Genomic DNA, 144,179 nt, shown 5'->3' with positions numbered 1-144,179 from the left:
TACTTAATAAGTGAAAAGTCTCAATCCCTGGACGTTTTCAAGTCTTATAAAGCTGAAGTTGAACTTCAACTTGGTAAGAAAATTAAATTGTCAAATCTGATCGTGGCAGGGAATATTATGGCAGATATGATGGATCAGGAGAGCAACGTCCAGGACCCTTTGCTAACTTCCTAAAGGAATGTGGTATCGTCCCACAGTACACCATGCCGGGTACACCCAACATGAATGGTGTTGCTGAAAGACGAAACAGGACACTCAAGGATATGGTAAGGAGCATGATTAGTCATTCTTATTTACCTGAATCACTTTGGGGAGAAGCATTAAAAACTACAGTGTATATCCTTAACAGAGTACCCAACAAAGCAGTAACTAAAACCCTATATGAGTTGTGGACTGGGAAAAAGCCCAACATAAGGCACCTACACATTTGGGGATGTCCAGCTGAAGCGAGGCCTTATAGGCCCAACGAAAGGAAATTGGACTCTAGGACAGTTAGTTGTTACATTGTTGGATACGCAGAACATTCTCGAGGGTTCAAGTTCTATGATCCCACTACCCGCTCCTTCTTTGAGACGGGAAATGCGAGATTTCTTAAAGATGTTGAGTTTGGAGGGGAAGAATTAAGGAACGTCTCTTTTGACGAAACAGTTGTCTTGCAAGAAGAGAAATTCATTTCTCTTCCTGATATTATTATCGCCAGTGATCAGACAACAATTCCTGACACTGTTCATGCAGCGATTCCGGTTCAAGACAACAATGGAGTTCCTTCCATAGAGCAAACTCAACAACCTCAAGAAGTGTCATTGAGGAGATCCAACAGACAAAGGAGAAGTGCGATTCTAGATGACTATACCGTGTTCCTCCTAGAACAAGAAGATTCGGTAGGCTTAGCGGAAGATGATCCAATCACCCTTCGCGAAGCCCTTCAAAGTTCTAACTCTCAACATTGGATCAATGCTATGCAAGAAGAGGTGAAATCCATGAAAGACAATGACATTTGGGATCTTGTCGAGTTGCCTGAAGGCTCGAAACCCATTGGTTGCAAATGGATATTTAAAACCAAAAGGGATTCAAAAGGCAATGTCGAAAGATATAAGGCTCGTTTAGTCGCCAAAGGTTTCACTCAAAGGAAAGGCATTGATTATAAAGAGACATTTTCTCCGGTTTCTTCGAAGGACTCCTTTAGGACAATAATGGCACTTGTAGCTCATTTTGATTTAGAGCTACATCAGATGGATGTAAAGATAGCGTTTCTCAATGGAGACATTGATGAAACGATTTATAAGGTTCAACCAGAAAACTTTGAATCCAAAGATTCAAAGTCTATGGTCTGCAAATTAAAGAAATCCATCTATGGTCTCAAACAGGCTTCTCGTCGATGGTATCACAAATTTCATCAAGTGATTACCTCATATGATTTTGAGGTAAATGTGGTTGATGAATGTGTATACCACAAGTTCAGTGGGAGCAGGTTTATCTTCCTGGTACTATATGTCGATGACATACTGCTGGCGAGTAACGATATAGGCTTGCTGCACGAAACCAAGAAATTTCTCACTAAGAATTTTGAGATGAAAAATCTTGGGGACGCCTCTTTTGTGCTAGGCATACAAATACTACGAGATCGCTCTCGAGGCGTTCTTGGATTGTCACAAAAGGGCTATATCGAAAAGGTGCTAAGTAGATTCGGCATGAAAAGTTGTTCGCCGGGTGATACGCCTGTGGCTAAAGGAGACAAGTTCAGTCTCAGTCAGTGCCCCAAAACAGACCTTGAAATAAAGGAGATGCAAAAGGTTCCCTATGCCTCGGCTATAGGAAGTCTGATGTATGCTCAAGTTTGTACCCGTCCCGATATAGCATTTATGGGACTGTTGGGCAGATATTTGAGTAACCCAGGACTGGATCATTGGAAAGAAGCCAAACGGGTCATGCGGTATTTACAGAGAACAAAGGACTTCATGTTAATCTACAGGAAATCAGGTAGTTTGGAGATCATTGGGTATTCTGATTCTGATTCTACGGGATACTAAGACAGCAAACGATCCACTTCGGGCTATGTTTTCATGTTAGCTGGAGGAGCTATATTTTGGAAAAGTGCCAAACAGATGCTCATAGCCCCTTCAACTATGGCAGCGGAGTTCATAGCTTGCTTTGAGGCATCCAATCATGGGATATGGTTGCGTAACTTTGTCACGGGGCTGCGAGTGGTTAATGGCATTGAAAGGCCATTAAAGTTATTGTATAACAATAAATCTGCAGTTCTGTATTCCAACAACAACAGAAGTTCTTTGAAGTCTAAACATATTGATATCAAGTTTCTATCTATTAAGGAAAGAGTTCAGAGTGGTCAGATTTGCATAGAGCATATAGGGACAAACTCCATGATAGCAGATCCGTTGACCAAGGGATTGCCACCTAAGGTGTTTCATGAGCACACTGCTCGTATGGGTATAGGCATGTTTTATGATACTTTGATTTAGTAGGAGTTTTCTTTTCTTTTGCTCTTGGATGTACTATGGATTAAGGCATGTTTGCATGTCTACATTTACACATAATAAAGTTTATGTCTCTTTCCATCAGCTACATCTCTGAATATGTTTGTGATTTTGATTGATCTCTCTAAAGAATAAAGTTGAACCAGTTGGAAATAGGCATGTTTTGAGACCACATTGCATGTAATTTCCATGCCACTCATCCATACTTGATCTATGTCATTGAATGCATTGATATGGTGAGCATGAAAGGTTTAGTCATGCATATATGTGGTGAATGCCGTCATGGTCTCATATTAGTACAGGAGATGGACCAGATTGAAAATAAGGAGAAGTCTAAAGAAATTAGCATAAGAAGTGTACACATAAGGAATTCTTTCAATATAATTGTTTTAGTTCTCATATGTAGCCCAAGTGGGAGATTGTAAGGTTTTAATCTCTGTTAAGTGGGCTTACATATTCATTGAAACAATTGCATTGATGGGCTATCTTGTAAGTGGGCTAAATCAAATGATTCATTTAGGCAAAGCCCGTAGACTTCAACAAAAGGGTATGGGGCTTAATGAGTGGATACCACATTTTGGCCCCTATAGGCTTAATGGGATCCTATTAAGTCAAAATATAAAGGCTCTTAGGTTATGGTTCCCAATATGTTAAATCATCTAGCCACCCTCTTGCTCTACCCCATTAGAGTCAAGAGCTGAGAAAACCTAAGGAAGAATGAAGATTTAATTGAGGAAAACCACAGTCGACTTACCATTGATTCATCACTCATTCCGCAAAGGTTTCTACTATTATGATGGATACAAGTATGCACGTTTAAACCTCCTTGATAACTGTAGCATGATATTCTTTGGGGTGCAACATGACTTCTTGTTTTTCGTACATGAATGATATTGGTATGATTCTGCAAGACTAAGGATTGATTTGCTCCCCTTTATTTACTCTTACATGATCCCCATTAAATCCGATCTATTGACATCATTTATTCAAGTTTTTCTTATATTATTAGTTTACTTACTATAGGTGTTAATGTTATTGTTGGTTTTGTTTTATTTTACTAGTAAGTGTGCACGTTTTATGCATGTGGAAATTTTTTACAATAATTTTTATAATAAATAATATGTTTCTAACATTTCTATAATTTTTTTATATTTTTATCTATAAAAAGTATTTTTATTTGTCACACTTAATTTTGTTTAATCTATACTATCTATAAAAGTGAAAATGGGGTATACTGGCTTCTGGAATTTTTATTGGACAGTTTTATCCCTATATCTTGAGGTCTTTGAAGGGTATACATGTAACTTTAATTTGATAAAACATTGCACATTAATTGATACAATTAAAGAATGAATAGAACTAGATTTCAGTTTTGTCTAAAAAATAGCCTAGTTGGCGTTACTTTTTTCTTTATAATTGATATAATAAATTGAGGTTGGTCGCTTTAGTATATGAAGCCTAGGAAGAAACATTTAATTACCCTTGCAACTAACAACAGCTATAGCCTAAAAGACAGTAAGGCAGTAGCAGAATCAAAAGCATGAATCGATCAGTTTTTACACCCTCAACTCTAATACAGCTACAAAAAAACCTTGTCTTCTCCTAGACCGCATATCCCCCTGGCCACCTAGAGAGAGAACCTCCGCTTACTAACCCTCCTCCCTACTCAAAAAAACATGGTGACGCTTCATCCCTGCACTTCTCCAGCACTGACACACAAGTACCGACCCACCAACTGCTTTGCCTTTAGCTTCAAGCCACACCGCCTCAGACTAGTTGGCCACTCCTTGTCTACCGTAGTTCAGTCTTACAAGGTGACAATCGAGCACGACGATCGTGCCACACAACCATCGATGTAGACCCAGATGAAACTATCCTCGCCAAGGCACTGGACTCCAGCTTGACCGTCCCACATGACTGTAAGCTTGGTGTGTGCATGACGTGTCCGACTCGACTGGTGAGCGGCGAGGTTGATCAGAGCAAAGGCATGCTCAGTGACGATGTTGTTGAATGCGGGTACACACTGCTCTGTGCTTCCTACCCTCGATCTGATTGTCACATTCGGACCATCCATGAAGATGAATTGTTGTCGCTCAATTGGCAACTGCAAATGATTAGGTGCAAAGCAGCGGAAGTAAATAATATATTACTTCCCCCCCTCCCCCTTTTTTGTGATTTGGACACTTGGAGAGAATAATAAAATGAAGTTTGTTATTTTAGTTCTACAACCTCTACTGCAGTTGTTTATGAGTTTTGAGAGAGAAATAGATTGATTGAAGATTATTAGTTTTGTTCTTACAACTCACACGAAACAGTCTATTTCCATATAGGATTTTAAACTCAGAGAAAGGACAAAATTTAATATAATCCTTCCAATGTTGACTTGGAAAAAGAGAATAGGTTGATGGAGAAAATACAAAGAAATGCATGCCCAGTGTTTTCAATTTGCCATTGACTAGCTGGTTTAACTGCTCAAACCATCATTCAATCAAGATTCTGGGTCCAGTTTGAGTAAAACCCGGAGAGAGGTTAAAAACCATTGACTTGATTAAAAAACATCCAACCTAGACAATTGGACCATTGATCCATTCGACCCGGTAATTGGGTCGTGGGTTGCATACTAACCATGTATGCAAACTTTGGAAGGCCTAACTTTGCATTTCGATGTCCGATTGTGGTGATTTTTTATATTTGTGCATCCCAATGTTCCATATCCAGTTATTTTTATCAAAACCCCTTTTTGCCTCAAATTGTAATTTTTAATATTTTTTATGAATAAAAAAATTTAAAGCTAAATAAAATCATAAATTAGACACCCCATTTTTGTGCCCTTCAGTCTTTTTGCAGCACTTTGAGCTTCAAGCATGCTTTAGCTAACCTCTCAATCGACTTGAGGGAATTTTTGAAATTTTACAAAAGTCAGGGCCTCAGAAATTCGAGACCATAAGTACGTAGAGCCAAAAATCCAAATCCAATGACACTAAGATCACTTGAATCTGACACCGTTTACCCCTTCATCTTAAGACCCGAAACTGGAACCAATTTTGATCGTTTGATCAGAGTCATTTTGATCCTAAACCTCATTTCATGTCAAATCAGAAATCCAAAAACATATGTATGTATATCCCATAAATCCAAATCCAACGACACCAAGATCACCCGAATTTGACAATGTTTACCCCTTCATCCTAAGACACAGACAAAATTGATTTCGATCGTCCGATTGAGATCATTTTGATCCTGACACCCCAGTTCATGTCAAATCAGAAATTTGACACCATACGTACATAGAGCCTAAAAATCCAAATCAAATAGCACCCCGATCATTGGAATTTGACACCATTTACCTCTTCATCTTAAGACCCAAAGCCAGCGTCGATTCCGATCGTCCGATCAGAGTCATTTTCATCCTAAAACTCTTTTCACATTAAATAAAAAATCCAAAACCATAGGTACATAGATCCAAAAAATCCAAATCCAATGACACCAATATCACCCAAATCCGACACTGTTCACCCCTTCATCCTAAGACTCGAAGCCAAAATTGATTCCAATCATCCGATCGAAGTCATTTTGATCTTGAACCTCATTTCACATCAAATCATAAATTTAAGACCATAGGCACATGGAGCCAAAAAATCCAAATCCAATGACACCAAGATCATCTGAATCCAACACCGATTACTCCTTCATCTTAAGACCCGAAGCTGGAACTGATTTCGATCATTTGATCGGAGTTATTTTGATATTGAACATCATTTCACATCAAATCATAAATCTAAAACTATAGGTAAGGAGAGCCCAAAAATTCAAATCCAACACTAATTACCCCTTCATCTTAAGACCTGGAGCAGAAACTGATTCCGGTCGTCCGATCAGGATCATTTTGATCATGAACCTCACTTTATGTCAAATTAACAATCTGACACCATAGTTACATAGAGCCCAAAATCCATATATATATATATATATATATATATTTAAATAAGTGTGAATTGGCGGTCTTTGACTTTTGAAATTTTTATTGGACCACAAATGCCCCCTCTCTAAAGTTTGAATTGGAAAATAATATAAATTAAAATTGCTATTTTACATCTTCATTTAATGCTATTTTACTATTATTAAAAGTGTGAATAATGGTGGGGAGCTTTTATATTATAATATCCTTATTTTTTAATTTAATTCCTCTCTAATTGTGAGGACTCAAATTGTAATTTAAACTAAATTTCTTCTCATTAAATTTTCTCTCATTAAGTTGTATTATTAACTCCCATTCCTTTATTGAATCCTATATTTAAGATATTATTTTCACAAAATAAAAATATAAATTTTGTTAATTAGATCTACATGCAATGCTTTTAACGATATAAATACATGTTTTTTAAATTTATCCAAAAGTGGAACTATTTTTCCATCATGGTTGGTGAGTAAGTAATTCAGTCATCTGAGTCAAGTGGGCAAATCCATGATGTCATAATTAAATAAAAACTTTTAAAATATAAACAAAGAACAAATGTAGAAAAATTGGGTACACACACTCAACAATTCAATTCAACCTTTCGAATTAAATGTGCCAATCTTTAATATCATAATTAAATAAAAATGGAAAAATATAAAAAAAACACAAAAACATTATGTAATGATACAAAAATTTGTAAATAACATTTAGGCACCTATCTAATATTTTTATATTAATCGTATTAAAAAATAAGTGTGATAAATAATAATTGCTTTATTGATGTTGGAAATAAAATATAAAATTTAAAACCAAACTAAAAATGAAATTGTTTTATTGGTGGTAGGTTAACAATTCAACCTTTTGGACGATATGTGTCAATCATTGATTTCATGATTAAACAATAAAAATTAAAAAAAAGATAAAAATATACAAAATATGAAAAAGTAGAAACTCAATAGAAAACATTTGGACACATAATCTAATAATTTTTTTAACTTTTTATTGGTGATATAAAAAAAATACATATTTTTTTATGATATAAATAAAATGCATAATTTGGACACGATAAAAAATAATTTTTTTAACTTTTTATTGATGATATAAATAAAATACATAATTCAAAATTAACTAAAAAGTGAAATTGTTTTCTTATTTGATGGTAGATCACTTCAACATTTCAGGTCAAATGTATTAACATGTGAAGTTATAATTAAATAATAAAATTTTATTTTAAAAAGATAAAAACACAAAAGTATACAAAAAATATATACATTATATAGAAAACATCTAGGTATATCTCTATATTAATAAACCATAATAAGTGTGACAAATAAGAATAATTTTATAGACATAAAAATTGTAAAAATTGTAAAAATTTTATAAACATATTATATACTATCATCATTATAAAATTTGTCACGTTCAAAGCACGTACACAAATACTAGTATGATAAACATACAATATTACAGATGTGTTCAAATGCTTTCTACAATTTATTTTGTACTTTTATACTTTTGTGTGTTTTTATCTTTTTAATTTTTTTTGTTTAATAAAAAGGTTGGACTACTTGCCAACAAAGAGGAGAACATCTCCATTTTGGATTGGTTTTATATTTGAATGCTTTGTCATACTTACTTTTTTAATATGGTTAATTAATATAGGATCCAATGAAATAATGGGAGTTAATACCATAAATATAGGACTTAATAAGCGGAATTGAATGAGGAGAAATGTAATAGTTTAAATTACATTTTATGCCCTCATAATTTGAAAGGGGCCAGATTCATAAATAGGGGTATTTTAGTCAAGAATAATATTCAATGAATATTAATGGGAATTAATACCTTAAATATAAGATTAATGAGAGAGATTTGAGTGAGTAGAAAGTGGTTGCTCAAATTACATTTTTAACCTTACAATTAGAAAGACCAAATTCAAAAATTGGGGTATTTTAGTCAAACAAAACTTATATAGTGTCATTCACTTTTTTGATATTAGTATACATTTTATTTTATTTTGTTTTATCTTTTTTTTGGTCCATGGGGTAATTCATTCCCCAAACTCATGAACCCCCCCACATGGGTGCAGGTGGGATTTAATCCTAATGGCATGTTTCTTTACTCTTAATGCCTCTTATCTTTATCTCTTAATACCTTTAATGCCTCTTACAAAGCGTTTGTTTTGGTTTGTTTATACTTTTCCTTGTATTGGATTATGTGAAACTCACTTTAAGAAGAAACACAACCATTATTGTAATGTTGTTTCATCTAGGTGGCATTTAATGATGCCTAATGGCACTGATGTGTGATAAAATAAAATAAACAATATTGCATTGCACTGCATATCTGTAATGTTTTTTTTTTTCAATTTCCAAAACACAAATGGAATGATGCACAACACATCCATACCAAACATCCCCTAAAAAGGGACTTCATGAATTTGAGTTTGAGGATAAAAGATGTATAAAGAAGGACTGCTATTTCTATCAAGGTGGATATTTCTTATTTTGGGGAGGAGCGGGCCTCTAGGATTTTTTTTGGGTAGAAATAGAAGGAGCTACACTTAGCTCGGCCTCTAGCATTTTCTCTACAAATGGAAACCAACTCAATAGGCATGTCAAGCAAGGAGAAATGGGTGGGAGTGTCGCGAGAATAAAGAGTAGAGTTTGGATCGTCTATCCCCTAGGGACAAAAAATTTTCCATCCCATCCAATACATTTTGAACACATCATCTTTACCCACTCACTTTGAAACTAACGGAAAATGGATACTAAGGGGTAGTGTGGACTTCATTCTTTATCAAATTTCTTTAACCCTTCGGATCTCCTCTCTTTTCATTCCATTGTTCCCAAATCCCACATCGAGAGTTCTCTTCTTCTCCCTCCCCTCTCCACCCACCGCCCCTTCACCACCACTGAGAGTTCTTTTCATTCCATCTGAATCGCTGCAAGTCTCTCTCTCTCTCTCTCTCTCCCTCTCCCTCTCCCTCCCACTGACACGCCGCGTCGCGACACAAATCGCAACCCTATCCCGCCCCTGCAACCCTCTCTGGTGCTATACTCTATCCACTTCAAGAACCCTCCTCACCATTGCAACCCTCTCTGGGGCTGTATTTCAGCCAACTCCGTAACCCTGCCTCACCCCTGCAACTCTTGTGGTTCTTATTTGAGCCACTTCAGGTTTTTCTACTTTTGATTTAATATATTGTGTGTTGTAATTGTTCTAAACATGCAACCCACTTCAGGTTTACTTACAAGTTTATTTACGTGTTGTATTCTTTTAATTATTGTGATTTAATCTATGCCAGAAAGAAAAACCAATAAAAGGAAGTAAAATGATAGGGGTAGATGGATAAAATAGGTTGACTTTCAACATGTTGAATCTTAGTTTTTATGGGGAAAGATTCTTGGCAGGTGAAGGGGGAAGAAATGTTGGATAAAATAGTTTGGAGGCTAAGATGAGTTAGCCTGTAGCTTGCAGCTGAATTCTTGAGGGAGTAATCAAATCATTCTCAAATTGATGAAGGTTCGGCATAGGAATCCCAAGGTGTTTGCAAAATTAGAGTCATTGAAAATGAAGGGGAGTTTACTATAATTGGAGGTGAGATGTAGAATGCAAAGGTGATGGTAGGTGGATTTGGTGAATCAACTAGACTTCACTTAAACAAAATTGACCTTAAAGAGGGAGAAAAATATTGAGGAGAATAGTAGTGATTGTGTGTCTGATGTTTGGGGGTTGATGTTTCCGAAGAAACTAAGAAGGTTTTGGTGTTAGATGCTTTTAGCTTTCCAGAGTTGGTATGTGTTTGTGATAATAAGAGTTGTGGAAGCAATGATAAGTTTGAAGGTCGTGAACCATCTTTGTCAAAATATAGATGTAGTGAGCTGATTGGGGGAAAATAAAGGTATTAAGAGCTCCAAGGAATCTAAAAGTTCTTGTGGTGATGCCATGCTGATGGATTCCATATTTATAACCCAAGTGTTTATTAGAAAATTGGGGGTGGATTTAGGAGGAAAAGGGATACAATAACTGAGGTGATATTACTTTGATAAACTTGAAAAAACCCAAAGTTTCAAACAATGACCATTTAGTCCATATTACCAAAGTATTCCATCGGTTAAAGGAAGGTCTTGTTGGAGTTGATCCTTGTAATAAGTTCAAGAGGGTATATAAGAGAGAGGAGGTGAAGGCCAAAATTAGAAATCAAATCTATGCTAGAAGCAGTAGTATTTTGGGCTTGGTGAAGAAAAAAGTGGAGAATAAGAAGTTGGGACCATCCTTTAATGATAAAAAAAAAAGATGTAATGTTAGATGGAATTTTCTTGTTTACTCTCGTTAATCCATCCAACACATGAGTTTCCCATAGGGTATTTCAGAGTTGAGAGTTAATGCCATGCTTCAGATATTTTTGCTTCCATTTATTCTGCAAATTTCCACATCGATAAAAATTAAAACATGTTCTTGAACTATATTTTGTTTTGAGAGCAGACAAAAAAATTGGTTTCTTCTGAAAGGAATCATCAAAATGGTGATTTTTAAAATAAAAAACAACAATAGATATGTTAGTTGGGAGTGTTGTAAATTAATTTATTTTTTGTTTATTTCAGTTAAGCTATAAGAAGACCACCTCTAGTTTTTTTTTTTCTTACAGTGTGTTTAAGTCCATCTAGCACATGAGTCTCCCATATTAATCCAGCATAGTTGGGAGTGTTGGAAATTAAATGTAAGCTATAAGAAGACCACCTCTAGTTTTTTTTTCTCTTTTTATCTGATGATATATAGGTTGCTAGATATAAGATGGTTTCTCATTCATTGACAAATAGACCTAATAATATGTCACCATTGAAATGTAAAATACATCAGAGAAATTATGTTATATTAATACACCAAGGAATCTAGGTAGGCTTTTCTATAGATGTGTAAGTCTCACCTTAATCTATAAAGATTCAAATTTATAGTTAGATCTCATTATACTTGTTTAACAATTATATTGTCATTTTTATTTGTAGGAAGACAGTGGTTGTTCCTTATTCAAATGGTGTCATTAACATCTTAAAGAATTACTAAATGATGAGAATTTACGGATAGTACAAGACGATGGTTCAACAGTAAATTTGTTTTGAAAAGATGTATTAAATGAGATAAGAATGGAGCGGGCATTTTTTAAAACACGAGATAAAATTGGAATTGGTCAAAATTAGAAACATGTTAATTATGCATTTAGTAACATTAGTTGTTTTATTAGTTTTAATTATTATGTTGTTTTTTCATTTGTAGAGTCTTGGATAAATCTTTGTATTAAGTTTTATATTGACTTAAACAGGGGAACATACTCTATTTAAACCAGCTTTATCTAAACCAATTTAATGTCTATTGGCCATTAAACTAAAGTATGTTCTTTCTTTGGAAAACAATTGCAGAGGTGTTGATGTTATCATATTATATCAAGTATCTTGTCTTTCTCATGTTTTGTTATTGTGTTAACCTTTTTTTTTTGTTTACAATTCCATTAAACTTGCAAATTCTTATTTGATGTCTGCCATCAATTGCTTTTCGCCCATCACCCAATCACTACTCTGGAGGACGACCTCATTGGAAACAACTTAGCCCGAAATTACTACATTTATGGTTTATGGGTATAATTTATGATTTGTATTGCCAGAGCCCCAGATCTGTTGAGATCACTTTGCTATAGCCATTATGGTACACTCAATAGAATTGAAACACGAATCCTTGAGTTCATTGTTCGAACTAGTTTAGAGATGTAGAGAATAATATAATATATTGGTTTCAATTTGTCATGATCAATCCATTGAATCTGTTCTATGACTGAACAAGCTTGACCAAACAACTCTCCAAGTTTGCTTAGTTTTAACTTTCTGGAATCTTAATAGAAACTTTGTTCTCGACCAAAAGAAGTTGCTGCAACAAACAACATTTACCCAGAACACTAGGAAAGTGGGAATGGATCGTAGGGTAGAAGACATCCAAGATGACTTCTCCAAAACTTTCCTTTAATTATTACGTTGCTACTTATCCTTAAAAGAGTTTCCATAATATTAATGCAATAACTTTGGAAATATAAATGCCAAATTGATACATACCCTAGTGGATATGTCTCTAGAAACCAACAAATTTTATTTAAAAAAATGATAACAATAAAAAGGGATTCCTCTGAGAAATTGATTGTAGCAATTCAAGTTAAAAGTGCACAAGACTCCTTTAAGCCTTATGCAGAAAAATTATTAGACCATCAAACAAGCTCATGATATCTGTAAAAAATCCACTTGTATGCAACAAAAAAAAATTTGTTTGAGAACATTGATACACCAAGAGTATAAGAACATTGATACACCAATATCTAGGAATTCTCCCTAGGTTTCTCACTCTCTTCCCCCACCCCCTTTTATCAGCAAAATATGATTAACTTATTAATGGGAGTTAAAAGTTACAACAACTTGGGGGATCCATCCACATGGAAATACAAATGTCCAAAAACTAATTTACAATAGAGCCCAAAATAACTGTTGCCTCAAAAAATGAAACTTTAAAATGTTAAATCTGAAAATGAAAACACTATGCCCAATTTCTCCCTAGGTTGCTCACTCACTTCCCTTCTCCATTTGCTAATGATTTTGAAACTAAAGTAGTTATTGCTTGCTGATTTCTGTTGTTATTTGAAGACAACTTTGACATTTTAAACTGGTAACATAAAACATGCAAGTACATTGTGTCTCCATGTAGAAAGCTATAAATAAATACCTTTAAACAAATCAAAATTTCCCTAGACACATACATTGATAAAGTGTTTCCCATGTCCCACCTTAGCTCGTTGATAAAGTGTTTTCCCATGCAGAAAGCTATAAATACCTCTAACCCTCATTTTCCCAAATTCTTCCCACAATACAAGAAATGGGCTTTGAACATGGGAATCTATAACACCCATAATACAAGAGATGGGCAAAGAAATTGGTTCAATTACAGGGGGGATTAAAGATTTACCTAATCTTTGTGATGCAAAGAGATCTTCAGTAACTGATGCAGTGGGAATTATTAGATTATTTACATTTGTGGTTTCAATTCTAGGGACTTCATAAGAGACTGGTGGACCCTCATATAGAGAAGTTAAAAAGAAAAGCTAATATCCAAAGCTCCAATAGGATTTAATCTAGAGCTCCTTCAAAAGTTTAGCTCCTTATTGGGATAGTAGCTTAAGAAAAATGGTTTGACTTGTGGCAAAATTCAGAGCAGGAGCCTAAATTTGAATTGTGTGGAGTGTGTTTTTAGTTCTATTGAGGTGGAAATAGCAAACCATTTGTTTTTGCATTGCCTCTTAGGTAAAAATCAAGTTTTTAGCTTAGTAAAAAATAAGATGGGTGAAGCCCCTGTATTCACTATAGAGAAAAAGAGAAACATACATATTAAGCAAGTTAACTTGGTAGATCATTAACAGGTTCTTTCAACTTCTGGGATGAAACAAGCTCCTACATTCAGTCCAACATTCTTTCAACTTCTGGGATGAAATCCTAAATATGTTTCGTTGATAGGTTCCAAATTCTAACCAAAAAAAGAATATAAAGAGCTAGAAACATACATGTACGATGATCAAGAATAGCCATAGCTTAGTAGATCATAACTAAATGCCATTAAGCATCATTCAAATGCCATTTTAAGATATGAAAAGAATATAATTTATTAGAGCTTACTTGTAACAAGCTTGTCATATATGGAATTCTCCATTGAGCAGGATTGGTATTCATTACATGTGGTTGATATATACCAGCAAATTGATTAAGATCAATAACATGTGTCATGTTCCCACCATGTGATACCTATTAAACAAGCGAGAAAAAAAAGAATAAATGAGTATAAAGCATCATATAAAAAATAACTAATAAAACAAACATAATTTGATATAATATCAAAACAGTTTGAGATGAGGGATGAGCTTCCATGGCTGTTGTAGACAAGGTTTTTTGGTGGAGTGTGATGTTTTTCATACATTTCTTTTCTTCTCAAAAGGTTGTTTTATTCTACCACTCTCACCCGCTTTGCCACTCTTAATTTTCTTTGCAAGTCCTTTTATATTGCTTGTAACATCATTAGATGCTATTGCATCCCTCATTGTCTTCTAGTCCTTGTTGAATTTCACCCACATGAGAAGATTTTAATTGGTTGGATTGTTGTAGACATGCATGTGAATCATTTTCAAGATTATTAGAAAAAGCAGTTTGTGCATTAATTGAAGATTCCTCTTTTATTATCTTTTCAACTTCACTCTAAATTTTCTGAAAGCCTTTCAATGCATACGAGTAAGCCTTCTCATTTTCTACAACTTGATTTGATAAATCTCTAGAAATTCTAATCAATTCATTGTCCCTCCTAGTTAACCAACAATTTGGATCAAGATTGATTACATAACCATGATAATCTATTGCACTTCCATCCTTTGCATCTCTTGACCATCTTTTTAAAATATATTGTGTTGGAATTTTAATTATCCTTTTATCAAACAACACTCTCAATCCATGAGCACAAAGTATTCGAACAAACTCAAAATTTTTGCAACTACATGAAATTGACAAATTTGATGGTGCAAATGTCACATGATATTCATGATTAGTATCATATAGGCTCAACTTGTACTCAACCTCTTCTCCAATTTGAACCTTGCTATCGACGAAACACTGTAAAGATTTGCAATACTCCTTAAACTCTCTAAAAATGGTAGGAGTATAAATCTATGCAACATGTTGCAGAGTTGCAATACTTAACCTCAAGTGAGGCCTACATTGAATCATCTTAAAATCCATCTCTAGTTCTTTTTAACGTCTATCTTTTACAGCTTTTTCAAAATGGTCGAAAAAATGAGATAGATTTAATGATGATTTCAAATAACCTCTTAACATTCTATTAATGCTCTTGCTTTGTTGCGTGCTTTTCATATTGGCAAAAAAATGGTTCCTTCCATAGACTAATGCCCACTTCTCTTTCACCTCAAACAACTCTTTCAACCATGAATTTTCCTTTAAATCATACTTACAAAGCATCTCTTCTCATGCTACAAGAAAGTCATCATCCTCTTCACAATCATAAATTAGCTTACTAAAATCCCTTTCAAAGTTCTTAAAACAACAAAATACATGAGACAAACGTTTCACCGCATTCTAGTAGATGTGCCAAATACAAAGTCGATGATTAACCTCTAGAAATACGTTTTATATTGCTTTGGCCATTGCAACACATTGATCTACCAAATTTGTTTTTGGCATCTTTCCACCCATTGCATTCAAAAATGATTCAAACACCCACTTAAAAGACTCACCAGTCTCATCATAATGTAAAGCAGCCCCAAAAATCATAGTCTGCCTATGGTAATTAACACCAACAAATGGGGCGAATGGGTGTTGATCTCTATTAGTTCTGAAGGTGGTGTCAAAGCAAATAACATCCCCAAAATAATGGTAGTCAGATACCATTCTTGCATCTACCCAAAAGATATTCGTTATTTGATTTGTAGCATCAAGTTATATGGATTGAAAAGATGTGGAGTTTTCCATTTGTAACTTCTCAAAAAATTTGAAAGTATCTCCAACACCTCCCATTTCCATATTTTTTTGCCTCTTTGTGTGCAAATAATTACAATAATCAACACTAGTAAACCCCAAATTCTCTGCCCCTGCAACCTAATTAGCCATGTATTCTATTGTTACTTTTTGGTGTTATCCTTGACTTATTTGCAAGATCGACTTAAGTAGATTGGGCTACTGTAATTTTTCTCTGTGACCTTAACATGAATGTCTTACTTGGGGTCATGACCACATGATTGTGTTCCTTTTCAAAATGAGTTATGCAATGTTGTCCATTTTCTTGTAATACAACAAATATGTGCACCTTACAACCAGTTCTTGTATTATCACGATGCTTTGCATTAGCTGATTGCTTATCTTCCTCACGGAATCCTTGTGAAAAACAACAAAAAATCCTATCTCTTATAGCCCCACTTTTTGTGTTATGTGCTTTTCTCTTTCTAATACTAAATCCAACCCTTTTGTCCTATTCATTGTACAAAAATATGCTTCATCCAATGTTTTAAAAACCATTCATACTTTTGGTTCTTCTAATTTTTTTTCTGTCACAACATTAACCCCATTATCAAATACCAATTTGCGAGCAACTTGGCATTCAACATTTGTATGATCATTATCAAGAACAGTACATAGTTGAATACAATCTTTTTCTTGCATAATCATTTCAAAATTCTGCAAATTTTGGAAACAAAATACCAATATATGGAAAATCCTCTTATAAGCACAAAAATTGACAATTCAATAAGCATAAAATCTAATTACAAAATTGATCAAACAAATATGCATGAAAACTCACATTGCATCTAAAGAGGATATTGAATTCATTGCAGCATTATACTTTTAGGGCTACAAACCGTATAATGTTATTGTGAAAACTAGAAACATTAGGGCTACAACCCATATCAGTTTTGGTGAAATCAGATCAGAATCCTCTAAGCATTACTTACATGTTACTCAGAGGTTCAAGTCTCAAAAAAGTTATTTTCAAGTCTTTTTATTTATAATATCAGTTTTAATAGTAGCAAACTTGATGTATTGCTAATTATATTCAGCAATTTCCAACACTCCCAAATTTGTTAGATTAATATGGAAAACTCATGTGTTGGATGGTCTTCTTAAAGCTTAACGAGAGTAAACAAGAAAATACTGTCTACTCCTATAATTTTATTGGTTTTTCTTTTTGGCATTGATTAAATCACATTAATTAGGTTCTAAACATACAAAAAATAAGCATGTAAATAAACCTAAGTGGCCAAAACGAGAGTTGTAGGGGCGAGGCAGGGTTACAGAGCTGGCCAAAATACAGCACCGGTGAGGGTTGCAGTGGCGAGGAGGGTTCCTGAAGTGGCCGGAGTACAACATCGGAGAGGGTTGCGATTCGCGTCGCAATGTAGCGTGTCGGTAGGGAGAGAGAAGAAGAAAAAGAAGAGAGAGAGAGAGAGAGAGAGAGAGAGAGAGACTTGCAACGACTCGTAGATGGAATGAAAAGAACTCTTAGCGACGGTGAAGGGGCGGTGGGTGGAGAGGGAGGGAGAAGAAGAGAACTTTTGCAGCGGGATTTGGGAACGATGGAATAAAAAGAGAGGAGGTCCGAAGGGTTAAATAAATTTGATAAAGATTGAAGTCCACACCGCTCATTAGCATCCATTTTCTGTTAGTTTCAAAGTGAGTGGGCAAAGATGACGTGATCAAAATGTATTGGACGGGATAGAAAATTTGCTATCCCTAGGGGACAGATGATCCGAACTCTTCCAAGCAGCCTAATATTTTAATTCTTAGCTTTGTTGGCTTCATAAAACATGTGGCAATAAGAGATCTCGACCTCCAGCAACACAGGCCTCTAGGCTTTTAGCATCTGTTTGGCATCGATGTCGTTGCTCTAGGAAATGGTGACACATCAACGTCACGTCGGAAAAAATGGTGCTCTAAGAAACACCTATTTGTTTAGAACCATTTTTCCATAAAAAACGGTGCTCCAAGCCATGCCAAATTTGGCATTTCCTGGAGCTGCAGCTCATTGTGCCAACAGGGACATGAGGTGACAGTGATAGGGACATGACGTGGCACTAGATAATAGGTACCAGTGCTGAAAACGTTTCCTGAAGCATTGGTACCAAACAGAAAACGTTGTTGTTGCTCCAGGAAACGTCCTACCTAGCACAATGTTTCCAAACAAAAAAAAAAAGACACCATTTTCTCAGAACTGTGCTTCCAACCCATACATCAGCAACACCATTTTCTTATATCTGCAGCATCGATGCCAAACATATATTTAGAGAATCAGTTGAGTCTCCTTTGGAAAAGTTGGTGTCTTTTTCATTACTTTGGATATTTTGTCCTCACTAGTTATGCATTTATTTTTCTATTATAATTTTGCTAGAGTTTATGGTTGTGAATATCAGGCACTTGAAAACTTGTTTTCCAATACTCTTAATAAGATTAATAATAATGAAGATAGGTTTTCAGAGATGTAAAAGAAAGTACTGGTTGCAGAATTTGATTCCACATCAACGCTGGAACAAACCAGCTACCACGTCAACAAGCCAACCCTCGGATTGGTTGTAATATTTTAAAAGTTAGGGCCCTAGTATTTTAAAAGTCGGAGTGTGGATTTCTCTATAGATAGTAAGGTTTTTAAAATTGAACCAGACAATGAACCGATCAGGGGTCCAGTTCTTGGGTCGAATGGTCCAACCATTTGAATAGAAAGGACAACCTGTTCTAACAAAAAAAAAATGGCCAAAACCATTAGACGTTTTGAATGGATCGACCCCTCAGGTCAGCAGTTTGTTGACCAAATCAACAGTTTTTTGGCGAAATAACAATTCTGGGGTAAAATGGTTCCCGGTTTTTTTTGTTTGACCGTTCAATTCGATCTGGTTTTGAAAACCATGAATTGGTCCGTGCCGCCCGCAGCTCGGCACAATTTTGAGCTGGTCCAATGGTCTATGGATTGTGTCGCGACACGGCACGATTGCATGGGCCATGCCGAGCTTGGCGTTTCAAGTTGGCGGGCTAGGCCGGAATGGCCCTCACTGTTGTGCCATGCCACCCGTGGCCCATGGTCTGGCACGACCCATATATATTATATTTATATATGAAATATAAAATATTATATATTGTATAAATTATAATTATATAATAATATATAGTATATAATGTATTAATAAAATAAACAATTGTTTTCAGTTTTATTATACTATTTTATTTAATTATTGTATATATATAAACAATTATATACATCAAAATTCATATAAGATTAAAATTTTAAGTTTTTTTTTTCAATTTTTTTTAAATAAATAGCTTTGGGCCAGTCCACGCCTTGGCCTGACCCAAAGCTTGGCCTACCGACCAGCCTGGCCTGTGGCCCGGCATGGGCCCGTGCAGGCTCGGGCCATAGACCGTGCCGGGCCGACCCCACAAAATATCCAAGGGGAGAGAGGCACAGGCATCATGCAGGCTGTGCCGTTTTACACTTTGCATCGGCCCAACCCGGCCCGTTTTTTTTTTTTTTTTGTGATGATAGGCTGAGTGAGAGCTCTGAAGGCTCTTATGCTTTTGTTTGTCTTTCTAATGTTGGTTCTTTTTTGTGACTAGCTAATACAGGAGGAAGATGCTAGGTGATAGCTTTGGTGCTGGAGATGGAGTTAAAAGGCTATTCTCGACGAGTGGATTCTTCAACTAGGAGTTTCACAAAATTGTCATATTCTCATACTCTTTGTTAGCTACGAACTTTTTAAATTCTGGCTTAGAGGGTGTTCTTTAAGTTGGTGGACCATATTTTATTTTTGGCTGTAAAACTGTCTGTTTCTTTAAATATGTACCTACTAGATCGAAGAATCTGTTGGAGCTACTTGTCGGGCTAAGTGTTTTGTGGAGTAGGAATGTTGGATGGGTAGTCCTTGTTTTTTGAGAAATTTGTTATCCTCTTTATTTTTTGGGATTCTTGAATGGTAATTATCAGTTATATAAAAAAAAAAAAGAGTGAAACTAAGAAGATAATAAAAGCCAGATATAATTAGAGGATAGAAGAATTTATTAAAGGGCGTGAGACTTGGTGAGATTGGGAAGATATATATATAACCGGAAGCTCCTAGACAAGCAAATTAAAAGGTGGGGTTACTGTTAAACATTTTTCTCAGAAAAAGAAAGAGACAAACAGGCTGAAGCTGATCAATGTTCCCACTTGTTTTTGATATTAGAGGCCCTCGGTATAAGCCACACCTGCGGATTTCAACCACTCCCCTCCTTGTATCAACTCTGCCACTGTGAATTTCCTCGCTTCCGCCGGGTTAGTGATGGCATGATAACCAGGCCAGCTGACTCGCTTGCTTGTACCTGCACCGGTTCCCCGATTTGAGTACTCCCCATAATACAGTGTCTTCAGCACAAAATCTCCTCTCCATATGGACCAGCCCGCCGGATCAATATGGTCTCCGATGTAAGACTGCATTACAACCGTTCTAGAGTATTCCTTCCATGGACGACCGAGATATGACGGGAACGAACTCTTCACTGGTGCAAGGTCGGAGCTTGCTATAATGCCACATTTCTGGATTGAAGTCCCGGTGTTCTGGTTCAGGTCGGTCCGGCCTTGGGCCGTTACCATGTTCTTTTGGCCATTCATGGGCTTTCGAGCTATAAGTTCGCAGTTTTGGAGGACCATAGCGGCATCACCAAAGATGAAGTCGACGGTACCGGTGACAGAGCAGTCTCTGTAAAACTGACGCAGGGAGTGTGCATAGAGGGTGCCTTGGTACGCATCAATGCGGCAACGGTTTATGACGGATCAATCCGCTCCAACTCGTAACGCAACTGCTTAATGCTTCTGGGGTCCCGCCGTGTTCTGGAACCATATGTCTTGTGCTATAAATCCATCCCCCACACCAGCTTCATGGCACCATAGCCATTAGGTAACAACATACATTGTTTTTTTATTAGAAAATAGAAAAGAAGAAGCAATTCAGCAATTGCATTAAACTAGATTTTGGGGCCCAATAATAGGCCCAAGAACCTGGTGCACCCATATTGGGTTTACAACTTGTTGCCCAAGATGGTTGATACTCTACTTAGGGCTAAGGGCCCATTCCATCCTTTAACTCTCTGTTTTATGGGCTATTCTTCTTTTTTCACACCATGGAGCCTTACCACGGTGGGTAATGAAGCTGGGTAGCCCATCCCCAAACTCGAAAGTCATAACCCCGACCTGGTGAAGGCAGTTTTGGATCCTAAACTTCGCTACAATCAGCAAGGGGGATCTTACGTACCAAATCAGTTGGCACCTCAAAGATGGTTCATTTGATGGATAGATGGCAATCTCAGTATTACTCATAGGTCATTGCGAGATCTTGGCGTGGAATTCAGATCTGCTCCCGACACACTCTCTCATAATTAGACCTGTTCATGGGCCAGGCTTTCACTCTGTATTAACAGATTTTTCAAAGACCCAAGTCCAGCCCTCATAAAAAACCCAAAGCCCAGGCCTAAGCCCGAACCTGAAATTTAGCCCATACTATTAGTACTGCTGAAGCAGCTGAATAGAGAGAGAGAAATTATAAAGAAAAGAATAAAAAATGTATATATTAAATTACAAACATATATTTCAATAAATATTATATTATTTATATATTTTATATATAAAATACATATTATATATTTTATAAAATATATAATGCTGAGTCGGGCCAGGCTTTTTGACAAATCCCGAGCCTGACCCAAAACACAATCGAGCTTACTGTATTATGCCCGAGGTCATACCCGTGAGCCTAATTACATGAACAAGCCCGACCAAGGTGCGGGCCGGGCCATCGGGCTACCCGGCCCATGAACATGAACAGGTCTACACACAATATGTTATTACAGTCCCACATCGGAAACATTTCCCTTGTAACAGTTGGTACAGTGTTGGAAGCATTCTGTTCGTAGCAGATTCTACATTATTAACAGGTGGCGGATTTCACCGCAGAAACCACGTGACTTTCGTATTAAGTTATCATTAAAATCATTGATCACAGGTTCATAACAGGATGACACGTTCGAATCAGACAGAAGTCGTGTCACGATTCACTAATTAGGATGACTGATCTGAAATGGCCGAACTAATTTTTGTGTTTTTACTCGGGTGGTGGTCTGTTCAGCTAGAGCGTGGACAGAGTCGGTTAAGCGATCAACGGACAATTCCATCAGCTCTACACAGTCTGCTAAAGCCGCTTGCTGTCTCTGGTCGTTGAGCCGAGAGTTGATAGTGTGGGCCATCTCAATGGCGTATCGTATGCTCGACACGGATTTTGTCAAGAGCAACTGGAGGAGATGGACGTCATCTAATGGCTTCCCTGCAGCAGCAGCAGCAGCGACTACATTGGAAACCGTGGACAGGCAAAACCTCCGGTCGTGGGCCGAATCGCAAAGGTGGGGATGGACAGAGAGGTGAGTGGATGCGGTGGTGGTGTTGTTGTTGAGATGAAGAACAAGTAGGACAGCGGAGGAGATGATGGCAGCAAGGGAGAAAATAAGGCAGAGGGTTATGGTGGCAGAGGAGATTTTCGTCTTGGTGTTGGAATTGTCCAGGACTAGGAGAGGTTGATGGGGCGTTGCCATCACGGTAGGGTACTATGCAGTACTTGCTTCTGCGGTGGCCACATCTTCTACTATTGCTCTTAAATAGAGAAGAAAAGGCTCAGACCCAAATAAAAAAAAAAAAAATAGACGAGGGAAACTAATGGTCGCTCATTGAAACAAAGCATCTATTAAACTAAGAAAAATGATGTTAGATGCTTTGTTTCAAGGTCGCCCATTGAGTAGTAGCAACAGTAACGCCATTATTGCTTATTAGCACGGATCCATGTGATGATGCATATTGATTTGTTAAGAGAAATTGAAATAAGAGCTATTTCATTGTATTACGTGGGTGAGACATTCCAATATTAATTCCACGGTTCCATCCATTCAAAAAGAGACACAAATGACAATTTAGGGTGGCTCATAATTGGTCACCCAAAAAAAAGAAGATATTGTTTCCAGAATTCGGTGGAGGGAGATGTAGAATGTATGAAGGATGAAGGTGGTTTCTAGGAACCTCCAACTTTCCTTTTTAGTTTGAAAGTTGACACAAGTATGCCTTCGCGCTATATCTCTCCAGATTCATTTCATGTTGCTTTGCTTCACACCTTTTGTGGGTATTCACGGTTTTGTAGATGCCAATAAAAGCTTGAATTTTGCATATGGGGCTTAATATATATATATATATATATATATATATATATTAGTGGGGACATGTGCACGCGCGTGATTTGTTAAATTAAAGATAAGTAATAGAAATATATATAGAATATATAATTGTTTATATAATAATTAATAATCACTTGTATTTTATATATTATTTTTAATAAATTTTTATAATATAAAAATAATAATAATTAATTTTAAATAGAGTTGTTTATCAAATTTAGGGATGACAATTTTCCCCATTTCTCTTATCCCCGTGGGGATCTGCCCCAAATGGGGTAAGGCTGGGGATGATTCCGCCCCCCCCCCCCTACGGGGACAAAGATGGGGAAATTTTCATCTCCATTGGTGGGGATGGGGAGAGCACTCCTTGCCCCGCGGGGACCCTGATCCTCACCCCATGGGATCCCCGCTAATATATATGTATATATATGCATACGTTTATATATGTATATATGTATACATACGTCTATATGTTAATATTTTTAAAAGTTTGGTTGAATATTTTCTAATAGGATTGTAAATTTTAATTATTTTATTTTTATTTTTTAAATAAAATAAAAAATAAAGACATAATGGTTGACATTATAAAGAATCATGGGGAGTGGAGATCCCGTGGAGACGGAGATGGGGATAACTTTATCCCTGTTAGCAGGGATGGGGACGGGGACGTGGATGGGAAGAGGCTCCTCGTCCTTCCCCTACCCTGTTGCCATCCCTAATCAAACTAATGAAATTGACCAACCCGATTTTTAGTATTTTCAATCGGCTTTGGTTCAACAATTTCCCAACCTAACTTGGTTGGATCAATTTCACTTTGACCATTTGTAAACTGACTAAAATTGAATGACCTGACCATAGATATATATTAATATTTTATATTTTGAATATATTTTTTAATATAGGAAAGTGGGGAAATTCCAATATTTCTTAGGCTAAAATATTTTATATCATAAATTTAATTTTTAATAATGTCATTGTAATTTTTTTAATTTAAACTTAATTTTAAATTTAATTTTTAAGTTTAAATCTTTTGAACCGACTGACCAAACCGAAAATTGACCCAAACCGATATAACCTGAGTGACCAACTCCCCAACTTGACTAGGTCGATTTGGTTCGCCAAAAAACCTACAACTGGACCGAACCAACTTGTGAACAATAGTTTAATCTCCAATAACTATTAAAAATTTGTAGAGAAAATACACAAAAAATTAAATTTAAAAAGCTAAATAATAGTAGTTTAAACTCCAAAATTATTGAAAATTTTCTATTAAAAAACAAAACAAAAGTAGATTTATACATAATTATTGAAAATATATTTATCACAAAAAACAATAAATAATTACTGAACTACAATAAATATTAATTTTAGTATATATATAGATTAAGTTTTTAAAATTATTATTATTGAACAATAATTTTTTTGAAAGTTATTTTCTAGAATTATTAATTGGTATAAATGAAATTAGTTATTTACAATATTATTTATTTATTGAAATAATATCATTATTTAAATTTTAAAATATTAATTACTTGTTGAATATAATAATCCATAAAATTATAGTACTATTAATACATAATTTTTTTATTTTAACTATTTAAAATCTAGTTATGTTAAATATTTCATTATTTAAAATATTTAGTTATTTAACTAAATATTTAAAATCTTAATCTATTTATTATAATTGAAAGTTATTTAGTAACTAATTAAAATATATTATTAATTGATTTAAAATATTAATTTTAATATTTTGTTATTTAAGATATTTAGTTATTGAGATATTTAAATAATATTTCATTTTTAATGTTAGATTTTTGCTTTTTTGAATAGCATTTAGATTGAATAATCCAGAAAAGCATAATTTATACTATTTGTACATAATTTTATGATGAATTTTGTAAAAATATATAATTATTAATAATATGAATATTATTAAACTAGCAGGGACCCGTGCAATGCACGGGAAAATCTGAAAGATTTAATAATTTTATTTGTCATTTAATGTTGAATTATAAAAAATAATTATTGTTTATTGAATACGAATAAATATTTTTTAATAAATTTAGTTTTGTTCATAATTTGTAGTAATTTTAATAATTTATCTATTTATTATTTTTACATGAAATTTTGATTAAATATAAATAAATAAAAATAATTATAAAAGCTAACATTTTTACTAATTCCACTAATAATTAACAATTATATAGGAATGAAAACGGGGTGGGTTCAAGGCAGGGCACCCCATCCCTTTCCCTGCCCCATAGTCAAGACACTTTATCACATCCCTGCCCCGTCCCCAGTGTCACGCGGGTTCAGGGCAAGGTAGTCACTCCTCAATGTTGGGTGAGTTCATGGGCAAGGCACCCCACTCCTCATCAAGGACGGAGAATCCTCGAATTCCCCTGCCTTGTCCCCATTATTGGGTAGGTACAAGTAGAGGTGTAAATTGGGTCGTGCTGGGTCGGCACGACTCGACCCACATGTGGCCCGCACAAAGCGTCCCGGGCCTCGCCTCCCTCATATAGGATAATTTGGGGGGTCGGTTCGGTACGAGCCACAGCTCATGCCCACACGGGCCTGTGCTGTGTTGTGGGTCGGGCTGGTCCATGTGTCGGGCCTTGGGCCAAGCCATGCCGCACACCAAGCTAAGCTCAAGGCAAGGCACCCACTCCCTGTCCAAGGGTTTTAAAATTGGACCGGATGGGGAGCTGTTCTAGGGCCAAATGGTCTGACTATTCGGTCTGAACGGATGATCCACTCTGACAAAAAAATAACAAATTAAAAAAACAATAAAAGGCCAAAAATTATTATCGGGGTTGACGGTTCGACCACCCAAATCAGCGGTCCACTAACCAAATAAACAGTTTTTGGACAAAAAGCGGTTTTGAGGTGAAACGATGTTCAATTCCCAATTTTTCCAATTTAACCATTTGGTTTGATCCAGTTTTGAAAGAAAACACTATCCCCATCAACCCAATATTCAATTTGATGATAGAAATGATCAAAAGGATATATTGAGTATCAACCACATGGTAAATTTCTAAAAGTACACTAAATTGTCTTTAATATTCAAAAATATAATTTTATGAAAATTTTGGAAAATTTATTGTACTTGTGTAATTTTGAAAATTTATTCAAATTTATTTAAATTTTTATAACAGAATTATACTAATTTACCTTATAATTTCTAATATAAACTAACCAATAATTTCCTTTTTCCAATATTATAGTAATTTATCTTAATAATTTGTGTAATTATTTGTTCAAATTATAGTTTTCCATTTCCCATAGTCATTTATCTTTAATAATTTTCAATAATTTGCAATGAAAATTACATAATTTTTCAATGGTTTTCCAAAATCTATCAAATGTAATAAATTTTCCTAAAATTTCCAAAATATTCCAATAATTTTCAATAATTATTTAATGCATTTTAAATAAACTTTCAAATACTTTATATCTTTTAATTTCAAAAATGTTATTTTACGAAAATATAGTTTTATGAAAAATTTTGAAAAGATTATTGCATATGTGTAACTATGGGGATTTATTTTAATTTTTTTTTAAATTGTTATTAAATATATTTTTTATATGGTAGTTTACTAACAAAATTACACTAATTTATCTTTTATTTTTCAATATAAACTAATCAAAATTTTCATTTTCTAACATTTTAATATTTTGTTCCCCCATTTGTATTTGGTTATTAATTATAATAATAACAATAACTAAAATTTTATACTTTTTGATAATTATTAAATATAATTCTCAATTTTATTGAAATTAGTTAAAGAGTTATCAATTTTTATAAAATGTTGTTAATGAGTTAATTAATAACAATATTTATTAATTTGTGGTAATTTACTAACCATACTAATAAGAATATTTATTTTTTGGTAATTTACTAACTGTATTTATTAACTTTTGGTAATAACACTATTTAATACTCATTGAATATGGGTGGAATTAAATATTAACCATATTTAACTATTTATTAATTAATATGAATATTTTAAATAAGGGAGAGTAGATATAGAATTGGGGGATGCATTTTAGGAATTGATTAGGGAGTGGAGCAACATGATATTTTCCTATTGGTTTAAATGAGATAACTTAGGAGAGAGATTATAGGAATATTTTTAGGTAGTTGGGTGACATGGCTTAATGAGAGTGGTGGAAAGGGGAGAAGAGAGAAAGTCAAAGAGAATGCAGGGTGGGGACTGAGGATAATGGAGCAAGGAGAGGCATGGTGACTGGGATCGTGCTTTGTTAAGCGAAAGTTAAACAATAGAAATACATAAGAGTATATATAATTGTTTCATATTTTAACTTTTTAATAAACAATCCAATCAAACTCAATCTGAGTTGGTTGGTTTTCTAGTATTTCAGATTTGCTTTGGTTTAATAAATATATATGAATATTTTATATTTTAAATTTAATTTTTTAATATGGGAAAGTAGGAAAATTCCCATATTTTTTATTGTAAAATATTTTATATCATAGATTTAAATTTCTTTCCCATATTTTTTATTCTAAAATACTTTATATCATAGATTTAAAATTTGTAATTTATTTTTTAATAATATCATTGTAATTTATGAAATTTAAAGTTAATTTTTATGTTTAAATCTTTTGAACAGACAAACAAAACTGAAAATAGACCCAAATCGATACAACCCGAGTTGGTGGGTTTTTGCTAATGGTCAATCGGTTTCGAGTGACAAACCATAGACTTGACTAGATCAATTTGATTGGCGAAACAACCTACAACTGTATTGAACCAATCATTGAACACGCTTAATTTCAACTAAATTTATAGTCTAATATCTAATAAATAACAATAGTTTAATCTCCAATAATTATTGAAATTTATAGCAAACATACACAATCATTGAAAATAATTTTATAATGAAAATATAATAGATATATAATAAAAATATAATAAATACTGAAAATATAATAAATTAGTCAGTAAATAGTGGAACCTCAAATAATAGTTTAATCTCTAATAATTATTAATCTATAAATTATAAAAAATATATAATTACTAAAAGTAAATTTATAACAAAAATACAATAAATTAAATTTCAAAAATTAAATAATAGTTATTTAATCTCCAATAATTATTGATAATTTTCTATTAAGTAAAAAAATAAAAATACATTTATAAATAATTATTGAAAGCATATTTATAAAAAAACAACAAATAATTACTGAAAATAAAATAAAAATTAATTATAGTATATCTATATATATAATGAATATACTCTATTATTGTAAAATTATTACTAATAAATATAATTTTATTGATAGTTATTTTCTATAATTATTAATTCATATAAGTGAATTTAGTTATTTACAATATTATTTAGTTATTGAAATAATATTGTTATTTAAATTCTTAAAATATTAATTATTTATTGAATTTAATAAACCATAAAATTATAATTGTACTATTATTACATAATTCGTTATTAATTTTGTAAAATGTTAAATTATTATTAATATGAATAATATGAATTCTGTTATAATTATTTTTCTACTTTTAAGATTTTTTTTAAATTTATTATATAATTTCGTTATTTTAACTATTTTAAATTTGTCATGTTAAATATTTTGTTATTTAAATATTTAAATCATATGCAAAATAATTAAAAATTTTCATTATTTGAATTTATTTATTTTAATGTTATTACGTAATATTAATTATTTTGTTATTTGATTAACATTTAAATTGATTAATTCGTAAAATTATAATTTATATTGTTACTACATAATTTCCTGATGAATTTTGTAAAAATATTGAATTATTAATAATATGAATATTATTAAATCTATTAATTTTTTGTGTTTTGAATAAATATTTTAAATTTAGTATATAATTTTGTTATAACATTTAAATAGTTCTGAATTTTTTTAATTGAAACTTTCTTTAGATAGATATAGATAAAAAGTGGGGGAGAGGATAAATAGGAATTAATGATAGTTTAGGAGAGAATCACTCTACTAAATTAGAGATAATTTAAGAGATAAATAGGAGTTAGAGATAATTTAGGAGATAAATAGGAATTAGAGACAAAGAGAGGTATGGTGACGTGGAAAGACAAATTTTAATATATATATATATATATTAGAATTAGTTTTGTCTTTTTAATAATTATTTTAAATTTATTATATAATTTTGTTAGAATATTTAAATAATTCTTAAAATTTTTAATTCAAGCTTTCTTTAGATAGATGTAGATAAAAAATGGGGGAGAAGATAAATAAGAATTAGAGATAATTTAGGAGAGAAACTCTATTACTAAATTAGAGATAACTTAGGAGAAAGTTGGGGATAGTGGGGAAGGTTGTTTAGGAGAAATTTTAGGATATTAGATTATTTAGGTTATTGGAACGTATGGATATATATATATATATATATAAAGAGAGAGAGAGATTTTAGGAAGATTTTTTTTAGGGAATGTAGAGTTTTTAATTGGTAGTTTAAAAAATGACATGGACTAAAACAATTAAAAAAATCAGAAAAAAGAGAACATTTCTATACTTCCTTGTTTTAATATATGCACTGTTTCAATTTGAGCGTTCTACCCACATGGTCGACAGTGATACTTCCCCACTTATGAATTACTAGCGGGGACCTGTGTGATGCACAGGATTTATTAAGCGAAAGCTAAACAATAGAAACACACGAGAGTATACAATTGTTTCATATTTTTAAAATTTTAAGTAATTAATAATTATTTATATTTTACATACTACTTTTAATCATTTTTTAACAATACAAAAACAACAATAATTAATTTCAGCTAGGGTTGTTCATAAAACTAATGAAACCAACCAATTCGACCAACTCAACTAGAGTTGGTCAGTTTTCTAGTATTTTCGGTTAGCTTTGGTTTAATAATTTCCTAACACGACCAGGTTGGATCAGTTTCGCTTTGGCCATTTGTAAATCAACCAAAATTCAATGACCTAACCATAAATATATATATTAATATTTTGTATTTTTAATATAGGAAAATGGAAAAAATTTCCCATATTTCTTATTCTAAAATATTTTATATCATAAATTTAATTTTTACTTTTATTCTTAATAATGATGTTATAATTTTTTTAAATTTAAATTTAAGTTTTGAGTTTTAAGTTTAAATCTTTTTAACTGACTGACCACACCAAAAATCGACCCAAACTAATACAACCCGAGTTGGCTGATTTTCACTAATGGTTAGTTGGTTTTGGCTAACCAACTCCCCAACCTGACCAGCTTGATTTGGTTGGCCAAACATCCTACAACCAAGCCAAACCAAGTCGTGAGTACTCCCAATTTCAGCTAAATTAATAATCTAATCTTTAATAAATAACAATTGTTTAATCTCCAATAACCATTGAAAATTTATAGCAAAAATAGAAAATTATTGAAAATATATTGATAATAAAAATACAATAAATAGCTAATAAAAATACAATAGTCACACAAATAAATAAATATTAAAAAATATATTAAATTAGTTAATAAATAGTAGGGGTGCAACTTGGGTGGGCCCAACCCAAAGTTTTAGCGGGTTGGGCCTGGATTTTTGGTCTTTGGGTTGGGCTTGGGCCCAAGAAGTTGGGTTTTTTTTATTTTTCGGGTTGGGCCTAGACCTGGCCCTTAGGTAACCCGAACCTGATTCGAGCCCAACCCAACTATACCCATTAAATTTTAAAAAGTTATATAACAATAGTTTAATCTCCAATAATTATTGAAAATTTTCTATTAAATAACAAAACAAAAATAATTTTATGCCTAAATATTGAAAATATATTTCTCACAAAAAATAATAAATATTCATTTTAATATAGATAAATATATAATAAATATGGATTAAGATTTTAAAATTATTATTAAAAAATATTAATTTTTTTTAAAGTTATTTTCTAGAATTATTAATTGATATAAATGAAATTATTTATTTACAATATTACTTAGTTATTTAAATAATATCACTACGTCAAGGGACTCGGAGCCGTCCCCCAGTTGCTGTCTACAAAGTATGCTGGATTGGCGGTAGTGTTGGCCGCGATGGAAAAAGCCATCGATGACGGAGTTAACGTTATATCCATGTCTCTCGGTGGCCGAATTGCTGATTATTACAAGGATAGTGTTGCCATCGAGCATTTGCGGCGAATTCTTACAGCTTATCGAATGTAGCTCCTTGGATAATTACCGTAGGTGCGGGCACATTGGACCGACTTCCCGCCTTACGTTAGCCTTGGAAACGGGAAAAACTTCTCCGGCGTGTCGCTTTATAGTGGAAAATCGTCATCAGATTCCATAACGGAGTTCGTCTATGTTGGTAACGCGACCAACGTTACAAACGAGAATCTTTGCATGGTTGGTAGTTTAATACTGGGGAAGGTTTTCGAAACGATCGTATTGTGTGATCAAGGGATTAATGCTAGAATTCAAAGTGAAACAAGCGGGTGGTGCAGACATGATTTCAGCGAAGTTAGATATGAGTTTCACACCATTCAGGGGCAATTTAGTCATAAAATATGCATTTAGGTTGACAAAGAATGGTGAATTTTAGAAAATAAAATTTCACCGGTGAATTTAAAAGTTTTAAAAAGTTATAATGAATTTAAGAATATTCATAAAAAGTGACGGTAGATTTTGAACAATTTCCCAAAAAACAAAAAACCCCAAACTCAAGGGGAAAAGGTTTTAGAGAAAGTCACATGTAACAGTGACCGTATAAAAAAAGAAAAAGTCACATATCACAATGATGTCGAATCACGAGAGTCCAAATTATGGAAACTTTTTGAAATGGGGATGAGTTTTCTGATGTGTTCGGTTTATAGATTTTTAAAGGTTTCATGGTTCCAGAACTATATCATTTTTTTCAATGAAGATCATTTTTTCAAACGGTACAGTATTTATGTCACAACATGTAAAAAGATGTATTTTAAACAAGCCCATTTTGCTGGTTTTAAAACATAGATGAGCATGTAAATAGCATTTAAGGGCCTGTTTGGTTCATAGGAACATTTGGTTGGGTGGAATCAGAATTCCATTCTCACTTTTGGTGGAATGGCATTTTCCCATTTAAGGGAATGATCATTCCCTCTCCCTCTTTTGGGAATTGGGAATCAAATACTATTTGGGTTGATTTTAATTTTCATTCATATTCTTATATAAACCAAACAGACTATAGGAATAAATCATTCCAATTCTGATTTTGAAAAATCAAATGAACCCTAAATGTTGATTGTACTCATTAGCCCAATGAAACCCAAACACACATGAATGGAAGAAATAAATATCCTAGCGGAATGGAACCGTCGACCCATCGATCCATTGACCCAGTACCTGGCCAAAAACCATTGAATCGGTCAACGACCCATTGACCCGAGCAGTTGAATTGTCGATCCGTTGACCCATTCAATTTTGTTTTACCCTAATCTCGATCCCTAGCAAAAAATCGTTGAAATTGATCAACGATCCATTGACCTAGGCAATCGAACCATTGACCCGTTCAATGGTTTTTGGTTGTTTTTTTATTTTTTTTAAATTTTTGTTGTCAGAATGGGCCATCCATTCGAACCGAACAGTTGAACCGTCAACTTGAAAACCAGTGGCCAGAACGGTTCCGTTTTCAGGTCGTATGAGTCACACGCTTGAATGACATAACATGTATGGTATAGCTTAATCGACCTCACACACTCAATTTTTTGCCTATAATATTTTTTGTTAGAACGGGTCATCCGTTTTTTTTTTTTTTTTTTTTAATTGGGAACCATCCAGGCAACTAGTTCTGTTTTACCCCAATCTCGGTCCCTGGCCAAAAACCACTGAATCAGTCAATGACCCATTGACCTGAGTGGTCAAACCGTTAACTCGTTGACTCGTTCAATGGATTTTGACCATTTTTTTATTTTTTGTTGTTAGAACGGGCCGTTTGTTTGAACCAGATGGTCGAACCATCAACCCGAAAACCAGTGGCTAGAACGGTTCCTTTTACGGGTTGTATGAGTCACACGCTCGAATGACATAACACGTATGATACTGCTTAATGGACCTCACACACTCAATTTTTTGCTTGTAATTTTTGTTGTCAGAATGGGTCGTTCGTTCGAACTAGATGATCGAATCGTTGACTAGAAAACAGGTGGCCAGAACGGTTCCATAATTTTTTGCTTGTAATTTTTTGTTGTCAGAATGGGTCGTTCGTTCGAACTGGATGATCGAACCGTTGACTAGAAAATAGGTGGCCAGAATGGTTCCATAATTTTCTGCTTGTAATTTTTTGTTGTCAGAATGGGTCATTCGTTCGAACTGGATGATCAAATCGTTGACTAGAAAACAGGTGGCCAGAACGGTTCCATAATCTTTTGCTTGTAATTTTTTGTTGTCAAAACAGGGCATCTATTCGAACCGAACGGTCGAATCGTCGACTCAAAAACCGGTGGCCAAAATAGTTTCATTTTCAGGTCGTATGAGTCACACGTTCGAATGACATAACACGTATGATACTACTTAATGTACCTCATAAACTCAAATTTTTTCCTATAAATTTTTTTGTCAGAACGGACAGTCCGTTCGAACCGCCAACCAGGAAATTGGTGGCCAAAACGGTTCCGTAATTTTTTGCTTGTAATTTTTGTTGTTAGAACAGGCATTCGTTTAAACCAGATGGTCGAATTGTTGGTTGTTAGAACGTTATTAACAACATTTATCAATAATAGTAAGTAATTATACTATTTAATTAAATAATCATTAATAATAGTTTTAATAATATTATTTAGTTATTTTTAATATAACAGTAAATATTAAATTTATGAATAGGATTTATTAACAATATTCATTAAATTAATAATTACCAAAATTAAATTAAATTAACAGTATTTATTAGTAATAGTCAATAGTTATAATATTTTATTAAATAATCAATAACAATACTTTAATTAACATTTTTAATTATTTTTAATATAACAATAATTACTAAATTTATTATCAGTATTTATTAATAACAATATTTATAATTTTAGTTTAAAATAAAATTAAAGTAAACATTTATTTATTAACAATATTTATAATAACAGTAATTATTAATTATAATCACTAATTATATATTTATTAAATTACTGTAATAATCAGTAATTTATTAACAGTGTTTTTTAATAACAGTATTTACAATTTTAAAGTAAATATCTAGTTATTAACAATATTTATAATAACAGTAAGTATTAATTATAATCACTAATTATATATTTATTAAATTACTGTAATAATTAATAATTTCCGTTATTTATATGACAATAATTACTGGATTGCTCCCATGTGGAAATTTATTCGTACGAGAAAATTCCATTTTCTGCACGGAGAGGACACCTCATTAAAAGATATTTTCAATGCAGTTGTGCTAATCCAACTTTACTTGCACCTTCTGTCTCTTATTTTATATCAAACCAAGCACAGCATAAGTGCATGAATCCTAACCCGTTTCATGTGTCTTCAGAATTCAAATCTGCAACTCACACACTGCTTACACTACTTTTACACCCCAACTTCTATACCCAGTTTTATACTGGGGTTGTATCTGGACACACACCTGCGACTCCAAATTCCTCAATGATGCTTTTAGGCACGTGCGTCTTTGTATCCAACAACCATTACAAATTTAACCAAACCCTATGAAAGCTGCCGAGTTAGAGAAAAAGGTCGACCATTTTGGATGGGTAAAATGATTCAACCGATCTGGAGCTCAACTTTTATGTTTGTCATGTAAAAGTAGGAAGTCATATTATATTATGCTGTATATTTCATATTTTTTCTTTTTTAACTGAGTTCTTATTCTATCTTCTATGTTTTTCTATTTGATGACTTCTTTTTAATTTTGAGTCTATAATGAAAAAATGGTGTTTTAGAAAACAGTCATTTGGTTGGAACTGTTTTTTCATAGAAAACGGTACTCTAAGTTATACCTTAGAAATCGGGAAGGTATGGCTTGGAGTAACGTCAAATTTGACATTTCCTGGAATTGCAGCTCATTGCTGCCAGTAGGGCAGTGATGTGACAGTAGATAATGGGTACAAGTGCAGAAAATGTTTTCTGGAGCATTGGTACCAAACAGAAAAAATTGTTGTTGCTCTAGGAAACGTTCTACTTGACAGCAACGATTCCAAACAAAATAAAAGAGAAAACAGTGCTTTCAACCCACACATCAACAGCTTAAGCTTCTTGCCATGATTTTCTACAGCCAGCTGGACTATTTGGGTCTAAAACCGTTTACACAACCGGCTTCACTTCACCCCTAAACCGTTACTTTATCAAAAAATTATTGACTTGGTTAGCAATTCACTGACCCCGACAATCAAACCATCAATTAATTGGTTCTTTACTATTTTATCTATTTTTTTTTAAATTACAACAAGGAATCCTTTCAGACCACACACTCAAATCGCTGATCTAGAAACTAGTGGCCGAAGTGGTTAGAGTTCCAGCTTGGTTTTTAAAGCATTACTTCTTGTTATTTTCCCCTCCAAGGTGGGAGACTCAAAAGAGTCAAACTTATCATCAGCCTTGGAAAAGCTTTGTGATGCTTGATGAAACCTTCAGCGTCCACCTTGCAAAGCCCAAATATATTTTTATTGAGCTAATCAATCGACTTTCCAGTGAAATTGGTTTTAGTAATTTCTTAAAAGCGTTCAGTCAACGTAGCTCAATGAATGCTGAAACTCTCCCAAACGGGCTCTTATTAGAAAGTTTGCGTCTGATTTGGTCTCTGCAAGGCAACTCTTATAGCCATAGCTTTAAAGAGATCGGATTAGCCGAACGCATTGGCTGTTTAACAGCTATGGAGCCTATGATAACACCCCATGTATTTTATGACTGGTGTGGCCGTGTAGGGCATTATCATTGATTGCACAGCTCCATTGCGTTCAGCTACTACGATCGAATTAAGCTTCAAACCTCTTTCTTTGTTTTTAAGGTTTAGTTTGGAATGAGTATTAATACAAATTTGTAGTGTAAAATTTTGAAATTTGTATTATTTTGTATGTATTTGTACTATATATATTTGCATTTGTATTCTCAAACTAAGCCTAACAATGTAAATCTGGGCAGGTCTTGCAATTCATCTGGGCTGGATTGAGATATCCCTTCAAGGGTAGCCTAGTTCGCTTGCATATATGAATTATTATTGTAATGGAGCCAAGTATATATATATATGATAGGTTTTTACCAATGTTTTAAAAATTGACTTGGAGGCCATACTGTTTTTTGCCTCTGGGTCATGGGTCATTGGTTCGACCATTCGGGTCAAACAATATATATATATATATATATATATATATATATATGTATGTATTTATGTATATATATATATATATGTGTGTGTGTGTGTGTGTGTCTGTGTATAAATATATTTTATCAATAAATAATGTATAATTATATTTTAGATATGTTATATGTATTTTTAATTCAGTTTTTATTTTTCTATTTACAAAAATATTAAAAATTGCAATTTGAGGCCAAAAAATGTTTTTTTTTTTGCAAAAATAGCAGGGGCACCTTGCAATACATAAATCTCGAAAAGTTACCCAAAATAAAAAAAGATCACCCCAATCGGATATCGGAGTGCAAAGTTATGGCCTCTGAAAGCTTGCATGCATTGAGTGTGCAACTCGCGACCCGGTGACTAGGTCAAATGGGTCAATGGTTAAATCGGCCGAGTCGAATGGTTCTTGGCCAAGTTAACGGTTTTTTACCACCTAATGGGTTTTGACTGAACCAAACCCAAAACCCTGACTGAGTGATGGTTCGAACGGTTCAACGACCAGGTCAATGATGAGTTGAAAACACTAGTTTTCACCATGTCAAGAACAATGGACGGATCAGGCTTGGGCCATAACCCACCCAATACCAATTATATCCTATTGTAAGCACATTCTTGGCCCAATAAAGTTTGGGGTTAGGAAAAGAAAAAGAAATAAAGAAAGAAAAGCTCATCCTTGCCCAAAAGTTAGTAAAATGTCACATTCTAGCCAAAGTAATGAGAATAGTATGCATATAGAGAAAGCTTGTGCATATAGTAAAATGTCACATTCTATGCCCTCCATTCTCTGTATCTCTCATTCTCCTTAAACAGCAAAATGGAAACCTATCAAAAGTCAAAACATAGTAATATATAGAAAATTTTGTATTGCAAGCAACAAGGCAAGTTGCATTATTTGTGCAAGTCATGTTCCCAAGTCCACTTTTATTAGTTCATTTTGGTGCACCCAAGGTTTAAAATTTTGATACAATAAGCCCGATACAGTGTATATCTTATCGTATATTTGAAAAATAGATATGGGATACATATGAAAATCGGGCGTCTTGTTTTTTTTCATGCATATTGGACACATATCGGGGGTGTATCGGGGCGTATCGGTAGCGTATCGATAAAGAAGATCATATGACCAAAAACTAAAAAAAAGGGGGAAAGCAAGCTTCTTTTCCCTAAAATAGTACTTCTTTCACTCCCCCCCCCCAAATGACTCTAAAACTCCAAACCTCATTCCTAGAGTGCTAGATTTGCAAAAATTTGCAAGAAACAAGAAGATTTTTCAAATTTTGAAAAAAATATGGCAAAAATAGGTAGATTTTTTCAATTTTTTATAATATCTTGTGATTTCTTTTTTTCTCGAATATTTAAATTTATGTTGATTTATATTTCTTACATTCAAAATCACAATTCTTTTGTGTTATCAAAAGATTTATAGAAATTTCATGAAGATATTTGGGGAAAATATAAATTAACAAAAAATTTGAAAACTTAATTTTTTCTCCACCTATAAAGACTAAATATATTTTAGATCTATGGATTTATCTATCATATCCATAGAGCAATTGAAATTACATCTTTAATACCTTTTATTTTTATATTTTTAGAATTAAAAAATAAATAATAATTAAATATATTTGATCATTTGATCATAATAATTGAATATATTATAATTCTATGGATGATCTATCATATCCACAGACCAATTGAAATTTCTTGTTTAATAATTATTTTTTTACTTTTTTATTTTAGAATTAAAAAAATAATTAATTAATTAATTATATTTTATCATTTGATCACAATGATTGAACATATTATAATTCTATAGATGATTTATTATATCCACAATGAAATTGAAATTTCTTCTTTAATAACTATTTTTTTTTAATATATTATATAATGCTTATTTATTTTTTATAATCTTTGGAAATAAATAATAAATAATTATTAATTATATTTTCACTTAGAAGTTGTGCAAATGCATGTTTTATGGTTGGATAGGAGAGTTGGGTTTTTCCCATCCCATAAAAAACTAAAACTTAAGAATTATAATTTATAAATTATAGTTAATCATAGAATTTTTAATGAAATTATAATTAACTATAATATATTTCTTCATAAAACCATTAAAATATATTAATTAATGTAAATACACATCATTGAGGCCTTATATTTAGTGTTGTTGATGTATTTTTATGATTTATTAAATTATTTATAGTGTTTCGAAGCGTATCTATATATATATTAGTTTTTCTTCGATACGCATGTGTATCCAATGCATATCTCGATACGTCTCTTAAAATTGCCTTTCCGATACACTTGGTGTTTCTGATACTTTGAACCTTGGGTTCACCTATCCATTGTACTCTCCTAGAGTTGTAATCACATTAGGTTCAGATATCCAACTTGTATTCTTATTTGCATCCGATTATCAAACCTCTACATTTGCATCCACACCCCATTATTATATAGATTTTGATTCAAATTTGGATTTAATGTATAGCCATCTTATTGTATTTAAAGTGACCAAAAATTGAAAATGTTTAAGGCCGTTTGGTTCACAGTTGAAATTGGAATCAGAATCAGAATCGAAATCCTCCAGAATGGCCTATTCCCATAATCTGTTTGGTTCATAAAGGAATGGGAATGGGAATTAAAATCAGCAGGAATGAGATTTCATTCCCTAGGGAAGGGTAGGGAATGGCCATTCCCTCAAATGAGGGAATGCCATTCCAGCAGGAATAGGAATGGGGTTTCGATTCCGCCCAACCAAACAGTTAGAATCGGAATAGCCCATTCCGATTCTGATTCTAGACCCCTATTCCCATGAACCAAATGGGGCCTAAGAAAAACTAATTATTTTGAACTTATATATCTATGATAAATGTATATAAATATAAAATATTAACTTTATCATTTATAAATTTATATACATAAAATAATATTTTTTTATGGGACTCATATTTTAATTGGATCTGATGGGGTTAAATCTTCATCCAATCTGATTATTAATTAAATGCAAGTTCTAACATTCAAATTTGGGATAATTGAATTTGGAGTTAGATCAGATACTACACTTCAAGAATCCATTGACAACCTCTTGCACATAATTAGCTCCCTTAAAATAGTGAAATCTCTGTCTCTTATGTTAAGACCTTCCAACAATGGGTCCTCATTTTTTAATATCTTCCTCATTTCATAGGACGTGTTAATGCCACGGCACCACCTTCCTCTTGTGTGCAATATGTGAATGTGGCAGTTATCAACTGCAAGACAGATTTGGCTGACTTAGTTTATAAGAATAGTTCATGCTTCCTATAATTAAGATCTCCATTGCAAGCGGGCAGGAAGATTGTGAAAATATTATTAAATAAGAATGGGGGAAGAGAACAACTTATGGTGGCTCAGTTGGTAGGTTCTCTGACTCGTCGGAGTAGAGTCCTGGGATCAAATCCCACTGCCACCAGGGGTTGGGGGAAGGGTTAAGGAAAAGGGGATGGGCTACCCTCTGTTGTGTAGCCCCATGAAGAGAAAAAAAAAAAGAATGGGGGAAGAGATGTAGGGATTTGTGATAAAGAATCATCAAAATATTAAAAATTTTAAGTAGTGGTTAAAAGGTTGGAATTAAAACTCTTTGGTTTTGTGCACAAAAAGTTAAAAGAATTAGATAATGAAATTTCCAATTGAGAAGAAGAGAATCGGCATGAGGAAATTGATAAAAAATAAATCCAATTTTTAAATAAGGAATATAATACTTGGCTTATGTGACAGGAAAAACTATGGTAGCAAAAATCAAGATAAGTATGGTTGAATGAAGGTGATTGGAACACAAAATACTTCCATCAAATAATAAATTTAAAAGAATGAAAAATTATATAGAAGGAATAAAAGACAACCAAGGGAAGGAGTTGTAGTTGGAGGAGAAAGAAAGAAAATATCTCTTATATAACCCACCATACTGCACCAGAGCCTAATGATTTTACTCCTTATTTTTATATAAAATATTGGCATCTAATTGAAAGAGAGGTGAATGAAAGGGTGCAAGATTTTTTTTTTTAAATCAAGAAGGTTCACCAAACCAAAGAATTGAGTTGTAGAAATCTTTTTATATCCATAAAAAGAAAAATGTTTTGAACATAACTCGGTTCAATGGATAAGTTGTTGCAATGTGCTTTACAAAATAATTGCGAAGTGTTTGGTGCAAAAAATTAGACAAGTTAATTAGGTAAGCTGGTGGACTCAAATCAGGTAGCTTTCGTTAAGGGAAGAAATGTACAAACGATAAAATAATAGGAAGATAATTAATATCTAAGATGAAAAGAAAAAAGAAAAGAACCACGTGGGTAGGAATCATGCTAGATATGTCTAGTGCATATGACAGGGTAAGGAGGGATTAAAAAGAAAATTCTATGAAAAGGTTGTAAGGCCAGGCATGTTGTATGGAGGAAAGTGTAGGATAGTCAAAAAAACATGTTCAGAAAATGAGTGTGATAGAAATGAGAATCCTATGATGGATGAGTGGAAATGTTGGAAAGGATAGGATTAGGAATGAAACCATCCATAGAAACTTATGAGTAGCTCCAATAAGTGATAAAATGAGAGAAAGAGAATAGGCTAAGATGCTTTAGTCACGTGCATAAAAGACCACAACTGCTCCAATTAGAAGAATTGATTTATTACAAGTAGAAAGGTTTAGAAGAGCTAGACCAAAAACGACATGGGTAGAATTAGTAAGAAATGATTTAAGCACTAATTCTTTAAGAGTGGACATGGTTTTAAATAGAAATCTAGCCAACCCCATATAGTTGAGACAAGGTATAGATGATGATGATGATCTAGAAACTATAATCCCATCATTCATATGCTATTTGTAGATGATTGTCTTCTCTTTCGTAAAGTTGAACCAAAGATAATAGAGGCAATGCAATAAATCATTGCTTCTTTTGAGCACATGTCTAAAGAGAAAATAAATACTAGTAAGAGTACTGTTTTGTTCAACATAAATATGCATCAAACGTAAAGACAGTTCATAGTGAGAATATTAAAAATGAAGTAGATGAGATTCAATGATAAACACTTGAGTGTAGGGGTGTCAATTGGACTGGATTGGAGTGTAGGGGTGTCAATTGGACTGGATTTGGTCCAATCCAATCTAGTCCAATGTGAGTCCATTACAAATGGACCAGGTCCAATCCAATCCAATGAATCTTTTGGACAATTTTGAACCAGTCCAAATCAATGTCTAGACCATCCAATCTGTTCAAATTCGTTTTAATTTAGATTGGTTTCAACCCAAATTTGGTTCATTGAATTCTTATCTTATACCAATGGACCAGATGCTGGCTTAATGTAACCCAATTCAATATAAATTTGTTACAAACAGACCAGGTCCAATCCAATCTAATAAATATTTTGGACCGAATTGGTCCAATCCAATATGTCTTGTTGGTCCATCCAATCCATCCAATTTGATTTTGGACTGAACGGGGTTCAATCCAAAACCGGTCTATTGACATCCTTACTTGAGTGCAACATTATGGATAGGCATGAGAAAAGTGAAAGCCTTTAAAGAGCTAATGGAAAATGAAAGAAAAGATGTCTCTATGTAAGGGTAGTCTATTGTCTCAAGCAAGTAGGACGGAACTTATTAAAGCAGTAGTTCAAGTTATCCCAATTTATGTAATGGGTACAACCCTATTGCCAAAGAGGACAATAAATGAAATGGAGAAGGTGCAAAGATCATGTTGGTGGAGGGGGTTGGAAATAACACGAATGACGTAAAATTGGATGGGACAAGTTGTGTAGATCACAGAAAGAAGGGGGATTGGGTTTCTAAAAGATGTTTCACATGAATAAAGCGTTGATTGGCAAGCAAGTTTGGAGTTATTCTCAAAACCTGAAGCATTATGGACAAGGGTAAAGAAAAATATTTGAAGTTAGGCTCAATCTTTCTTAGGTGGCAAAGTCATATCATTCCAAATAGTGGAAACAGATGTAGTTAGTGGATAAGGAGTTAAAAACTAATTTTATATGGCAAATGAAAGATGGCAATCAAATCTACTTAATGGGTGGTCCTTGGGTGCCATCTCTAAATAATGGGATCCCAAGAACAAAAGAAGATAAAATCTAGGATGCAAGACAAATGAAGGTCAAAGATTTGCTATTAAATGATGTTGTATGAAACTTAAAACAATTGAAACCTTATGTGCTAGAGTAGGATGTAAATGAAATTCTCAAAATCTAGGATGTATAATAATTATTAATTTATTCATAAAATAGTAAAAATTAAAACAGAATTCGAAGAAAAGTTAGAAAACCTTAACCCTCAATTAATCGAGTCTTCGTTCTTTGACAGAGTGAAGACTCAAGAGAGGCGTGAGGTGACTAAACCACATAACTAGTAAACCTTAGCTTCATCTTCGTTGCCGATTCGCCAACCACCGACCACCGTTGCTGATTATCACCACTGCCCACTCGCCCATCGGACATTGAACAGAGGAGAGGAAGAGATACTCGAGTCTCGAGTCTTGACAGAGGCCAGAGAACTAAGGAAGAGACTTCGTCTTTGTCACCGACGCCGATTCACCGACCTCCGACCTTCGTCATCGTCACCAACCGCCGTCGCCGTTGCTTTCACCCTTCGGAATCTCTCTCATCAGTCATCATCGACATAAATTCTCCCAAGTCCCAATGGTCCTCTCTCTCTCTCTCTCTCTCTCTCTCTCTTTCTCTCTCTCTTAGTTTTAGTCTTTCATACTCTTAGTCTCAGTCTTTCTCTCAACTTTTATTGATTTCCAATTTTCCATTATATTCTAGACTCTAGAAAATAAATCTTAATTATCTAATATAGTTCTTCGTTCTTAGTTCAGACTTCAGAGTTCGAGTTCAAATGCAGTTTCTACTGAACCCAAATGAAAAGTTGAGAGTATGAGCCAAACCCAAATGAAATGCTCAAATGCAGTTTTAGGCTTTCAACCGAACCCTGGCTGAAATGCAGTAGTATGAGGCTATGAGCCGAACCCAAATGAAATCAAACCCAAATGAATAATCACCCTTCAGAGTTCAGTCTTCAAATCTCCCTGAAATGCAGAATGAACCGAACTCTGAAATGTAGTATGAAGCTATGAGCTGAACCTTGAAATGTAGTATGGGTCAAACTCAAATCACCCTTTAGATCTCCCTATCCCTGTTAGGCTGTTAGCTTGTTACCAACTTACTATATGCTATTTTGTCAAAATATTAATTTTATTGTTTATTATTTGTATAATTTGAATAATCATTGAATTGTTTATGTCATTATAATTTTTAGTTTTATCATATTCTAGAAATTTTTAATTCACATTGGGTTTGTGTTTTTGCATTTGATATTTTGATATAAGTTGGTATTGATAATTTGGAATTCATTAATCTAAGGTCACCATATTTAGATATACTTATTATTTAATTCATGTTTGGTGTTAGTTTTTTTTTTTTAGATTTATAATTGATGGGATTTTTTGCTTTTTAATTTTTTCTCCAGTTTTAAAATATGGAAACTCAAGCTAAAAGTTCTAAATCGGGGGCACCTATTGGTAGAAATCAATCTCCAATTGGGGTTGAACTTGAACACTCTCAAACTCCAGGTTTATCAACTCCAATTGGTTCTCCAAGTGAGTCACCCATTGAATCTCCCACTCAAAATTCTAATGAAAATTTGGTTGATGATTCAGACTCACCTAGTCAAGCCCCCAATGCTACTGTTGGTGTAAAAAGGAAATTAACATCTGTTGTTTGGAATCATTTCAAAAAGATAAAAGTGAATGGGGTGGATAATGCGGAGTGTAATTATTGTCATAAAAAGCTTGGAGGCAATAGTAAAAATGGGACAACTCATTTGCATGACCATTATAAGAGTTATTCAAGAAGGTCTTATGAAGATATAAGGCAACATGTTCTAGTAAAAGAACAGAGAAAGGCTGATGGGAAAGTTTGTGTTAGTAATTATCATTTTGATCAAGATGCTTCAAGGAAAGACCTAGTCTCCATGATAATTTTACATGAATACCCACTTTCAATGGTTGAACATTGTGGATTTAGGAAATACACAATTGGTCTTCAACCTCTGTTTAAGGTTCCTTCTCAGAATATTATCAAAAGTGACATTTTGAAGATATATGACAATGAAAAATAAAAAACATTACACTTTTTGGAGAAGAATCCTAGTAGGGTTGCAATAACTACTGATATATGGACAACTAGCAACCAAAAGAAAGGCTTTATGGCTATCATGGCGCATTTCATTGATGGTTGTTGGGAAATGCAAAGTCAGATTATGAGGTATTTAGTTTTCAATACGTTACTTTAAAATTTAATTTTCTTAATACATAGTCAAATTTCTTTTTGTATTATTAGTAATATGATTTTAAAACAAATATTTGAGACTTGTTCTTACTAGTAATTTAATATTGCATTTTTAGGTTTGTTTATGTGCCTTGTCCACACACTTCGGAAGCACTTTCTAATGTTTTAGTCGATTGCATGATGGATTGAAATATTGATAGGAAGTTGTCGATAATAACAGTTGATAATTGCTCCACTAATGATTCCCTCATTGAGATTACTTGAGTAAGCTTAACACTAGTGCAGTTATGTTAGATGAAATTGTTTCACATGCGTTGTTGTGTTCATATTCTCAATTTGATTGTCCAAGATGGTTTGGAGATCATTGGAGAAGGCATAGAAAGGGTTAGGAATAGTGTAGCTTTTTGGGTAGCATCACCCAAAAGAGAGCAAGTTTTTAGAGAAGCAACACATCAATTGCAAATATCAAGCTCAAAAAAATTGGTTCTTGATTGTAAGACCCGATGGAACTCGACATACTTGATGCTTAGTGTTGCTTTAATTTATAAAGGCGTGTTTCATCAGTTGAAACAACGAGAGCCTTTGTATAAATGCTTGCCAACTGATAAGGATTGGGATTTAGCTAAAGAGATTTGTGAGAGGTTGAGATTAGACTTTCATTATCCCAGTGGCTCTCATGTTCTAATGAGATTATTATAACAATGGCATCAAGTATGTTAGCTAAATATGATAAGTATTGGTGCATCATTCATGGAGTAATGGCCGTAGCTTGTGTTTTTGATCCAAGGTTCATGTTGAAGCTATTAGAGTATTTCTTTCCTAAACTTTATGGATTTTTTGCTTCAGATGAAATTATGAGGATTCATCAACTTTGTTGTGATTTACTCAATGAGTATCAATTAAGATCAAACTCTAGTAAGAATACTCATCAGCAGAAGGGAATTTCTTCATCTTCATCTCATTGTCCAACAATGAATAATTCTATAGATTCCAATTTTCTTTGTGGGTATGATTCATTTATTGATGATTCTGATGATACAACGATGAAATCTAAGTTGGATCCTTATTTGGAGGAGAAAGTCTTGCCAAGAGATCGAGATTTTGATATATTGGCTTGGTGAAAGTCTAATGGAATCAAGTATCCAACATTGCAAAAGATTGCTAGGGACATTTTAGCTATTCCCATTTCAATTGTGGCTTTCAGGTTTGCTTTCAGTACCGGTGGTAGATTGGTGAGTCATCATCGCAATAGACTTCATGTTGAAACTTTGGAAGCGTTAATGTGTGCCCAAAATTAGTTATTGAAGCAAGTACAAGGTATTGGAATTAATATTATAAATTATTAGTTTTCTTTGATGTATATCTAATTTGATGCCTTTAATTTTATTTTATTGTCTTTTCTTTTTAGGTCTTCATTCGAAAGTTACAGATGCATATTACCCACAATTGAATATTATTCTGATGTTGATGAGGTATTAAATATGCTTCTTAATTTGATTATTGATGTTCATGAATTTTGTGATTCTTATTTGTATTTGTAATCGATACTTACTTTAATTTTTGCAAGAAAGTCTCTTGACAAGTCAATCTCAATCAAGTCAAACTACTTGAATGTTTTATGATGTCATAATAAACCATGAAAGGGTTGTTTTGAATTTAAACTATTTTTAACTTAGTACATTTTACTTGGTGTTGAAATAGACAAATTTTAATTTTAATGTTGGTGGTGTTGAATCTCCCTCTCTCTCTCTCTCTCCATTAACATAGTAAACACCATTTGTAGGTTGGTCAGTTGGTCTTTTTTTTCCCTATTTTTTTCATGGTTGGTATATTCAGATTTTAGAAACCAAACTATTGTTCAACATTCTCTTCGTTTCTTTTACTTTGTTTAGCATTCTCTTCATTTCTCATGTCAGGTAATCACCACCCTTGTGTTCTGTCTTTATTTCAATGTAAGAGGAAATTTCAGTGACTATAAATGGTGGTTTGGATGTAGTTTTGCAACTCAAACAGGTTGGAGTTTGGCATTTCAAACAAGTTGGAGTTTGCCACTACTCAAAGCGAAGGTATTATTCCTCATATACTTACCTTCCTTCTACTTTTGACTTGTATGCATGTGTAAGATCGATTAATATTGCTAAACACGTTTCTGGTAGTGATTTTCTTCTTGAATTGCTTAATTTCCTATGCTGCCACTTAATTTCTTCACTACTTGATATTCTTTCATTGGTGATAGGAAGCTGAGGATAAAGAAAGCAATCAAAGTTCTTGCTATAAGTAGCAAGCTAGCAGATATACCTTAAGATGATTTCTCATGGAAAAAATACGGAAAAAAGCCCATTAAAGGGTCTCCATATCCAAGGTATGTCAGTATTTCTCATCAGTCTTCCCTTAATTGAATTCTTCTATGACAAAAGGGATTGTTGGACTAGTGGGTTGAACCAAAATGAAAACCAGAAGCCCCACATCCCCCTTAAGCATTGGGAGTTGAAAAAGTCCTCTCAATTTAAGTTAGTTGCTACACTTGGATTGAGCAATTCCCCAAACTATACTCTTCTTTCTTGTCTTTGGTTTATCTAATTTGTCCTTATAACTTCTTAGTTATCATCAAGAAACCTGTTTGGTTTCCCATTTGGCTGTATTTATGTTGGTTGAGCTTATCTTGTTTCACTTGGTCATGTTTTTCATCCTTTTTTTTTATCTTGATCAAAGTTTACTATTGATTAAAAATTAAAAAAAAAAAGTTCAATATCTTTGATTTTAAAAATAGTTCCATCTTTTGATAGACAAGATCTTAAAAATTTAGATTTAAATACTTTCTTTGTTAACAAATATTTCCATTTGATGTGGCTATTTTGAAAACTTTCTTTGAATACATTCTTTGTTAACAAGTATTTCCATGTGATGTGGCTATTTCCTTCATTTGAATACTTTCTTTGTTAACAAGTAGTTCCATCTTTGAATACTTTCTTTGTTAACAAGTAGCTTCATCTTTGAATACTTTCTTTGTTAACAAGTATTTCCATCTCTAGCAAAAACCTGGGAAGCAAACTGACCCATTCTTGCCCCTATGCAATTTCATCTATAGTGATGCAAAGCCGTGGAAGTGCAAATGATTTTAGTGCCGACTCTGCTTCACTTTTGTTTCAGATTTTGCCTTGTTTTGCATGTTTGCATTGTAGAAGTAAAACCTTTAGCAAAAGTGGAGCAGATTTTGCATTTTTTTTCATGAATTTATATTAGAGCAAATGAAATTGCATTCAAATAAACGGAGCCGATTAAACCTGTCAAATTGCACCTTAAGACTGTTGTTTTAAGATGCAATTACAAACAAATAGAGCCGAAATATTACATCCCATTTTATCCCTTAAAACTGTTGTTCCATAACCCCTTCCCCTTGTAAAACCGATTTAAGTTGTCAAATTGCACCTTGTTTGCTTTCCATCAAAAGTTCAAATGATATTTGATTCTATTCTATTAACTCATCCTTAATGCTTCAGTGAAATGAAAACTACCTCATAAAATAAAATATATTATGTGTTTTTATACATAAACATGTTCAGTTTTCCAGGAAGGAAAAAGCAATTCTAATCATAAACTTCAGGAGAGGCACCTTGCATGTTGGGCATACTTGTGAATCTAGTGATATAGTTGTATTCATGGTGCCAGCATCTTCCCCATGTGTCATGATTCATGTCAACGTAAAAGGTAGAGTTGATGTGACTTGAGTATGCTTCTTACATGAAATCATGGACCAGAAAGGGCATCCTCTTGGCTTGCTCTAATCCTAGGATCTCATATTGGTTAAAACTGTGGCTAACACTCTTTCATATGTATTATGATACTCACCTAATGAAAAATGTTTTTTTATTGATCAAACTAATCCAACTGTAGCCTCATGCTTCTATGCATTATTTGATTTGGGATAGTTTTCCTATCTAATGAATTTTTTTTGAAGACTCTTATTGCGGAGATGCTTCAAGCTGTTAAGGCATCAAATTAATTGATCCCAAATCTGTACCATGAAGAGGTATGCGTCAATTAATGTTTTATCAAAGTTGCTGGTATTTTGCTTCCTTTTTCTCATTCTTTTCACTATCACAGTCATGTCTTGCTTCTTCAATGATCTTAATTGTACATTGGTCATTGCTACACTTATCCTGTTATCATTCCTAGATCTAGATGCCCATTAAAATATATGTATCCCAACCAAATTGTATTATGATATTGCAGATTAAGGAAATTTGTTTTTGTTAATGGCAACAAGTATTGGTGTAAGGCTGTCAATACTAATAGGAGAGGAATTTGAATTGAAATTGCAATTCAACCAGTAATAAGAATAATAATATTTACAAGAACAGAACTCCTTTACCTATACATATATACATATATTAATGGTTGTTAGTCAAGCTTTCATAATTAAAATTTTCCCAGCCAAACATTCTGAGAGACAAATTGGTTTCAATTGTTCCAGAACCACCCTCATCATGAAAAAGTAAGTTGGAAGGAGTCAAATGAGTCATCCATGAAGATAGAGTTTCCATGGTTTTAAAGAGTGATTTTAGGGTCAGCAATGTGATGAGGGAACTTAGATGTTCTCTCTTGAACTGCTTATGCTGATTGATACAATCTCAAAGCATAGTGGTACAAGAAAACTTAGGTGTTAGGTGTTGCTAGAGTCCCGGTTGCTGTGAATAGTGCTCCTCACATACATTTTGCTTTAGCTAGGGAAGATGGAATTTTTTTGGTCGATGTTTAAGCTAGCTAGTATTTTGGATCAGATTTCAATGGCTCTTTTTTGGTGGCTCAGTCAGTTTCTTATAGTTTGAGATCGACAACTTTTTCGGAGGCTATGCCGTTTTGTAGGTCTTTGCCTAGCCAAAAGGCTTTTGTGGATAATGAACAAATAAAGCTTCTCTGCAGAATTTGTTGTGATTGCCAAGTGAAGGGGATGAGATATCCATCGTATGGACGCCCGAATCTTGCGAAATAGAATGGGCGAATTTCAAAAAAAAAATTTCTCTCCATCCTACTGGGAATCGTATTCCCTATTTTAGAAAAATCATATTTTTCAAGGATCATTCTTGAACCATGAACTGAACCAGATCTGAACAAAAGTAGTAGGAGAGGGATATACTTGATACGGAGAAATAATATCTCCCAATGACTCCCAATGAAGGTGTTCATGCCCAAGGAAGTCTCCAAAGACTGCTCCCACTGAAGATGGCGCAGTGCAAGATGGAGCAGAATCAGCAGTGTTCTACCCAAGAACCTAATCCTTTGCAAGAATTAGCAGAACGACATGTGAGCACAGCTTCCTATCAGTCCCTTCACAAGGAACTGATATCAAGATCCAATCTTGATTTCTCCCACTGAACTGGAGATCAAACTGGCAGGTGTGGCGGCGGCCAGAAGGAGGCGACAAGAGAGAATTTTCACAGATGTGCTGAATTCTCTCTTCTATGATTTCAGCTCTGAAGACAGATGGTGACCTTGTTGTGTCAAAGGCTGCCGTCCCCTCCTCCTTTTATAACCTTAAAAGGATCAGTTCCTAATCCCATTAGGAGTTGCTGATCCAAATCATATTTGAATCAGAATTCCCTTTAAGTGATAAGGATAAACCCTTATCTTATCTGCAGATTAGATCAGCCCCCTCCCAATCCTATTAGGAGGTTTCCAGATTTAAATCACATTCAAATCTAGACTCTCTAAGTGGATAGGGTTAAGACCCAATCCTATTAGCTAATCTAATCTCAGAATTCACCCTTTATTTAACTAATCAAATCAGCCCAGTTCGATATGGGCTTTAGGCCCAATAAGTTATGTGCTCACTTAGCCTTCCAAACTGCTGCCCAGTTGGGCTTCCTTGTATGGCGTTGGACCCAAACATTAATTTACACATCAACCACATAGGTTCAGCCCAGCCTTTGTTACAAGGCCTGGCCGAATACACTGTTATGGACAGTGCACCCCCTGAAACCCATTACATGGGCTCTATGGGCCCAACACTTACCCTAAGTGGTCCCTGGGTCAAGCCGCCTTGTAACACCCAAGGACTGTGGGCAGATGCAAGATTAGCCCATCAGGTATTACCCTCAATGGTCTTACACTTAACCTCTCAGTCTTTAATGATAACACTGCCCGACAAGAGAGGACCTCTCCCTCGGCTGCAAGGAACAGTGTTGCACTCTCTACTCACATGGATGCCGGGAATTAAAACATTTTGCAAACGTTTGGAAACCATAATATATATACTTTTATATCTCATATAAAATATATTTTGCAAAACAAATCTCAATGATTGAAATCGACTGCCGGCAGTCTTGGTTTCCATCAGAGAGTGCATCCCCGATCATTACCTTTGTCCGACAAATGGGCTGATCCAATCACTATGATCACCCACTCAGATGATTTCTCAAATTGTCCCAACATACCTAGGTTTTGACCCCTGCTAAGGATCTCACTGATTGGCATATCAAAGACAATCCAATCCGACATCTAGTGTAGTATCATAATCGAGTCTAGGGGTCAGGTGTAACTTTCCAGTTTTGCCCATCAATCTCCAAGGTCTAGGGCAATACTGAAAATCTGGTCTAGTTCAAAGATTCAATTAATCATACACTGCATGTGCCTTGGGTCTCACCCTGGTGGCTGAGACAGGCCACCCCAACATTTGATAGCACACCAGTGTTAGCCTTGGCAGGATAAATCTCCCCAGACTTATCCAACGGTTGTGAACATTCTAAACTAACACGAGTTTCATAAGTGTCCAGTTTAAGGGTATTACACAGAAACACACCACATGAACATGAATCAAATATGTACTTTATTCATTTACAATAAATTCATAATGTACATCATTCTGATTGGAGCTAAGGGCATACAATTGTCTAACACCAAGTTTAGGATATGAATGGCCTCATCATTAGGTTTGATTGCCTAGGGTTATTGTCTTACATCCATCACCTCTTCTCTTGTTTCTTCTTCTTTGCTATTTGTTTTTGATGTACATATCTGCAACCTGAGTTTCATTGCAAGAGAAGTTGCTGAATCGCAAAGATCCTACATCAGATTCAAAGAAGAGGATCCTTTTGAAACCACTACGAACTCTCTACAGGCAAGAAAACTTGGATTTGTGCTACTTTCCTAACCTTCCACAGTGCCACTTAAGTCAGATGGGGTTTTGTTTCTAGAAGGAGTTAGATGATTCTCCTATGGCACTTATTACAAAATGATGAACAGTGCTAGCATCAGAAGCCTTGTCCATCACTAATACCTCAAGTCTATGGTTTTAAATATGATTTAGTGAGTCCTTTGTGGCTCCCACATAGAACATGACCACACCCTACATGTTCAAACCAATAGCACACACATTCACTAACTTGAAACATTGGACCTCATACATCTTCCACTAAATAAAGAAAATTTCTTTATTTGAATAAATTTAAAATTAATGTCGTGATGAGAAAATAAAAAGAGAGAAATGGGGAATTTGGGGATTTGGGTCTCCGACGGGGATCGGGGACAGGGATGGAGAGTGATTTGGGGGTCGGGGACAGGGATGGAGAGTGATTTGGGGGTCGGGGTCAGGGATGAGGAATGTAATCCCCGCCCCGAACCCACCCCGTTGCCATTCCTAGTTCACGTCGCTTTTAGGTGGAAATAAATCCATTAAACAGTCAGTCAAATGATTTTAATTCCAAGTGGAAAGTATCCCTGATTAAGGGATAATTGTTAATTTGGACCGCCTAATAAGCGGTCACAGGGAAGATTCCTCGGTTTGAAGTGATGAGAAACAGACAGGTGGGAGGAAGATTTTCATAAAGATATAGAATAAAAACGTCTTGTAGCTAGGCTGTATATACATACATATCATCGCGAAGAGTGATCGCCAGGTCAGGAGTGTAGACTGGATTATCAATTAAATCGACTCCGAGCGAGTAATGCAAACGCCATCTCGATCTGTTCTCGGACAGAAAATTGAAAGGTTTTCATCCCATTCCAATACAGTTTTAATTTCATTTTCTGTATCTAATGCATGTATGCGTGCAAGATATCTTAAATACACTATTTATATGGGACTAGAAGCAAGAATGAATACGGCCCAATTCCTTAGGCCAATACTAATTAAACTCTTTGCAGAATTGAGAAAACACAGATAATCAAATTAAGGGATTTTCACTTTTTTCAGATTCATACATACAGAGATGCAGATTGGAGTGCTTTGGTGGACGTCCCTCTGGTGGCAAACTTAACGATATTGATTTTTTTTTTTTTTTTTTGCAATACCAACATCCTCAGAGTTCAGACTGCGCGCAGTCGTTTTATTTGTTGTTAAATCGACGCTTCAGTAGTTTGGTGAACCGATCTGCAGTCTCACTTTGGAACTTCCCACTGAGGAAATTACCAGCCAAATTCAAAAATTTCAAGTTCCCACTGAGGAACTCCCCATGGAATGAATTACCACTGAGGTCTAGGTGTTGTAGATTTCTTAGGGTGAAGAGTTGGCAAGGAATGGAGCCATCCAGATTATTGTAGCTCATATCGAGGTATGTCAATCTGCTTAAGTTAGAGAGCTGACTTACTGGGATTTCACCGTGAAGAAAATTCCTGGAGACATCGAGCTTGGTTAGGGTGCTTATATTGAAGATTGGCATCAAGAGTGAGAAGGTATTGATATACAAATTGGAGAGATCAAGTCCGATGACGACGGGCTTGGAAGGAGAGCTGCTGCGGATTGAAGATTCATCACATGTGATTCTCTCCCATTGGCAACAATCGGAATTGGAATTCCAGGATTCCAAGTCAAAGAGTATCTCATCATTGGAATTGGAAGAAACCCGGATAAGTGAAGACTTGAATCGAAGGAGGGCTTCTTTGTGATCTCTGCAACAACACATGCAAATGCTAAACATGGAAGACCACAGCAAGAGAAGTAATCCAATCATCCTTAGCTTATGCATCTCTGTCTGTCTTACTATATCTCTCTCTGGTTTTATAACAAACATTCTAAGGGTTGTACAATGGTTTACTACCATGCAGAACATTAATTGTAAATTGCAAACCTTTACCCATATTCAATCGAAAAACAGCTGTCTAGCCCAAACAAGAGGTGGTTTTTCCTCTTAATTATGTATGCTATTATCACCGCATTGACCCTTGCCAATTGTCATTAATTAGTGTTCTTTGAATAGTAGATTGGAATTTGGAGCCTGGTACGTACAAAATAACAAAATGGTAATTACGTTAACATTGGGAGATGTGGCTTAATTAGTAATTAACATTGGAAATTAAAGGAGCCTTTCAGTTTGAATAAAGAGAGGAGACGTGGCTTAGTAATTAACATGCGTCTTCTTACTAATTATCATCAATGGGGCTATGAGTTTCATCTCTGTTGGAGAAATTTGATTCTCCATTATTTTTTTTTTTTTTTCTCGCGCTGATTGCTTGTATATTGCATTGTAACATGAGCATTTGTCAATGAATTTTGCCTTTTAATTAGTCTTCAAAAAAGCCTTTCTTTTCAAAAGGAAAGGCTTCAACAAATACTTCATTTTTAACAGCACTCAAAATCAAAATTTAATTTGGATTTAATTAAAAACATCAGGGCTTCATTTTCAGTAAGTACATAACGTACTTGGGAGGATGGAAGAAATAACGATAACATCAAACAAGGATAGCAGCGAATCAGTCAAGTCAAGTGAAGGAGTAACGAAGTAAGGAGAACGGTACTACGTAGCTGAGCTTACAGTCCACAGATATGTACTGTTTGTAGGTCCGTTCAGGCGTCCTGCTCCACCATTAATTCCAAGAGCTATCCAGCCATCCATGGACCATGACCATGAGCGACGAGCGATTGACGACGACGACGACCAATTTTATAGCTCTTGGAATTTGGAAGGATATGGTAGAGCCACCACTCCACCAGTCCTTATTAATGACACATAACTGTACAATTTGCTTTTAATTATGCCATTTAATTAATATTTATTAACTGGACCTGGCTTATTATTTTTGCATAAAATGGGTTTAACTATTTCGGATATTTCTCATTATTCTTTTGACCTGATCAATTAAGAGGTTGGGTTGCTCGATGGTTACATAGCATAGACTTGCTCGGTCTATGTGATATTGTGATGTCTATGCCCGGTTACAAACACTTGATGGGCCTATTCATTTCGCCACCAATAAGTCAATTCAATACCATCCGGTACTTCAGTCGTATTTAATTTTTTGATATATTTCGGTTATTTTTAGTGAAAATTTCTCTTATTTTATTAGTTAATTAGTAAAATTAAATTTCTATTTTATGTTAGTATCTATTTTTTTCAGAAAAAAAAATCCCTTATTTTATTATTTTTATATTAATTGAAAAACTGTTAATATTTTTCCTATTGTCTTCCTTTATTGTTTGATTTTTTATACCTTTTAATTAATAAAAATATTTTTAGTGAAATTTTCTTATTTGCTCTTTTTATTTTCAAAATTGCATAATCAAGTTAAAACAATCAAACTAGATCAGTCCAGTCTAGTATGAACTAGTAATTAAAGTTAGCGGGTCTAGGTATTAAAATAACCCGACCCATGAACTTCATTTTCTCTTACTTTCTTCTTCTCCTGGAAAATTAGAAAAGTTGGGTAAACAACCTAATCCAAAACTTAAGTTTGTCACAATGAAGTTGTAAAACATAAGAGACAATTCATGCTCACAAATAACATTTTTAGAAAATTAATAGTGAAAATTTCACATAATTTATAGCAAAAAAAATTAGTGAATTTTTAACAATTAAGAAATTAAAGTTTTAACAAAAATATGTTAATAATGAATCTAATAGTATATATTTCTAGTATTTATTTTCAAGACATATTTTCTAAAAATTTATATAGCATGTTTGGTTGATCAAATTGGATCAATCAAGATTTGTTCAAATTTGTAACTAAAAATTTATATTTTCTTGACCCATCTTGCTATAATGCTCGTCAAATTTCAACATCAATACAAATGGTGATATGTGTTGGCCCGAAACGTCTCATGGAGAGATAGATTTTATAATGAAAATTTTAAATATTATTTATATTTATAAATAATAATTCTAATTAATTATTAAATTTTTACTTTACTTTTATTATTTGTCTTATTTTATCATCTATTTTTTTTCTCTTATTAGTATTTTAGTTTTTTTTTTTTTTTTGAGAAAGTGTAAAGTATAATCGTATTGATGTAAAAGTATAAGTAAAAGGTCCTTTGTACAAGTATAACCAGGAGTTCCTCAAAAATAGTCCACTTTCATACAGCAACAGTTAAGAAAATCATCTTTGAAAGCATGAGGTACAGGCAACAACTCCTAATGGCATCTAAAGCATGATTGATGACTTCTGCTACAGAACAAGCTATGGTGTTGAAAGTTTTGTTGTTCCCCTCACTTTCCCCTTCTTGGATAAGCCAAAAATGTGCCATTCTTCCAGAAGAGCTTTCACTAAAGCAATCTTACACTATCTCAAATTTTTTAGAGCCTTTAAAAAGTGATTCCACACTTTTGTGCTAAAATTGCAATATAAGAACATGTGGTTAGAAGACTCAATTTCCACATTGTAGAAACAAAAACTTAAATCATTGCATATAAAACCCTTCTTCAGTAGTATTTCTTTGGATAGGCATTTGTCCCAGGTTGCTACCAAAAAAAAACTTGATTTTTAAGGGATCCATTGTCCCCCAAATGGCTTTATTAGGGAAAGAGACTACTTAACAAAAACAGTGGCCTGACTTATTAATCCCTTTCCAAAATCTAGCACCTTGAGCTTGTAAGTATCTAAATGCTGGTTTTGTAGCAAGTTATGAAATTCTGCTACTGATTGAAGCTACCAATCGTTGAAACTTCTTCTGAAGGAAGGGTTCCAATAGGATGCTTTTATCATCTTGTGTGAATGAATCTGCTTCTAGGACTTCCTTATCCACTCCTAGACTAAACAAAGTTGGAAAGAAATCTTTTAAGGTTCTCTCACTTGCCCAGGGATCGATCAAACCAGAACCTTAGTCTTCTTCCATTTCCAGGCTCGTAACAAACCCCAATGAAGAAGTCTCAGTTGGGGAAGGGAAGAAATGAGAGGTCATTTGACGTGGCTAGTTGTGTTTTAATATATGCTAATTGTCTGCGCCTGCATGCTTTTTCCACAAACTAATAATTATATACATGTAGGCAATTTGATTACAACAAATCTCATTAGTACAAGTGATAGGAGCATATTTTGCAATAATATGAACAACTTAATGGCATGTTCAAAGAGTGACAGAGATAGAATAGTTCTCATAATTGTACAAAAGACTATTGTAATCGACAATTATACATGCTCTTCAATCTCATTATAACAGTTGCTTTGGGTGAAAACTTTGTAAAATTTTAGGATACTAGTAATTAAGCATGTGCGTTGCACATAAGAAAATTTTCTTCATACTAATTACTTTAATTTTAGATATATCATAGTTAAGATAGAAATCGGAAATTAACAAAAGTGAATTTGATTAAAAATAAACTTAAATGCTTGCAGTAAATGTGCATGCGTATTGCACATGGAAATTTTAAATTACATTAACAATTATTATTATTATTATTAAATTTTGTATTCCATTCTATCATAAATAAAAATAATTTAATATGATAAATATATAACATTAGAAATGTTCCCAAATGTTTTCGACAAAATTCTGTACTTTTTCATTTTTTATGTTCTATCTTTTTCTCAAATATTTATTATTCAATTATGACATCATGAGTTTTTTTGAAAATTTGGATCATTGACCCACCATCTAGATAAGAAAATAGCTTTGCTTTCATATCAATTTTAAATTATATAGTTCATCTATATTTTATAAATAATTTTAAATTATTACACCTAATTTTTGTTTGACATAATTTATATATATTCTTTTGATTACTTCTACTTTTTTATTTTTTTAAAGATTTATTGTTTAACCATCATATCATCGATTAATCCATTTGAGCCAAAACCACTAACCCACCACTCAAAAAGGAAAAGAGTTTGATTTCTAGCTTGACACTAAGTTTTTTATTACATTTCCATCATTGATAAAATTATTTCTTATGTATAATTCTTAAAATTATTTCTTATGTATAATTCTTATTCTTGTTCAATATAATGAATTTATAATATTAGAGACGCACATAATATTTTTATTTTTTATAAATATATAATAACATTAGATATGTACCCAAATTTTCTCTTTTTTTATTTTTGTGATTCTTTGTATTTTCTATTTTTAAAAATTTTATTATTTGAGTATGGAATCATTTCATTTCTAAGTTTATCTTAAATTTGGTATTCCATTTTAATCATTAATAAAACTACTTCTTATATTTCATACTTATTTTTGTTTAGTATAATGGATATACAATATTAGAGATATGCCCACTTTTTTTTATTTTTTCGTATTATATATTTTATTTTTTATTATTTAATTATAGTATTATTTATTAACCTATTTGACCCTAAATGGTTTAATTTTTTACCCACCACCAGGAGGGAAGAAAATGGTTTTGTTTTCAAATTACTTTTCGAGATGTTTATTTTTATACTACTAAAATTAATATTGTAGATTTAATTAGTAGAATTTAATGATTAGAAAATAATATATCTTAAATATAGGATTTAATGAGAGAATATAATTTAGATATGAGATTTAATGAGAGAGAATAGGAAAATAGTTTTATTTCCAATTGGTTTAAAATTTTATATTCCATTTTCATAATTAATAAAAACATTTCTTATTTATCATACTTATTATTGTTTAATATGTCAAATATATGATGTTAAAAATGTTCCCAATTTTTTAAAATTTTTATATCTTTTTTGCATTTTATCTATTTTTGAATTTTATTATTTAATTGTAACAACACGGATTGGCCCATTTGGACCAAAATGGTTTAATTTCTTACCACGACCTAGATGAAAACACTATTGTTTCAAGTAGATTTTAAAAGTATAAGTTTTTATGTTATTGGAATTATTGATTTATTATATATGGATTTGATTAATAGAATTTAATGATGAGAAGAAACAAAAATGACTTAAATATATAATTCAATGAAGGCAAATGCAAGTTCATACCTTAAATGTTGGTTTTAATGAGAGCGAATTGAATGAATTGAATATTTTAAAATTATCCATTTTCAACTCATTTAATATCAATAACCAATTATCCTATTTGCCCTCATTTTTTATCAATAAATTTAAATATAGTGGGCTATTTTCAAGTGAAAGACCTCCTCAAGCCACAAGCTCTTGGCTAGTGTGAATTAGTCATAGAAGTTTCAGGATCTATATCTTCCTTCAAAAAGTTTAGGAGCTCATTCCCAAAATTTCTTAACAATGCAAGACAAGAGTAGGGGTGCTCATCAAAAACTAGAAAATCGAACCAAAAAATCCAATTAACCAACTTGATTGGTTCGGTTATAGTTTGATGTTTTGGAAAAATCGAAGGTACCAGCTCAGTTTCAATCAACCAATATGAAATACCAACGGTTAACCAAACTGACTAGTATATATTTTTATATATTATATATTCTATATATTTTTCATATATATTATATATTATATTTAAATATATATGAAATATATAAATATATATTTATAATACATAATGTTACATATATTTTAGTATTTATATTATATAATTATATATTTATTGATAATATATATTATAAATCTAAAAAAACTGAAAATCTAAAGAATCAAACCGATCAAAAACCAAACTGACAACCAGTTAACCGATTGGTTTTGTTTCATTTTAGTTTTCGGTTTTCCAAAAACCGAAAGACCGATTAACTCACCTATCTTGGTTTATGGACATCCATAGCATTCAAGTAAGAATTGAACTATGGCAGCACGTTCAACAAACATACTCACTTCAAAGAGCTCCTTGGATATTAATGGGGGACATGAACAATGTTGCTTCAAACCAAGACTACTGGGGGAGACATCATCTATTAGTATATATTAAAATAGAGATGGCCACGTTAGATAGCTTTTCCTTTCTACCCTTACCCAACCAAGGCTTCTCCTTGCTTCCCTCTCTCTCCCCAAAATACCATTCCTTACACTCTCACCTTGCCACCTCCATACCCATGTTTTCCTAAAATCTCTCTCTCTCTCTCTCTCTCTCTCTCTCCACATTCCCAATAACATAAAATCATCTCCTCACCTAAAATTTCTCGTAAACTATCTCCCCACCTAAAATATTTCCTAATCCCATGTCTTCCCTCCTCTTGTTCTCTATCCACCTTGCAAATGCATGCCTTTAATTTTTCATGAATGTATTAAAATATTAATGTTTAAGTTAAAACATTTTTGAAAATAGTTTATGTTAAAACTTAAATATTGAAATAAGATGAATAAAAAATACATAAAATAATAACAAAATCTGAGTAAAAATAGATAATACAATAAGACAAGTAAGAAAATTAAAGTAAAATTTAATAATTAATTAAAAATCTTATTATAATTATAAATAATGCAATTACAAAATTAAATATAGGTAAACATATTCATTTCCTTCTTGTATGGACAGAAGAGCAAAACTATTCAAACATTGTGGAGGCATGGGAGCAATATGTGTTTGGATCTTTAGCATCCAAGCTATACACCAAGCTTAAAAAATGTAAAAAGGATCTAGTACAATGGAACAAAATCACGTTTGGGTTTATTGCAAACAATCTAAGAGAATTGGTGGGGCAAAGGATTCTGGAGTTACAAACTAAACTAAATGATCCTATAGCTCAAGAGGAGTTCAATAAATATAAGTATAAGCTTGGTTGTTCGCATACAAGAGATGAACAAGTATGGAGGTTGATATCTCGTGAATTTATGGCTCCAGGAAGGAGATCCATAGAGAGCAAATTGATTTCATTGGTGTTAGAGAGCAAATTGATATCTCTTGAATTATCCCTAACCGAGACTCCCATGGTAAACATGATGTTAGAGAGCAAATTGATTGGCAAGGTCAACCCCATTCTATGCCAATTAAAAACCCCAAACTTCATATATGACGTGAGAGGAGAAGGCCATTAGCCCTCCCTCTAAAATTGAATTAGGCTGCATTTGGCATTCCTTATTTCATTACAAGAAAATCGACCATCGGTAATTAGAAACGGTTGTTGCCAAAAGCCAAATTTAACAACTACTATTGCTAATAGCACTTTTTTAAGACAATTGATTATCATTGTTGCTAAACCAATGCATTCACAACAAGTCTTATCCAATGGTTGCTAATTGTAAATCGACCATTGCTAATTACTTAGAACATGTAGCAACAATGAGAGAAAACTTGTACTTATAGTGATATTAAAAACATAGATTAAAAAATGATTAATATGGCAACCACAAAAAAAAAGGATGCATCATAACTTATTTTTTTATTTTTCTTGGGGCAGATTAAATTGGGACTAGTGATTTCAATGGGTCAAGTTTGGTATAAGCCTGGATAAAATGTAGAAAAATGCAAAAAAAAAAAACAATTAATGTTTTAAGATTTTAAACTTTTATGACATTAATATAATTTCTATTTTCTATTTTTAATTTTGGACTATGATAATAGAAAGACATAATAATGGAATAACTTTTAACCAAATCAACCAGTATCATATATATAATAAAAGTGGTAACCAATTAGTAGGTTATGTATCAAATCATAGAGGGCCCAGTTTTGATTGGTCAAAGTCCTAAACCATGTCTTTCCAGCAGCATATTTTTCCCTATTTTTATTATTTTATTTTATAGTTAGTCCAAGAACCATTGTTTGAGTCAAAACATTTCAACAGTTTGAACAATAGAGTCAACAGTTATTTGCCATCTCAGTGATTTTTTTCCTATAACATTATGCTATAGTGTAATTGGAAGTTTCAAACAAAAATTGTGACAAGTTCTGTGTTGGATGGTTTAACCGTTTGCATCAAACAATGGATTAATTGAAACATTGATACATAGTACCTTTACTCAATTAATTCTAAATATATAAATATTTTTATGCTGAAATATTAACAATACATTGTTTAGAGAAATGTAACGATTAACTGATTTGACAAAAAAAAATTGTGAATTAATCCACTAACCAATTTGTTGGTTAATTAGGCTGCAAACACAGGGTGTGAATAGAAAAATCTGCCATAATTGGGCAACCAAAGAACTGGTGAACTGGTCTTGATTTCATAAAATTGGTTCTTTTTAGTCATTTTTTTTTAATTTTATCACAACTTCTAGGTCATAACTGTGCTCAGTTATGATTTCATAAATTAGTGGGGCAAGGTACCAAAGAACAGTGGGGCAAGGCACCAAAGAACAGTTATGATTTCATAAATTATGATCTATATGCATTAATTTACGAACAAGTCAAAGGTGCCTTGCCCCACTGTTTTTTTTTTTTTTTTTTTTCAAAAATGCCTTTTATGACGAACAAGGATCAGTTGAACACTATGGCTGTTCAGTGGGCTGTGGGACCAATGATAAAGTTTCCACGCCAGTAATAAAATACATGGGACCCTTGAATTTATTATTGGTGTGGAACATTATCATTGGTTCCACAGCCAGCTGAACAACCATCAAGCTCAACTAATTTGAATTCATTTTTGTTTTTGACTGATTTGATCTGGGCAGTTGAATTGACCCCCACTAGACCTGTTCACGGGCCAGGTTGGGCCAGGTTTGGGTCAGTCTTTGTCTCTTTATCAATAAAACATGTTTAGGATCGAATCCAAACCGACCATCAGAGCTAGATCTTGAGATTGAGACCGGCCCTCGTATAAAGCCCAAAGCCTGACTAAGAAGTTAGGCAAGAAGATTTTTTTTTTTTATTCAACGATAGAACTAATTTATTTATATTAAATAACTTCAACACCCGAAAAATACTAAAAGATCTCATTATGACCTGAAAAACTAATTTATTACCAGGTTGGGCTTGGGCTTGGTTTAGGCTTTTTATAGAAAGCCTGAACAAGCTCCTATGCCTAAAATATTGTCCAAGGCCGACCATGAATGGATGAGGCCCGACCCATCAAGCAACAGGGCCATAAACAGGTTTACCTGCGACCTACGTGTAAACAACCATTCACAATTAAACAAGTGGCTTAAGATAACTATTTATAGTTTTTTACAGGAAAAAATAATTATTTCTAATTATTCATTGCAATTTTTTCTTACCAAAATTAATTCCCGCTAATTAAATTAGTGTGTTTAAGCCATCATTGACTTAGACGGTCAGACCGTTCAGCCCAAAAATTGTCCAAGCAACCAGTTCCATTTCACCATTAACCCTTTCTTTGGCCAAAAATCATTGATTTGATCAATGACCCACTGACTTAGGTTTTTGAACCGTTGATCCGTTTGACATGAACAATAGGATTTTTCTTTTTTGTTTTAATTATATTTTAATGTTTTATATTTTAAATTAGAATGTGTTATCCATTCAAATTAGACGATCGAACCACTAACCCAAAAATCAGTGGCCAAAGCAGTTTTAGTTCTACTGTCAATTTTTAAAACATTGAATTAAACCAATTAAAAAGTAACCATTTTCCACCACATCTACTTCCATTCCCTCCATCGAATATCCTAAATTTTGAATTTTCCACCACGAATACAACTACAAAACCTCACGATTTGAGTTCTACTAGCCTCATTGACTTCGAGTTCGACTTAAACCTGAAAGAGCGTCACTAAGAAATCAAATTTTCTTCACCGATTTGCTTCCCTCCATAATTTGTTCACTGAGGTTAGACTCTCTATTTTTCGCTCCATTATTTTATTTGTTGGTTGCTATAGGATTTTATCATTCTTTTCTATATGGTTTTCTACTTTTTTCGTTCTTTTAACATTGGATTTTTAAATTTGTAGTGGCCGATCAAGCTAGACAGGGGACTGCAAGATAAAAACAGTGATTTGATGAAAAACCTTACATAAGATTCGTGGTTGTAATGACTTGAGGTAAGATGTCAACTTTTGTATTCAAAATTTCTGTGTGTCTCTTTCTATCTTGGCCCTAGGGGTGTAAACAATATTTGAAAATCTGAGTTTAGATTCGAGATTTGATATATTCAAATCCAATTCGAATAGAAGTCAATTCGATTTGATAAATATTTGATTCGATTATATTATAAATAAATATATATATATTATTTTAATAATAAAAGATTGAATGAAGACAACTTTTATGATGATTTTTAAATAATATTTTATATATTTTTACTTTTATTTTATGTATTTAATTTTTTTTGAATTTTCATTTCTCAATCGTTTTCTTTTTTTCCTCTATCCCTTTTTCTCATATATGTTGCAGAAGGCATTAACATGGCAATCGGCGATTTCTCTATTGTAGATTACACCACCGACAACGCTTGTTGTAGGGCATACCAACATAGAAACACTAAATATATGGTTATGGTTCAATTTTTTAATTAGTTTTTTCTTTGTTTCTTGGAAGTTGGATGGATAGAGAACAAGAATAATCTTCGAATCAAATTTCCTCTTCTTCCTCCTTTGGTGAAGTTGGAGAGATTTTTTTCGAATTCAAATTGAAATCGAATACTCAATTATCCTGATGAATTTGAATATGGTGTATTGTTTCAAAAAACCGTCAGATATCAAATCGAATTCAAATATCTATATATTTACCCGGTTTCTTGCTCCATTTACACCCCACCCCTACTTGGCCCATCAAACATCGTTTATGTTTGTTTTAGAAAAACAAGGTTGAGTTTGGCCTTTCTCAAGAGAAAAGCATACCCAAAAGTGAGATTCAATCTCAGGTTAGTCTTTGTACATCATTTTCTCTATATTTAATTCTTTTAAGACTAGAGTCATGGAATTATATTCTTTTGGTAAGGCAATTAATGGAGATCAATAGCCCTTTCATAAAATACAATTGGGTGCAAATATTTAATTGACCATTGCCCAAGTCAAATATTTAATTTGCATCCAACTGTATTATGAAAAGGCTATTGGTCTCCATCAATTGCCTTACTAAATTTGTATTTTTTATATTTCTAAATTTGTATTATTTATTTATGACATCATGAAATTGTCCATTTGACCCAAATGGTTGAAGTACTTACCCACGACTTAAATGGAAAATATGATTTCATTTCTAGGTTTATTTTAAAAATATAAAGTTTCATTTTATTAATAATTATTGTATATGAATTTATTAGTGTTATTTAATAATGATAAACAAAAGTATAAATGTTGGATTCAAAGAGAATGCGATTTATTTAATGACTTAAATGTGAGACTTGATGAGAGGTAATTGAATGTACTTAATGGTATTCTTTTAATTACAATTTTTGCCCTTTCAATGGAGATGAACTAAATTCAAGAGGAGAGATACAAGAACATGCCATATAACTTAGAGTTTTCCTTCATAATCATAAGAACCTTATCATGTCCATTTTGTAACATACTAAAAAACCACTCCACACCATCATGAATCATAGAAAGATTCTAATACACCATTTAAATACCATTAGAGAAACACATAAAATGAGAGTAGAGAAAAAGAGATCAGAAGAAGAAGGTTAAAAAAAAAAATTTGCAAAAGGGCAAGAATAAACCTCACTGAAAATAGGTGTGTGTCTGTGTATGTGAGAGAGAGAGAGAGATTGTAATGCAATGCAGGATGTGCAACAGTGAGCCTGAGTTGAGACATGGTGGAAGTGGAACTGCTGAACACATTATTTCAGTTTTTACCGAAATATCTGAAAGAATTGGAAAAAAAATTGTTCGATTTAATCAGTTTTAGTATATTTTGGTTTTGGTTCGGTTTACCACTTTATTAAATTGGTTTTTAAAATTTTGGTTTTTTCAGTTGAGCTTTTAACTGAAAAAATCCGAATGCTCACCCCTAAACACAGAATGAGAAATTGAAGTAGTGATTAAGACAAGGTGATCCCATATCACCTTATTTAATATTGGGATAGAGGTTTGTAAGTGTTGTAAGGTTGGTGTGAGGACTGATTAGTGAATAGCAAATCCAGATTCGGGCTCTAAATGGGTAGCCAATGACTAGTATGACTCTAGACTGGACGGGTAGCTGGGTAGGATCTCTCTAATGACGCTCCCACGATTCAATTCTCACCACCACCACTTCCTCCTCCTCGTTATTACTTATTATCCTCTGTCCTATAATTAGAAGTGGACAAATGGGTACTACCTGGAATCAAATGGAATCAACTTCGAATCAGCCTTGAACCAACCCTATCCAATCTATTACAAGGTAGGGTCGTCTGGTTTTTAATTCTTAGAACCAACCTCCACTCAAGCTGGTTTTAGGGTCTAGGGGTTGCTCTACACGAATCAATCTTAGTTGGCTTTAGTGGAACCTACCTTAGAACCAAACTTGTCTTGAAATAAACCCCAAAATACTTTTGGAAATAGAAAGATTTTAACCCAAACACCTGTATCGCATTGAATTGGCCAATGCACACTGATACGGACTGATAAGCACGATTGGCGCTGCATCTATCTCTATTCGCAAAGTCTCCGTAGAAAAGGCACATGAAGTCACTTGAACTGAAGTCACCTAGTGCGCGTCCAAACTTCAATGCAATAATAAACCACCAAGCCATCCATCATTTTGTGATAATAAATGAAATTAAAGGAGTTTTTTAATGTTTATGTTCACATGCATTTGAAAAAAAAACACATTTATATTTAACAATACTAACTAAAAATTAAAAAGAATAATATTTCAAAATAGTATTTTATAAAATAATAGAATAAATAATTTATCAAATCCACATTTATATAGAAAGATAATTTTTAATATCAAGAAATTTATACAAATAAAATATTAAAAATAGAATAATTATTTTAGTAATTAAAAACTAAGAATTTCTATGTGATATGTATCTTAGAAATTTTAACAAATTTGATATATTTTAAGTTAAGACAATATTTATTAATTATTATTTGATATTTTAGTTTGCACTTGAAAATTTAATGTTTAGTTTATTTTTGTTAATGTTAAAAAATTAAAATAGTAAAATAAAAAATAATTGATATAATAATTAAAATATAATAGGTGCATATGTTTAGTGTCTTGGAGTCTTGATTAATGCATTATATATAAAATTATATGATATCTATGCATCCCAGTATATTAATTATAATATATTTCTTCATATATATCATTAAAATTTATATTTTCTATGTATTTATATACTATTTGTGATTACTAACAGGGACCTGCAATAAACGAAAAACCCAATATCTGATACGATAATAACAGAGATTAAAAATGTAGACATTACATCAATGTAGGGGAAAAATTATATATGCTCTTTAATATGTAATAATGTAAGTTGAATTAACCTAAACTTTTTGAGTGTAGGAAATTCCATTTGGCAAAAGGAGGTAATGAAGTTGGCCAAACTGAACCCAACCTCATGTCAACCCAACTCAAAGTTTTAGGGCTGAGATAGGGTTAGGGTTGGGAGTTCAACAGCTCAGGTTGGGTTAAGTCTGACCTCAACGTGCCCTAACCAGAGGTCCAACTCGCACCTCTAGTTGCAATGGTACTTAATGTTTTTTCCATTTTTCTATCTATGTTATAGATGTTTAATGGCATCTAGCTAGCTTAACTTATATAAAAAAAATGTATCTAGAATCAACTATTCACTTTTCTCACTTTGAAGGTATAAACATCATCTTAGAAAACAACCATGACACCAACACATGCCCTAACTTAAAGGAGATTAAAATAATTTAGTGTAAAGTTCATATAAAATTAATGAAAGTCACATACATAAAAATGAATTTTAGTATTTTACCCTTTATTCTAAGGTAATTACTTACAATGTTAGAGAACCTTCACCTTAGTCTATGTTCTCAATTTGGAATAGAACCAGAGTTACAAATCTATTCTAGGATTGTTAGTAGGTCAAGTTTAGGTCGGGACAGGGTGGTCTTAGTCCCAAACTGATAATTAATGAGGACAAAACCACAGACCCAAAACCATCCAATATGATGATAAAATAGATTAAAAGGAAATGCATATTTGTACTTTCATATGCACTTAAGAATATATATTTAGTTATTTAGAATATGTGAATGATTAGCATGAATTCACTCATACATAACACGTGTATAAATACACACATATTATACAATTTATTTGTACACAAAATATATTTTCTTAATTATATGTACATGTATAAATATACCAAATATGTATATGAAAACTTATTAATGAAACTTATACATATTTTTAATCCTTCAAAATAAATTAAAAAATCCTTTGCAAATCCAACCAACCCATTCAGATCCAATTGGAGCCTGAACCCAACATAAGTTGTGTTGGGTTAAGTTCAGGTTGGGCCTAGGGTGAATAACCCAGGCTTGACCTTGAGTTGGGCCAAGCTTGAGCCCAAGGCTTGAAGCTTAGGGTTGGACTTGGGTTGACCCTCAATCCAAACCAACCCACCTGAGTTGCTCCACTAATGAGTTGGGAGATATGGGAGGCATGAATTAAATTCATAATTATTTACTATAAATTAATTAAATAACAATTAAATCTATAATTAATTATTGTAAATTAAACCCATAGTTAACTATACTTTAAACTAAATAAATTAGTTATTATTTTTAATTAAAAAAAGTTAAGCAAATTAAATACTATAAATTAAGTAATTAATACTAATTAATCAATAATTACTGATAACTAACAAAAAAATTTCTGTTAATTATGATCGCATGGGTTTTTAAAAATTTAGGAGATTAGATGTCTAACCACCCAAAAGATTAACATGATCAAACATGTCAATTTGAATTAATCAAACATGTAATTGAATTAACTAGTATTACTTAATTTAACTAACTACATACTTCATGAAGTTTTGCAAACGGGTGGGTTTTTTATGAAACGGATGTGGGTCGGGTCATATAAACCCAAAGCAACTGTCTTTTACACCCGATTTTCTGCTACAGTGTTCTATCAAACCAGGGAGAATCGCAATATCAAATGGCCTCTGAATGTCCTCTAAATAGCACTTAATATATTTTCAGGACACCGGAAACTCATTAGAAGCAAACGTCTAGCCATAAAAGGATGGATATGTGTTAACTGTAGATATGATATGTCATAAAAATAATCAATTCATTGTGTAGCAGAATGTGTAGAAAAGATAAGCTCTATGTTCAGCTTAAAGTGTTCCCATTTATTTAGAAAAGATGGTGATTATAAGTCACTTCATGGTGTAACAAATAGTCTAGAAAAACGGCATTTAACCGCTTCCTCAGGTGACAAAAACGACAATGGGGTTTTTGTCAAATAGTCAAAAGAAGAACGGTTGCAAAATTTCACAAATGCATTGACTCGCCTAGTTTGGCAACTTAGCTGAACTCTATTTGCAAAATTTCACAAATGCATTGGCTCACCTAGTTTGGCGACTTAGTTGAATTCTATTTTACACTTGCTTTGGGGACAAATGTAATTCACAATAGTTAAGTCATCAAAAAAAAGTTATCATTACTATATCTAAAACGGGAATAATACAGAGTATTTTTGGGATTTTATCTAAGTGGGATTACGAAAAGATTAGAGACATTGCGATGGAAGAAGACAGAGATTTACTTAGGAGAGAGTAATATGTTCTTCTCTTATGTACAAATCAAACAATTAATGGGGGTGGAGCCCCTCTTTTGCGTCCAAAATGAATTTTTAGTTTCCTAGTGTATTATGATGGAATGAATAATTTTTTGGCAAATTTCCTACTATTTCACGATGCAGAATTGTGATTGAATGTGAATGAAGTGGACATGGGAGAGAGAGAGAGAGACGAAACTGCTGAGGTGGCTTCATGAGAGAGCAGAGAAGGTTATAGCAAAGATGGGTCGAGAGCTCTTGGTTCGGGTAAGGGAGAAAGGAGAGGCCATCTCACGGGTCAAGAACTCTTGGTTGGGAAAATTCCCAATTAGTACCCTATACTTTGGGCCTACTTCCACTTTTGTCTCCGAACTTTAAAATGTGACAATTCAGTACCTGAACTTTCAAAACGTGTCAACCCAGTACCTACCATTAACCAGTCGTTAAGTGGCATTTCAAAAGACACAAATGCCCTTCGAGTGTCATATAATTTTCTTTATCAACCATCCAAATGTTGACAAAAAATGAATAGTCCAAAATCCTTTTCTATTCTATTCAAAAGAGTTGGGGTCACGTGGGCATTTGTGTCTTTTCAAATGTCACTTAACAACTGGTTAATAGTAGGTACTAAATTGACATGTTTTGAAAGTTTGGGTACTGAATTGTTGTGTTTTAAAGTTTGGGGACCAAAGTGGCACTAAGCCCAAATTATAGGGTAGTAATTAGTAATTTTCACTTTGTTTTTGGCAATCATAAAAACCTCCCCTAAAGTTTTTGGCAATCATAAAAACCTCTCTTATAGTTTCACTTTAGCAAAAACCTCCCCTAGATTTTTAAAGAATTTGATAAAAACCTCCCTTCCATCAATGTCTAAGACAGAAAACACTAAACAGAAGAATCATTTTTTTTCTAAATACCTAATTTACCCTTTTGCAAATTAGTTGCATCTATTTTTAGTTTTTTACTGAAATAATACCCTTGCTGAGATATTATACTCTTTCCTCTCCCGTCGACCTCTTTACCCCTGAACTCCACCATCTGAAGAATAGGAACACAACATTCATTTCACCAATTCAAACCCATTATTCAGCTCTCTTTACTTCTCCTCCCTCCTCACCATCCCTTCACAACACACCAAACTGTCATCGGAACCTCTCTATGGGGGTGGTTCGGTGTTGTATTCCAACGCATGAAATTAATCTAGCTCCCTCTTTTAACCCATGAGAACATGAAATTAATCCAGCCGTATTCCAACTGAATAGAACATGGAATTTGATGAATCTATGATTGAGATTTGAGGGACCATACACTGCTATACTGGAAAAGCGGAGGTTGCAGGTTAACCAACAGCTGTCCTGCAACCTGCAATGAAGATTGAAGAATGATCATAGCTCATAACATAACATGACCTCTCTGTTTCTCTCTCTTTGTTTGACGTTTGAATCTGACCAACGATCTTCACCATCGATTTGAGTGTAAACTTGATGGCCTATCTTCTTCTTTAGATGACACTTGGTTGGGAATGGTGACCACCGTGGCTCCAAGGGTGGTGTTATATTCGCGGTGGAGATTTAGGCTGTGTGGAGGCGGTTCGATGCTGTGTAGTGACAACGATAAGGGAGGAGAAGAAATGAGAGAGATAAATAATGAGTTTGGATTGGTGAAATCAATGTTGTGTCCCTCCTCTTCAAACAGTAGAATTCTCTACTGACATGCATAAAGTATGGTAATGCAGGGACTGGTCTGTTGTTGCTCAAAAACCATGAATCTTGATATGTTCCTTCTTTACAATTCCGACCTGAACGAGGAATGTCAACACATTTTTCTATTGATCACCTTGAAGTTGAATAACTTGGCCTAGCTTTGGGTCCTGGACAATATTACCATTGCAGCAAAATTTCTTTTTCAAATCTTTGGGTATTTTAAAGTAACTAAATTCCTTCCTCAAACCTTGCACTGTTAGGATTTTCCAACCATTTCTTTGCTATATACGCACATGCACAAGCTTCTTTGCCCTAGCACCAGAGTCCTCAGCATTTGCCTCTGTAAAGGGATGGAAGGCTGTAGAAATCTGGATGTCGTGTTCAGACATGAACCTTGGATGTTGAAAGCGGAGGACTACAAATGGAGTTTTGAAGGTGTGGCAAGTTGAGGAAGAAAGAGATCGACCGGAGAGGAAAAGGGGATAACATGCTAATAGGGGTAAAATAGGTATTTAAAAAAATGATTAATAGATTTAACATTTTCTGTCTTGGTCATTGACGAAAGGGAGGTTTTTGACAAATTCTTTAAAAATTTAGGAAAGGTTTTTATGATTGTCAAAAACTTCAAGGGAGATTTTTGTATTTTACCCTTTTTTTTAAGGAGTAAAGAAGGAACAGGTTCAATAGTCAATACGTAGACCTTGGAAGTGACCCAAAAACACTAAGGTCAAAACCAACCTTCACAAAGTAGGTTCTGGTTCGTTAGAACCTACGCCTATGAGATAGGTTCCAGGTTCAGCCATGGAACCGAACTGACACTCGCTTACCCCTTCTCTTCCAAGCTTTCTCTGAATCGGATTCAGACTATCGCGGAGCTCCTGAACCTCTAGTCTCGATCCAAGTCTAGTGGTGATCCATCTCAACGACCACAACCTCAACCGCTTCCTGACCTCCGCAAAACCTAGAACATACTCGCTCGTCATTTTTTTCGATGCCATCCAACTCCACAACAAGCACAAGCTCCACCTTCAACAACAAGGGTACCCCTGCCCAATCAAAACTCTTCTTCTGTGACATTGAATTCAAAGAATCTCAGTCGAGCTTCGCCCTATTTGGCGCCAATTCCCTCCCTCTTATCCGTCGTGTCAGCCCCCAGATCCAACACCTCAAGGATTCCGAACGGATGGACCAAAGCGACTTTTCCCTAAATCCATGGTCGCTTTCATCGAGTCCTGGACCAAGATCATAGTGGGTCCTATTGAATGCCCTTCAGTTATCTCAAATAAGCAATTAGGGCTTTTGACGGTTGTACTGATGATATGGGCTCCGTTCCTTGTGAAGAGGGTTCTCGCCAGGGACACCCTAATTCATGATTCAAAGTTGTGGTTGGCGTTTGCAGTGTTCATTACTTCTTTAGTGCTTCTGGGACAATGCATAGCATAATTAGGAAAGTTCCCATGTTCTTGGTGCACTTAATGTCTTAAAATTATGCTAGGAAAATGCTCATGTTCTTGGTGCACTTGGGAAAATGCCCATGTTCTTTGTACAGCTCTCTAGGACAATGCATAACATAATTAGGGACACCCTAATTCATGATTCAAAGTTGTGGTTGGCGTTTGCAGTGTTCATTACTTCTTTAGTGTTTCTGGGACAATGCATAACATAATTAGGAAAGTTCCCATGTTCTTAGTGCATTTAATGTCTTAAAATTATGCTAGGAAAATGTCCATGTTCTTTGTATAGCTCTCTAGGACAATGCATAACATAATTAGGAAAATCCCCAGTGTTTCAGAAACACTGCAACCAAGATGAAATCAGATGGAGACAGAGAGCTAAATCTACTTGGCTTAAGGTGGGGGATAAGAATAGTGGCTTCTTTCGCAAAATGGCCAATGCTCGAAATAGAGCCAAGGAGATCAGTAAATTAGAGAGTGAGGGCAGAATAGGTGAATCGATTGCTAAGATCAAAGCTTTGGCTTCTTCTTTTTATAAAAAGTTATACAAAGAACCCTGGCCAGTTAGACCTCTTCTTTCTTACACCCATTTCAAAAGGCTCTCTAATGAAAAAAAAGCTTTTCTAGAAAGACCTTTCACTAAAGAGGAAGTTAAAGAAGCAATTGATAAGATGGAAATAGAGAAATCTCCTGGCCCATATGGGAGTTCATTAAACAAGATGTGTTGAATGTGTTCCAAATTTTTCATAGTAGTGCCTCCTTGCAGAGAAGTCTTAATTTCACTTTTATTTCTCTCATTCCTATAGTGGTTGGGGCTGTTAACATCAAAGACTTTAGACCTATTAGTCTTCTCAATAGCTTTTATATAATTCTGGCAAAAGTCCTGGCTAAGAGGATGAAGAAGGTTTTATCTAGTGTAATATCTGAAAATCAAAGTGCCTTTATTCCAGGGAGACAAATGCTGGACAGTGTTCTTATTGTTAATGAACTCATTGACTCTAGGAGAAGATCTGGGACACCAAGCTTGGTTTGTAAGTTGGATATTGAGAAGGCTTATGACCATGTGAATTGGAAGTGTTTGGACTTTGTGCTTGCACAAATGAATTTTGGGTAAAAATGGAAGAACTGAATGAAAGTTTGTGTTGCTTCCCCTAAGTTTTCAATTTTGATCAATGGTCAAGTTACGGGTTTCTTTGAAAGCTCAAGGGATATTAGACAAGGGGACCCTCTTTCCCCTTTCCAATTTAGTAAGGTAGTTGTCTCTAATGGTCAGTGGGAAGGTTTTGAAATCTGCCTAGGCAGGGGAGAAGGTGCACATGTTACAATTTGCAAATGATACTTTGTGTTTTATTGGTATTTCTTGAGACCAGTTGGAGAGTATGTTGGGGATGCTGTGCTGGTTTGAAGTGGTTTCAGGGCTCAAAGTAAATTTGGGAAAGAGTGTTCTTTTTCTAATGGGTCAAGTGGGCTTGTAAGAGTTGGCTGAAGTCTTTGCATGTAAAGTGGATCATCACCCTAGGAAATACCTTGGGCTCCCTCTAGGTGCCAAGTGTACCTCGAGTGCTATTTGGGATCCTGTGGTAAAAAGGATGGAAAGGAAGCTGGCTTCAAGGAAAGCCAAATATCTTTCATCAGGGGGCAGAGTTACTCTCATTAAAAGTATTCTTTCTAACCTACCTACATATTTCTTACCCCCTCTTCCCCATCCCTTCCAAAGTAGCAAAAAAGTTGGAATCCCTTCAAAGAAATTTCCTTGGAGAGGGTGGGAGGAAAAAAGAAAAATACATCTTGTTAAGTGGGATCATGTCTGCCTCCCTGTGGAAGATGGTGGGTTGGGTATAGGAAGCTGAAGGTTTTCAACTCTTCTCTCCTTAGTAAATGGCTTTGGAGGTTTGGTGTCGAGAGGAATGCTTGGTGGAGGACCCCAATTGCTTCGAAATTTGGGGTGGACTGAGGTAATTGGAAAATCTTTAGATCCCTTTCAGAGTTGGGGGTGCTCACTCTGAAAGGAATTTTGAAATCTTTTCTGACTTTTTCTGATGGCCTTGCTCTCAAGGTTGGTAGGGAAGACATGTTGAAGTTTTGGAAGGATTCTTGGTGTTTAGACACCCCCTGCCTGAAGCCTTTCCGCTGCTTTTTCAGTGTGCCTTGAGCCCTGAGGCTTTATCTCCTGGTGTCCCCCTTCTAGACGAAATCTTTTTGATTGTGAGATGGATCAGCTGTTGGCACTTCTGCAATTTTTACAGAGGCAATCTATTTCTGCTAATATGGAGGATGAGTGGAGGTGGAGATGGAGTAGAGATGGTGTTTTTACTGTTAAATCTTTGGCTTCAAAGTTTAGTAGAGCAAGCAAGCAGGTGTGGAATTCTGTCAGTCCATCTAAGCATAATTTGAGTGATGGCTCTAAAAAGTGCCTCACGAGAACTAATTTGGTTAGGAGAGGGGTTCAGCTTTTAGACCTTAGTTGTGGCTTATGTGGGCTTTTGCTAGAGACAGTTGATCATCTTGGCATCCAGTTTGGGAGCACTGAACCCCCCCCCCCCCCCGAGGCTGCCTTAGTAACTTTATGGACTAAAGGAGAAATTAATTCAGGCTACAGTGTCTAAGCTTGCTTCTTGGATGTCAGTTAACTCTGAATTTAAGTCTCAAAATCTTATCTTTTGTACGTCTCAATTTCCATTTGCTTTGTACTCAGTCCGTTTGGAGTCTATAACATGTCTTCTTTCTGGGTGAGATGCTCGGAAATTGTTGTATCTTTTTCATCCTTCTTTAATAAAAGTTTTACCTTACCTTCTAAAAAAATTCAGAAAATGGAATCAGTGCTATGGAGATTGATTTCCTCATGGAGCAACCATAGAAAGGCATATGAAAATATACCATAGTTGTGAAGGCAATGCCTAGGTGACAAGGTGTCTGTGGAGGGTTGCCTTGCTTAAGCTTTTGTATATGGCGCTATGAAATGTTTTTATATTCATTATTTTTGAAAAATATTATAGTAAAGTAGATATTATTAAACTAAACCATTCATTCTCCTTTTTATTTTAAGAAAATTTCTTTAATCTTTTACTGTCGAAAAAAATACTAGTTTCTTTTTATTAATTTCTTATTTGTCAGGGTTCAATAAATACACATGTTGGTATATACTATATGCTGTCTTCTTCTAACAAAAACAGGGGCACAACCCCTGTACCATATAAATTTCTTTTCTTTCTTGTTTTTTTTTTTCTCAGAAGAATGTTGATTTTCTATGTTTCAATATGAACTTTATCTTTATACTTTTTCTGATGAAGATTATGGCTAATTACAAGTGAAAAATGGTTGCTAGATGCTATGAACCGAGTGAAAAACCTTAGAATTACTAGTGAAAAATGGTTGCTAGTTGCTAGATGCCTAGGCAACAAGGTGCCCCCTGTCACCTAACCTCACCTTGGTAACTAGGCTACTAAGTACTTTGAAAACCATGAAATACACAATCATTGAACTTGTGTGAAATTTAAAGATTACAGAGTTAATGCAATGGGCTTCTAAGGATTTGATAGAAAATAAGGGAGAAACAGAAAGTTGAGATAAAGTTCATAAGGGATTTTAGGGACACTCTGGGATTTCCCAAACGAACCTGTTTACTACCTTTTTGGGGTGGGGGACTAATTGAATCTTGAAATTGCATATATTGTAAGTATGTACTTCTAAACTATCTGGACGAAGTCTCCTATTTATATTCGTGCATGCTGAAGAATGCATGATGGTTGGCCTAGAACTCTTATTTTGTGTGGCTTCAACCTAGGCGGTTAAGTATAACTTGTTTTCAAGTTCCAATCTAATGGTTCTTAATTGCAGAGCCTATTTGTTTGTAAGAGCTAAGTTTCTCTACTATAACTTTCTAAATGCTCAATTGCTTCTTAGAACTTGTGTATAGATTGTGCTTCTATTATCTTTGCAATTCTAGAATAAGCTATCTGTGAAGCATGACAAAGGATTATTATCTGATTTCAAGCCTCAAATTGGTCCAGGTCCTCTCTCCTGTAAAGGGAGTTGGCCAGTTTTGAAGTATTGCATCATAAATCACACAAATGTCTGGTACTGTGGTAAACAATATTTGGGAAGTCATTTTAGGTATTGGTATAGGTGTTGTATGCATGACATTTTCGAAATATTCTATGCTGGAGTCTGGAGACAGACATGTGGTTCAGTTGAAGAAGCTAGGATTCAATTAGAATGTGGTGAGTATCGGGATCTGATTCGAAGCCTAGATTAGTTTTGATTCAATTGAAGAAACCCAGTGAGATTTCAGGATTGTTTTGGGTTTTCTGAAGAATTTGGACAAGGAGACTAGGGGGTATATTGAGAGAAAGAGAGAGAGGACGGGCAGAGAAACGGAATCCAATTTTATCTCTGTAACAGAAACAAGCTGGTTTTGATTTTGGTTTCTTCATTGCAAAGATTCTTAATATAGAGAAATTCATTTTCCCAGAATGTGTTTGAGTTCACTGACCTGCTCTTCATGATCAACAAACATTCAAGAAGATGGGAAATTGTATTTGAAGTACGCTGTCAACTCAAACAAAAGCAATTATAGAGCTCAGATGCCATTTTAATCCCAGTATCAGTGAAGGTTTGATCCCAGTAGTAAATAAGTCAACCCCTCCACCAATTCTTCAACAAAAACCTAATCCATTAACAAGAATTAGGATCACTTAAGAACTCTGTCCGGCACTAGGCACTCGGCAGGTTTGGATTAGACAAAAAGATTTATTTTAGCAAAAGTACCAAGACGAGCAGATAATTAAGATGATAAACTTAATCAAATGTAGAATTTCTATGTATTCCTTGTAAAAGGGTATTGCCTTCTACATTCTTGACTTGGCAATGACAATGTTGTCGTCTTCTCTGACTCTCATGGTTCCTGGCCGAGTCCAAGTTTCTTTGAACTGCTCCTCAGTTACTCCTTCAATTAAACCCATTCAGGGGAAGACATTAGATACATGCACGTTTACATGTTTAGAGCAAATAACCAGAAATTGTTCAGGTCTGGATACATGAAAATCAGCCATAGCATGCAGACATATTTAATGAGCTTCTTCTGTACAAGTAAATTATGGAATAAAATGAAAAGGAGAGGATGACTTACCTTTACCCATGGCAGCAGTGGAAGAGATACCTCCCTGGACAATCTTGTGCACCTTATCATAGTAGTTTGCGCCTGACCATTTCTGGTGAAACAATGTATCAACTCCATTTTTCCTCTCTTCTCTCTGAATCCTCTCCACATAAGCCAGCATCCCTCTCCGAGCAAAATCTTTGGTGAAAGTATCAGTGATGAGCGCGTCTGCATGGAGCCCTGCCAGAGTTATGAATTGCCAACAGAAGCCCAACTTTGCGATCCTAGGTATGAAGTCCCTTATCTGTTCATCGCTCATTCCTGACGCATCCCAATTGAAAGAGGGAGAAAGATTATAGGCAAACATCATTTCGGGGTACTTGGACTTCACTCCTTCAGCAAATTGGGTGCATTCCACAATATCAGGGGATGAAGTTTCCATCCAAATAAGGTCGGCATGAGGTGCAAAAGCCCAACCACGCACAACTGCAGCCATTACAGATCCTCTGAACCTGTAGAAACCTTCTGTGGTTCTAGGCAAGTCCCAGTCCCAAAACAAGTCCTTAAGCCCCAGCTTCTCCGCTATATCTCTGCTTTGATTATTTGAGAGACATTTATCAAAGCCAGAGTTGTTCATCCACTCATTCAATCTACTCTGTTTCTCATCTTCCCCAATGTTCATATTCTTAATTGAGTTCACTACGTATTCGGAGAAGGTTTTCAATTGGGCCATTGATAGCCAATTGTCCTCTGCAGCTTGAAGCTCAGCTTCTGTCTTTCCCACAGCTATCCCTTCAGATAGGATCATGGCTAAGCTCTTGCTTTTGAGACTAGGGTTAGTTGCACCCAGTATGAACTGATGGTCTCGGGCATCAACATTTGTCTGGATCAAATTAGCTGCAACAGCATCCGTACGGGCCACTAACACAGTTTCAACTCCCATGATATCAAATTGCAACCTTGCTGCAACAAGCCTATTGATGTGTTCACTGACCGAAACCAGAACCTTTCCAGCCATATGCCCACACTTCTTAGTCACTGAAGATTGGTCTTCAATATGCACACCAGCAGCTCCACGCTCCACAAAAAGCTTGCAAAGCTTAATAGTAGCAGATGCACCACCGAAACCAGCATCCCCATCAGCAATTATAGGCTTTAAGTAATCTATATAAGGGGTTCTAGCTCTCTCTTCTCGGCTCATGCTCATTCGAGCCTCTCTTTGCTTCTTATCATGGAATTCTTGAGCAAAGAAGAGGTGTTCAACCTTGTTTGGGACAGTGTCATAGGGATAGTCTGCAAGGTCTGGCCCCAGTTCATTGGTGGTTGTGTGTGTGGATGAACACTGCCAACCAGAAACATAGATAGTATCCAAGTGCTTGGTCATCATGGTGACTTGAACTGGGTCTAGAGCACCAAAGGTTCTCGATGCAGTCCCATTGGCTTGGTGGGTCTTGAGAGTGCTCCATAGTTTCTTGGCAAGTTGGTTGGAGACATAGTTTTGTTTCAGGCTGCCTCGGAGAGAGACCACATCTCTAACCGTGTATGGACGACGAGTTAACTTGAACCTATGGGAGTTCCACCATGCTTGCACCTCAGCGACTTCAGCTTCAAACCCCCTTTCCTCCTCTGTTATCTATAAGCAATTAAGCACTTTACTATTACGATTTATGAAATTTGTAATCTACTTTGATCCAAGGTTTATGACTACTGTAAGATGTCAATTTACATATATAGTTTGATATGATTTGATTGGTACATGCATGACAAGCTATATTAGGCTTATTGTTCATGTATTTCCAAGCCAAAAATGCAAAATATCGATTGATCAGAGAGACTTAGGAAAAATTTGATCCATGCGTTTCCTAACATGTCATTAGTTCCATCCACCTTAGCTGTATCTTATACTTTGTATATATTCTAAAGCATTCAAACGAAAAGCTTCTTCCACAGTATTTACTTTTAAAATGTAGTTTATAGTTGTCAAGCTAGTGTATGAAAACACAGTTCAGTTCATTTCATATGATATACTAAAACACAGTTGGACCCTTTGATGGTTTGGTTTTATTTAATGTTTAGATTTCTGAATTGCCAATATTTCTTTCTAAGAAGACAAGCAGGTCCCACCTCTCCATTAGGCCCCATTAGGCCTTTCCTTCCTTGAAAAGCTAAATTAAATGAGCAAGTCTCTACTAATTAAAAAATTTTCCTTTCTCCAAAACTGAGACCAGTGCATAGGATAAAAGGAGAATTTAGAGATCTCATATAACAGCCAATTTCAAAGGCTTTTTCGCTCGAATTACTGGGTTGAAATATAATTGATTAATCTTTTGTTCTTTTTAAAGGGATCCATAAACAAAAGACAAGAAAACTTCGTATCATGGTAGAACATTTAAAGTGCCCAGTCTATCTGCCTTGTACTTCAAATACCCAGTAAATAGAAACCAAAAAATCATTACACGGATGTCAATAACTTAATTCCTTGTAGAAACAGACCAAAATCATCAGAAAATTGATGTCTCATTAACAAAACCGTTCAACATTTCTTGAATTCCTTAATCGTGAAACATGCACTAAGCAAGTGACCATATTGGAATCCATTTCATTTTCATGTACCAAAAGAACCATGCCATGACTTTGATAATACAAAACCCAGTCGATTTCAGGGAATTTGCTAGAATTCTAACCAAAAGTAGTTAATAACTAAAAACCCATTTCACACAATATCTTATAAAACTGATGAGATAAAGACTTGTAATATAAACGAACTACTAAGAGAAAGAAAAAGAAAAAACCTGATCCTTTCTCGCCATTGAAGATACTGAAACCGATGCAGGCATGGAGAAAATCTTAAAAGAAATCTGTGATTGCTACAACTATATATGAGATGTTCTTGAAATGGCTCCTCTAACTTGCCAATTTATAGCAGAAAGAGAGATCAAACGTATCGTATATATATGCAACTCAATACATTTAGAGAAGCAAACAGAGTAAAAAGATTTTGTTGTTTATTTTAAAATTTACTTCAACTAATTTTCTCCTTGTCATTTCAGTATGGTGAAACTTGGCACATAGAGTGGCGCCTGGAGGCACGTAGTGTAATGCTACTGTTCTACAACTATAGTGCGCCGTAATGGGATTGTCACCTCTGTTGTCTTATTGTCTTTGTGTCTTGTCACCATCTCTTTATTTTCAAATTCAAGTAAGCCGATGAATGTAACAAGTAACAAACTTCAGTGCACTCTCATTGCTTCTTATTTTTGGAAAATCCATGGCAAGAGTCCTTTGGGATTTTTTATTTTTTTTTAATTCGAGCATTAAGCCTAATCAACCAAATCTTAGATTATGGTTAGAACTGCAAGTAGATGGAATGTACCTATATCCAAATTGAATTTATTAACATTTGGATTGGAATCGAATTAGGGCTACAAACTGTTCGAATTAATAAACCGGATGCAGGTATATTCAACTTTGATGCAATTTATATTTGAATTTAAATCGGTTCTTATTGATCAGATTTATGCTGGATTCAAATCGAATTCGGATTGCCTGATTGAAATGATCTAAAAATGATTTTAATATTATATTTTATTAAAAATTAATTGAAAATATTTATATGAAACTTGAAACTATGAAAATTTAGTAAAATATCATTTTTAAATTAAATTAATTAATTGATACATCATAAATTTTGAAATAAATTTATTTATTTATATAATAAAATGGCATGCATATAATAACATTAATTTCCTTTACATTAATATATTCTGAAATGTGAAACAAAAAAGCCTGTACAATATATATATATATATATATGTATATATATATATATATATATATATATATATATATATGTATATATATATATATATATATATGTGTGTGTGTGTGTGTAAATATATAATTTAGCAATAAATAATGTATAAATATGTTTTATATATGTTATATGTAAATTTATGTTTTTTAATTCAATTTTTAATTTTTATTTATAAAAAATATTAAAAATTGTAATTTGAGGCAAAAAGGGGATTTTTGCAAAAATAGCAAGGCAAGGCATCTATGGCCCCTTGAGACGCATAGATCTCGAAAAATTATTAAAATAAAAAAAAATCACCCCAATCGAACATCGAAATACAAAGTTATGGCCTTCAAAAATTTTGCATACATTGAATGTGCAACCTGCGACTCAACCACCAGGTCGAATGAGTCAATGATCAAACCAATCATTTTCTTGACAAAATCAACGGTTGTAACCGTTTGACAGATCTTGACCGAACGAAACCCAGAATCCTAATCGAGTGATGATTCGACAGATTGAGTCAACCACATGTTGAAAACATTGATTTATCCTCCACTTATTTGACCAATATATTGTTTCAAGTAATTAATGACTTGGGATTGGTTTTTTAAGTCATGACATTTTCATCCGACATCTGTTATACCTCTGATCTACTTTCTTGTTGTGCTTGCAGCATGATAAGTCTAAAAATTAACTAATTACCCAACAAAACCAACGAAACTTAGAGCTATATAGCCAAAGCCAGAGGGTGAAACCGTGAAAGTAAATTACAAGGAAGAGAATATCCAAATAGCTATTATTTATAACGTTTTCATTGTCTATTTGGTGGCTGCGGAGTATCATTTATTTTAAGTATTTATTCAAATATCTACTTAAAATAATAAGTGGAATCACACAATAAGTGATAAATAAATATTTATTGATGTTTGGCATAAAAGCCAAGAATAAGCACTTATTTTAAAAATAGATGCTTAAAAGATAATCTGGCTCAGGACTGTTTATGTTAAGTGCTTATTTTATTTCGGTGGGACAAAATTATATTCAAAAAATTTCGAAATACCCACATTGCCCCTTTCTATAAAACCTTACCGTTTTTTCATTCCTACGAAAGTACGAATCATAGGTGACAGTAGTGAACCTAGGTGGAGGCGTGAGCAACCAGGGAGGGTTTCACAGTTCATGCAAGTGAAATCCCCCTTTTTTTTTCTTGATTTCTCACCGTTTTGGGCTGCGATTCTGCTGTGTTGGGTTTTGACCCATTTTTTGCCATTTTCTCCCAGATCTATGTTTGGAAAAGAGGCAAAGACAACTACTCGAGGGTAGCCTCTTCAATGCTAGTTATATTCCTAGCAATTCTTTTTTATGAAAATGTTAATATCCAATTTATGCAAGTAGAAATTGTGGTTAAATTGCTAATATTTTCTTATGATTTTAGTTTATCTATATATAGATAGATTAATCATGAAAATATTATTTATTATTATTATTACTATTATTGTTATTATTATTATTATTACAATAAATTATTTTTTCAAATTATTTATTGTATTCTCTTATATAAAAAAATTATTTAATAGTGCCATGTGTGTGACACATGGGCCCATGTTTGTCTTGAAGGCTAGAATTGTCATTTTCATCGAAATAGTTCAATATAATATTCACAATATAATTTCATCGAAATAGTTCAATATAGGGTTATAATTATAAATTTCACAAAAAATAAATACTTTTTGGTTAAGTAAGTCACCAAAAATACCCTCAAACACTAATAAGTAATTATTCAGATATAAGTAATTATTCAAATAAGTACTTATTTTCCGAGATCACATTAAAGCTCCACAAGGGGCGCCCCACAGACACTCCACATGCACATCTCAGTGTGGATTGAGATCATCTCTCGTAAATGTTATCAAGAAATGTTCTCAATACACGGTTGGAATGTATTGTGGGGTGCTAATGTAAACTCTTATTTTCCAAACCACTTATTGGCCGAATATGACCTTATAAATATGAAAAGCAAAAGAGAGGAAAAAACTCTTCATATATAGACAAGGAGCCCATGAGGAGAAGACTAAGACAAGTTTGAAAAGAAACATGAAAAGAGAACATGATTTACATTATAGTCATTTTAGTCACAACATTACAATACAAAAGCTAAGAACACATCCATCCATCCATCACCACTCCTAGTCGTCACGGCCTTATTCTCTTTCGTATAATTATTTTACTACGGATGAGGGTGTAGTAATTAATTTGGCATCAACAATTTGGGAGGAGGTGGACTTAGCTGATGCGAGGGCAAGCTCCTCGTGGATGCTTCCCAGTTGGCTGTTGCACGTTCTGTCAATGGAGTTGGACAATCCTAATGACTTCAACGCTAGGTGAACTGCCTTTTGCCCTGATATCGAATCCGGATCACCTGCCAACAAATATGTTCCAACCCTCTATCAATATCATCTCACACCGCATATCTCATACATAGGCGCGTCCTAAACATCCCAATTTTATTGTGAGATATGCAGTGTGAGATGATATTGGTAGAGGGTTGGAATTAATGTATTTTGTTGGCAGGCAATCCCAACTTCCTAATATCATCATCGCCTTGAAAGTGGGTCCCTGAATTTCATATCAACCATTAAATATCAATCTAATCACTATTATTCAAGTTTTTCTATTTGATTTGATTATTTTATTTTTTTTACTAAACATATAAATCAAATCAAGTATTCATTCAATGACCCTGTATCTCCTGCCCACAACAACTTTGCCCACGTTTACCCACAACACACTACCTTCATGCATTCAGAACATCTCCCCATACATAATACTATATAGGAAGATGAGATATTCCCCATGTGTGGCTGAGATGCTATGTGGGTAGATGTGGGCAAAGTTCTTGTGGGCTGGAGATCCATACTCTCATTCAATTCCCTTGGGGCCTTGGTCTTAAAACACCACTTTATGGTAATTAACGAAACCAGGTCTGATACCTATCAAATTCAGCTACATTTGAATCCAATCCATTTATTGGAACTTTAAAATTTAATACACTATATTATTTCTAAATTAAGGAAAATCTTAAAAGGATTTTAAACATTAATTAATTTTTTATTTATATAATATTGAATTTATTAACAATAAAATTTATATAATTTTATATAAATAAATTTTAATTGGACTTTGATCGGATGAACCAAATCTCCCTTCGATCTGATTATTAAGCGGATGTAAGTCCTGATAACTATGTCGAAAAATAATCGATGTTGGATTCTCGGACTCTATTGGCAGTTTAACAACTTCAGCCCCCTATAAGCATATGTGATGATTGCTGCACTTTTTATGCTGCATTTCGATAGATTTCTAATGACATGTGTGGTGTCATAATGCACACGTGTAACGAGACACATGTGAATGAAAGTGCAGCACAAAAAAGTGCAACAGATTCCAACTCTGCTTTCTATCACGCAAGCACAGCCTCTTGAGAATCTAGATTTCCTACGCGTATGTAGATTTTCCATGTGTGAGTACAATTAACCAATGTTTCAACATTTCAGACATCTTTATCTTATTTTTAATTTATGAAAAATTATAATTTAATTTAGATGAAATAAAAAATAGAGAAATTCCTAGGATTTCTAAAATTAGGGTTTAGCTTTCCACCACTTAACTAAGCACGCCTGAGCATCAACAGACCATCGATGAAACACATTTGAGACCAACAATAAAGTTTTTTTGTTTGGCCTTTTCTCTTGATTTCATTAAGCAAATAAGCAATGAGAATCTTAGAATAAAAAGTTGCCTTCTATCTTGAATTTATCATATAGAAGGTGAGACATATGAGAGTTAGGGATGGATTTTGGATGCGGATGTGGGGCATGTGTTGTCTTGTCAAACCAAGCTACAACAATGGTAGAGTTCAACCAAATGCATTGTTTGGGTGCTGTAGAAATCCACATTGTTTGAATATGTATATTTTGTACATTAAGTGTAAAAATCTGTAACTAGTCATAGATCCCCTCTATTCTGAGATTATCGTTGCTAATCTAATTAATGATTTAGAGAAAGGTCAAAGTGAGTTCCTATATTGATTGTCTCAACCTCTCAGGTGTGTAGTTCTCTGTCCATGGTTGGCCGGTGCTCAGGCTTGCAGTTCTCCATCCATAATCCATCAATGCTCAAGCATGTTATTCGGTGGAGAAAAACCTTGAGCAAGAAGAAAAAATAGCGTTTGAGAAAGTTAGAAACCCAAAGAGATAGATGAAGAAACCCTTCTCTTATCCCTATTTTTTATTTCACTTAAAATTTAATGTAATTTTTCTTATCTTAAAAATAATAAGATATGCACGAACGTTTCAAGTGCTTTTTAAGTCTATTTGCACATGAAAAATCTACATGTGATGCCAATGTTGACATGGCGCCCTGCAATTGGGAGTGCAGGAAACTATGCAAGACGCCATGTGTAGGAGATCCAGACTCCATTCTAACTCCCCTCCCATTTCTCTTGTTTGAGCCTTATCCCTTGGAGCAGACCACCAATAATTTCTCTACACAACCAATGTCTGTCAGCACCCAATTTGTGCTCAGCCCCTTTACCCTACTTCTTCGTACCTTCCTTCTAGACCCCAAAAACTTAGAAATACAACCAAATAAACTTGAGACTTTCCAAAACCTAAAATATCCTCTTTTGACACAACCCACAAGACAAATAAGAACCTTGAGATCAATATCAACATCTAATCAGACATCATCTCCGACTTGGAAAACTATAACCTAGTTATACATTAGTTTTCATGACTAAACTTCAAAGATCTATTAATCATGTTAACTTCCTTTCTAATGGCTCAGATCTATGTGATATTCAATTTCCAACTCCTCCAAAATCAAATCCAACATATCCATCACCCCAAGACCACTAGGAAATAATAATAAGTGAATCCCAATATGAATCTACGATAACCAATTGTAAAAATATCAATATCTCATTCTGATGACCTTGAACGATTACCAAGATTGACTATATCTTTCTCATATCAAAACCATCCACTTGACTCCTCACCCTAATCCAGGCCTACCTACCAAATTGTAGTTCAAAATTCTTTCATTTGACCCCTAATCAAGCCAAAATCTTATTTTAGCAAATCTCATTAATTAGAGCTTATCATCCATCATCCCAACTTCATATGAACAATCAGACTTTACCACTGTGTTTGGAGACCCAAAAAACCCTAACATGTCAAATTTCACGACCAAACACCTCCATTTTACTGTTGAAAAAGTAAGCTTCCATATCAGATCCTCTTGTTAATTGGAAAACCATAAGCTAAGACCATGATCTGAACTAAATCAGCCAATCTACACCTCTGATCAAAGATTTATCACTTCTATGAAATCCAAGACATTCAAAAGTGTCAATCCACTAAATTTCTTTCCAAAATTCTCCTGTTTGACCCTTCATCAAACAAAGATTCTATTTTAATAAATCACGTTAATCCGAATTTGTCAGCCATAGATCTCCATAATTCCGACCTTATTTGTTCGATCAAACCTCACTACTATGTTCAGAGACCCAAAAAACCTTAGCACATCAAATTTCATGACCAGATTCATCCGTTTGACCATTAAACTAGAAAGATACCATTTTGACACACCAGATTAAATTACCATGTCATCTATCCCAACCTGAAGCCTCAAAAGGGTGATGGCTGATGTTAGACCCATTCTTGACCCATTAGAACACTTGGACCAATGAAATAGAGCCTAATAGACTCAAGAAGCCCAAAACCCCAAGATACCCCCACTTAAAGCTAAGAAAAGACAAAACCACAATTAAAAGTTCATCAAATTTATACTTTCTGCCACTAACAGCCCCAAATATGAGACTCTCATGATAGGCACGTCCCAAGCTCCAAATTGGATGCACAAAACCCATGAAAACCACCCCCAAATCTAAGAAAATGTTTCACCAAATAGGAAAGCTTGATTAGACGTTTATTTCTTTGAAAAATCTTTACCTATTTATGTGAAAACCTCTGTTGAATCCCAGGCACTGTAGCTAAACAAATTCAGACCTGACCCCCTCCCTTTCTCTATAAATATTGATCTATTTCGAGCTCAAAGGGGGATTGGAAGGAGAAAAACCAAAGAAAAAGAGAAGGGAATCTAAAGAGAAGAAGATGAGAAAAAAGCATTTTTTCTCAACCTCTGTAATCCCAAAGTCCTTGAATATCAAACTTCAAATCTGCCCATCTGTCTTCAACTACAAGATTTGAAACAAAAAATCACACCATCCATCCCAGTATCTTATTCAAGCTTCTTTGAACTTGTTCCCATTACTGAAAAGCTCCCGTCAAGGTACATACGAAAGGTAAATCTTTCATTTTAACTTTTAAACCTGATTTCATAATCTCTGTTTTTTATAGCGTCTATTTGGCATCGATGTCACTGCTCCAGAAAACAGTGCCACGTCAGAAAAAATGATGCTCCAGGAAACACCTGTTTGTTTGGAACTGTTTTTCCATAAAAAATGGTGCTTTAAGCCATGCCTTAGAAATCGAGAAGGCGTGGTTTGGAGCAACACCAAATTTGGCATTTTCTCAGATTGCAGCTCATTGCTGCCAATAAGGACGTGATGTGGTAGTGACGTGGACTTCCTATAATGGGTATCAGTGCTGAAAACAAACATGGAGCACTAGTACCAAATAGAAATTGTTGTTGTTGCTCTAGAAAATGTCCTACCTGCGAGCAACATTTCCAAACAGAAAAAGACACCGTTTTCTCAAAAAACGGTGCTTCCAACCCACACATTAATAGTGTTGTATCTACAACATCGATGCCAAACATATACATAGTTTTTCTGGGTTGCTTGAGCTTCTGAAATGTTGGAGAACCATTGTTTGCAATTTTTCTTGACTAAGAATAGAAGCAGAGAGGCGAGGGTCTTAGGGAAATCAATACCTAAGACCCAATAACATCACCTCAAAATCGGTCTTATGAGAAGTTGAAAGCATGTCCTCTAGATTTAAGAAATTCCTACAACCATTTTTGTTTTTCTCTGAAAGAAATTAAGCTTGAACAACTCCTGTATTTGGTTGCTATAGCAGCTTGGAGAGAGGGGTGCCTAATACCTTCCCTCTCCCAATCCTTGGGACCCAATATCAAATACTTAAATTAAAATTTTCAAGTCTGAAATTGAGGGCCCATTCCTCTAAAAAATGGGTGGTGACTCCATCTTTTTGAGCCGGCCATGAGCTTCTTGGAGCTGACAACGTCTAACAACGATAAGCACTTTCTTTTTCTCCTTTTTCCTTCTTCATATTTTGTTTGCAATCAATCTTCTTCTTATTTGTTGTTTGATTTTTTCTATCTTCTTCTTCCCATCAAAGTTGGAGTTATCAATGGTACTCTAGTGGAAAGCAACATATTAGAGGTCTAAAAACAAAGCAGGTACTCTCTCTATTTTGCAACCTAGCTTCTTCGCGAGAAAATTGTGGCAAAATGAACCTAGCAAACAAATAGTGGCGCACAAATCTCAACAACTCGTCTTACTCATCTTTAAATGACCACTCTTTCATGAAGTTCTTCCTATCCATCACCACCCAACTCCACTCTTCATCTTTTTCAACCTCCGAGTAGTGGTGGTGAACAATAAATGGTGCACCCTCCCTCCCTCTTTCTTCTTCTTCTTCTTCTTCTTCTTCTTCTTCTTCATTTCCACATATCCCATGTTCATTTCTTCCCCCGTATGTTGAACTTGAGAGCATGGAATATATAAAAAACTTGAATTCCAAATCCTATGAAAAGGGGAAGATTCAAAACTTTTAAGTGAGAGTCAAGATAGTCCCTTGTCCCAAATCCATAGAAATCTGAACCAAAGACCTCTTATTTAGTTTTTTTTTATCAATTATCTCAACTTTGCAGTTTCTCCTTCATCTTCGATAACATTATCGATGATGAATTTGTTGAGGGACTTCAGAGTGAAGCCGAGAAAACCCATGTCACTAATGTGAAGCCAAGCTGCATTGCGTACGTCTTGTCTAGACATCCCACCTTAGCCAATGCTTCTTGCCTTCTTCTCTTTTAGGAGGAGTTCTTTTATTGGATTTTGAGAGGGGGGAAAGTTAGTCAATGGGGTTTTGGTTCCCATTGGCAAAGAAACCCATATTCTTATTTCATATTTATGTGGGAACTAGGGAAAATTTATTTTCCTAGGTACCACTTACTCGGGTAAGCGATACCTATCTCTTAGGTGGGTAAATAACTTTACACTTGGGGGAAAGTTGTCAATACTCGAATGGGACAAAAATGCCCCTTTCAATAATGGATTTTTATATCTAAAATGGTCATTAACTTATTTACTTGGGAAACAAAAGAACATGGGTAAATGCACTTACCCAGGTAAATGTTTTTTGGGAAATACTTATCTGGGTAAGTGCATTTACTCGGATATATAACTTACCAAAAAGCGAACGGAGCCTTAGGGCTTCCATGATGACCGATATGGTGTACTATAATCATTTTTCAGGCCACTTGTTGTCCATGTTTGCACATAAAAGGAGCAAATTTTTTATACTTAATTTGCCCGCCTTTCGATGGCGATTTTTGTTGGCAGGAGACACTACTTGACGATTTTGAATGAGGTTCTAGAGCAATGGCTAACATGATACATTTTCTCTGAATGGGAGGTATAGACATCAACTTGGCTTCACATATATCTCTATAGTTGCAAATGATTTGCTTGATTTTTTTTGTTATAGCGAGTGTTGATGAACTCATCGATGATATGATCGAGATTCAATGAGCTGAGAATCTCGAGAGTGTCATTGTATTGTTCTTCTATGGCCCCATAGCTCCCTCATACGAACCTATAACCCCATCTCCCAAACCAAGTGTGTCCATAAGCAATGCCGTAGAGTAGGTAATGGAAGTTGCTGGTAAGAAGTTGCAGTTGTTACCATTGTAGGTAATGGAGTTCTTCCTTTCTACGGTCCACGGCGGATATCCTTTTGAGGCAGGATTTAACAAAAGGGTAAAACTAGTATTTCATCATTTCCATCAATACTTCACAATGATGGCCATTGTAAAAAAACTTGGGGGTACTTTAAGACAATATGTGAACAATAAGGGCAGAGTCAGTCAATACCCTAAACCTTGGGGGTGCTTTAACATGGGAAAAAATAAAATGTCAAATTTACCCTCCACTATTCTTCAATTTTTCAAAATAAAGTTCAATTAATGAAAATTTTCAAGAACTACGATTTGCTCCTCATATCTTCATGATGGTTCAGATTGAAGGCATTCTAAGTGGGAGAGGTTATGAGGGAAGAGAAAGAGGTGAAGCTGAGCAACCACAAACTGATTTTATAATGTAAAGGCGAACCTACTGGTAGTGGTGGAAATTGGGCAGGTTGGGTTGGGTTTGGTTTGGGTTGAGCTTCAACCCAACCCATCTAACCCGCCAACCCATTAATGACCCAGCTATATAAAATTAAATGGGTTGGGTTCAACCCAAACACGCTTTAACCTAATCCAACCCGCCCAAACCCATTAATCTAATATTATGGACTTAAAAAACAAACCAACTCTCTCTTAACAAATAAGTTGGCCATAGCTTGGTGGTAATTGTAGTTATTATTTACACAAGTGGTAAAGGTTCAAATCACATTACATGCATGCTATTTTTACACAAAGTGGCGAAGCCATTTGACTATGTTCGAATTTTGGGTTTGACCGAACAACTTAGGTTCAAACTGGTCAGACCAACTTGAACAATCTAATTGGATTATCTTCGACCTAATCACATCAAGGGTGGTTGAACCGTTTAGATCTGGATCAATCTGGTCGAACCGAACCGATTCAGTCAATGGTGGATTGACTTGGACCGGACCATATCATGTCTGTGCACTAATTTGGGACCAAATCGACTGACTCAACGTAAGTAAATCGGGTTGGGTTGTGTGGATATTGGTCGGCCGGACAGTCCTGACTGGGCAAAGCACATGGACACCAAACCATCCCACCCGGAACTATTTTGGATTCTGGTCGACCCGGATCGACCTGTACTGGGTCGGGTCAACTGTGTGAATACTGGTTGGACCGGACAACCCAAACCAAGCAGAGCAAGCGGTACTGAATCATCCCGTCCGGAGTCTATTTCGAATTCGGGTTGACTTGGATAGGCTTGTGTCAGGTCGGGTCGGGCTGTGTGAATACTAGTTGGATCGGACGACCCAAACTAGGCAGAGCAAGTGATACCGAACCACCCCGCCCGGGGTCTATTTCTGATTTAGGTTGACCCGAATCGGTATATGTTGGATTGGGTCAAACTGCGTTGAACTGGTCTGAACTTGGGTCAAATTGATTTGGATTTATGTTGGATAAAGTGTGTTGATTCAAGACAAAACTAAATTTAGTCAATAATTAATAGAAAATTAATGCATTAATTATAAATTATTTAATTCAAATGAAGAAAATTAAAAAAAAAGGCTAAGGAATTAATACTTATGTATGTAATGGTTAACCCAATGGTTATCCACAACCCAACCCATTTAAATGGATGGATTGGGTGATGGGTTGATCACACGACCCACCAAGTAAATGGGCGGGTTGGGTGAAAAATTGCCACCCCTAGGCCCTACCTACTGGTGTGTTGTTCTATAAACAACAAACATGGGAGAGAGAGGGGGGTCATAAACCTTGAAAGGCAATGAAGTGGGAGGCTTTGACTTTGAGAGTGGAAAACTCCCAATAAACTCCTCTAGGACCAATGGTGGTACTAAGAGCGCCCCCACTTGCAATAAACTCCTCAACTGCCTCTTTGTTACCTAGGTATGGAAATCTCCTACGCTCATACAGGTGGGCCATATCTTTCTCCTCCTTAAATTGAGGTTTCAACGTCCACCAACCAAGCAGAGATGTTTCATTCCACAACCAAGCCATACTGAACATTGTGTAGGTATAGAGTAGAGCTTTGCTTATTTGCTTCATTATGAGGGGTAATTTGGTCCTCTGAGTGACATCAGGACATGTGGCTTTCAAGTGACACCTCGGTGCTAAGTAAGGTGATCACCTCGACAGGTCGGCTTGAAGCTCCTCGCAAGGCTGACCTAAAAGTACATCAGCCCGACTAACTTGAAGGACCACCAACTAAAGAGCGACCTACCTAAGGGACCAGCAGAGGTAAGAAAAGTACTTTAGGCAACCTACAAGGCATGCTCGTTGACTTTTCACATAGATCTGTTGTCAGACCGAGTTCTCTGGAACATTAGTGAGTTGACCGTTAGGCTAGCCTACACACATCATGCGCATCAGAGCCAATCGGACGGACCTTATCCCTTTGCACAGATTATGTAACTGACATTACTCCCCAACTTAACAGAAATGGCTCTACAAGGACCTGAGACCCGTTTTGAGAAGGTCTTTGAGCACCCACACCTATATAAAGGATTCATTTCTACCTAAAGAGGTATGCGTGATTAAGCTCTTGCACTCTTTAATCTCCTAAAGCATTCTAAGAAATCCTCACTGACTTACGTATCAGAGTGCCCACCCTAAGTAAAAACAATCCGAGCACTCTAACTCTCCCCTTTTGCAAAATCATACAACTCGGCCAACCTTAGCTTGGCCATCTCAGCTGAGCCACCGACTACAAACATTTGATTCAATGTCCGAGTCATCTACCATGTAAGAGCCACTAGATCACGTGACATCACTTCTAAAGGTAGTAATCCTCCTTCCCCAACCCTATTTACTTGAGAAACCTCTGGGCACTAGATAATTTCACCATAACAAAAGCCTATAGATCAAGTCGATCTCTACATGAGACATTTCTTCGAACAATCATAAGATGTTCATTGAAAGGAAAGGAAAAGCAAAGATCTAGTGAAACTTAGGTGTTGATGAAAAGTTGCAAATTTAAGATGAGGAATCATACATGCTCTTTCTTCTCGATGATCTCTAAACAAAGAAATCGGGATGGTGTGGAGGGCCTCAATTTGTTTAAGTTAGAGATGAATTAATAGTGATTATCAACTAATTACAAGTCTCCCAACCTCCTAAAATAATATAGGGTATTTTAGAATTTTTTGAAAATATATTAGTCACATGTGAACAGTATGATGGAAAGTTAACGACAAGGGAGCTTTTAGACAATTGTCAAAAAACTTAAGGGTAGAATTAGTCAATTTCCCAAACCATAGGGGTGCTTTAAGAAATTTACCCTAAATAAAATAATAACTAATCAACTAACAATTATAAACATTTTACACTTCATATTTCAAAATGCAAATTTCTCAAACAATTCAAATAACCAATTTAGAAGAAAAGAAGCATATGAAGAATCATCTGTATAATTGGATATTAGATTTATGGTCATTCAATAGTTTAGAAGAAAGAAGACAACTTGGGAGGCTATATTTAAAATAATTAGAAAATAGTTTCACTTGATACATCCAAGAGAAACTAAGAACTTGATTGGCGTTTTTTACATTGAACTCTCCTAAAACACTAAAAGAAACTAATAAAACCTGATTTTCCTTGTTGGTTTTTCATTTTTACTCTTTTTATTTATTTGGCTCATAATTATTGAAATACTTTATTCATATATTTTGAACTATAAAAATGCATAAATATATATTTTATATTAAATAGCTAAATTATGGTTGATACTTGAACTTAACGCCTTTTTATGCCTCGAGCTACACCTTACGTCATGAGAATTGACTCTTGAGGCTTCTCAAGGTGCAAATCTGGTTTTGGAGTCTAGACATGGTAATTGAATGCCTAAATGATTTGCTTTTACCAAAAAAAGGGAAAATTTCACTTTAGTACCTTGAACTTTGGGGTAGTGTCAAGTTAGTACCCAAACTTTCAAATGTGTCACTGTAGTACCTAAACTTTCAAAAAGTGTCAAGTTGGTCCCTGTCGTTAACTAACCGTCAATTATCTATTGAAAATGTCAAAACTACCCTTTAAAAGAAGACATTGTTCATTGTCTTCTACCTTGAGACTGAACCGGTTGAAGTGTTTGAGATTCTAGACTAATGAAGTCATTGTCTTCTACCTTTAGATCTGAAACACATTATTGTCTAATTATTTCTTTGCTTTCAGTTATTGTTTTCCTCTATTATATTTCATATATATTTTTTTTCTCTTTTTCTTTAAAGATAATTGGTTCAGTGGATAACTGAACCATCAATTTTGAAAGTTTAAAATATATGAATAGATAATTTACGGTCCCTGACGTTCAATTTCAAAGTTACCCTTCAAAAGTGTAGGTACCCTTCAAAGTTTAGGTACTACAGTGACCTAAATTGACACTACCCCAATGTTCAGATACTAAATTGATGGTTCAGTTACCCTTCAAAGTTTAGGTACTACAGTGACCTAAATGTCAAAGTTACCCTTCAAAAGATAGTTGGTCCCTGTCGTTCACCTATCCTAGTAGTGACACGTTTGAAAGTTCGGATACTAAATTGACAATAACACTATCCCAAAATTCAAGGTACTAGTGGAATTTTTCTCAAAAAAATTAGAGTTTTTATTGTTCAGTCCACCACAACAAATCCTACCTCCATGATACAATTGGGGAAGGTGAATTTAGAATTGTAAACTGGAGTGCAGTATAGTTTTACAAAAAAATTTGCCAGAATGATCTATAAAAATGAAATAGGAGTTGAGGTATGCACCCCCACAATATTCCACAACACATCCCCGCAAACATCTCTCAATGATAGTACCAGACCCCGATGATTCTCCCGGGTAGCAGACCCGATGACGCTCCCGGGAACATCTGCGCAGATCTGAACTCGTGAAGTCGTGAGGTAGGGCTCTACGGGTAGCCGCCTAGCCGGATAGGATCTCTTTAATGACGCTCCCGCGATTCGATCCCGCTCCACTCTTCCGTTCAACTTAATGAACTTATTACTTGACTTTGACTATCAGTACACGAACGGCGTAAATTAGTGAGTAAACGTCAATCCGTCGTCTCTGTTCTTTTTCTTACCTTACCTCCCCTCGACCGAAAAGTCCGAAAGGACCGAAACAAAGAAGAGTTCTGACCTGCGAACCTTGTCTTCCGCCGCTGCTCTGCCTGCAGTGGGAATAGATCAAGGAAAATGTCAATTCCAACTCTCTCTCACCTCCTCCTCCTCCTCGCTATTATCCTTTCTCCATCTATCATTCTCTTCCAAGCTTCCGCTGAGTCGGATTCGGACCGAGTCGCGGAGCTCCTGAACATCCAGTCTCGATCCAAGTCTGGTGTGATCCATCTCGACGACCACAGCCTCAATCGCTTCCTGACCTCCGCAAAACCTAGATCGTACTCGCTCTTCATTTTCTTCGATGCCGTCCAACTCCACGACAAGCACGAGCTCCATCTCCATGACCTCCGCAACGAATTCGGCCTCGTCTCCTCTGCTTTCATCTCCAACAACAAGGATACCCCTGCCCAATCGAAACTCTTCTTCTGCGACATCGAATTCAAAGAATCTCAATCGACCTTCGCCCTTTTCGGCGTCAATTCCCTCCCTCACATCCGCCATGTCGGTCCCCAGATCCAAAACCTCAAGGATTCCGAACCGATGGACCAAAGCGACTTCTCCAGATTGGCTGAATCCATGGCCGATTTCATCCAGTCCAAGACCAAGCTCACAGTGGGTCCTATTGAACGCCCTCCAGTTATCTCCAATAAGCAACTAGGGCTTTTGGCGGTTGTACTGATGATATGGGCTCCGTTCCTTGTGAAAAGGGTTCTCGCCGGGGACACCCTGCTTCATGACTCAAAGCTGTGGTTGGCGCTTGCAGTGTTCGTTTACTTCTTCAGTGTTTCTGGGGCAATGCATAACATAATTAGGAAAATGCCCATGTTCTTGGTTGACCGGAACGATCCGTCAAAACTCATCTTCTTCTACCAGGGGTCGGGAATGCAACTCGGAGCAGAGGGATTTGCTATAGGATTCCTGTATACGGTGGTGGGGTTGTTGTTGGCCTTCGTGACACATTTGCTTATTCGGGTTAGGAATGTGACTGTGCAGAGGGTGTCTATGGTATTCGTGCTCTTGGTTTCGTTTTGGGCTGTGAAGAAAGTTATTTATTTGGACAACTGGAAGACGGGATATGGAATTCATGGCTTCTGGCCTAATAGCTGGAAATGAGATTGCAGCTGATTGAACTTTTGAATATATTCCGTGAGGTGAGGAATTTGTGTTAGTTAGAACTTGAAAGTACTTTTAACTCGCTTTGTGTTTCTGAATTATGATATTGCAACATAACACTTGTTGAGTTTTAAATCATTATAAAGAAAATTGTAGTTTGCTCTTTGAATTTTTCTTGACGCCTAGAATGTTGAAGTTGTGCTTTTATTATGAGGTTTTCATCTTATGTTCCATTTGATGGTCTGATAGCTACTGGATTTTGACTGTGTTGCTTCAGATTTTAAAATGCCCTGTGACATTTGGGTTCATCCTCCATTCTTCAAAATATTTCACTTTTTGCAACTGAAGAACCGTTATACACTATTATAGTTTATTACATATATTGGCAGATATAAATTTGAAAAAAACAATTGTGTTCGAATGCCCTTTTCTTATTGGTGGTGCACAATATCACTAATCAAAGAATGCACTTTGATAACTTGGTATGCTTTTTCAGATCACATATGACTAATAGCTTAAGACAGTCGGTGCACCATGGTTTATTTTAACATTTGTTTCTTTCGACTACAGTGCAAAAATTTTTCAGAAAATGGAATCATTGTTATGGAGATCGATTGCTCATGGAGCAACCATAGAAAGGCATATGAAAATACACCATAGTTGTCAAGGCAATGCCTAGGTGACAAGGTGTCTGTGGAGGGTTTCCTTGCTTAAGCTTTTGTATATGGTGCTATGAAATGTTTTTATATTCATTATTTTTTGTGAGATCATTATAGTAAAATAGGCATTATTAAACTAAACCATTCATTTTGTGGGTTTATAGTGTTGTTGTTAAGGTGTTGCTTTAACATTTTTGGTGGGTGTAATCATTCTCTTTTTTATTTTAAGAAAATTTCTTTATTCTTTTTCTGTCGAAAAAAATACTAGTTTCTTTTTATTATTTTCTTATTTGTCTTGGTTCAATAAATACACATGTTGGTATATAGTATATGCTGTCTTCTTTTAACAAAAACTGGTCCACATTCCACAACCCTTGTATCTTCTGAATTTCTTTTCTTGTTTTTTTCTCATTAATATGTTGATTTTTTATGTTACTATTTGAACTTTATACTTTTTCTATTGAAGATTATTTCTAATTACTAGTGAAAGATGGTTGCTAGATGCTATGAACCTAGGGAATAACCCTAGAATTCATGATTATTTTTATTTAAAAATATCCGTCGCCTAGGCAGCTAGGCTACTAGGCAACAAGGTGCACCTTGTCACCTAACCTCACCTTGGTAGGGTACTAGGCACTTTGAAAACTATGAAATACACAATCGTTGAACTTGTGAAATTTTAAAGATTGCAGAGTTAATGCTATGTTGGAAGGTAATTCTTATTCAATTTTTTTTTTTTATCAATATCGAAAATTTTGAATAGTGTTAAGTTCAAAACTACCACCAATGCAGAAGATTTTTTTTCCAAAGAATTGATAATGTTATTCATATGTCTTCTCAAAAGAAGGAAAATGATTTCATTGGTTTTGTACTCTTCAATCAAATGCCAAGGCTCAAACTGCTTTAACCACAACCACTATAGTGGTTTCCCATTATTATTATTTCCTGGTATTGTTCAAATCTCTTCCAAATCAATATTTTACCCTTCCCTCACTTGTTTCCTGCATTACAATGATAACTGCTATTGTCATGTACCTTCCTGATGTTATCTTTGTTGCTATCTTCATTTATACTCTTTTATCAATAACAACCAAAAGAGATTTATTAATAAAATGGAAAAAGCCAAAGAGTACAAAAGACAGTCCCTCAGAAGAGGAAGAGACCAAGGAAGCCCCAAGAGGAGGCAAGCTACAAAAAAGAGCAGAAATAGGATAGACATCAAGTGCAAACAATACTAAAATGCTGCCCATGAGGAGAGATCCTCAAAATAACTCTTCTTGTAATCCTCTCCTTAGTCAACCATCTTCCATATAGGCATATAGTTAGGATAGACATCAAGTGCAAACAATACTAAAATGCTGCCCTTGAGGAGAGATCCTCAAAATAACTCTTCTTGAAATCCTCTCCTTAGTCAACCATCTTCCATATAGGCATTTAGTTAGGCATCCTTGGGATCATTCCAAATGAAATCTCAACTATAGATGCCAAATATTTAGCCTCAGCTCCAAATAGGTACATTGGGGAATTGGATCATAATATACCAAGATGACCATACTGCAATGGGCTTCAAAGGGTTTGATAGAAAATAAGAGAGAAACAGAAAGTTGAGGGAAAATTCATAAGGGATTTTAGGGTCAAGGAATTTCTCAAAATTCATTCTGGGATTTCCTAAGGCTCCGTTTGGTTTGTGGGATGGGGATGAGAAAAAGGGAATATTCCGAAAATATTCCTTTTTCTTTCATTTGTTTTGAGGGAAAGAGAGGGATGGGATGAGAAAAATGTGGAATGTCAGATCCCAAAATGGTGGATTTGAGGTCGCACCAAAACCGTGCGACCCCAGTGGAAAAATGTGAGAAACGACTGTTCCCTCTCTCCTCTCTTCTTCTCTTTCTTCTTCTGGGTTCGCAGATACAGTCACAGATACAGATATGAAGGGATGTGCAGATCTACCGTCGCTGCAACTTGCAGCAGCAGTGACGAAATGGAGCGAGAGAAAAAATGGGGGAAGAGGGGAAGAAGAAGGAGAAGAGAGAAGAATAGTGGATTGCTTCGTAGTTGCCGCTCTGTTCAGATCTGCGCTTCTCTTCCTAGTCACTTCTCTTTCTAGTCACCGCTCTGTTCGGTCGAGAGGAGGACGAGGATGAATAATGGATTGCTTCCTAAACTTCGCAGATACAGATATGAAGGGACGTGCAGATCTACCGCCGCTGCAACTTGCAGCAGCAGTGACGAAATGGAGCGAGAGAAAAAATGAGGGAAGAAGGGAAGAAGGAGAAGAGAGAAGAATAGTGGATTGCTTCGTAGTTGCCGCTCTGTTCAGATCTGCGCTTCTCTTCCTAGTCATTTCTCTTTCTAGTCACCACTCTGTTCGGTCAAGAGGAGGACGAGGATGAATAGTGGATTGCTTCCCAAACTTCTCTCCCTTTTTACATTTTCTCATCCCATCCCATCCCAATAAAACCAAACAATAGAAACTTAAATTTTTACATTTTCCCATCCCATCTTTTCCCATCCCACCCAAATCTTCCCACAAACCAAACGGAGCCTAAATGAACCTGATTAATACCTTTTTGGGGTGGGGGATTGATTGAATCTTGAAATTGCATATATTGTATGTACTTCTAAACTTTCTGGACAAAGTCTCCTATTTATATCTGAAGAATGGTGTGGCTTCAAGCTAGGAAGTTACGTATAACTTGTTATCATGTTCCAATCTAATGGTTCTTAAATCAGAGCCTATTTGTGTGTAAAAGCTAAGTTTCTCTCTCATAATTTCCTAAGTGCTAATTGCTTCTTAGAGCTTGTGTATAGATTGTTGTTCTATTATCTTTGCAATTTTATAATAAGCTATCTATGGAGCATGGCGAAGGATTATTATCTGGTTTCATGCCTCACATTGGTCTAGGTCCTCTCTCCTGTAAAGGGAGTTGGCTAGTTTTGAAGTGTTTCATCACAAATCATGCAAATGTCTGGTACTGTGGTAAACAATATTTGTGAAGTCATTTTAGGTATTGCCGTATTGGTATAGAATGTGGTGAGTATTGAGATCTGATTCGAAGCCTAGATTAGTTTTGATTGAATTGAAGAAACCCAGTGAGATTTCAGGATTGTTTTGGGTTTTCTGAAGAATTTGGACAAGGAGACTAGGGGGTATATTGAGAGAAAGAGAGAGGACGGGCAGAGAAACGGAATTCAATTTTATCTCTGTAACAGAAACAAGCTGGTTTTGATTTTGGTTTCTTCATTGCAAAGATTCTTAATATAGAGAAATTCATTTTCTCAGAATGTGTTTGAGTTCACTGACCTGCTCTTCATGATCAACAAACATTCAAGAAGATGGGAAATTGTATTTGAAGTACGCTGTCAACTCAAACAAAAGCAATTATAGAGCTCAGATGCCATTTTAATTCCAGTATCAGTGAAGGTTTAATCCCAGTAGTAAATAAGTCAACCCCTCCAATTCTTCAACAACCTAATTCATTAACAAGATTTAGGATCAGTTAAGAACTCTGTCCGGCAGTCGGCACTCGTCAGGTTTCGATTGGACAAACGGGATTCATTGAAGCAAAAATACGAAGCCAAGCAGTTAAGATGATAAACTTAATAAAAAATGTAGCATTTCTATGTAGGCCTTGTAATAGGGTATCGCCTTCTACATTCTTGACTTCATTATCACAATGTTGTCGTCTTCTCTGATTCTCATGGTTCCCGGCCGAGTCCAAGTTTCTTTGAACTGCTCCGGTTACTTCTTCAATTAAACCCATTTAGAGGAAGACATTAGATACATACAAATTTTGAGCAAATAACCAGAATTTGTTCAGGTCTAGATACATGAAAATCAGCCAACGCATGCAGACATATTTAATAAGCTTCTATACAAGTAAATTATGGAATAAAATGAAAAGGAGAGGATGACTTACCTTTCCCCATGGCAGCAGTGGAAGAGATATCTCGGCAATCTTGAGCACCTTATCGTAGTAATTTGTGCCAAACCATGTTGCCAAGAAGTTTTGTGCACTGTTTTATAAAATACTTTTATATTTTTAATTTTTTTGATATTATAATTATAAAATAGAGATTATTAAACTAGAATATTCATCTTATGTATTTATATATTAATTTCTTTTTATTATTTTCTTATTTGTTAGGGTTTAATTAACACAAACATTGCTAACTGTTGTATTGAATCCATGGTTGAAAATATCGATACACTTTTGTGTATTGGTAGAGGTGTATCGGTACTTATAATGATACTCCCCATTTTTTATTCTTTTGATTTTCAATTTAATTTTTAAATATATATATATATATATATAATTATTTTAAAAAATGGGTTCCCAAAAACACCTATAAACAGGTGTATTGAGACGTCCAAGATACAATACACTTGATACAGGGTGTATCGTATCAAAATTTTGATCCTTCATTGAATCCTCGAAGATTTCAAAACCTGGACCAATAAACAAGGGGAGAGCTTAAAATTTTGTCTAATCAACACATAGGGGTTCGGCCTCTATATTTTTTGAAATTTATACTTCTCTTATCAAAATTGTGGACAATTATTAAGGAAAGATGGTTATGGAACCTAGGGAACTATCCTAGGATATATGGTTTTACTTACAAAAATCCATCGCCTAAGTGTTGAATAGGCAATTAGGAGACAAAACGCCCCCTATTGCCTAGCGGCCCTAGCCTCGCCTTGGCGCCTTGAAAACTATGCATTCCACAATATTAGGGGATGAAGTTTTTGTCCAAATAAGTTTGGCATGAGGTGCAAAAGCTCAACCACACACAACTAGAGCCATTACAGATCCTTTGAACCTATAGAAACCTTCTATGGTTCTAAGTCCCAATCCCAAAACAAATCCTTAAGCCCCAGCTTCTTGGCTATCTCTTTGCTTCAGTTATTTGAGAGGCATCTATCAAAGCCAGAGTAGTTTCATCCACTAATTCCATCTACTCTGTTTCTCATCCTATCCAATGTTCATATTCTTAATCGAGTCCACTACACATTCAGAGAAGGTTTTCAATTGGGCCATTGATAGCCAATTGTCCTCTACAGCTTGAAGCTCAACTTGTGTCGATCCCCACAGCTATCCCTTTAGATAGCATCATGGCTAAGCTCTTGCTTTTGAGACTAGGATTAGTTGCACCCAGTATGAACCGATGGTCTTAGGCATCAACATTTGTTTGAATCAAATTGGTTGCACTAGCAATCGTACGGGCCACCAACATAGTTTCAACTCCCATGATATCAAATTGCAACCTTGTTGCAACAAGCCTATTGATGTGTTTACTGAGCAAAACCAAAACCTTTCTAACCATATGCCCACATTTCTTAGGGTGTGTTCTGTAGTGTGGATGAGAAATTGGTAGGTATGGACTGGTCTGCAACATACTCTGTGGCAAGAACCAATTCACACCATACCATAGTCCACAGTTGTTTTGAATTGTCGATAGATATGTGTGGATTGGACTAGTCCACACCCACAGTGGTGTTTTGTGGGCGTGGTGTGGATCAGTCCACACCACACTTTTTGGTTCCATGTATATCATATAGTTTATGAAGATTATACACAGTTGATCATAAATGTCTAATTTTTACAATTTATATGTTAAACAAATTGAATAAAGGCTTTTGTAATTGAGTATTAACTAAAAAATATTAATTTTCACAAAATGGTTATAAAATAATTTAAAATTTAAAAATATTATTTTATTGATAAAAATATTAAAAAAAGAATATTTAAATCAACGAAATGACAAATTATTGCAAGATAAGCATAGCATCAAACTATTTATGCAAACTAATAATCCATTGGTTCCCATACTAGTTGTGGAGAATGCCTAGGTGAATGCCCAAAGGAGAGTTTTGGCGGAGGAGACTTCCCTTTGTGGCAGAGCATAGTGGCAAAGGAGAGTTTTGGCAGTGGAGAATGCATAGATAATGTTCAACGGTAAAATGTTATAGGGTGTGGGAGGATGTGTGTGATACATAATATCAAAAAATGGAGTTTGAATCGACCCTTTTCACGAGAAATTAGCATTGCTGATATTTTGGGGTGTGGTCGTGTGGACAGGGCCAGTCCATGATACAGTGTGGACTGGTCCTGTCCACGCCCAACCGAACAATGTGTTCACCCCATTGCATGGACCGAAAAGGTCCATCCGTTAAATGAACATGCTTCCGAACACCGCCTTAGTCACTGAAGATTGGTTTTCAATATGCACAATAGTTACTCCACGTTCCACAAAAAGCTTGCGAAGCTTAAAAGTAGCAAATGCACCACCAAAACCAACATCCCCATCAGCAATTATAGGCTTTAAGTAATCTATTTGGGGTTCTAGCTCTCCTTGGCTCATGCTCATTCGAGCCTCTCTTTGCTTCTTATCATGGAATTCTTGAGAAAAGAAGAGGTGTTCAACCTTGTTTGGGACAGTGTCATAGGGATAGTCTGCAAGGTCTGGCCCCGGTTCATTGGTGGTTGTGTATCGATGAGCACTGACAACCAGAAACATAGATAGTATCCAAGCGCTTGGTCATCATGGTGACTTGAACTGGGTCTAGAGCACCAAAGGTTTTCGATGCAGTCCGGCCCATTGGCTTGGTGGGTGAGTGTTCCATAGTTTCTTGGCAAGTTTTGTTTCAGGCTACCTCGGTGAGTGTTCCACCATGCTTGCACCTCAGCAACTTCAGCTTCAAACCTCTTTTCCTCCTCTGTTACCTATAAGCAATTAAGCACTTTACTATTACGATTTATTAAATTTGTAACCTACTTTGATCTAGGTTTTTGACTTGTAAAATGTCAAATTACATGGTTTGAATAATTCGATTGGTACATGACAAGCTATATTAGGTTTATTGTTCATGTATTTCCAAACTATATGTGCCTTCAAACAAATGGATTAATTAGCCAAAAATGTAAAATAATCGATTGATTAGAGAGGCTTAGGAAAAATTTGATCCATGTGTTTCCTAATATGTATTTGGTTACATCCACCTTAGCTGTGTCTTGTACTTTTTATATGTTAAAGCATTCAAACGAAAAGCTTCTTCCACAGTATTTAGGCCCTGTTTGGTTTGCGGGATTAGGGGTCTGGAATCAGAATCGGAATGGGTTATTTCAATTCCATGAGTGAAATCAAAATCCCATTTTCATTCTTACTGGAATTTGAAAGAATGGCCATTCCCTACTAATTACAGGGTTAAAATATAATTGATTAATATTTTGCTAATTAACATTTTTTTTCCTTTTTAAGGGCTCCACAAACAAAAGACGAGAAATTCCTTTTTTTTTTTGGTAAATTCCGTATCATGGTAGACCATTTAAAGTGCCATTCTAGCTGCCTTATACTTCAAGTACCCAGTAAATGGAAACCAGAAAACCATTACACCGATGTCAACTTCCAAATTCCTTGTAGAAAGAGAACAAAATCATCATCAGAAAATTGACGTCTCATTAACAAAACTGTTCAACATTTCTTGAATTCTTTAATCGCGAAACATGCAATAAGCAAGTTCCCATTGAAATCCATTTCATGTACCAACAATAAGTGGAAATAAGTACTTATTCATGTTTTGCATAAAAGCCAAGAATAAGGCTCTATTTGATTCATGGGAATAGGGGTTTGGAATTGGAATCAGAATGGGCTATTCTGATTCCAACAGTTTGGTTGAGTGGAATTGGAATCCCATTCCCATTCCTGCTGGAATAGCATTTTCCCATTTATGGCCATTTCCTGTTCTTACCTTGGGAATGAAATTCCATTTCTGCTGATTCCAATTCTCATTCTCATTCTTGTTTGAACCACACAGACTATGGGAAGGTGGGAGGGGTCGTGACAAACTGGGTGTTGGTATTGATGAACCATGACACGCAATCGTTCTGCGCATGGACCCCAACATGATGGAGGCGAAGGTGGTGGTAAGCTCTTGTGGGCACGACGAACCTTTCGGTTCCATCGGAGTGAAGTGGTTCAAGAACATCGGATTGATTGACAGCGTCCTCGGGATGAAAGCACTGGACATAGGCCTATCGACGGGTCGGAACCTAATAGAACTGGTCCCGAACCGATAGGAAAAATCATGAAGCCGGAACCAAACCAGACCTGTAATTTTGGATGCAGAACAGAACCGATTGGTTGGACAGTTGGGTCCAGACCCAATTATAATAAGCATGTTGATATAAAGACACTAATATCCCTATTGAAAAGAACAATAATACCCCTACTAAAAATGCAATAAAAACCCTACTAAAAGGCTATAAAAACCCTGCTAAAAAACAATAAAAAACTACTAAAAAGCAATAAAAACCTGCTAATAGAACAATTAAAAAGGTAGAAGATCTCATGGGTAAAGGAATTAAAAACCTACTAAAATCCACTAAGAAAACAATTAAAAACCTTCTAATAAAGTAATTAAAAATTTGCTAAAATCCGTTAATCTATTAAATCCATAAATCCATTAAGTTTGTTAGCTATTTGCCTATTTCCTGAAGAAGATCCCGTGGGTAAACCTGCATTCTTAGTTTCTTACAATGTTGTGTTCAAAGCAATTTTTTTTTTTTTTTAAGGCTGCATTAGTAAATGATGCAAATGGAGTGTAAATCCCGGTTTAGGGTAAATTTGCACTTTGGTTCACTTTTGCCCATGTTTGGCAATATTGTATTTATGCATTGACAAATAACAGAAAACACATTTTTCAATACATACTACATCGATAATGAGATATAAAAGTACAACAATAAAAAAGAAGTAAATTTGCCTTCAAGTGAGCTTTTAATAAAAAAAAGGCATATGCTTTATTGGAATTCGTTTTTGCATCCATTACAGCTAAAAGTCTATTTGGTAAAAGGCTAACTTATCGGTGCAAAATTAATCCAATTTTACAATTTATATGAACCGTTTTACACTCTACATATTTGCATGCACACTTATTTGCATCATTTCCAAATGCAATCTTATTAACAAAGGAAGGGAATTGGAAAAGACAATGAATATCATGTTCCATTTAAGTCCTCGAGGATTTAGGCCTAAGCTCAAGGAAGGGGGTTCAAACTTTAAAGCAAATTGGTAATGGTTTATGTTTAGCCCTAAGCAATATCAAAAAGACAACTTACAAGTATCAAGTATCAGATTCAGTAAGATGAACTCCGAAAAAAGCCTAGCCACTCAAGGTATCTAATTATAAACTGGGAATAAATGCTATTCACGTAAAGATGCTTAATGATTTGCTAATTATCGTGGTTTTCAACTTTGGAGTTTTTCTTTTTGGTAACCAACAACTTTTAAGATTTGACTATATTGCACCAAAACCTTATGGCCATTGTGGTGAACACAAAAGCTTGTATTCTGTATCATATTCTACGGTGGATCCAATTATATGGGCCTAACAAAAGTGTTCTTTTTTCCTTCACATGTATGTTAGTGAAAAAAAAAATCATAATTCCCACAAGATGGTCATTATCAAAGATGGATTTATGCTGCAGTCCCATTGCCAAAACATCCAACCTTCTTCTTGCATTTGTCAAAGAACTCCATACAGCATGACATATTGTTCAAGAATATGTAGTTAAAGAAATGGGTTCATTTTTCAAATCAGAAAGAGCATATAAAGAGGGGGATTGGTCCATTAGAGGTGAGTCCCCGATCCAAAGTCGTTCCCAAAATTTTATTTTATTACCGGAGTTAAGACCATACCTGATACAAGGGGAGAACACTGGAAGTAGTTTGTTTTAAAATCGGATGGATTTGTTTTAAAATTATGATTCAATTGCTACAAACGAAAAAACAAAAAAAACCTTCTTAAGTGTCAAAGTAGACTCCAACATAAGTAGAGTTCCACCTAGTTCCCACATCAAGAAATACACTTTTACAACCTTGCAATTTTATTTGAGTTATTGCACTTTGAAACTTTTGATCCCTTGAAGGAGATGAATTCACATACTTAACAAAATCCCAAAATTTTTGGAGCACATGTCCAATGACTTTCAAACCATCTTGCACAATGAGATCTAAAATATAACTTGAACATTAGAACATGAAAAAAAAAATCCCCATACAATAGAAGCAAATGCTAATCAACAAGATGACTCTTAATCTACCTAATCATTGTATCATTTGTAGATGCATTGTCAAATGTAATGCTAGCCAACTTCTTGCCAATATTCCACTCCATCATCTTATCCATTGATACCCTACTAAGAGTTTCTGCATCATGAGGAACTGGAACTTGCACAAAAGAAATAATCTTCTTATGCAATATCCATACATCATCAATGAAATGAGCAGTAATACAACAATAACCAATGTTTTGGTTCTATGTTGTCCACATACCAGTAGTGATGTCAATTCTAGAAGAAAGGGCATCAAAGAAATTATAAAGTTTTTCTTTCTCCTTTTGGTACGTACACTGCCATAATGTCAGCCCTAATTGTATTACGAGAAACCAATTTAAATAATGGTTGAAGATTGTTGCAAAACTTATAAAAATATGCATGTTCAACCCTATTGAAAGAGTATTCATGTTTCATGACCATTTCTGCAATATCTCTACGACTTCTTTATTGATCAAATTTGTTGACATGAACCTAAATCTTTACACTTCTTCCAAACACAACGAGCCAAATGTTTCTTCAAGTGACTAGTACCATTGCTACGAAATCCATTAAACTTTTTCTTACAATGATTACAAGTAGCAACTACTTCACCATATGCATTCTTGCTAATTGAAAAATCATTCCATACAATTGGTGTTCTCTTCCTAGTACTTGTACTTATACTTTCATTGTCATTTGACTGAGAAATTGGTTCTAATGGAGAACCTCCAATAGAAGGTTGATTTGTTCCATGTTAAGCCATACTAATGTAATTTGCAATTAAATAAATAGCCCTATATATGGCAATCAATAAAACTAGATATTAAATTTCTAATTAACCAACAAGAATAAATAAAAACACTATACATAAAGAAATAAAGAAAATCAATACATTAAGATTTAAGACAAAACAAGAACAAAAACACTAGGGACCTTTCACATTCAATGTTTGGAGGCACAATTTGCCATTTGTCTTGGGCTAACATGATTAATGCATGGCCAATGGCTCCTGAGAACTTATATTCTACAAGTTCTAAGAACTTGTATTGGGATAATACCAAATGGGCATTCTTTTTGCAGCCTTTTGAGAACTTGTATCTACAACCTAAACAAATAAATCTGGAAGACCCTCCAAGAGATTTGCCTTCTCTTGATGAGATATTATAGATAATTTCAGTCCCTTTTCTTTTTCTTTTTCAAAGAAAAGAACTATTAAAAATTTGGAATTCATCAAAACTATGAGCAATGATGGAGAGAGAATGAAAATATATACCATAGTGTGTCTTTGACTCTCTGTGAGGAGAATGATGAGAACCGTGAACTCGTGAAGGATAGTTGTTTGCTGATGGACGAGGATGGCGTCACCACGTCGGCCTTTCTTTCTCTGTTTAGCGTCGACCTTGCTTTCAACTTTCACTCTTTCAAGTTTCAAGCTTCACAATTCACTGTTCGGCGTCTGTGGCGGTGGTCGGGGGACGACAGACAATGTCAGTTTCAGCGTTTACACTACAAATCATTCTTTATTCTTTACAAGTTTCACTCTCAGTTTTTCGATTTTGAACTGAGAGCGACTCTGAGAAAAAACGATCAAACGAAAGGGAAGGGGGAAATGGGAATGCAATTTCGCTATGAAAACCCTACCAAAATGACCATTTTAGACATATTTTGTTTAAATATTACATCTATATAATTTATTAATTAATAATTATTATATATTATATATTTAATAATACATATATAAATAATTATATAGGATTGGTTTGGGGCCTGATTGATTCGGGACATGGTAGATTCGGTTTTGACACGATAATAATCGGGGAAATATATTAGGAATCGGAACCGACCCGCTGGGACAAATTTTGGAACCAAAACCGGTCTAATCGGATTGGAGGATGCAGTTGTCAGGCACATGAGGGAGATTGTTCCGGGAATGATCGTTAATGGAATGAAGTCATTGAGATTGATGGAGCCCCGAGAATGGTAAGATCTATTTCTCAAATTTTAGGGTCAGCTTCTTTTTTATTTTTCCTTCCTTAGATTTATTCCTTTTAAGTTTGGAATTAGATGATTTAGGAATAGTACTGAGTGAAGCAACAAGCAAGAGGTTGTGCTCCTGTGATAGATTGCGGTGTCGGAATCTGCTGCACTTTTTTGCATTGCACTTTTTTTATTCACATGTCTCATTACGCGGTTGCATATGACACCACACGTCATGAGAAATAAAACGTAAAAATTGCAGCAATCATCACATACGCCTATAGGTGCTGAAGTTGTTAAACTATCAATAGAGTCTGAGAATCCAAATTTAAATTTAAATTTAATTCTTAATTTTAAATCTTTTGAATTGATCAACCAAATTAAAAAACTGATCCAAATTGATATAATCTGAGTTAACTGATTTATACTAATTGTTGATCGGTTTTGGGTGATCAATTTCCTAATTCAATTAGGTCAATTTGGTTGGCCAAATAATCTATAGCCGAACAGAACAAACTTATGAATACTCCTAATTTTAGCTAAATTAATAATTTGATCTCAAATAAATAACATTTGCCATAAATGATTACTGAAAATATAATAAATATTAATTTTAGTATATATAAATATATAATAAATAGAGATAATGATTTTAAAATTATTATTAATAAATATTAATTTTTTTTGAAAGTTAATTTCTATAATTATTAATTGATATAAGTGAAATAATGGTTTTAAATATTAGTACATTAATAATTGCAATTATTATTCTATTTTTTAATATCTATTAATTTTTTTTTGAAAGTTATTACATATTTTGTTATTTGAAAGCTGTAATATCTCTAAATTATTTAATTATTTCAATCATATTTAAAATTTAAAATTATTTATATTTTATATTCTTATAATCAAATATTATTAAATCTTTTATAATTATTTTTTTGGCTTTGATAAATTATTTAAAGTTATTACATAATTTTGTTATTTAACATTTTTTTTGCTTTTTAAATAATATCTAAAAAATATGATTTAGTTATTCTTTTATTTGATATTTGAAATGTTTAAAAATGAGTTATTTACGATGTTGTTTAATTATTTAAAGATAAGTTATTCACTAACGTAATTATTGATTATGTAGTTATTATTTATTTATTTATTAATAACTATTTGATTTAGAACCAGTTTAGTTTATTATTTAGTTCACATAATTAACTAATTATTTAGTTAACGTAATTTCTTAAAATTATTAATTTAATTAACAAAATACTAATTTCTTGAAATTATTGTAATAATAAGTACTAACAATATTTAATATTTAGTTATGTAGTTATTAATTAATAATTAATTAGTTATTATTCATTATTTAGTTAATAATTAATAATTATTTTCTTTAGGACTGGTTTAGTTAATTATTTAGGTAACTAAATAACTAATTATTTTGTTAACATAATTAATAATCATTTATTTAGTAATTAATTACATTAATTAATTAAATTCATTAACCTAAACCGGTTTTGGAAGATGAGCCGGACCGGTTTAATAGTTGAAACCGGTTAAGACCGGTTAAAAATATAGCCGAATTAGAAGAGTTTTAACCATCTTATTTGGGCATTATTTCAAAACTCTCTTTTTTATATATTTGAAGAGAAATTTCCCTTCACCTTTCAATGAAAGGTTTCCATATGTGATCGTTGAATATTATTGTCTCAACCTGCCACGACTGGCAGCTCATTCATGGCTTAACCTAATTGTATACTAACCCTAGCTCAGCTCTAGGTGTGCCAATTGATCAGATCAGGCCGTAATTATTGACCGAATCTTATAGTATTTTGTCCGATTCTGATATATTTTTGGATCAGATCAGATGGGATAAAATCGGATCCTATTTGAATCACCCCTATGAGATTTATAAAAACATATGTATATATATGATGAAATTAATTGAAGAAAATACTTATATTTTTGTCTTTTTATATAAACTGTTATATTTTTTAAAATTTTCAGAAATTAAATCGGGTTGAATCATATTGGGATATCCAACATTATTAATAGATTCGAATTTGAATCACTGTTTGTAAAATCCAACTGAATTTTTGGATTGGATTGAATTGGATCTACTGTTAAATCGAACTCAGATATACCCTCATTCGAATCCGATCCAATTCATTTCAACCCTAATAATTAAGATAGGTCTAAAGTACCCATTTGTGAGGGATTTCATGCAAAACTTCTGGTTTGTGAGGTGGTCTTTACATGAAGACACTATAAGTTGTGTTAGGTTAAAAATCCGGAAACCCAAAATATGCTATTGTTAAATTAAAAATAGGCTTTTATGATGAAATTTAATAGTTTCTTCAAAGCAGCTCAGCTCAACACAACTCACTGAAAGCAGTTGAACCAAAGCTTCAGTCCTCTAGAATGGGCCTTTTCTTAGACCATCAGTATGTCGTTGATTCGGTCCTTGATCTCATCAAGCTGGTTTGTTATGTGCTGAATGGGGCTTTTCGTACGTGGTTATAACAAACCCCAAATTACCGGATAACACTTGATAGAAAAAGCATTGACCAACTTACCATATCTGACAGTTTGGCCGAGTCGTCTAAGGCGCCAGATTTAGGCTCTGGTCCGATAGGGCGTGTGGGTTCAAATCCCACAGCTGTCAAAATGGTAATTTCATTTTCTTATAACATTTTGGTGGCTCTAAAAACCCGGATAGACTCTAAAAACAACAAATATCTATCTCAAATTTCGGTTGTATCGTAACAGTATTTAGAAATGGCCAAAATTTTATTTTTTTTTAGTTTTTTCTCACATTTAGTTTTTTTTTGGAAAGCTTTTAGCATGCCTTTTATTATTAAAAAAATTGGGGGTCCGAAACACTTAGAAATAGGCGTCTCAGATTTTATTCAAATCTTTTTCTAATTGGGAAATTGTCTAAAATTCATCATAAGCTTTCAGCATTTCTCTTAAACTCATCACAACTTTTCAAAACGTTCAGGGAACCTCATGTCACTGAGTTTTATTTTCCAAAATTCACCTTTTTCGTCAGTGCATCGTTAATGTTTCTTAACAGAAATGGCCATGCCAGCATAAATAACAATTTTCATGACCAAATTACACTTGAATGATGAGTTAGGGGGAAATGGTCATTTAGGTTAGGGTAAGATCAAAATTCTCTCTCTCTCTGTCTCTCTCAAATTTGGTCGCCGCACCACCTTCTCTCACTCAGATCTTGAAGGTAGTCACTATATCACCCTTTCTCTTACTTAGATCTTGCCACTACCATCACACCTTCTCTCTCGTTCTTGAAGGTAGCCGCACCACCCTCTTTAGATCTTATTTCCGCACCACCTTTTCTCTCGCTTAGATCTTGAAGGTAGTTTTTGCACCACCCTCTCTCTTGCTTAGATCTTGCCGTCGCCACACCACCGTCTTTGGATCTTGTCACCGCCGTAGCACCTTCTCTCTCACTTAGATCTTGAAGATAGCCATTGCACCAACCCCTCTCTCTCCCTCTCTCTCGTTTGAAGATCGCTACTACACAAATCTATTGTTTGAAGATCTACTGAGTTTTGATCCTTTGAAACATTTGCAATATATTCTTTTGATTGTCTGAAATATTTGTTGACATTTTGTTGCAATAATCTTCGGATTTAATGCTAATTTTTGTTTATTTTTTGAAAAAAATTATCATTTTATTAGTTTGTCTATAATTTTTTATTTTTTCTAAAACATATAATTTAAAAAATATCATTATTTTTAATTTTTGCTTTTTTAGTTGATTTTTTTTATTTTTATCATTTTATGTATATTTGCAATTTCTGTTTTTATCCCATCTTTATATTTTTTTTAGTTTTTTTCTGTCTTTTTCAGTTTTCAATTGTCTTATTTTTTTTTTCATTTTTAGTGTTTTGTTATAATTTCCAATGTTTTTTATAATTTTTGTTTTTTTTTACATTTTCTATTTTCTACAATCTATATTTTTTTATTATTGATTTGCAATTTCTATGTTTTTCTACAATTTTAGGTGTTTTTCTACAATTTTAATTTTCTGTTTTTTATGTATTTTATATTTGAAAACATTTATTGAACATTTTCCTTTTTTCATGTTTTTGTAGTTAAAATATTCAAATATATAGGTATATATTTTATATTTTTCTATGAAGGGTAAAATGATAATATACTAACTCCCGTTAGTCTGTTTAGCGTCAAGTTAGTGACATGGTGAGTTTTAGACATTTTGAAAAGTTATGGTGAATTTAAGGAAATGCTGAAAACTCATGGTGAGTTTTAGACAATTTCCCTTTCTAATTTGATGCTGGAAATACATGGTACGGGTAGGGATGAAAATTTTCTCAATCCCCGACTTCCCCAATCCCATTAGGTTGGGGATGGGGAATGAGGTCCCTGCCCAGCACTGATTATGGTTATTTATATTTAAAATTTTTATTTATTTTAAGTAAAATTATTTTTAAAAAAATATTGTTAACTAAATTTTTTTTGGGATTTGGGTCCCTATAGGGAATCCATTCCCATCGGGGATTAGGGATGGGGGGCAATTTTTTCCTCAATGGGAAATAGGGTTGGGGACAATGATTAATTTTAAAATCGGGGTTGGAGATAAGGAATATAATCCCCGCCCCATTGCCATTTCTAGATATGAGTAGAGGTGCATATCGAGTCGTGCTAGCCCGCGGGTCGAACTAGGCTATGCTTCTTTGGGAATACCAATGGAATGGGTTGGTTTGACATGGCCCACCGCCTGGGCCCGTGCCATGGGCCAAGTTTTGCGCTAGGCCGGGCCACGAACAGGGTCAAGCCATGTTTTTTAAAAATTAAAGAAAAAATAACAAAAAATTTAACATAAATTAAAAATAACAAAGAAATTAAAAAATATCTCAATTTTATTTTATATGAATTTTGATGTATACAATTGTTTAAATATGCAATAATAAAATGAAAAAATATAATAAAATTGAAAATAAAATTTTACATATCTTAACATATTATCTAATTATTATATATAATATAATATAATATACATAGTATATTATATATATATGGGCTAGGCCATGCTGGCACGCAGGCCATGGGTGATATAGCCCGCTTGATCGTGTCAGCCCATGGACCTAAAATCTCAAAACCAACACGACCCATATGATTGTGTCGTGCTCGACAACCCACAGTCCGTCGTGATTTACCCATGAATTTTGATAAATACCACTTGATTGATTAATGCATTTGTGATATCAATTAATTGGTCACAAGGTTTTTTTGGATATCATGTCTTTCCCATATTATAGTCGAACCCATTTTTGAAACTTTAAGCAACTCCAAAATTCTTAACTAAAGCATAAATTTGTTTAGTGCACATGTTCAAAAATACATATATTTTGTTTGTTAATCTTTTCTTTTAAAATATATTTAAATATGCATACTCCAATAAAATTTGGATTGGTACGAGCTCCACCTAGGTTGATCAATAACACCTCGGACACCTAAGGTTCACCTCGCTCTGACACAACTTGGCTCATCTCAGATGACCTAGTTATTGTCTTGATTAAATTGTTGAGCCCGCCAAGTGTTAGCCTGGCGTACGACCTAAGATGGATGCATGAGAAAGCACATTTCACCAAGGCTAGCTACACCAGAAGAAGCGCACCTGATTTCCGCCACATGTACAAGAAGTGACCACCTGGCACTGGCAGCCTTGCCTATAACATCATCATCATTGCACATGGCTGCCTTGTCTATCAAAAGAACATAGACTTCCTCTGCAAGAATAATGTGGCTCTTGAGACACCTATACATATTCCACTTTAGCTCCAAGTGTCTTGTCTATGCTCCAAGTGTCTTGCTTGGCTTCTAGGTGTCCAACACCTTTCTGACACATATCCTCTTGGCACAAGCGCTAAAATCCTATTTAAAGGTTAATTCCACATTCATTATATACTTTTAGCCTCATTAATTACCAAGATATCACCCTGGGCCCTCTAAGCTCATTTTCTCTTGCAGGCCGACCTTCGAGCTGCCTCCGATCTTAGCAATTATCGATCTTCATTAGTAATGATAATCATTGGGACTGCAAGTCAAAAACTCAGATTGTCCGATTTGAATGAATTTCAACTACATATGACTTTGGTTAAGGTTTGGGTTTGATATTACATGATCTAGTTGCTCCCTCGTGTTAGGTGACTCGGATGCTAATTCGGAAGATTCCTTGTTAGGGCCGAGCTGGAAGTGGCTGAGCTAATGTGCTTCTACAAGAGAGAATGTTAGAGTGCTCGGGTTGTCTTTACCCGAAGAGGGCACTCCGATGCTTAAGTCAGAAGGTGTTTAAAGAGTTCTTGAGGGAATGAGAGAGCTTGAGAGTGTATAGTCGCACGTACCTTCTTAGGTAGAAATGAGTGCTTTATATAGGTTTCAATGGTCAGAGCCCTTCACAATGGGTCTCATCTTCTTGCGGAACTGTTTCAGCTTATTCAAGCGCGTTAATGTGTTGGTTACGAGATTTATGCAGAGGTTACGCTCTGCCCGAATAACTCTCGGGCTGGTAGCGCATTATTAGTCCAAGTCAATGGGCTCTCCTCGAAGGTTGTTGTGGATTCCCATAGCTCTGTCGGTCTTTGAGATAGCTCGCTGCGAGTTAAGGGGCCAATAAGTTCGGCTTGGCTGAGGTGGAGATCGTTTTAGGCGAGGTGCCCCAAGCGGACTTGCCTAGCTAACTTGTTTACTCAGTGCTGAGGTGTCACTTGAAGCCCATGTGTCGCAAGGCGACTAGGAGGACCAAATTACCCCTCATCAATTGCCCCCACTCTCGAGCTGATGTTAGCTCAGCGAAGGGAGTAGCTCTCAATAGGGTAATGGTCCAACTGGTTCATAGGTCACCAGGTTTGCTTTCTTGATCCAGTCTGATGTCGGGTGGAACCGCGGTGGTCTTTCAAATTCAAAAATTCAAAATTTGAATCTTTTTAAAAAGAGGCATGTTCAACGGGCGTGTTGTTTTCAAATTCGAAAAGAGGTATGCAAAATTTGAATTCGAAGTTACTCGCGCGCGTTGCCAATCGTTGATCCGCTATCAAAGCATCTCTGTCGTTCGCTCTTTTGTCCGGTGGGCTATAAGTATGGGGTCCCCACTTGCACTATTTTTGGAGCTTTCTGGGGTGGTGTCTAATCGAAGGTCGCCATTCGAGTTCCTTGTCCGCTTTGTTAAGGTTTTGTTAGTTGTCGTTGTCGGTTTTCCCTACCTTTCTTAGTGAGTATTTTACCTTTTCCAATGTCTTGCAACCCTTTTGGTAGTAGGTCATCTGACCAAGGGTCGGACAATGAAGTGAGTTCCTCGGGGAAGGACTCCTTTAGGAAGTGTTGTGATGGTTCTTTAGTAGGGAAGAGGAGTGAGGTCGAGCGGGAAATAGCTGTTTTCGGCCCGACCGAACTGTTTGGGGAGCGAATTATGGAGTTATGCCATACCTATCAGATCCCTAATGAATATAACTGTATTGAGTCGCGCGTTGATCAGTATCCTTGAGAGCATGACCAGGATGCTATCTGCGTTTATGAGGAGGCGCTAGTCGCCGGTCTTCAACTCCCTCTACATCCTTTCATTCTTTTGGTGTTGAGGTACTATGGTGTCTCTCTGGGTCAGCTCGTCCCCAACGCAATTTGGACCTTGGTGGGGCTGATCAGTTTGTGCCACCACCATAACTTCCCTCTGAACCTAGACATCTTCTCTAGCCTACATAATATGAAGAGATCCACCATTCCTTTCTACTTCTATCTCCCTTTCCAAAGTGGTTACAAGGTGTTGACCAAATTTCCTAATAAAGTTAAGGAGTGGAAGGATAGGTTTTTCTTCCTTTCTAAGGATAGTGGTTGGGGTGTGAACATTGTCTGGTATAGCGATTGTCGGAGCTTCAGTGAGTGTTTTGATGAAGAGCTGCATGCTACAGTTCAAGAATTTTTCCACCAAAGAGTCAAGGTAGATAGTGTTCTGGCCGAGTCCATTCTTATACAGGCTGGCCTTAGTCACGTAGGTAGATCGGCCATCGAGTTGTCTGGATCTGCATTTGGTATTCCACTAATTTTTAGCTTGGCTAACTCATTTTCTCTTCTTTAGATATGGTGAGCATGGCTTTAATGTTGGCAACTTCCAAGGAGAAGAAGGATTCAAGGAAGAAGCGAAGGGCAGATTGCCGCTCTTCGATGGAGGGGACCTTGGCCAGCTCTGAGGTGAGGTCGCCACACTCCGCTTCTCCTGTCATCGATCTTAAGGGAGGCAGCATGCCGATGAGAACTGATCAGTACTCAACAGGTTCCACCGCTTTCCAACCTCATGTCAGCTAGAAGGGGCATGAGGCTGACCCTTACGTCTCAGACATTCCTCACTTTGTCCCTAATGTCAACATTTTTGTACTTGATCGTGTGTCTAGTCCTCGAGTAGCTATTTGGATAGCCAAGGGTATGTTGCTTCTTGAAGATGTTTGTTTTTATCGCAGCCTGGACCCAATCGATGCCAGAGCTTGGATGACTCAATACATCGTTCAGGTTTGTCTGCTTGTAAGATTTCTATTTTTTGGTTTCTGGGGCGTCTATTCCAATCATGTTTTTCTTCTTTTGGCACGCGAGCACCATCGGGTAGGTTTTACTAGACCATGTTCATGCGAGCTAGAAGGGGAGAGGTGAGATGCAGGTGAACATCAATGCGTTGCAAGCTGAGATGTAGAAGGTGCACCTCAATTTGAAGGAGGATCGCCAACGCTTCTATGAGTTTAATAAAAAAATGCAATGCGACCTGACCAAGGCTCAACGCAGGTTGTCTGAGGCTCAAGACACTATTGCTGCCCAGGCATGCCAACTAGAGGAAAGGAGATCGAAGTATACTCAGGACATTCGCCGAGCTGAGGAGGCAGTCGTCGCTCGCTTCTTGGAGTCCCCTGAATATGAGAAGAAGAAAGCGGAGGACGCCCTTCCTTCGATGAAGAAGGGTTTCAAACTTTGTCACCGTTATTTGAAGATGTTGCATCCTACCTTCAATTTCGGCTCTCTCTCTATGAATGATGTACCAAACGAGCTCGCTACACAAGTTGATGAGGAGTTATAACTTTCAAAGAGGATGAGCAAGAAGACGGCGAAGGAGGGGGCAAGGAGGGCGATGGTGTCGACGACGAGGTTCAGGGAGGCAATGGAGAGTAGCTCGACCTATCTGGGTGGTTTTTGTATCTATGGTGATTTCGGGAGCCTGCGTGCTCTTGTAAGTTGTTTCCTTGGGACTGCATGCCCTTTATCTCCAAACTGATTGTCACTAAGTTCTTTTTTTTTTTGCATAGATGTACAGTCGTAGGCCTTTCTTTTCTTAATGAAACTTAGACTTTTATTTTTGGTGCTTTTCCTTTGGATGGAATTCTTTCCTGTTTCTGTTGTTTAGCTCGGTCGAATAGCCGCTAGGTCGATCGGTTGCCCTAGTGCAAAAACTTTCTTCGTATTGAGCTATTGGGAGGTTGGCCCAAATGCCTTAGTAATTTTTTATAGTTGCTACTCAGAACTTATCTTCTAAGTAATAAAACTTATCTTCTGTGCTCTTTTGTCCAAGTTGTCAGTAGGTTGGCTTGAATGCCTTGGCGAAATTTCAAAAGTTTGCGGATGAAGTTCAAAACATTTCTTCTCAAAGGTAGTACTTTCGCAGGTTGTGTATGTTCCACATCCGGGGTACCACCTTCCCCTCCAGTGTTTCGAGCTCATACTCATTTTCACCTATTACCTTAGAGATTTTGTAAGGGTCTTCCCAATTCGGGCCTAGCTTTCCTACATCGGGCTCAGGTACCATAACTTTTCTGAGTACCAAGTCACCAACTCTAAATTGGCGTTTATTGACTCGGGCGCTATAATATTGAGCCACTCGCTATTGGTATGTTGCGGTCCGAATATAAGTTAGGTCTCTAACTTCTTCTACCAAGTCGAGGTTGGTCCGTAGGTCGTCTTCGTTAGTTCCTTCGCTGAACATCTCAGATCGCAAGGCCGACACTTCCATCTCTGTCGGTATCACAACTTCGATTCCATACATTAGGTTAAAGGGGGTTTCTCCTATCGCCATTTTGATGGTTGTTCAGTAGGCTCATAACACACTGGGTAGGTTGTCCACTTACAAACCTTTAGCTTGGGAGAGCCGACCTTTAAGGCTGTAGAGGATTGCCCTGTTAGTTACCTTGGCCTAACCGTTTGCCTAGGGATGGGCGACCGAGGTGAAGTTTTTCCTTATACCCTCTCCTATGCACCTTTTTTGAAACTATATTTCCTCGAACTATTTACCATTATCCAAGATCAATAGTCTTGGCAACCCAATTCTGCATATGATTTTTCTCTAAAAAAAGTTCTACACAATCCAAACTATTATGGTGATTAGTGGCTCGACCTCTACCCATTTTGTGAAGTAGTTGATTGCTACTACTAAAAATTTCTTCTGTCTCGTTGCTAGCGGGAAGGGGCCTAGTATGTCGATTTCCCATTGTGCGAACGGCGATGGACTGGTTAGGTATTTCATGTCGGTCACTGGTTGGTATAGGATGTTGGCATGTCATTGGCACTTGTCACATTTCTGTACCAACTTGATGGTATCTGCTTTCATTGTGGGCCAGTAGTACCCTTGTTGCAAAGCTTTTTGGGCAAGGGCTCTGCCTCCCAAGTGTCCTCCATAGAGTCCTTCAAGAATTACATACAATATCCGATCTGCCTCAATTCGACAAAGACACTACAAGTAAGGTAATGTAAAAGACCTTTTATATAGCTGCTTGCCCACAATCATGTAGCAAGTTGCCTGTCATTCTATTCTCCGAGCTGCATTACGCTCCTTTGGCAATAAGCCTTGGCATAGGTAGTCGACGAGTGGGTCTATCCAGCTTGGCTCCTATTGTCATTATTTGGGTGAGCTCCTCCACTACCTTCTTTATGGAGGGGCGAGGTAGGTCTTTTATGTAGACAGTTCTTTTTGTCAAGTCAATTGCATTGGCCAACCGAGAAAGATTGTTGGCTTCTGTGTTTTTCTATCTCGGAAGTTGCTAGGGATATTAAGAGTGGAAGCTTGGTAGGAGTTCCCTTTCCTTGGCCAACTAGGCCGACATGGCAGGTTCTTGAGCCTCATACTCTCCATTCACTTGGTTTACTACGAGTTGTGAGTCACTACAAACCATGAGATGCTTGGCCCCAACTTCCTTCGCTAGTGCCAACCCAACTATAAATGCCTTGTACTCGGCCTCATTATTTGAAGCTCGGAATAAAAACCAGAGCGTGTATTCCAACTTTACATCGCTAGGTTAGTAATGCATCAACCCAGCCCCGCTTCCACTCTGGTTGGATGAGTTGTCCACATGGAGTATCCAGGGCTCCTCATCCTAGGTCGGTATTTCCCAAGCTAGGGCAGGTGCAACGTTGGTCGAAGCCTCCGATGTGGTTGTCAGCTCGATCAGGGGTTGGTGAGCTGAAGGTGCACTTAGTGATGAAGTCGGCCAGGACCTATGCCTTTATTATTGGTTGCGACTCATAATGAATGTCATATTCATTGAGCTCGATTGCACACTTCGTTAGTCTCCCCGAGACCTCGGGCTTCTAAAGGATCTGGCTCAGAGGTTGGTCGGTCAAGACTATGATAGTTGGGACTGGAAGTAGGGTCTTATTAGTTTCTAGGCTGCTAGCACCAAGGCAAAGGCCAACTTTTCTATGTCTGAGTACCTTGTCTCAGCGGCATCTAGGACTTTGCTCACATAGAAAACAAGTCGCTAAACTTTATCTACTTCTCTTATTAGGACCGAGCTTACTACCTCGTCACTCGCGGAGAGGTAAAGCTTAAACTTGTCCCCAGTCTCAGGTCTAGTCAATAAGGGAAGTGAACTAAGGTACCTTTTTAACTCGTCAAAGGCGATATGACATTCTTTGGTCCACTCAAAGTCTTGGTTTTTCTTTATTGCCTTAAAAAAGGGTAAGCACTTCCTAGTCGATTTAGACATAAATCAGTTCAAGGTGGCTATTTAGCCCGTTAACTTTTGGGTTTCCTTAACTGAGCTAGGAGGTCGCATATATAATATTGCCTAGATTTTATCTAGGTTAGCTTCGATGCCACGTCGGTTAACAATGTATCTGAGGAATTTACCCGATTTCACACTGAAGACACACTTGTTGGAGTTAAGTTTAAATTGTACTTTCTTAAAACATTAAAAACAAGGTTCGGGTCGGCGATTAAATCATTCGAGAATTTAGTCTTGACAACCATGTCATCAACATAACAATCAACTTTATTACTAGTTAAATCCAAAAAAATATTGTTTACAAGTTGGTAGAAAGTTGCTCCAGCATTTTTTTAATCCAAAGGGCATGACTTTATAGTAATACAAGCCCATCTCGGTTACAAAGGCGGTTTTCTCTTCGAGATCTAGTTGTAACCGAAGTATGCATCCATGAAACTGAACAACTCAAACCCTGAGGTCGCATATACCAAGCGGTCTATCTAGGGGAGAGGAAAGTTGTCTTTAGGGCAAGCTCGATTTAGGTTGGTGTAGTTGACACACATGCGCCACTTTCCATTGGCCTTTTTCACTAATACTAGATTTGCGATCCAACTTGGGTACTAGACTTCTCTCACGAAATCCACGGTGAGCAGCTTCCTTACTTCTTCATCTACTACTTTCCATCTCTCTAGGACAAGGTTCCTTTTCCTCTACCAGACTGGTATGACTACAGGGTCAACATTTAATTTGTGATTTATTAGTTTAGGATCTATGCTGGAGATTTCTGTTGCCGACTAAGCAAAAACATGTAAGTTATTAAGTAAAAAACTTACCAAGCTAGAGCGCACTGGTTTTATCAAGTGAGCTCCTATCTGAATTGTTTTTTCTGGCTTGGCTTTTGAGACCGGTACTAGGATGGTTTCTTCAGTCGGTTGAGCATGCTCATCTGTATTTTTTGGAGGTGGCTCCAAGTTGATGTCGATGACAATCTTGCCTTTTGCCTTCAAGGCGACTACATAGCACTTACGGGATTCCAGTTGGTCACCTCGCAAAACTCTGATGCCTCCATCAGTAGGGAACTTTACAACCAGGTGATATGTTGAGATGACTGCCCGGAGGGCATGCAAGATGGGTCGGCCTAGTATGGTGTTGCATGGGGAGGGAGTGGTGACAACTAGGAAGTTGTGATCAAACTAAACTGTGTTAGGAGGCAAGCCCGCCTCAATTAATAGCCTCACCCTGCCAATGAGCCGAACTACTTCTCCGCTAAAGCCTACCAGGGTATGTAAGCAGGCTATAGATCCTTTTTTCCGAGCTCCATGCGCTTAAAGGCTTCTAAAAATATGATGGCAGCCGAGCTGCCAGAGTCGACCAAAATTATTTTTACCTTGAATTCGTTGATTAGTAACCTTATCACCAAGGCATCACCGTGCGGATACTGCATTCCGCGTATGTCGTCTTCGGTGAAGTAGATTAGTTCTTCTTTTCTCGGGCGCTTTGGTGGGTTATCATCTCCATGCTCAAGTTCCCTAACTAAATTTTTCCCGGTTAAGGTGGTGCACCCTACCACAAATTGACCCCTCAATGATCATGTTAATGACCCCTGGACAGGTCGCTCCCGTTGTTGGTTCCTAGGAGTTGCTTCTTGCTTCTTGCTTGTTTGAGGTGCCTCCCTATTTTGCTCTACAAGTCAGCCTTCATCTTTGACAAATTGCTTCAGGTATCCTCATTGGATGAGGTCTTTAATCTCATTTTTTAAGTTCCAATAGTTTTCTGTATTGTGACTAATGTCACGATGGAAGTGGCAGTATTTGTTGGGGTTTCTAGTGGCAAGGTTTCCCTTCATCTTGGGTGACCACTTTACATAATTGGTGGATTTTATTTGCAGTAATATTTCTCCCCTTTTTGCATTCAGGGGAGTGAAGGTTTTATTGTACCGAGGTGGGGTTCCAGATCGCTGGTTTGAACCCCACTGAGGTGACTTACTTTTTCACCTAGGCGAGCTGCTTTGCCTGCTTCTTGGCAACCTGCTTCTTTTTGGAGACTTACTCCTATTCTTTGATTTGCTGCTACTTGCTTCTTGTTCAGCTCGCTTCTTTTTCCCAAATGGCTCAAACCGCGACCCTAGGCCCTCTTCTGCCTTGATGAATTTTGTTTGCCACTGCGAGGAATTGCTCCATAGTGGTTGGAGGGTTCAACTCGATCTCCCAGTGCAGGTTAGGATGACGCATGCCATTTTTGGCTACATTGAGTTATAATGCTAGATCTAGATCAAGAATTTGCAAGCGTTCCATGTTGAATCTTTTATTGTTTCATTAGATTTCTGAAATACATTGAGTAAGCAGGTGAAGGACTTTGAGTGTCTCTTACTTGTTGCGAACTAGTTGATGAATAGGTGGGAAAACTGATTCCAATTTTTTATGGAGCCAGGGGTCAACCTTGAGTACCAAAGCCAAGCTTCTTCTTTAAGGGTGGTTAGGAAGGTGATGCACATGCTTGCATCATTACCCCATGAAGCAACATTAGGGCTTCAAAGCTATCAGTGTGCTCAATTGGATCGGTCGCACCCATGTAGGTCTCAAGGGTATGTGCTATGAACTTTTTTGGCCTCAGGGCTTGGAGGATTTCTAGTTCCAGTGGAGATTCCCAAGTTTTGCGTGGCTATTCGGATAAAGCTCCTACCTAGCTCATTGCTTTTCTATCCACCCTTTTCTGTGTCATACTCCTTATTAGAGCGAGCTAGCTTTTCTTTGCAGCGTTGTGTGTACGTCTCCTGCGCCTTCTCTTGGACCCTCAAACGAGCCAGTGGCCTCGATTCCAATGGGAGGCATAACTCGGCTTTCCACTGATAGTTGGATGTGGTTCAGTTTAGGGGCCACGTTGTCAAATTGGGGCTGGTTGTTAACAGGCCCAGGCGGTTTGTTGGAGACTTGGACTTGACTGTGAACCCGGACTGGAGCCGGGTTGTAGTTGTCAATTTGATTCAGGCTGGTGTTCTGTTGAGGTACCTACCGAGGTGGCGACACCTACTGGTGATGAGGCTAGTGTTGCTACTGTTGTTGCCCCCCCTCCGCCATGAAGGCAAACTTACATTCCCAAAACTTAAGTTGGTCACTCATTCCCCTCATGCATTGCACCAAATCATAGAACTTACATTCCCAAAACTTACATCGATTGCCACAGGAGCCGTTGCGGGCTCAACCGCAAGAGGAGGCATGTTCACATTATCTGGTACAATGGTTGGGTACAAAGGGATATCTATTTGTCCAATGGTTATAGTGGGGATTTGGTTGTTGTTGTTGGCGGGCTGGTTGCTAGACGAAGCCATTGGTTTCTTAGTCTTTGAAAAAATGTAAAGAGAGTACTTAGCTTTTTGTTTCAGTTCCTACAGACGACGCCAATTGATATTGCATAATCTGGTTGCTCCCTTGTGTCAGATGACATGGATGCTAATTCAGAAGATTCCTTGTCAGGGCTAAGCTATGCTAAGCTGACCTGGAAGTGGTGGAGCTGATGTGTTTTTGCAAGAGAATGTTAGAGTGCTCGGGTTGTCTTTACCCAGGGAGGGCACTTCGATGCTTAAGTTAGAAGGTGTTTAGAGAGTTCTTAAGAGAATGAGAGAGCTTGAGAGTGTATAACCACGCGTACCTTCTCAGGTAGAAATGAGTGCTTTATATAGGTTTTGATGGTCAGAGCCCTTCACAATAGGTCTCATCTTCTTACAAAGCCATTTCTGCTTATTCAGGCGCATTAATGTGTTGGTTATGAGATTTATGCGGAGGTTATGCTCTACCTGAATAACTTTGAGGTGTGCGATGCAGTAGGCCGGTCTAACGGTCGAGGTATTGACGTCCCGGAGATCTCGGGCTGGTAACGTGTTATCAATCCAAGTTAGCGGGCTCTCCTCGTAGGTCCCTGTGGATTCCCATAGCTCCGCTGGTCTCTAAGACAACTCGCTGCGAGTTAAGGGGCTTGTTAGTTTGGCTTGGCCAAGGTGGAGATCATTTTAGGTGAGGTGCCCCAAGTGGACTTGCCAAGCTATCTTGTTTACTCAGTGCTGAGGTGTCACTTGAAGGCCACGTGTCGTGAAGCAATTAGGAGAACCAAATTACCCCTCATTAGATTCCATTGAAAATTTAATAAATTTTCAACCCAAGTCCCACACCTAATAATCATATACAATTATCTTTTACTCTATGTTTATATTGGCATATGTAACCCAAATGAGGTCTTATGAAACGTGGAACTATAAAACATGAATAAAATGACATTCAAATCTTCCCAACCAGCCTATCTGAGCCGACCTGTATTTTACTAGTTTAGCTTAGATTGGGCTTGGGTTGGCAAACTCGAACTTTCCCCTCAAATTGGTTTGGTTCAAGTCTAAGCACTTATGATAAAATCAACCCGCTCTAGTTGCATTGCTATGAAGAATGAAGGGCATATGGTTTGTGTTACTTTATTGAAATGATAGAAAAGTGGCATTAAATGAAGAGATTGAACTTCTCTTCAATAGTTGATACTAGTTAATGAGGCCAATTATGTTATATGGAACGGAGTTGGGAAATCATGAAACAACATACCCAACAAATGAGTGTGTTAAAAATGTGAATTCTAAGATGAATGAATAGAAAAATTAGAGAAGATAGGATCAGGAATGAAGTCATTTGTAAGAATCAAGGAATAGTTCCAATAGATGTTCAAATGAGAGATAGACTTATTACGTACATAGAAGACCTTCAAAAGAAAAGGTTAGAAGAAGTGATTTGTTACAAGTTGAAGGGGTTAAAAGGGCTAGGAATAGACCAAAAAGGACTTGGGTAGAAGTAATAAGAAATGATTTAGGCTAAGTTTGAGAGTGCTTAGAAATATGCGCTTGTTCTTATTTTGTGTTAGGACAACACATTGAGAGATTTGTATTTGGGAAATAAGCCTAAATAAGTGTGTATTCCTAAGAATAAGTCCTTATTTGAGAAGCCCAAATTTTGGGCTTATTTTTAAGTGCTTATTTTTTTTTTTTTGGCCTGCCAATGTTTTCAACCCATCATTGGCCCGGCTACTTAAACCACTCAAACTGTCACCCAATCAAAATTCCAGGTCCATTTTGAGTAAAACCCAAAGAAGGTAAAAAACCGTTGACTTGGTAAAAACAGTCTAAGCCGGATGATTGGATTGTTGACTCATTCAACCCGATGACTAGATCACGGGTTGCATAGTAACTATGTATGCAAACTTTAGGAAGCCATAACTTTGCACTCTGATATTGGGTTAAGGTGATTTTTTTTTATTTTGGGTAACTTTTCGAATCTATGCATCCCAAGGTGTCATAGGCACCTTGCCCCATTCTTTTTTTTTCCAAAAAAAACCCTTTTTAGCCTTAAATTGAAATTTTTATTATTTTTTACAAATAAAATTTTAAAACTGAATTAAAAACATAAATTAAATATAAAATATTTCATATATTACATGTAAAATATAATTATATGTTATTTATTGATAAAATACACGTTATATATATATGTGTGTGTGTGTATGTATGTATGTATGTATGTATGTATGTGTCTATGTGTGTGTCTATATATATATATATATATATAATATTTTTCTTTGTTCTTCTCTTTTCTTTCAAGTAATAGTGAGGTGTTTATTATTTTTGTGTTTTGAAGGTTTTTAATATAAATAACACTTTTTTATTGAATAAAAAAAAGAAACAAGTTTTTGTTTTCAAATTTCTAGCTAGGTTCGGGCCTAGGCTTTGGGCTTTATATGAGGGTCAAGCTCAGGCTCAAGACCTAGGCCCGATGGTTGGGCCAAGCTCAGGCTCGGGCCTAAATGTATTTTGTTGATACATAGACAAAGCCCGACCCATGAATAGGTCTATACATATACATACATACACACACACACACACACACACACACATATATATATATATATATATATATATATATATATATATATATATATATGTATGTATGTATGTATGTATGTATGTATGTATGTATGTATTTGAATTTCCATATGGCTGACGTGGCCTGGTCTAACCTATCCGATCCAACTGGTCAAACCGGTGACTCATGACCCAAAGGCAAAAAATGGTTTGGCCTCCGGGTTGGTTTTTAAAACACTATCTACCACATCATTTTGAAAATAACTATACTACCCCTATTTGAAATAAGTACTTTTTCACCAAAGACGCATTAGCACTTATTAAAATAGACACTTATTTTTAAGCACTCTCACACTCAAATACCAAAAAGAACACTCTCACACTACACCTTAAGCATTTAATTAAATGAATTGGCAAAACAAGATTTATGTAGTTGATCCCATATAATTGGGATAAGACATGAATGATGATGCCATTGTGTTGATATTAGTTAGTGCATACCTATGGACCTATACGCTCTAAGTACAATTATCATATGAGAATTGATGTTGCTCAATCCGAGGTGGTGCACGAACTGAGGAGAGCAACTAGATAGTCCTTGTTGGCAGGGTGGGGCTGAGCTGCAAGGATGAGACCACGCTTTAAGACCTGTGATCAAGGAAACAAAAGTCAGAGTCCCAAGGAATTATCTCTGGGTAAGCACTCTGACGCTCAAGTCAGTAAGAGGTGGTGGGATAGTCGGGCCAGTGATTTTGCCTCTTGGGATCTTTGTCTGCCCTCTCCGATTTCTGCTCGTTGTTCTCTCTTCTTTTTCTATCGGGTTTCTCATCCTCATATCTGAGCTGCGCCTGGGCCTCTTCAGCATTGATATACTTCTGTGCATGGCTCATTAACGTGGCCAACGTTTGAGGAGGGTTCTTGGTGATGGAGAAGTTGAACGGGGAAGGGCGGAGTTCGTGTTGTATGGTGGTCACCACGACTGGTTGATTTAATTCCCTGACCTGAAGCGCTTCTTTGTTAAATCTCGCCAGGTAATCCCTTAGGGACTCCGTCTTCCTCTATCGAATTTGCATGAGGCTGAACGAGGTTTTCCAGTGCTTCTGACTTGCTGTGAACTGCACAAGGAACTGGGTCTCCAGTTGTGCCCAGGATGCTATAGACCTCGGTTGTAGGGAGGAATACCATGCCAAGGCCGGGTCTTGCAATGTGGTCACGAGGGCTTTGCACATCAGTCCCTTCGATGCACCATGTAGCATCATCTGGGCCTAGAGCGCCGCGACATGGTCGAAAGGGTCAGAATTTTCGTTGTATTTGTCGAGTTGGGGGGCTCGCCATCCAGCAGGGGGTACCTCATCCACGATGTCCTAGATGAAAGGCGACTCTTTGGTGATATGCGCGGTGGCCTACACAGGTTGATCTACGGTGGGGATTGCGCTTCTAGGGGCGGACATACGTTCTAACTCTTCCAGACATTGCCGTAGTTCCTTAATCTCGGCATCTCTGCAGTTTGGGACTGCTGTATGTACGACCTCCCTTTTGGGCCATGTGGGGTGATCCTTGACTGAGCTTGACCCAACGACGGAGAACACGAAGGGCGGCGTCCTTTTGTTGAGTCTTTCTCTGGTGAGGGTGCACACTGGTTGGTGTGTTTGGCTGTGGCGATCTCTGAAGGGATGAGAGATCCATCCTATGGACGCCCAAAAGATTGCGGAATAAGGGGCGAATTTCAAAAATTTTTCTCTCCCTTCAACTGGGAATCGTATTCCCCATTTAGAAAATCATATTTTCAAGGATCAATTCTGAACCATAAACTGAACTAGATCTGAACCAAAAAGGAGTGGAAAGGATTATACCTGATACGGAGAAGTATCAGGTATGGGCCCAACACTTACCCTAAGGAGTCGAATGGGCTCTATGGGCCCAACACTTACCCTAAGTGGTCCCTGGGCCAAGCCACCTTGTAACACCCAGGGACTGTGGGCAGATGCAAGATTAGCCCATCAGGTATTATCCTCAATGGTCTTACACTTAACCTCTCAGCCCATAATGATCATACACTGCCCGACAAGAGAGGACCTCTCCCTCGGCTGCAAGGAACAGTGTTGCACTCTCCACTCATATGGATCCCGGGAATTAAAACCTTTTGCAAACCTCTCAGAAACCATATATATATAATTTTATATCTTATATAAAATATATTTTGCAAAACAAATCTCAACGGTTGAAATCGGCTGCCGGCAGTCTTGGTTTCCATCAGTGAGAGTGCATCCCTGATCATTACCTTTGTCCGACAAAGGGGCTGATCCTGTCACTATGATCACCCACTCAGATGAATTCTCGGACTGTCCCAAAGATAGCCAAATCCGACACCTAATGCAGTATCATAATCGAGTCTAGGGGTCAGGTGTAACTTTCCAGTTTTGCCCATCAATCTCCAAGGTCCAGGGCAATACTGGAAATCTGGTCCAGTTCAAAGATTCGATTAATCCTACACTGTATGTGCCTAGGGTTTCACCCTGGCAGCTGAGACAGGCCACCCCAACCGACTTGGTGGCACCACAGTGTCAGCCTTGTCAGGATAGGTCTCCCCAGACCGACCCACTGGCTGTGAACATTCTAAACTAACACGAGTCTCATTAAGTGTCCAGTTTAAGGGTATTACACAGAAACATACCAAGGGAACATGAATCAAATATGTATCTTTATTCATTTACAGTAAACTCATAAAGTACATCATTCTGATTGAAGCTAAGGGCATACAAAACTGTCTAACAATCTTGTCCGCGGGAACGGGCTGTAGCAGTGGGCCTTCGGGTCGTGCCTTACCTCATGTGCTCAGACCGTTCTCCCCTTATGTCTATCTAGCGCGCTTTGGGGTCCTCGGTCCGAGGATCGTCCTTCGTGCACGTCGGGACGTGAGGGGTAGCCCGGTTAAGCGGCACAGCAGGCCCTAGTGTCTACATAAATTCAAAGATCCTGTCAACCTTTTCCTGCATGGCTCGGAACTGCACTTGATCTACCACGGCTGAAGGCTACGGGACTTCTTGGTGTGGGGAGTGTCGGTTCTCCTGAGTCAAGGAATGGTCAACTGATCGCTCAGGCTGGTTTTTTTGGCATCTTGGTTACCTCCTTGATTGCGCGGCGAGGAATGAGATTTTTGGGAAAGGCTTTTCGTACCGTTCCCACAAACGGTGCCAATCTAATGCTGCTGAATCCGAGGTGGTGCATGAACTGAGGAGATCAACCAGATAGTCCTTGTTGGCAGGGCGGGACCGAGCTGCAAGGACGAGGTCGTGCTTCAAGACCTGTGATTAAGGAAACAAAAGTCAGAGTCCCGAGGAGTTATCTCCGGGTAAGCACTCTGACACTCAAGTCTGTAGGAGGTGGTGGGATGGTCGAGCCGAGTTATATGGATGTTGGTTCGAGCTAAGTGGCTATATGGGTCTCAGAAATTGGATCCCTTACCTCAAGTATGGAGTGCCTTTTTATAGCCAAAGATCTGTGTTCTGGTCAGATTGGACTTCCGGGGTTGCTAGGATGAAGTTATCTCTTGAGGTATTTGGGATGGAGTCCCATTCCTCGGCGGAGTCGTCTTCCCTGTTCCTCTTCAGTCGTGGTTGTACTCATCCATGTGACGTATAGTTGATGTGGCTGAAAGAAAAGGATGGAGGCCACCACACTAGCGTAATTCGGCTGAGCTAGGCCAACATAGCCGAACTAGACCAACGTGGTCGAGCTATACCATTGTAGCCAAGCTAGGGTAAAGTGGCAAGGCGACAATTGGGCAGTCATGTATCTCGTAGGGCCAGCTTAGCTATAACCCGATCAAGAATGAAAAAAAAAAAATACAATAAATAGGTTGGTCAAACATGGAGAGATGAGTAAAACATTAGTTTTTTTTTTTTCTTTTTCGTTCCCACTTGCCTTTGGGTGACCTCACCTGGGCTCAAGTTTTGCTTGATTTTCGATAGGCTCCTGACTGCAACAAGCCCATCGACAATCTCAATTATGGCCCATTTCCCCATACGAATCTATTCCCCTCCTTGTACTATTAGTGATCCAAAATAAGAGATTGACACTAATGTATAAGAGCAAAAAATCTGATCAGTATAAGCCTATTAGTCTATCTAATGTTCTATACAAATTAATAGTTAAGGTGCTGAAACCCCCTATGCCAAAAATTATTAGTCAAAATTAAGATGGGCAGCCATAAAACTAGACATGACAAAAGCCTTTAATAGAATGGATTGAAGGTTTCTAACTGAAGTAATGAGAAAACTGGGGTTTCCAGTTTCCAGATGTTTGGTGCAATTTCATCCACCAATGTATTTCTTCTTTATTAATTAAAATCAATGGCAGCCCAGGCGCTCTCTCCTTCACCAAACAGGTCCCCCACCCTCTTCCCCATTTCTTTTTATCATTGGCATGCAGGTCCTCTCGAAAGCAGAATCCCAGGGTATCTTGAAAGGTTTTTGTATTACAAGGGATGCAACGCCTATCACCCATCTTTTATTCGCAAATGATTGCCTCATTTTCACACCCTCCAAAGCCTCAAGAAGATTCTCAAGACCTTTGAAGAACTTTTGGGGCACAAACTCCTCTACAACAGATGTCTCTTCCTATATATCCTCTCATACTCTCAATATATATGCATTGCAAAAGGACAATGTTGCATGGCAGTCTCCCCCTGCGAAGCTGAGCTCTGGGCAATCAGAGGATGCTGATCTCAAAGCAAACACCAGTTGGAACCATCAACAGCTGATAGAGCACATCAGATATTTACTTACTCTTTTTGATAATATTTTGTTAGTCCATGCCTACAGAATTGAATCATGTATGTATTAAGGTTCTAACTTGTAAAGCTGCCCTCAACAAGGAATTTCCACCGACACCTTTCTGTCTTGAGTTGATGCCAGCTGTGAATGCAGTCGATGTGATGAATGAATGAAAAAGATATGGGTCGATGTTAACATTGTTGTGGATTTGATTGACGAAACACACCAGTAAAGAAGGAGCTCAAGATCTACATGATTCAACAAGATGTTAGCAGCGCAACACAAAATTTATTAACATGGGAGTAGGTTATACCAGATCGCCATTGGTTCCTCATCTCCCCCCATCCAGAAAATATGTTGGCCTTGGCCCTTACGCTTCATACTTCATACAAATATTAAGTTGACTTTTGGACCATCATATCAATGGACCTACTTTTGGTTTCGAGTTTTGGCCGGACCCAGGCACATGTTCCCCGTCTCCACTCTACGAACAACTGTTTAATGGAATTTAATCGGTAAATTTCATATTAATATCATCTAGTTTGGGATCGTATTCAAACTTTAAAATGTGCTATTTCAGTATTTGGATTTTCAAAAATTACCATTTTAGTCTAACATCATTAAGATATTATAATAGATACTAAAATTATGGGAAATTCTCAATTAGTACCCTGTATTTTGGGTCTATTACTATTTTAGTCTCCAAACTTTCCAAACATGTCAATCTAGTACCTGTCGTTAATATTAGCTGTTAAGTGGTATGTGAAAAGACATAAATGCCTTTTAAAAATTATTTAATTTTCTCTATCAACCACCCAAATGCTTAAATCTGATAATGGAGGATGCCCGAAGAACCATGAACGGGGATTATACTCGTGGGATTAATTTTCTTTATCGTCTCTGCTTTGCTACTATTATACTCGTGACACTGAGATGATGAGAAGATTAATCCCATCCTCTTGATTTCAAGAATTTTGATGAAAAATGATGCAAAATTGATATTTTTATATCAATTAAACAAACACCCATGAGAGGAAAGAGAGACAAAATCAAGTAACAAACAGGAAAACCCATTATCATCAGTTTCCAATTTCTGCACATTGGAGATCTTTAGGATTAATTGGTTTCATTTACCAAATGCAAAACACCAGTACGTCCCACAGGAATTCTCTCCTCTTCCGTTCTTTCCACCAATTACTATTACTCCAAAATCAGCAAAGTAGCCCAACTGCTCACCTTCTGCAAATCGAACAAGGATACTTACTTCTTCATGGGCAACTACACCATTCCCTTTGAACGAAAGAATAAAAAACTGCCTCCTTTTGATTCTCAATTATTTGTAGAACGAAATGCCTAATGCAGAGAAGAAGGTCCCAACCTTAGGCTAATTTACCGCCACTTAGACATGATTAGTGAACAAGTAAAGTAGTAAAAACCCAGATTCTTCTAGCACAAAAGAAGACTAGTAATAAATGAACTCAACGGTTCAAACTCAACTCCACTCCATAATACGGGGAAAAAGAGGAAGATTCAATCCTTATATGCTCAAAATCCAATTCCCCAACGCCGTCCGTTTCAATAGTTAAAGCCCTAAAACCTCACCTTGATCAAATCCACAGAAATGCCCTGAAAAAATCAAAGAACCAATATCACCCAAATCAAACTAAAGCACTTCCATTTAAGTAGATAAGTAACCCATAAAAGAGAAGTTTAAAAAAAAAAAACAAAATGCAGGTTTTACTTCAAAGAAAGAAGTAAAACCAATAAAAAAGAGAAAATACGATAGAAGATGCAGTAAATTGGAACAAAAAGAGAGAAAACAACAGGCCTGACCTGAGGTGTTTTGCAACTCTATTTCATCTTCTTGAGGAAGAAGATGATGAACAGTGTTTTATTTTGAAGGGTGATTTTAACATTTTCAAAAGTCTTAAGTCATAATGATGTCATGTGATACATATAACTGATGGTCCTTTCGCGCATACTGGATTGAACATTTTAAAAGTTCGAATACTAAATTACCACGTTTTAAAGATCGATAACTAAATTAACATTAGGCAGAATTTTCCCTAAAATTGACCTTTGCTGTCATAAATAATCAAATGCATTTATATAACCTAAAACTTTCATATGTTGTCGGATGAGGAGCACAAAATACCCTCATACTTGTAGATGGCCAATGATTTGGTCTCTTTCATATGTTGCCTATATCGAGCGATTCATTCCATTTGTCCAAGATTATTAAGTGTGGGATCAAGGGATTCTTGATTATGACTCTGAGGGATGATTTAAGATGGTATCAGGGCATTTTCGAGATGAGGTGAACTGGTGGTGGTCTGGTGAGTTTGGGATTCTATTCACCGTTATTCTGATTTAATCTCAAGAAAGAAGATAATGAACTGTCTTATTATGAAGTGTAATTATGACTCACAAAATAACTCACATATAACTGTTATTCTGATTCTCGTGCGAGTAATTATGATTCTGTTCGAGTAATTATGAAAGTTTTATATTGCATGTGACATCTCGTGCGTCAAATAACTCACAAAATGCTAATGCTAGGGCTTAAAATAACAGTTTTTAGTAGTTTAAATACTAGAATGACATATTTTAAAGTTCAGATAGAGGTATTAAAATGAAATTATCCCAAAATATATGGTACTAATCTACAAATTACGTAAAATTCGTCAACCTTTGTTTTGATGATCAAATGTATCAGTATTCTCTTCCTTTTTATTACTTATACACCAGAAAATAAATCCAAACGATGACAGAGTATCAACCCCCTCCCACCAGTAATTAGTCAGAGTGGGGGGGTCCAGATCCACTCTGACTAAGTCCTGGTGGGTGGGGGTGTCCAGATCCAGTTGTCAAGCCCAAGAGATTGCATTATTTTAAGAGCAATCGCAGTCAGTCACGTTCTTAGTTCTAATTACATTCAGGACACAACTTGTGGGTTGTAGGCCCAACCAACCTTCGTTGTCCCTTAGCCCAATCAAAAGGCAACCTGGATTTCTACATTATTATTACTATTGTTTGTGGGTCCCACTCCAAGATGCCCTTCCCGGCTTCCCCTCCGGCCTCCACCCCATGATTTTCAAATAAAAGTTCATGAAGAGAAGAGTTAAAAGGACCAAATGTGTTATGACTCTTTCGGAAAAAAAAATAATAGGTAATTTTAATTTTAAAGGCTGCCACTATTCCATCTGTTTTTATTAGTGTAGAATCAAATCTGATTAGATTAGTGCAAATGGTTCAAAACAATACATTAAAGTTATATTTGGTTTGAAGGAAAAGGTAGGAAAATCTATATAAACCTTTCCCTTCTTTGTAAGGTTTTCCTACCTTTTCCTACTTTTTCCTTCAAATCAAATACAGTCTAAAAAAAACCGGGCTAGAAAGTAGAAGCACCAAATCAGAAGTAAATAAGTCAGTTGATGATGATGGTGAATCTGGTAACAGAGAACATACTGAGATGTTTGTTTCTGATTTTCTGAATGGTGTTTTTGGCCTGGTTTCCTCAGGTTAGCAGCAGATCACTTGGTACCACACCATTGAAATTTTATCAACGCACTTTGTAGCATGTGACCATCACACTATCCACATGATTATCATACCATCGGTATAGTGTTATCCAAGATTTAAAAAACCGGACCAGACATGAAACTGTTTACGGGCCAGTTCCCTAGTCAAACAGTCCAACTGTTTGGTCCATTCTGATTTAAAAAATAATTAAAATAAAAAGTCAAAAACCATTGTTTAAGTCGATGGATTGATTGTTTGACCGCCCGGGTCAACGAATTGCTGATTGATTCTAAGTCAATCGGTCCAACCATCCAGTCCAGTCCGGTTTTCAAAACCATGATGTTATCAGACTTTTTCTTTGTTTTTTTATGTGTTATAGAAAATGTGAAATTTGAACCTCTCTTTTATTATGATGGAATGGATGAGAGGAAATCTGGAAAATGGACCGTGGAAACTCGGCTCATCTTCGACTACAGCAGAGTCCCTCCCTCAGGCCTCAGGTCAAAACTCAGAAGCCTTAAAAAACAGAAATCCTTGGCAGGTGCCCATCTCACGGTGAGCTTCTAAAGTTCTAATTCCCAATGACAGAACAAAACAGTATATCATTTTCCCAGTGTAGACTTTGACATTTTTTTTACCATTCTATTATTATAATTGGCAATTCAACAAATAAAACAAAGAAAAAAGTTGGCTTTGAGTTGTATCCTTGCGTGCGTGATGAACAGTCTCTTGCAGACAGACTCTGTCATTGTATATAAATCATTTATTTTCAGTGATCCAACCGATAAGTGATTACCCCCCGGTCCTCCCTTCTCTCTCGCGCTCTCGCTCTCTCACCCAAAGTAAGGCTTCTCCCTCTTCTCAGGAGGCCAGAATGGAAATAAGGGTATCTCCACTGGGCATTCTTCTAGGCATTGCTTCTCTCATGGCGTCCTGTTTTACATCGGAAGCAGTTGGGTCGTTCTCGTTTCAAGATAACTTCGATATAATGTGGTCTGAGGACCATTTCAGTACCTCCCAAGATGGACAGATCTGGTATCTCTCTCTCGACAAAGATACAGGTACAGAAAAACCACAGAGTTCAAGAAAATAGAAACATGTCTTTCTTCGTTCTCCAACCAGTTATTTACAATCTCCATTGAAATCTTCATTGATTGAACGGTTTTTTTTTTCTTTTTTCTAATTGGGTTTCATGATTTAAACCCAATCATTCTTCCCATTCTTTGAAGTCTGATTGTGTTCGACCATGAGGAGAATAGGTTGCGGGTTCCAGACGAAGCAGAAATACAGATTTGGGTGGTTCAGCATGAAGCTCAAGTTGGTAGGAGGCGACTCTGCCGGTGTTGTCACGGCATATTACGTAAGTCATACAGTATAGAGATTACTTCTTCAAAGTTGTTCTGATAGCTTAATCTCTAAAGCTTCACTTTTTCATTTGCAATGAATTGAACTATTAAAGGAGAGACTTGATTTGATGGATCAATGTATGTTTTTGTCTTACCTTTAACAGATGTGTTCGGATCCAGGAGCTGGGCCTGAGAGGGATGAACTAGATTTCGAGTTCCTGGGAAACAGAACAGGGCAGCCCTACACAATACAGACTAACGTTTACAAGAACGGGGTTGGAGGGCGTGAGATGAGACACATGCTCTGGTTTGACCCCACCGAGGACTTCCACACCTACTCCGTTCTCTGGAACAACCATCAAATTATGTAAGTACTTCAATCTTTTCTTTTTTAACTAAACAATTCGTTCAAGTCTACATAGCTAGACTACAGTACTGCAGATTAGTAAAATATGTAAGCATTGCCAGGCATGATCTGTAGAATTTGGTTAATGGGATTTAACCAAACAGTTTTCTTCAAAACTCTAAGATCGATTAGTAATATTCTAAACACTGTGGCTAACTGATCAGATGTTATTTTGATTTGCTTTAACAGATTCTTCGTGGACAGAGTGCCCATAAGGGTGTATAAGAACACAGAGAAATCAAACAATTTTTTCCCCAATGAGAAGCCCATGTGGATCTTCTCAAGTATATGGAATGCAGACGATTGGGCAACAAGGGGTGGGCTTGAGAAGACAGATTGGAAGAAAGCCCCCTTTGTCTCCTCCTACAAGGACTTCAGTGTCGATGGTTGCCAGTGGGAAGATCCTTACCCTGCTTGTGTTTCTACCACGACCCAGAATTGGTGGGATCAATACGAAGCTTGGCACCTCTCAGATTCTCAGAAGGAGGACTATGCTTGGGTTCAGAGGAATCTGGTTATCTATGATTATTGCAAGGACACTCAGAGGTACCTTGAGCAACCATGGGAGTGCTCCATAAGCCCCTGGGATTGATGACACTCAGAGATAAATAACACATAGATTCTTTATTAGTTTTTCCTTTTTCAATTTTTCTTTCAGTTATTCATATTCATAAATAGTTAAGGTATTTTTGGGAGGTTCTTAGTACTGATTTTTTTTATGGATAGATAGTAATTATTATTTGTAACTCTCCAAATGGTATATATTTAAATAATAAAAAGAGGCCAAGTTTGAAATTTGGAGTTTCTCTACCTTACCCACCGTGTGATTTAACTTTTAAACCATGTTTATGCAACCCCACTCAACTGAGTCTTAATCCCAACTACTTGGGGTCAATCACTGCTGTGTTTGGTTTGACAGAAAATAAGAGAAGCAGAAAGTTGATGGAAAGTTCTAAAGTAATTTCACAAATTCTGTTAAGAACTTTCCCTCAACTTTCTGTTTCTCTCTTATTTTCTACCTGATCGAACATATCCTATAGGAATCCAGTCCATTTATAGTGTGGTGCCAAGAGCCATTTTTTCTGATAAATTACTTCTTAGATACATTTCTTACCACTTAGCTTTGGTTTTCCCCTGTTCTTTTTTGTAAAGCTTCTATTTGCACTAGTCATTAGTCAGTCCTCTGTCGAAGAAACCTTTATTTTTTGGAGAATGACCGATAACCCCAGGGTCAGAATTTGTAGGCTCAAAGTACATTAAGGGTAGGTGCTAGCTTGGAATTGATGCCAATTTACAGGTGGGTATGGGTGCATAGAATGTGGTTTTTGGACATTCTGAATGTTTATAGCTTTGAAACAGAATTTGTAGGCTCAAAGTACATTAAGGGTAGGTGCTAGCTTGGAATTGATGCCAATTTACAGGTGGGTATGGGTGCATAGAATGTGGTTTTTGGACATTCTGAATGTTTATAGCTTTGAAATGGGAATTAGAAATCTGCATTACACCTGTCCATACTTTTCCGTTATTTTTTCGGATATCTGATAAAGCATAGACAGCAGACAGCAGGGTAGCTTGTCCATTCATCATTGGTAACTGCAAACATATCAAGTGAAGACAACACTCAAAAAAGTTGATAGAAAGTTGGCATTTATTTGCAGTACAATTAGCGGGCATGTTGGCCCCCACACCACCTCAGCGTAACAATCAGTAAACGCCTGGGCGTTTGTGGAAGCTTCAAAAAATAACTTCTACAAACGGCTGGCATGCACATAAACCAAAGTTCACTTTTTACATTTTCGATGTATGCAAAAGAGCAAGATAGAGAAAATGCTGAGATGGTGCCTATGTGGCAACACCAATAAACGTTTACCGAATAAACGTTTACCTAATAAATGTAAACGGTACCAAACATCACCTTAGTAGTTTTTTTGTTGAACTAAATGGTTGCAATGTTTCATATTAGCCATTGGATCCAATAGAGTTCCAGAAATAAGCTAATATTGGGAAAGTTCAATTAATACTAGAGAAAATAATAATAATAATAATAATAATAATAATAATAATAATAATAATAGTAACATAAAAGAGAGAATCAAGAGTTTGAGTGATACATCACCAAGTAAGTATATCTAGGGCTGCAAGTCAGGCTGGGTTAGGTCGGGTTGAGGCCAACCCTAGCCCAACCCTAAGTTCTAAACCCCTAATTCAATCTGACCTACCTAACCCTAACCCTAACCCTAACTAAATTTCTTCACCCCTAACTCAACCCAACCTTCTTCCCATCCCTTATAAATTCATAGAATTTCTTAATCTTAGATCTTATTTCAACTTTCACTACATATATTAATCCTATGTTTTATTAGTATTTGTTTGTTGGTGTTTTTATTTGTTCTTTAACTATAAAATTCAGAAAAAAAAATGTTTGAAATGACTATAGTTTATTGTGAGTTATGACTTATAATAGATATTTTATTGGCAACAAGTTATGGGTGGAAAACATCAGAGAGGAGATAAAGAATAAAATATTCAAAAACATAAAATATGTTATTAAGGTTTTAGTATTTCTAATTAGGATTAAGTGAAGTGATTATCTTAAAAGAAATAAATGATAGCATGTGCTATAGAGTCAGGTCCAGGTTGGGTCAGGTTGCCCGAGGGGTCAACCCTAACCCAATCCAAAGTAAAGTCGGGTTCATAAATTTCAACACTAACCCAACCCAAAGAAAGTTGGATTCATAAATTTCAACCCGAACCCTAACCCGAGCATCAACTTGACCCAACTCAGGTTGGGTTCAGCCCAACCCAGCCCAAGTAATCTTTTTTTTTTGTGAACATTAAGGCTCAATTTGAAAAAAGTACAAATGCAAATATATACAATACAAATACATACAAAATAATACAAAATATAAAATTTTATACTATACATATTTGCTTTTATACTCCTTCCAAACTTAGCCGAAGGAAGCAATCTGAATCAACTAATTAAATGGGATTGGTAATCTACAACTGCAATGGAGCTAACATGAAACATTAGCATCCAAATTTTATGCATATATATAATATGGGGAGTGGTTTCATTTAATCAGTTATATAATGTAAAATGAACACACATGCAAATATAGACATAAGAATTTCTGGCCTCTTCAACGTGTAAATCAAAGTCGCATTTGATTGGAATTCTTGGTTACACAAGGGTAGAAATCTTAAATTTTTGTAAAGAAGGATTAGAAGGTTCTTTAGTAAATAATAGAAGTGAACTAAAATTTTCAAAGGATTGCTAACAATTAGCAATTTTAAACTTTTTTTAGATAAAGAATTCTCTACGCTTCAAATTTGGAAAGAGAAGGCTGAATCATTTTGTAATGGTATAGAACAAGCTTACATGTGCAGATCATCCATAAATGGATGTAATCAATTTGAATGGGTGTCAAGGATGGGTTTGAGAGTTCAAGGGTTATAGTCTGAGTAAAGGAAGAGATAAGGTGCGGGGTTAAACCACCCCAATCACCACCAGAAGAATCCTATAACCAGAAATTAATACTTGGAGGCCACTGCCCACTTCATGTGCAATCTCTGATTTCATGGTTTCATGGCCCATGTTTGCTTAAGGCAATTGTAGCTTGATAGGTTGGCATTGGGTCATTGTATATATTTGGCATGATGTTGCACTTGCAGTACCGTTTTCAGAAAACGGTGTTATTGATGTGTGGTTTGGAGTACCATGCCTTTTTTTTTTTGTTTGGAATCATTGATGATTTGATGTTAGGTAAGACGTTTTTTGGAGTAACAGCAACATTTTCTGTTTGGTACCAATGTTCTAGTAACGTTTTCCATTGCCACATCACTGCTCTTGAAGCACTATTATGAGCTACAGCTCCGGGAAACGCCCAATTTAACGTTACTATAAGCCATGCCTTCCCAATTTCTAAAACGTAACTTGAAGCACTATTATTTTTATGAAAAAACGATTCAAAAAAGGTGACTGTTTTTTTCTACATAACACTGATGTGACAGACCTCCATTGACACAATTTATGTTTTTTTATACATAACACTGATGTGACAGCACCATTTTTTTCTACGTAACACCATCTTTTTCTGCAGTACCGTTTCTTTCTACGAGCAACAGCAACGGTTTCAAACAGACGCATTGTATATCGTCTGTATGGATGTCATTACTCATGTTACAGATAGACCTCCATTGACACAATTAATAATCAATTTGGACTCTCCTTCTACCAAGAAATTATTGAATCCCAATAGCAGATTATGTACTCTTGATTTTATAAATTTGCAATAGTTTAGGCTGACACAACCCTATTTATTTATCTGGGCTCTAATTAATGATGTATAAACTGTGAAAAGAGTAATCAAACCGTTTACCTGGGAGTAATGTTGAATGGTAGGATTTTTTAGGGGGTAATATTGGAAAATGATATTGTAGCATAATTGCATATTGCAGTAAGCTATAACCAACAGCTCTCACTTGGGAGGGCTGAAGCACAGCAGCTTCCGGCATTCTGAGGTTGGTCTCACACAAATAGCCTATAAGTTATATTTGGTGAAAAATCTGGAGAGCCTGATTATTTTGAAGAGCAGTCCACTTTCAGCCTTTTTGAGTAGTTTGAATAGCTTTTCCTAGTGTTTCAAAGCAGCTGAACCAGCTTATTCCGCCCAAGCTTGGGCTGTTGTAGGTGGTGGCTTGTCCGGTAAGTAGCCAATCAAGATAAGTCACTATTGGCTAGGGCTCCAAATCAGGTTGCCTGATTTGAAAAACAGAAAAAAAAAAAAAAGAAAAATCAATTACATTGGTTTGGGTTAAGGTTAAAGCTAAACTAAAAATTTAATAAATTCCCAACCAACCTTATACAAGTTGCACTCTAATTATGAACGAGAAGTTTTTTTGGGTAAATTACAGGCATCCATCCTGTATTTATGGGGTAGTGACACTTAGGCCCCCAAACTCTGTTTTGTAACAAAGACCCTTCTTCTTAACTTTCGAATTCCAGCACTTTGCCCCCACCATTAGCATTCCATTGGTTAAGTTTGTGGAATATTCCATTAATCACTTCTAAAACCCTAATGCTCAGTTTGGATGGAGTACAAATACAAATTTGTAGAGTGTAAAACCTTATACTTTGTATTATTTTGTATGTACATATTTGCATTTGTACTCCTAAACTGAGCCTAAACTTTCCTTGTGTTATTTTATTAGACCATTTTACTGTATTAACTTAAGGGGTGTTTGGTATAGTGGCATTGCATTGTTGTTGCATTTTTTGTTAATCAATACAAATTTGTGAGAAATATGTGTTGCCACATCATATATGAGTGTCATTTCAATTAGAAAAATACATGTGTGTGAGAAACATCAAATTTGACATTTTAGGTAAAAAATAGCATTTTGTATTTGATCAACGCAAAATATTTTCAAAACATTTCAAGTAGAAAAATCTATTTCCCACAAATTTGTATTGATCGACCCAAAACAAAATAGCAACACAACACCATTGTACCAAACACCTCCAACTCAACGGTATTGTTTTTACAGACATGGCAGTTGTATTTGTTTTAGAAAACTAGGTCATTCACATTGTCAAACACCCCCTTAGTTTTTCTAAATTCCTAACTCTTACATGCTTCTTTCAACTTTCTTTCAATGAAGTTCATCTTGAGAATGCCTTGAGAATATTTTATGCTTTAAAACGATCATTTTCTTCATTTTGATATTGTTATCAATTCATAAAACCTTGAATGGGCAGTTAATAATTTAACTACACCATCAACCATGTTAAAAGGGCAATGCTAAAGTGTTAGAATCTAAAAGTTCAAGGGGCCTTTATTAAATTTAATAAGAAATCTAAGACAAATTAAGTTCCAAATTAAACAACTATTGCATATTCACAGCCACTAAAAAGGTGTATAACATATTCGACCAGCTTCAATACCACAAAGTTCACATTTCATTAAGGCTCCATTCATTTACTAGTAAATAAGCCTAGGAAAGTTGGTCGAGGGGTATCTTTTTCCCATTAATCAACTTTACAATGTTCTTTTTGCATTAAACAGTGAGTCCCATGGTAAAATCACCTTTACTTACCTAGGTAAAACTTACCCATCTCGCAAGCAGATAAGTAACTTTCCCACATAGGGAAAACTTTTATAAAACTTATTGGAATAACTTTGCCCATTTTAATACTAATTTTTTATGTGCAAAAATGTTATTCTATTACTTACCTAGGAATCTTGGGAATCAAAAGAACATGGATAAGTGAATTTATTCAAGTAAATGTTACCCACGAAACATTTACCTGGTAAGTGTACTTACTCGAATAACTTACAAAGTTGTAAACAAACAAGGCCTAAATCAAAGTTAGAAAAAGATTGCCATGACTGACTTTTAACCAGAAAAAATTCAAATTAATTAACCTCCAAAGATATAAAAAACAAATGAAGCATGGTGCAATTTTTAGGTCCCAAACCCAATTCATTACACTCCTGCGGATAGGATGTGTATTTGGCTGATGAGATTAGGTAAATTGCTAATAAGCCTTCTTTACTGAAAAAAGAACCTAACCTATCTTTTAAGCAAAGCCATTATTGGAGATGAGTAACTTAACACTAAGATGAAATAGCTGACATAATTTAGTCACAATTCATCTATTTATTGCTCTTGTTTAAACTTTAACTGGTCATGACCCGTGAAATGTGAGGTATTTATTTATCACTTTTGAAGCAAAAAGGATTTTAT

General features: G+C 35.7%; 3 protein-coding genes and 5 pseudogenes across 8 annotated transcripts; 4 read left to right on the top strand and 4 right to left on the bottom strand.

Annotated features, from left to right (window-relative positions):
* Positions 1 to 20,212: 20,212 nt before the first annotated feature.
* On the bottom strand, positions 20,213 to 22,872 carry LOC104585702 (pectinesterase pseudogene; annotated as a pseudogene).
* A 21,237-nt stretch (positions 22,873 to 44,109) lies between these two features.
* Positions 44,110 to 45,110, top strand: LOC148803939 (zinc finger BED domain-containing protein RICESLEEPER 3-like; annotated as a pseudogene).
* A 25,798-nt stretch (positions 45,111 to 70,908) lies between these two features.
* LOC148803938 (protein translation factor SUI1 homolog pseudogene) lies at positions 70,909 to 72,365 on the bottom strand (annotated as a pseudogene). The gene has a single exon (XR_016080317.1). The product of XR_016080317.1 is annotated as a protein translation factor SUI1 homolog pseudogene (transcript).
* On the top strand, positions 71,666 to 75,510 carry LOC148803937 (putative dolichyl-diphosphooligosaccharide--protein glycosyltransferase subunit 3B pseudogene; annotated as a pseudogene). Its single transcript, XR_016082697.1, has 2 exons — positions 71,666 to 71,702; positions 72,175 to 75,510. The product of XR_016082697.1 is annotated as a putative dolichyl-diphosphooligosaccharide--protein glycosyltransferase subunit 3B pseudogene (transcript).
* Positions 75,511 to 77,233: 1,723 nt separating this feature from the next.
* LOC104585660 (isocitrate lyase-like) lies at positions 77,234 to 80,783 on the bottom strand. Of its 2 annotated transcripts, XM_088894536.1 has the most exons (4): positions 80,612 to 80,783; positions 77,850 to 79,452; positions 77,573 to 77,666; positions 77,234 to 77,441 (listed from the first exon to the last, which is right to left on the bottom strand). In XM_088894536.1, the coding sequence occupies exons 1-4, from the start codon at positions 80,654 to 80,656 to the stop codon at positions 77,435 to 77,437; spliced, it is 1,749 nt and encodes a 582-aa protein (XP_088750662.1). In that variant the 5' UTR covers positions 80,657 to 80,783; the 3' UTR covers positions 77,234 to 77,434. The 2 variants fall into 2 exon arrangements, with proteins under 2 accessions (XP_088750662.1, XP_010240914.1); XM_010242612.3 differs by having other exon boundaries at positions 77,234 to 77,666.
* Positions 80,784 to 95,308: 14,525 nt separating this feature from the next.
* On the top strand, positions 95,309 to 97,612 carry LOC104585661 (putative dolichyl-diphosphooligosaccharide--protein glycosyltransferase subunit 3B). The gene is made up of 2 exons (XM_010242613.3): positions 95,309 to 96,802; positions 97,335 to 97,612. The coding sequence occupies exon 1, from the start codon at positions 95,727 to 95,729 to the stop codon at positions 96,762 to 96,764; it is 1,038 nt and encodes a 345-aa protein (XP_010240915.1). The 5' UTR covers positions 95,309 to 95,726; the 3' UTR covers positions 96,765 to 96,802; positions 97,335 to 97,612.
* Positions 97,613 to 101,489: 3,877 nt separating this feature from the next.
* On the bottom strand, positions 101,490 to 109,162 carry LOC104585703 (isocitrate lyase pseudogene; annotated as a pseudogene). The gene is made up of 2 exons (XR_016080316.1): positions 108,794 to 109,162; positions 101,490 to 104,148 (listed from the first exon to the last, which is right to left on the bottom strand). The product of XR_016080316.1 is annotated as an isocitrate lyase pseudogene (transcript).
* Positions 109,163 to 136,345: 27,183 nt separating this feature from the next.
* Positions 136,346 to 138,244, top strand: LOC104585662 (putative xyloglucan endotransglucosylase/hydrolase protein 8). 2 transcript variants are annotated; one of them, XM_010242615.3, is made up of 4 exons: positions 136,346 to 136,738; positions 136,937 to 137,037; positions 137,188 to 137,390; positions 137,619 to 138,244. In XM_010242615.3, exons 1-4 carry the CDS (start codon positions 136,552 to 136,554, stop codon positions 138,019 to 138,021), a joined length of 894 nt encoding a protein of 297 aa, XP_010240917.1. In that variant the 5' UTR covers positions 136,346 to 136,551; the 3' UTR covers positions 138,022 to 138,244. The 2 variants fall into 2 exon arrangements, with proteins under 2 accessions (XP_010240917.1, XP_010240916.1); XM_010242614.3 differs by having other exon boundaries at positions 136,599 to 136,738; positions 136,907 to 137,037.
* The last annotated feature ends 5,935 nt before the right edge of the window (positions 138,245 to 144,179 follow it).

The sequence above is a fragment of the Nelumbo nucifera genome, chromosome 1, assembly GCF_055504915.1.
Source record: "Nelumbo nucifera cultivar China Antique chromosome 1, China Antique-T2T, whole genome shotgun sequence".
Lineage (NCBI taxonomy): Eukaryota > Viridiplantae > Streptophyta > Magnoliopsida > Proteales > Nelumbonaceae > Nelumbo > Nelumbo nucifera.
This window is presented reverse-complemented; position numbering and strand designations above follow the sequence as displayed.

Excerpts from the sequence above, each read along its gene's own strand:
- LOC104585660 (XM_088894536.1), bottom strand. The coding sequence starts at position 80,656 with ATGCCTGCATCGGTTTCAGTATCTTCAATGGCGAGAAAGGATCAG. Across the intron at positions 79,453-80,611 it reads CAATGGCGAGAAAGGATCAG|ATAACAGAGGAGGAAAGGGG; the intron begins GTTTTTTCTTTT and ends AATTGCTTATAG. Across the intron at positions 77,667-77,849 it reads CACTGCTGCCATGGGTAAAG|GAGTAACTGAGGAGCAGTTC; the intron begins GTAAGTCATCCT and ends GTTTAATTGAAG.
- LOC104585662 (XM_010242615.3), top strand. The coding sequence starts at position 136,552 with ATGGAAATAAGGGTATCTCCACTGGGCATTCTTCTAGGCATTGCTTCT. Across the intron at positions 137,038-137,187 it reads GTGTTGTCACGGCATATTAC|ATGTGTTCGGATCCAGGAGC; the intron begins GTAAGTCATACA and ends TACCTTTAACAG. Across the intron at positions 137,391-137,618 it reads TGGAACAACCATCAAATTAT|ATTCTTCGTGGACAGAGTGC; the intron begins GTAAGTACTTCA and ends TTGCTTTAACAG.
- LOC104585661 (XM_010242613.3), top strand. The coding sequence starts at position 95,727 with ATGTCAATTCCAACTCTCTCTCACCTCCTCCTCCTCCTCGCTATTATC.